Source organism: Microcaecilia unicolor, chromosome 5 (genome assembly GCF_901765095.1).
Source record: "Microcaecilia unicolor chromosome 5, aMicUni1.1, whole genome shotgun sequence".
Taxonomy (NCBI): Eukaryota; Metazoa; Chordata; class Amphibia; order Gymnophiona; family Siphonopidae; genus Microcaecilia; species Microcaecilia unicolor.
The window spans coordinates 336,470,313-336,614,491 of NC_044035.1; the positions used below are offsets into that span (position 1 = coordinate 336,470,313).

Sequence of the window (144,179 nt, forward strand, 5' to 3'; positions counted from 1 at the left end):
CTCCCCTGCCCTCTCCTCCAGCCATCCATCTCCAGCAAATTTCCTCTCTCCCCTTTCCGCTCCATCCATTCATGTCCAACAATTTTCTTCTTTCCCCTGCCCTCCGCTCCATGTCCAGCAACTCTCCATTCTCCCCTGCCCTCTCCTCCAGCCATCCAGCTCCAGCAAATTTCCACTCTCCCCTTTCTGCTCCATCCATTCATGTCCAGCAATTTTCTTCTTTCCCCTGCCCTCTGCTCCATGTCCAGCAACTCTCCATTCTCCCCTGCCCTCTCCTCCAGCCATCCAGCTCCAGCAAATTTCCACTCTCCCCTTTCCGCTCCATCCATTCATGTCCAGCAATTTTCTTCTTTCCCCTGCCCTCTGCTCCATGTCCAGCAACTCTCCATTCTCCCCTCCCCCTCTCCTCCAGCCATCCAGCTCCAGCAAATTTCCACTCTCCCCTTTCCGCTCCATCCATTCATGTCCAGCAATTTTCTTCTTTCCCCTGCCCTCTGCTCCATGTCCAGCAACTCTCCATTCTCCCCTGCCCTCTCCTCTCCTCTAGCCATCCATCTCCAGCAAATTTCCTCTCCCCTTTCCCCTCCTTCCATCCCTGTTGTCCAGCAATTCACCTCTCTCCCCTGCCCATCCTGTTTCTATCCATCCCCTTCCCCCTTCTATTCAGCGTGTCCCCCCTCCCCCTTCACAGCATCTCCAAGCCAACTTCCGTTCCAGTCTACTCCCGAAGTTGCAGCGACGAACGGGCATGCAGCGCTGCGGTAGTAAAAGCAACAAGGAGACTGGTTCGACTCTCCGTCCTTCACTTCCCTCCCTCTGCATCCCACCTTCCTCTGACGTCATTTCCTTTCGGGCGGGACGCAGAGGGAGGGAAGTGAAGGACGGAGAGTCGAACCAGTCTACTTGTTGCTTTTACTACCGCAGCGCTGCCTGCCCGTTCGTCGTTGCGACTTCGGGTAAAAGTCGCCGTTCCAGTCGTCGTCGCTTGGGCAGGCCTGAGCCAAGATTGGGTGGGCCTGGGCCCACCCAGGCCCACCCGTAGCTACGCCCCTGAGTGATAGGCAGAATAAAAATATAAAAAAGCAAATTTTATGAACTAATCTCCATAGTCTTTTCCCTTTAGTTTTAAAACTTGAACTTTGTACCACAGCATTACTATTACTACTACTTATCATTTCTATAGCGCTACAAGGCATATGCAGCGCTGTACACCATACATAAAAGACAGACCCTGCTCAAAGAGCTTACAATCTAAATAAGACAGGTAACAGACAGAACAACTAAGAGGTAAGGGAATTAAAGAGGAGGGGCTAAAAGGTACAGGGCAAGTGAGCAGTGGTTAGGAGTCAAAAGCAGTGTCAGAGGTGGGCTTTTAGCTTGGACTTGAAAACGGCCAAAGACGGGGCTAGACGTACAGGCTCGGGAAGTCTATTCCAGGCGTGAGGTGCAGCGAGATAAAAGGAACGGAGTCTGGAATTAGCAGTAGAGGAGAAGGGGACAGACGAGAGATTTGTCAACAGAACGGAGTGCCCGGGGGGGGGGGGGGGGGGGGGTGTAGGGAGAAACAAGAGTGGAGAGGTATTGGGGAGCAGCAGAGTGAATACATTTATAGGTCAGTAAGAGAAGTTTGAATTGAAAGCGGAAACGGATAGGGAGCCAGTGAACTGACTCGAGGAGAGGGATAATGTGAGCATTAACAGATAGCCTCTAGCAGGTACTGCAGGATCTGGTTTCATTCTAGTCCTGATTTTGACTGCTTGTATGGGGCAATTTTATAACAATTACAGGAGTACGTGAAAATTACTATATCAAAAACAAACCATTAATATTTCACAATATTAATTGGTCCAACAATTATTTTCAATAAAACTTATTGAAACTTGTTTAACGGAATGATTAAAAAAAAGCCTCTGAGTCCCAGTTTAAGCTGTGAAAACAACGCTTTCTTAAAAGTAACTTCATTAACAAAAAAAACCTTCCTATATGATTGATATTTACTTGAACACAAAAACTTATTGCTCATAAGCTCAGCACCTATGATGTTATCTTTATAAATTAGACTAGTAAAAAAGGCCCGTTTCTGCCTTTGATGAAACGGGCCCTAGCCGGCTCCGGACTCCCTTCCCCTCCCCTTACGGTTGTGTCCCTGGTGGTCTAGAGGTACCTGTTCGGTCGGGCCAGGAAAGAAAGACCCCCTCTTTCCTGCCCGTAGCAGTGCTGGTAGGTGCATCGTGTGGGATTCCGACTCTCGGTGTTTCAAAATGGCCGCCGAGAGTTGAAGTCTCGCGAGGCAGCTTGAACTCTCAGCGGCCATTTTGAATCACCGAGAGCCAGACTCCGACACAATGTTGCCGGGCAGCTAGCAGGAGCGCTGCGGGCCAGGAAACCGGGGGTTCCTTCGTTCCTGGCCGTGCAAACAGGTACCGCTAGACCACCAGGGATAGTGGCGTAAGGGGAGGGGAGGTGACAGGGGGGAGGGAAGGTGATGAGGGGAAGAGTTTGCTACCGGGTGCAGGGTGGTACGTTGAAAGGGGCGGTGCGATGGGGCGAAAGGGAGCGGGTTGATGGGCACGTCGTCGGCTGCAGGTATTTTTTGGAAGGGGAGGAGTAGGGAAACACGCTGCGCGTGCTTCCCTACTGCTCCCCGTGCGTTGTTTTGCCTCACCCTCGGCGTCATAACGTGTGACGCGAGGGCGGGGCATGCAGACATGGTGAGTGTTGTGGCTTCACCACCATGAAGGTACGAACCGGTGTGTGAGTGCCTGCAGTGACGTCAGTGTCTTCAGAACGTTGAGGGTGCGTTTTATTATAGTAGATGGCTGTTTGGCCTTCCCATCTAGGCGACCTGTTACAAAGGTATTCTCGTGCTGTCTCAATTTTTAACATCTTTAGCAATAAAATTAATTTATGATGACCCTTCCGCTATAGCGTTCTCCTATTTTGTTCAACCATCCTTTTGCAGGAATCAATAAAATTAGTGTGAGTAGACCTAATCTTCTTATAAACCTCATCTATCTTAATATGATTGTGCAAATAATTATCCACCGTATCTTGAACAGTACAACCAATGTCACCTTGGAAACGTTCTGTCTGAAAGTACAAATAAAGGATTTGTCTCACTAATGCATTTATTGCTGTTGTCCGAATGAGACTAGCTAATCTAATTTTGATTTATTTGATTGATAGAAGAGCTCCTTTTGCATTCTATTGTCATCAATACTAAGCTGTCCTGAAGCACACACAGTTGTAATGGCAGACTAATTGTAAAAAAAAATTATTAGCTCTAATGTGTCTGATTAAAGACTGCATCCAGTACTCAGAAGGCTCTCGGATACCAGCAACGGTTTTTGTGTTGTACAAGCACTGACATGTTCTATTGTATATCTTGTGTACATACTTAGGTCATGTGGTCTTAGGGCCCCTTTTACTAAGCTGCGTAGGCACCTACGCGCGCCAAATGCACACCAAATTGGAGTTACCACCCGGTTACCACGTGGCCCTTGCTGTAATTTCAATTTTGGCGCGCGTCCGCTACGCATGTCTGAAAATAATTTTTTATTTTTGGGCATGCGTAACTTCTCCTCTTATGTGTCTAATGCTCCATGGCGCTGTCAGAGTTACTGCCTCAGAACTGCAATGCATCTGGCTGCATTTAATTTGTCGATTGCTAAAGATTGCTTCTATGAATGAGCTTCACATGAAAAGACAAAGGGGTCCTTTTACAAAGGCGCGCTGAAAAATGGCTTGGACGCACGCCAAGTGGCATTTGATGCACATAGGTCATTACCGCCCGGATTCTTTACCGCTAGGTCTATGGCTGGCAGTAAGGTATCAGACTCAAAATGGACGCGTAGCAATTTTGATTTTGCCGCACGTCCATTTTCGGCAAAAAAGGAGGACTTTTTTACAGGCGCGCCTACACTACCACAAGCCATTTTTCAGCGCGCCTTTGTAAAAGGACCGCTTGGTCTTTTCATGTGAAACTCATTCATAGAAGCAATCTTTAGCAATCGGCAAATTAAATGCAGCCAGATGCATTGCAGATCTGAGGCAGTAACTCTGACAGCGCCATGGAGCATTAGACACATAAGAGGAGAAGTTATGCATGCAGAAGATCCTGGCAAGATCCCAAAAGAGAAAACATTTTATACTGCTTATCCTCGAAATAAACAGTGGATTTTCCCAAGTCCATTTGTAATAATGGCTTATGAACTTTTATAAGAAATTGTCTAAAACTTTTTTAAAACTTGCTGAGCTAACTGCTTTTACCTCGTTCCTGCTGCAACAAATTCCAAACCCAACAAGGGTTCCTTATTCCGCCAAGGCTGTGTCAGGGGTTGAGCATAACTTCACAACAGACTGCAAGAGCTTCCAGCATGGCATCCTCTATATTATGAATGTCATCTTTCAAAATCACACTACTATGAAACAAGTTCTCAAGGTCAAAAAGCATTAAAAAAAATTCTTTTCACATAGGGAGGAAAAAGCCTCAAACAGCTCCTAGCTAAATTGCTTCAACATTGGCTGAAAAAAGACCTACCACACTACTGGAATGTTTAACGCAAACACTTTATAAGAAAAATATAGAAATAACACTTAGCTGCATAGTTGTCTCTTCCTCCCAGCTCACACAAAAACAAAGACCATGACAACTATGCAGTTAAGTGATATTTTTATATTTTTCTTATAAAGTGATTGCATTAAAGATTCCAGTAGTATGGAAGGGGTTGTTTTTTTTTGACCCAATGATGAAGCAATTTAGCTCCATAAGCTTTTACGCTAGGAGCTCTTTGTGGCTTTTTTTTCTCCCTATGTGATAAGATTTCTTTGAGAACTCGTTTCGTAGTAGTTAGTTGTGACATTATTTAGTTCTCTTTTTAAAAAAAAAATTTATTTATAACCATTTAAATTTTTACAAGTGATAAAACAACTTGCTAGAAATACAGAGAAAGTAATATGTGGAATTATTTCAGTCAGGTAATTCTATTCTCTTCCTTAGACCACTAAATAGGGAGAGTGAAACAAAGACAAGGAGATCAATTAAACAGTAAACAGAAAAAAAATGTGGTATTAACCTGATTATCCCCAGATATTACTCGTCTAATTCATTATTCCACATTGATCATCTGGTTGGCTTCTTCAAGCCCAATACGGTGTATAGTCAAATCATTTCATTGAAAACATACTTATTGTCCAATATTAGTTAGAAATAATACATCTGATTACATTCTTTCTCTTTTAAAAACCAGAAGTTATTTAACAATACATATACAGTACTTAAGTCTCTAATTCAGATTCCGCTGATTAAAGTAATCCCAGTTTTCACAGGCTTCACTCCTTTTAAAATAATAACTGAGGAAATATTTCTGAGGAAAACTTTAGGAGTCATACCCGGAACTCTGGGAAAAACAATAATCTCGATATAAATCATCTATAATAATATTCATTTTATTATTCAAAATTTCTGGTCTATTATCATTTTCAAAATCATAACCACTTTCTTGCTCATGTAGAATCATTTGTTATATCAATTTTTTTACTCTCAAAGGGTTCAGTTGAATTGTCCATGTAACTCTCTAATAAAACTATCTCTGAAACAAAATTATTTACTGCCACCGTTAGGTCCCGAAGCACCTTCCAGATGGTATTCAAAGTAACCTCCACGGAAGCCAAAAACTCCAAGTTGATTTTTCATAGGTGTTTAGGAGTGGTTCCGCCGATTCGGGTTCTGCTGTAAACGTCCTCCGTTTCAGCATATACCTCTAACTCACTCCTCCACTCCTTTGGGCATGGTGGTTGAATAATTTGGGAGCAATGGAGTTGTTTTTTCCAGGTCCAAGAGCGTCGACACTCCTTCGCCGGCGCTAATCAAAGGACTCGCCAACCCTTTCATCTGTGGGCAGTTCATCGCGCAGCGGTCCCGCACTTGCTGCTCAGGGGATAAAACGCTGGCCATCGGTGGCTGACCGCCGGTTGTCCCCTTCCTCTCAGTTAAGGTAACTGCAATTGCAGAGATGAAAATTTGCGTAAAGAAGACGAAACTTCAGAGGGCAGCTGGGCCGTCGGGCATACGAACTTCAGGTCACCATCTTACCACTCTCCCAGTTTGGGACACTCTTTGTCTGGTTTCTCCTCAGAGGCCTGTCTGATATGGGTACCCTTCAGCATAGCCCTCTAAGTCATTGAAACACACAAGCCCCTCCACCCCTACAAGGTGGTGTCCTTTCGGAGGGGCATTATTTAGTTCTCTTCCCTGTTACTGAGTTTAGTTGTATCTTTCAAAATTTGCCAATCCAGAGAAGCCACATCTGTTAAAGACATACACTACTGAATACAGGAAATCCCAAAAAAATGTATAGTTCATAATCAACATTAGTAGAAAACATTCCACTCTACGTGTGAGTTTAACCCATCAGGTTCTACGGTGTTTAATTTTAAAAATCCGACATTGTTCGCACTGTCACAGCCTACGCTGGATATCACTTTGGCATATTTCAGGTAGAATCCGATCAATAATTATGCAGCACAGACTATCAAAAGAATGTTTATTTATTTGTATTTATTTGTTGCATTTGTATCCCACATTTTCCCACCTATCTGCAGGCTCAATGTGGCTTACATAATACCGTAGAGGCGTTCGCCATCTCCGGCAGAGAGAACATGTGCAAAGAGTTGTAATGTGTTATAGACACACTGGGATTCGTAGAGCGAGAGGAAGAGTTATGCAATGTCTGTTTCAGGCTTTGGTTTCGTTGAGATGCAGGGTTTAGGCATCTAAGTTGGGTCGACACCTTTTTGAACAGGTGTTTTTAGTGATTTCCTGATCATTGCTGATGCCAGTAGGGTTCCCACACCTGTTGGTCAACATTTTACAGGACCAGGACACTGTGCCAGTGACTTCACAGTGAGAAAAGCAAGGCGCAGTGCCCCCACGGGTGCACGTAGCCGCCCATAATATGGCGCCGTGCCCCGAAGGGCATGCGCACCGGGCCAGCGGGGTGCAAATGCGGCGTGACGGCCACATTCCCACCTCCTAAAGAGCACCCCGCTGAAAAGGGGGAAGAGCTACAAAGGGGTTTAAAAGCCCCTGGGCGAAGCCCGGATGGCCTCTTCAGGCATCCGGGCACCAGCATACACGCGCGGAGCACATCAGCCCACAGCACGGCGACGGATCGATACCGATCTCGCTGCCCAGTGGCAAACAAACAAGGGCCCGGTCGCCGGAGAGATGCAAACCCCCCACACACACACACACACACACACCGACGTAGGACCATCGGAGCAGCCAAAGCGCAGTGAGTCCAGGCATTCATGCCGTGATGCGTCGGGTGGGGTTTAAAATAACATAAAGGCTTCCATGCGGCCCATGTGGCCACAAGCGGAGTGCAGGGAAGCGCTTGTGCCTCTCTAGCACACCAGACACCTGCCGCCCCGGCGAGTTTCGGGCCAAGGGAGCATGGAGCGCCCCCCACCCCCCTATGTAGTCCACTGTTTGCAAGGAAGCCAATTGGGTCGATCTCGGTTTCCAGTTACCTGAAAGGTAACTTTAAAACCACACAAGAACGTAAGACCTTTGAAGTCAGAATGATTGAATATTTTAACACCCAACAGAAAGGACTTAACAAGGATCTGGGGTTCCTAGCCCATTATAAACCATAAAGCTGTATGTCTCTGTTGATCACCCCACCCCTCACCTATCCACACCCATCCTGTTAGAATATCAATGATATGCTTTGATGTCCCCATGCATACCTCCTACCCACCCCCATCCTCCCACCCTGTCAGACTGTCATAGTAATGCTTGAATGTTTTCACTTATATACACTGTCAGCTAGCACATTTACTTATTTCCGATCTGACGAAGAAGGGCAACCTTCAAAAGCTAATCAAGAAATGTATTAAGTTATGTCCAATAAAAAAGGTATCATCTTATTTTCTTTTCCATGTTTTATTTTGTTTGATTTCTATTGATAACCTAGTGATTTCCAGAAATTTAGGTGGCCGTGCGTTGCTTTCACGGCTTTTGGTAGTGTGTTCCACAGTTGTGTGCTGGTGTAAGAGAAGCTGGATGCATATGTTAATTTGTTGGGGTCAAAGGTACTTATTTGGGTCCCAGCTGTTAGGTAGATCCCAGCTGAACATTGTCCAGGACCCGCATAAGTTCCTGCGACCTGTGCAGTTTGACTTAGCACTGGATGTCCAGTTCCGGTGACTGGACATGGCCCCACACTGACTATCCAGGGCTAAGTTTTAAAAAATGCTGACCGCTGAGAACTGAATATTGGCCGGTATGCCCTGGATTCTATATATGGTGACTAAAGCTGTGCGTTAAAAATCAGCGCGCACTTATATGTGCAACTTAATTGTCTAACAAGCTAATCAGTGCCGATAATTGGCCACTAACAAGCAATTATCAGCACTAATTGGCAGTAATTAGAATTTACACATTTACACGTGCAGCTGTCTAAGTGTGTTCTGTAAAGTGGTGCACATAAATCCTAATGCATGGATCATAAAAGGGGGCTTGGTCATGGGAGGGGCACGAGTGGGTCATGGGCATCCCTGAAATTTACATTCGCTGTTACAGAACATTCCCAATCTTAACCTACATAAAATGTGGGCATGTACACCAGGTTTTGGATGGTGTAAATGGCTGGGCCTAAATTTAATCGTGGGGATGGCCGCTATCAGGCTTATTTTCGAAAGAGAAGGACGCCCATCTTTCGACACAAATCAGAAGATGGGCGTCCTTCTCAAAGGGTCCCCAACTGCTTTCCGTCGCGGGGATGACCAAAGTTCAAGGGGGCGTGTCAGAGGTGTAGCGACGGCGGGACTTGGGCGTGCCTAACACACGGGCGTCCTCGACCCATAATGGAAAAAAAGGGCGTCCCTGACGAGCATTTGGATGACTTTACCTAGTCCAGAGACCAACGCAAAAAAAGGTGCCCAAAGTGACCAGATGACCACCGGAGGGAATCGGGGATGACCTCCCTTTACTCCCCCAGTGGTCACTAACCCCCTCCCACCCTCAAAAAACAACTTTAAAAATATTTTGTGCCAGTCTCTATGCCAGCCTCAAATGTCATACTCAGGTCCATCACAGCAGTATGCAGGTCCCTGGAGCAGTTTTAGTGGGTGCAGGGGCGTAGCCAGACAACAGATTTTGGGTGGGCCTAGGCAAGAAGTAGGTGGGCACCAAGTGTCCCCCCCCCCCCAAACAAAAATATCTCAGCTGGCGGGAAAACGCTTCTTTCCACCTTGGCAGTCTGAAGCAAGCTTGAATGGAAACTGAGAATGCACAGGTGCCGGTATCGTGGAGAGTAGTGTTTTCATTACCATCAGGGGGAAGTCTTCAGCTGGCAGAGATTGGGATCCCCACCAGCTACGGCTAAACATGTGCTACTGTTGGGTGGGCCTGAGCCCTTAGTGGGTGGGCCCTGGCCCACCCAGGCCCACCTGTGGCTATGCCACACCTCTATGTGCATAACTTAAACTGGGTGGATGCATTCTTGGGGGTGGGGTGGGGAATGATTAGTATTTATACACATAGGGCTAGGTTATATATGTAGTGCCAAAAAAATATGGTGCTGAAAAAAATGCATAGTGCTATTCTATAAGTCTCACCAAAAGTTACGTGGCATAGCAGCCATCCCCACGATTTAGGTGCAGCCATTTACACCAATTAAAACCTGGTGTAAATGCCCTCCCCTGGCCACGCCCCTTTTGTGATCTATGCATTAGAATTTAAATGCACTACTTTACGAAATATGCTTTGAAAGTTGCTCATGTGAGTTCTAATTAGTGCCAATTAGTGCCAACAATTGCTTGTTAGTGGCCAATTATTGGAGCTGATTAGCATATTAAACAACTAAGTTGCATGCGCAAATCAGGTACACGTGTTGATGTGCACGTGCAACTTTAGCCGCCATATATAGAATCCGACGGATAGGGCTAGATTCTGTAAGTGGCGCCAAAAAAAAAAACGTGCTTGGTGCTATTCTATAAACCAAACTTGAAGTTAGGCCCGGTTTATAGATTACACATGGAGGGGCATAATCGAAAGGGGCGCCCAAGTTTCCCTGAGGATGTCCTCGCAGGACGTCCCGGCGAAGGGGTGGGGAAACCCATATTATCGAAACAAGATGGGCGTCCATCTTTTTTTTTCGATAATAAGGTCGGGGACACCCAAATCTTGACATTTAGGTCATCCCTAGAGATGGTCGTCCTTAGACTTGGTCATTTCTGATTTTTGGTGATAATGGAAACCAAGGATGCCCATCTCAAAAATGACCAAATGCAAGCCCTTTGGTCATGGGAGGAGCCAGCATTCGTAATGCACTGGTCCCCCTGACATGCTAGGACACCAACCGGGCACCCTAGGGGGCACTGCAGTAGACTTCAGAAAAAGCTCCCAGGTACATAGCTCCCTTACCTTGTGTGCTGAGCCCCCCAAAACCCACTACCCACCACTACCACTACCACTACCCACACCACTACCATAACCCTTATGGGTGAAGGGGGGCACCTAGATGTGGGTACAGTGGGTCTTGGAGGGCTCACATTTACCACCATAAGTGCAACAGGTAGGGGGGGATGGGCCTGGGTCTGCCTACCTGAAGTGCACTGCACCCACTCAGTGGCGTAGCTACAGGTGGGCCTGGCCCACCCACTTTGGACTCAGGCCCACCCAAAATTGTAACACTTGCTGTGGCTGGTGGGGATCCCCAAACCTTGCCATGCTGAAAATGTTCTCTGTTTGGGCAGCCAGCGCTCTTCCTAATGTCAGCCAGCAGCACTTGCCTTGAGCTGACACCGACTGGCGCTTCTGCACATGCTCAGTTTTCACACATGCAAAAGCACTGAGCATGCACGGCCTGCCAGCACCAGCATCAGTTTGAGGCAAGTGTTGCCGGCTGCCATTTGGAAGCGTGCTGGCTGCTTGAGGAGGAGGAGGAAATCTTCAGTTGGCAGGGTTTGGGGATCCCCACCAGCTCAAGTATTTAATATTTGGGGTTTTTGGGCAGGGAGGGGTGGAGAGAGGAGCAAACCGGAGGGGGACCGGGGGGGGGGGGGGTGAATTCCATGCCCACCCACCTTGGGCTCTGGCCCACCCAAAATTGGCCATCTAGCTACACCCCTGCCTTGAGCTACTACTGAAAAAGGTGTGAGCAAAATCTAAATAGTTTTTTTTCTAAAAAGAGAGATTATATACCTCCAAAATGTTGTCTCACCTGCAGAACTGCTTTTAAAATTACCCCCCCCCCCCCCCCACGTGCATGTTTCAGACAGGAATCTGCATTCGAATAGAACCCTTTCGCCATACTTCAATCTATAAATCAGCGTCCTAAGTCACTTAAACTGAAACTTCTCTCTAAAGAACAGCATCCATAACATGACATTTAGCTTGACTGATAAGAGATGTTACATTTAATCATACATAGAGATTGTTTGCAACTCTTAAGGCTTTCGTAGGGCTTTCCAATTTGCATGTGGGAAATGCCCTTGGTGAACCAGGTTCTTGTCCTTATCCAGCAGAATGAGTATGTTTTCCCGTGATATGACTTAATGAGCCCTAGAGATGTTCTGAGAAAAAGACAATAAAATAGATTGTTTACACAAGGCATGCATCCAGCCCATAATAATAATATAAACTAAGGCCAACGGAACATTGCAAAAAGCAGATGAAACCCTTTCAAAATAGTGCATAGCAGAGCCATTAAAATCAGGGGTTCATTAATCACCTACTCGCACCACTGGATATGTTTTATGAGCCTGCCAGCTGAATTTTCATATACAGCACACTTCTGTTCACCTCAGCTGCAATGCTAGAGAATGAACTGAATAATTACCGAAACCTCTTATCCCCGGTTCCTTAAGAAGTAAACAGTGGTTCCTTCTTTAGACATCTTTTGTTGAACCTGACCTGACCGGTAAAATAGATGATTTGATAACATTAGCAGACTATTCTTGCTACAGCGTTTTCAATCAGTTTTCTCTCTAAGGAAATATTACTTTTCGCATACCCTCTTACACACCACACTGAATATTTTGTGGGAAAACATTTCCATGTTAGGAGATTATTATAGCCTTCTTTATTTAGGACTTCAAGAAAGATGTTAAAAAAAAAACAGCTTTGGGTGGAACAGAATGACGCTGTTAGAGTGCCCCTATATTAGCTGAGCTCCGCTGACTGCTAGTTTTGAAGACAATCTAGTTTAAGGCATTGTCAATAATGTTTAAGATATTAAGAAGGAGGAGTAGCCTAGTGGTTAGTGCAGTGGACTTTGACCTGGGGAACTGAGTTCGATTCCCACTGCAGCTCCTTGTGACTCTGGGCAAGTCACTTAACCCTCTGTTGCCCCTGGTACAAAAATAAGTACCTGAATATATGTAAACCGCTTTGAATGTAGTTGCAAAAAACTCAGAAAGGTGGTATATCAAGTCCCCTTTCCCTATTTGAGATTCTAGATGGAATGTTTCTACTATTGGAGATTCTAGATGGAATGTTGCTACTATTTGAGATTCTAGATGGAATGTTGCTATTCCACTAGCAACATTCCATGTAGAAGCGCTGCCCTTGCAGATCAGCAATGCGGCCACGCAGGCTTCTGTTTCTGTGAGTCTGCATGCAGGACGTCAGACTCACAGAAACAGAAGCCTGCACGGCCGCATTGTTGATCTGCAGGGCAGGCTTCTACATGGAATGTTGCTAGTGGAGGAGTAGCCTAGTGGTTAGTGCAGCGGACTCTGATTCTGGGGAACTGGGTTCGATTCCTACTACAGCTCCTTGTAACTCTGGGCAAGTCACTTAACCCTCCATTGCCCCTGGTACAAAATAAGTATCTGAATATATGTAAACCGCTTTGCATGTAGTTGCAAAAATCCTCAGAAAGGCGGTATATCAAGTCCCATTTCCCTTTCCCTTATGAAGAAAGTAGGATGGTATAACTCAGACAGGAGTCTACACTAGAGAGTTGTACGGGGACAGAGATCTTACCCGTTCTCATTGGAATCTTGCCCATCCCCATCCATCCCCTCAAGAATTTAGTCTGTCCCCACTCAGTCCCGCAATAATTTAATGGTACATAAAAAATTCCAGTTAGCTCCCTCAGTCTCTTTCTAGGTTTGAGCCGCAGCACTGCAGGCGTGAAAGGAACGGAAGTTGGAACTTGGAACGCTCTGATGCGCACATGTAAGACTTGTCTGTGATTCACTGACACTGCGTGCTAAGAGGTTGCCACATGCACACGCCAGTAGGTCAGGTGACATCTGATGCTTGTGCCTGTGTCAGAGCTGAGGTCTGCGAATCAGCCCCAGAGCAGAGAGGATTAATAGTAACGTAGTAAGTGATAGCAGATAAAAACCTGAACGGTCCATCCAGTGTTCCCAATACTCACACTCATTATCAATTCATAATTAAATCAATAATGAACGTGATATTATCTACTTGGTTATGGTCTTTCTTTGGTGTTTCTGGGACATAGACCAAAGAAGACCACCCAGCCCTATCCTTATATTCCAACTGCTGGAGTTGCCGTCGAATCCCACTCCAGCCTATTCATCTTCTCATTTGCGGGACACAGACTGTAAAAGTCTGTCCAGCACTGTCCTGACGTTCCAGCCACTAAAGTTGTTGTCTAAGCCCTTTCCAGACCATCCTAAACCAGATTGCCATGTGTGAGACACAGACCATATAAGTCTGCCAGGTATCAGCCCTAGTTCATCACAGCCAGAGTCGCCATCTAAGCGTCACTCGACACATCCACACACATGCAGCCATTTAAGTTTAGGTTTTTTATAACTTCCATTTTCTAATTAGAGATCCTCTGTGTTCATTCCACGTCTTTTTGAATTCCGTCACCATGTGTGTCTCTACCACTTCCTTAATGGAGACTTCCCGCATCTATGCTGTTAAAGCAAGGAGGAGGAGGAGAAAGCACTCAAAGAACTTGGTACTTGGTAGCAGTGGCGTTCCTAGGGGGCTGACACCCGGGGCGGATGGCCGATGCGCCCCACCCCCCAGGTGCAGCGCCCCCCGGAACAGTGCGACGCCCCCCCCGGTGAAAGACCCCCCCCCCCGGGTGCACGCCGCTGGGGAGGGGGTTGCCGCGCACCTGCCGGCTCGTCGTTTTCATGCTCCCTCTGCCCCGGAACAGGAAGTAACCTGTTCCGGGGCAAAGGGAGCATGAAAACGAAGAGCCGACAGGCGCGCGGCACCCCCCCAGCGGCATGCACCCGGGGCGGACCACCCCACCGCCCCCCTTGGTACGCCACTGCTTGGTAGGTGAGAGGCTGGCACAAGTGCAGCATACACTTCCACAGGAACTCCGCAGGAATTGATTTCATCCCCACAAGGACCCCACAGGGACCCTGCAGGAACTGCTTCCGTCCCCATGGGATCCCCGCAGGAACTGCTTCCATCCCCATGGGATCCCCGCAGGATTGAGGCACATTGAGCCTGCAAATAGGTGGGAAAATGTGGGATATAAATGCAGCAAAATAAAATAAATAAACTGCTTCCATCCCCACATGATCCTCGCAGGAACTGCTTCTGTCTCCACAGGATCGTCCCAGAACTGCTTCCCTCCCTACACGAAGGTCTCTAGTCTACATCAGAGAATGAGAGGTTACAGATGATCCCTGGGTTGGGAGCGGCTCGTTCAGCTGCAACACAAGCCTGTACCTTCTCCGCTGCTGCTCCTAGGTTATAGAATAAGCTTCCTTGGACCCTGTAGTAGTTATCAATGCTGCTCACTTTCCAGAATCATAACTACATAAGTATTGCCATACTGGGAAAGACCGAGGGTCCATCAAGCCCAGCATCCTGTTTCCAACAGTGGCCAATCCAGGTCAAAAATGCCCGGCAAGATCCCAAAAATGTACAAAACGTTTTATACTGCTTATCCCAGAAATAGTGGATTTTCCCCAAGTCCATTTAATAACAGACTATGGACTTTTCCTTTAGGAAGCCATCCAAACCTTTTTTTTTTTTAAACTCCGCTAAGCTAACTGCCTTTACCACATTCTCTGGCAACGAATTCCAGAGTTTAATTACACGTTGAGTGACAAAACATTTTCTCCAATTCGTTTTAAATTTACTACATTGTAGCTTCATCGCATGCCCCCTAGTCCTAGTATTTTTTGGAAAGCATAAACAGACACTTCACATCTACCCGTTCAACTCCACTCATATTTTATAGACCTCTATCATATCTCCCTTCAGCTGCCTTTTCTCCAAGCTGAAGAGCCCTAGCCGCTTCAGCCTTTCCTCATAGGAAAGTCGTCCCATCCCCTTTATCATTTTCGTCACCCTTCTCTGCACCTTTTCTAATTCCACTATATCTTTTTTCAGGTGCGGCGACCAGAATTGAACACAATATTTGAGGTGCGGTTGCACCATGGCATTATAACATCCTCGATCAATTGAAGACTTATCTGTTTACTAGGCGCAGTCTTGTGATTATTAGTGGTTTATTGGGGGTTTGGGGAGGAGGGGTCCCTGGGTGGATTGGGTTTATTGTACACCTGTTATGAAGGCTTCACTGAAAGGAGGTTCCAGTCCCCTTAAGCTTATAAGGAACTGAGTAGGAACTTTACCATGTTCCGCAGTAAAATCAGAAACAGAGGCAGGGATGTTTGCTGTGAGACTCGAGCAAATTCTAAAGGCAGTCAATGACAAAAGAAGGATTAGATTCTTTTCATGGGGTTGGCAACCTTGGTCCTTGAGAGCCGCAATCCAGTGAAGGTTCCAGGATTTCTGCAATAAATATATATGAGATCTATTTATATGCACTGCATCCATTGTATGCAAATAAATCACATTGGAGAAATCCTGAAAACCTGACCGAGTTGCAGCCCTCGACTGCTCAGGTTGCCCACCCGTGATGTAGATCCTGCTAGCGGAACTCCGAATAAGTTGTTGGACTCACTCTGTCTCTACCAGCAGTGACAGGATTAACCTCCATGTGCTGTCAAAACTATGGAATGCTAGAGAATAAGAGAGAAATCAAGACACAGACCAGAGGTGGTGTGGGGAGCTGGACCTCAGCAACCACAAGAAAAGTCCCTGATTTCTTGGGACTAAAGCTAGCAGGAGGATTTCCAAAAAGAAATAGGAGTTGGACTGCCACAAAGCTTGAACAGAATGGAAAAAAGGAGATTTGCCTGCATTGCAAACAAAGGCTCTTCTGGGGACAGATCCGGTTACTGCAGAGTTGAACTGCTGCCTGCCTAAGAACAAGGAAAGACAGTGGAGGACATCCAAAGAGAAAAAAATCCCTAACACTAACCAATGTAGCCTACACATATTTCACTCAGTGACTGGAAGAAGGGGGTGAATTGAATCTGGAGACCAGAGTACTTCTGGGCCCAGTAACCCCCAGAAGAGATTCAAGTCAAGCAGGAGGAGTGGCCTAGTGGTTAGGGTGGTGGACTTTGGTCCTAGGGAACTGAGGAACTGAGTTTGATTCCCACTTCAGGCACAGGCAGCTCCTTGTGACTCTGGGCAAGTCACTTAACCCTCCATTGCCCCATGTAAGCTGCATTGAGCCTGCCATGAGTGGGAAAGTGCAGGGTACAAATGTAACAAAAATAAAATAGATACTACTGGAGATTCCACATGGAATGTTGCTATTCCACTAGCAACATTCCATGTAGAAGGCTGCGCAGGCTTCTGTTTCTGTGAGTCGCACGTACAGACTCGCAGAGGCCTGCGCGGCCACATTGGTGATCTGCAAGGGAGGATTTCTACATGGAATGTTGCCTAGTGGAGTGAAATAGCAACATTCCATGTAGAATCTCAAATAGTAGCAACAGTGGAGGAGTGGCCTAGTGGTTAGGGTGGTGGACTCTGGTCCTGAGGAACTGAGTTTGATTCCTGGCACAGGCAGCTCCTTGTGACTCTGTGCAAGTCACTTAACCCTCCATTGCCTGCCATGAGTGGGAAAGCACGGGGTACAAATGTAACAACAAAAAAAGGGTTGTTTCCAGCAAAGAGCACATACAGACAGTGTGGTTAGGAAGTTTCTCACCCCAAATTAAAGCTTTATTCCCCATTAGCATGCTCAAGAACCTACATAGGAGAAACCTAAACCTCAGGATCTCATACTGGCCACCAACTGGACTATTAACAGACCTTGCAGAGTGCTTTTTAAAATGTGTTTTGACCCGTTTACCCCGTTTTGGTTACTAGTTCTTTTGTTTTGGGTAACTTGGCCTTGGACTGAAACTGCAGTCTTATCATAGCACTTCCTGGCCAGGGTTTCTTTATTTTTGAAACTAGTTTGCATGATTAATGTTAATGTCTGCTTAATGTTAACCTCATAGTTTACTTTCTCATAAATACCATTAAATGCTTCCTTGTAAAGTACAGTTAACACATATATGCTAGTAAAGTTGGTTCTCATAAAACTCTGTTCTGTGGTGCATTCTGAGATAAAAGGGGGTTTATTACAAGGCTTAGGGAGCAACTGTCTCTTTGAATACATGTCATCAACACTTTATGGGGAACAAGTTGAACGGAGGAGTAGCCTAGTGGTTAGTGCAGTGGACTTTGATCTTGGGGAACTGGGTTCGATTCCCACTGCAGCTCCTTGTGACTCTGGGCAAGTCACTTAACCCTCCATTGCCCCTGGTACAAAATAAGTACCTGAATATATGTAAACCACTTTAAATATAGTTGCAAAAAACCTCAGAAAGACAGTATATCAAGTCCCATTTCCCTTTCCCTTCCCTATTTGAGATTTGTTGCTACTATTGAGATTCTGTTGCTACTATTTGAAATTCTACATGGAATGTTGTTATTCCACTAGCAACATTCCATGTAGAAGCCTGCCCTTGCAGATCATAAGTGCAGGAATTCAGACTCACAGAAACAGAAGCCTGCGCGGCCGCATTGCTGATCTGCAAGGGCAGGCTTTTACAAGGAATGTTGCTAGTGGAGGAGTAGCCTTCCCACTGCAGCTCCTTGTGACTCTAGGCAAGTCACTTAACCCTCCATTGCCCCTGGTACAAAATAAGTACCCGAATGTATGTAAACCACTTTGAATGTAGTTGCAAAAACCTCAGAAAGGCAGTATAACAAGTCCCATTTCCCTACCCCCAAAACTGATTCCAGGTCCTGAAGGGCTTAGCCCAAGGAATAGAGCCTGAAGGTGCTTAGGCCCGGTCTCTTCCAGTGCATAGGTTGCTGCAGTTGCACTATGTTGTATGGTTGTTTTGATGTTGTTGTTTTTATTTGTTTTCTTTTTGGTGGTGGTGGGCTTTGTTCTTTTTTTATTTTGTATGTCTAACATTTCTGTATGTTGATTGCAAACTGCCCTAGGACTTATGTTTGGATGGGCTAAATACTGAACTAAATAAATAAATAAATAAATAAAGTATGGGGTCTTGAAAAGAGTTCTTTCAGTTGAACACATTTCAGAATTTGATAGAATGACTAGATATGTACAATGCTGTTAATGTATATATTGCTGATTTTGAGCTTATATACCCCAAGGGTCTCTGCCTTTTGGGTGACTGGACTCTTAGGGCCACTGTGCCAAGAGATTGAAAGCTTTTCCTTGGAAGATTCTCAACTGCTCTTCACAGAAATACGGACCTCCAGCCTCCCTGTCGCTGGGGGGGGGAGGCTTGGTCGGTGCCCACTGGACCACCAGGGACCATTTGCTGGGGGGTTGGGGGGGCTGGAGACCCACCGGATCTCCAGCCCTCCCTGAACCTGGGGGGGGAGGATCATCAGGGGGGGGACCCGAGGTCCGCCGGACCTCCAGCCCCCGTTGCTTGGGGCAGGGGTAGTCAGGGCCTGGTGGTCCCATGGACCTCCAGCCCCTGTGTTTGACAGGTTTGGGCTTTTGACAGCCCAGACCTGTCAAACAAGTGCGGGAGGATTGTGCTGAGCGCACGCTCAGGCGCAATTCTCCCGCACTTCTACCCCACGATCAGAGACAATTGCGCTGCTTAAATTTGCATGCATTATCTCTGATCATAGGTCCAATAGCACCCCGCGCTGTTCCAGCGCTATTTTAGAGTGCTGCGGTACGCTTGGAACAGCGCGGGGCTTTTGGTCATCTGGGCATTAGTGCATGCCACGGTTTACTACTTGCTCGTTAATGGCTCGTTAAGTTTAGTGCATCTGGCCCTGAGACAACTGAGAGTAATCTCTGGTGCTGTAGCCAATAAAAGCAGCAGCCTCCACAGTAAAGCGGTATGTTGGGTCTTCTCATTTTGGTGCTTGAATAAATCTGCTTTCAACTATATCTCCCTGGTGGATTGGTCATTGTGTCATCCTCTACTGCTCTGGCTTCTTTGTGTACAGCCCTTGTGTATGCATTGTGTTTGTTTTTGCAATTCTTTTTCAGCTTGTGCTGGTAGTTGAGAGTTACGCGATCGCAGCTCCATGAGGGTACATGTGACTCTTATCGTGGGAGAGTACAGCAAATATTTGCACAGTCAATGTTTATGTCTAATTTTAATTTTTGCTGTATCACCCTTCATAATTAGAGCAGAGCAGTTTACACAATGTCAAAAATAGGCAGAGGCCTCACAGTACAAAAAAAGAACAAGAGAAATTTTATATTTAAATCTGTATATTAGTTTCAATATTTAAACAAGCATTCTACTTGTACAGAAATACAACGTTGTCCCGTCTTCCGCCGGGACCGACACTCACCTGCTCGCCGCTGGTACCAGTGGGCCGTGGGGCCCGGGGCTACCACGGATGGCCGGTCTATACCGCAGGTCCTCCAGTGGCCGGCTATTGCCGTCAGTCTGGTCACAGAGGATCGCCGGTTGTTCTCACCTTGTTCTCGCCGATGGCTGGCTTTCCACTTCCAGGAAGGAACCCCTGCAACATGGCGCCGGCGGGGGATAGCCGGCGTCTCTTCCGGTTGCGGGATCAAGCAGGGGAAGCGGTGACTAGCGTCACCTCGGATTGGTTACGTGAAGGTTCACCGCAGGGAGCACCAGCTGGGGCCCCGCGCTAATGAGAAGGCCTACTTAAGGAGCACCACTCCTCCTAGCCAGTGCTTCGGCTTCTCGTTTCCTGAGAACTCCGCATCGTTGGATGGAACTCTGTACTTTGCTATCTGCTATTGCCTGCTTTGACCACTGACTGCTACCGACTCATCTTGACCGCTGCCTGCCTGGACCATTGTCTGCTACTGACTCATCTTGACCGCTGCCTGCCTTGACCATTGCCTGCTACTGACTCTCCTTGACCGCTGTCTGCCTCGACCTCTGCTGCCGCTGTTCACCACGCCGGCGTGCCAGTTCCCCCGGGACCTCGGACCAGTTGACTCCCGGGGGACCCAGAGCCCACGCTGTCCGCTGGGCCTGTCCGCCCCCTGTTCCAGAAGCCCTGTAGGCTGCCCGCACCTGGAGGCTCAACTTCCAGGGAACGGCGCCCTTCCCAGGCGAAGAGTGGGGGTGGGTCGGCTGTCCTCTGGAGAAGGAGGGGTTCACTCCGCCGTCTCCGGCTGGATCCAAGGGCTCACACCAGCGAAGCTGCTCAACCTTTGGCGGAGCAAGACAAACGTTAAATATAAACCAAAAAAGGAAATATCATACATTATTATTCATAGCATGTCATTATATATATATATATATTCAACGTTTCCTTAGACCACTATTTGGGGACATAGTCAAAACTTGAGAAGAGTTATTTGTGGATTAACTTAACATATAATAAGGCTACACGTGGTGGCTTCGCATGATTCTTATATTATCTCAGTTGTTTAGTATCTAGAAAGGATTTCAACTGTTCTGGAAGAAAAAGGGAATATTTAGTTTCAGCAAAACGGACCAAGCATTTACAGGGATATGCAAGGAAAAATGTCCCTCCCAGTTTCAGAACTTCGTGTTTCATTTTCAAAAAATCTTTCCTCCTGTTTGGGTCTGTCGAGTAACATCGGGATAAATCCAGATTTTCTTCCCATAAAAAGGGGTCTTTGGCAATTTAAAGTAAAGTCTCAAGATCGCATTTAAGTCCTGTTCAAACACAAATGTAATTAGCAAAGTGGCTCTCATAGTTATTGTTTCAGTTGTTTGCAAGAAGAAATTTTTAAAAGTAAGAAAGTATTCATTTTCAGATGCCTGTTAAGCTGGGAGCATTTTTGGTTCAGTTCATCACTGCCAAACCAAATGAATGGGACTATGATTTTAGATAGATTGCCATTTGTTTCATTCATTTTTGGCAAAGGCACAGAAACAGCGAAGCAGTTCTAGGAGGGAGAGAGAGAATTGGGAGGACAAGCCAGAAGCATGAAGCATATCGGCCAATCAGTTTGCGACTTTTGACAAATAGCCAAACAAGCCTGTTTAACTTATCAGAATTAGGCAAACAAATAAAGCAAACACTGGGCCTTCAGGATTGAGAAAAATGTAGTCCTTTAATATCACAAATACCCAACACGGGCCGTGTTTCGGCGTACAACCGCCTGCATCAGGGGTCAATAAACTCCTATCAGTCAACTTGCAAACTATGGCGTAATTGGTTAGTGAAACAATCGGTGTAGAACTCCTGCTGCAGCAATGGCACACATAGCCAAGAGCTTCTACGACCTCCAGGCTACCAATTTAGAAGGGAAGACTGTTGATTTCAACATGTACCGAGGAAAAGTCGTTTTGATAGAAAATGTTGCTTCTCTCTGAGGCACGACGACCAGGGATTACACCCAGCTAAACGAGCTGCAGAGTAAATATCCTCGGCGATTTGTGGTGTTGGGTTTCCCTTGCAACCTGATGGCCGAACTGGTTGCAAGGGAAACCCAACACCACAAACCGCCGAGGATATTTACTCTGCAGCTCGTTTAGCTGGGTGTAATCCCTGGTCGTCGTGCCTCAGAGAGAAGCAACATTTTCTATCAAAACGACTTTTCCTCGGTACATGTTGAAATCAACAGTCTTCCCTTCTAAATTGGTAGCCTGGAGGTCGTAGAAGCTCTTGGCTATGTGTGCCATTGCTGCAGCAGGAGTTCTACACCGATTGTTTCACTAACCAATTACGCCATAGTTTGCAAGTTGACTGATAGGAGTTTATTGACCCCTGATGCAGGCGGTTGTACGCCGAAACATGGCCCGTGTCGGGTATTTGTGATATTAAAGGACTACATTTTTCTCAATCCTGAAGGCCCAGTGTTTGCTTTTTTTGTTTGCCTAATTGTATTTGAATGCTGTTTTCCCTCTCTTTTATAACTTATCAGAATCCCATGGATGATGATGTCAGCAGCTGGGCAGGAAATGGAATCGCAGGATTAGGACAGGGTACCATTCATTTCAGACTTTCAGAAAGAGAAGCCGTCCTCTACATTCTCGGAGTATCAGCAAAAAATGTCCTAAGTAAAAGATGTTTAAAAAAAAATCAACCAAGGAACACACTGTTCTTTGATAGAGATTTGTTTATGAAGCAGTGGCGTAGGAAAGGGGGGCGGTGGGGCGGTCCGCCCCGGGTGCATGCCGCTGGGGGGGTGTCGGCTCCGCTGGTTCCCTGCTCTCTCTGCCCCGGAACAGGTTACTTCCGGGCCAGAGAGAGCAGGGAACCAGCGGAGCCGACGCAGCTCACAGCGACGACATGCACTCGGGGCGGAGCGCCAGTGGTAAGAATGCGCGCCGAGGGGGGGGGGTGCGCTGTGCTGCACCTGGGGGGGTGCGCAGCGGCGACCCGCCCCGGGTGTCAGCCGCCCTCGCTACGCCACTGGTATGAAGCAGAGAAAAGTATGTTTTATAACTTTCTAGGGTGTTTGCCTTGAGGCTACAGGGCAACACTCACTGGGACTGGTGGCTGCCTAGCAATCACTAAGTAGTCAGAGTGGCATACATAGGACAGAGACGGTCCAGAGACAGCAAACAGTTATCTGTCTCACAAGCAGAAAGAAGGAATTTGTAAAAATCTTCCACTTTCTGGCTCCACTATTAGCATTTATTTCCAAAGCACCACTTCATCACACGGTGCTGTGAAAAACACATAAAGGAGAGATGGCACTTCTTCCATAGAATCACTTTCACAATCTGCATTTCACCAGTGACATCATTCCGAACTATTCAAAATGCCACACATACCAATAAAAAGTTTCTATTTTTGTAGCCCCGGTGCTTATCCACCGGGTCAGCATGGGATGCCCTTACCGCCACCTCAGTGGGTGGCGGTAAATACTCCTCCCCTGAAATGGCCATGCAGCGAGTGGGTCACTTATCGCACTGCCATTTCTTTTCCAGAACAACGGGCAGCCTTTTACCCGCCGCGGTAAAAGGGGGCCTCAGCGCACACAAAAACACGCGCTGATGCTAGTGCAGGCCCCCCCCCCCTTTTTACCGCAGCGTAGTAAAAGGACTCTTAAGTTTGACTGCACTTTATTGACTTGATCCCTACGGTTATCAAACAGGGTGCTTTGGTCTATTTTAAGCCTGTAGACAGGAATCATTATTTAAATGATTCTAGTTGTCATCCCCAACGTTTACAGGATGCTTTACCTGTGAGTCAGTTGTTGAGGATTCAGCGCATTTGTTCAACTTTGAACTTTTACTTTTTCATTCAGTGAACTAGCAATGGTAAATTATGAAGTACTGAGAATTTATTTCATTCCTTACAGTAAAATCGGTACTTTTAAGAGAAATTTCAAAGCGAAATACAACTGAATTAGAATCCAAAACACTAACCCCTTTATTCTATAAATTTGCACACACATTTTTGCACTTAGCACGCAAACGTACATGTGAATGTTATAAAATAATGGCAGTTATGTGCAAAAAATTAATAAATTAGATGCTAATAGACACTACTAATAATTGCTATAAATTATTATTATTATTATTATTATTATTACATTTGTATCCCGCGCTTTCCCCACTCAAAGCAGGTTCAATGCGGGTTACATAGTAATAGGAATACAGAATATTGTTAGAGAGGGTAAAGGTTAAGAGTACCAGAGTAATAGAAGAGATGAGTAGGTAGAGATAGGCAGTGGATAGGGGAGTAAGGTGGGAGATATAGTCTGGGTCAACGTCGTTATCATATGGGTATGTGTTAAGTAGATGGGTTCGTAAGATTAGTCTGGGTTATTCGGATAGGCTTGCTTGAATAAATGGGTTTTTAGTGCTTTCTGGAAGGGTAGGTAGTCACAGATTGAGTTCATTTGTGCCAAAACCCTTATTCACACCCTTGTTACTTCTCGCTTGGACTGTTGCAATTTACTTCTCACTGATCTTCCGCTCAATCATCTCTCTCCTCTCCAGAATTCTGCAGCTCGACTTATTTTCCGCCAGAATCGTTATGCCCACTCCTCAAGTCACTTCATTGGCTCCCTGTCCGCTTCCGTATACAGTTCAAACTCCTCTTACTGACCTTTAAATGCATCCACTCTGTGACTCCTCTTTACGTCTCCTCTCTCATCTCTCCCTACACTCCTCCCCGTGAACTCCGCTCTCTGAACAAATCTCTCTTGTCGTCCCCCTTCTCCTCCACCGCTAACTCCAGACTTCGTTCCTTTTATCTTGCGGCACCTTATGCCTGGAACCGTCTTCCCGAACCCATACGTCTAGCTCCATCTCTACCTGTTCTTAAATCTATGCTGAAAGCTCACCTTTTCACTACTGACTTTGGCTCCTAACGGCTACTCATTTGCCCTCCTCCTCCCCCCCTGTTCCTCTTTACCTTGTATTTCCCTTGCCCGTAATGTCTTGTCTGTCTGTTTTATCTAGATTGTAAGCTCTTTGAGCAGGGACTGTCTCTCTATGTCAGGTGTTCAGCGCTGCTTGCGTCTGGTAGCGCTATATAAATGCTAGTAGTAGTAGTAGTATTGGGCACTAATTTGCAATTGCGCGCATAACCACACTTAGTCATAACTCTATAACCTTAGTGTAGAAATCCTTTAGAGCAAAACTGCATGGGGTTATGGACATGGAAGGGGCATGGACCGGTCCAGGATGTGGCCAGCACATACATGCTGAGGTTATACAATACTGAGAGTCAGGGCCGGCCCAAGGCAAGATGCCGTCTGAGGCGGAGCTAACATGCGCCCCCCCCCCCCACCCAGGCTGAGATGCCGCCCCCCCCCCCCCCCCGGGTGTTTTACCTCATCACGGTGACATTCCAAACCCGGCAGCGATTCCCATACACTACCCTGCTGCCGCCAGCACCCGCCTCTTCCCTTTACTATGGCTGCCTGAGCCTCTGACGAAACAGGAAGTTACTTCAGAGAGGCGGCCGCAGTAAAGGAAAGAGATGGGTGCCGGCGGCAGCAGGGCAGCATTTGGGAATCACTGCCGCTGCCGGGTTTGGAACTTCACCGTGACAAGGTAAAAAGCCACATAGCCGCCCCCTGAGATGCCGCTCCTGATGAGTGCTGCCTGAGGTCTCAAGTGATGGTCGGGCCGCCCCTGCTGAGAGTTACTGTCAGAATTGTAACATTTAGTCGTGGACAGCCATTCACATGATGTAAGCAGATGCACCTAAATGTTGGCATGTAAACACCGACTTTCATTAGCATTTAATAACAGCAATTATGCACGTATTTGCTGATATAGAATTTGTACTTACCGCACAGCATCCCAGTATCTAACTGTAAGTGAGCAAAACTGAATTACCACCTAAGATGGCAATTCTATAACTAGGTATCTATGATTCTATAACTAAGCATCCATAAATAAGCACCCAGAGGGCACCTGCTAGGAGCCTATTCTATAAAGGAACGTAGGTGCATACTTTCTTTTGTAGAATACTAGCCTAACATCTTAGATACACACCTATAAATTAGACATGGGCACTTACACCAGCCATAGAGTGCCGAAGATACATGCATAACCTATAATATTCCATAAATTACACATGTGTGTGTGAGCCACAGTCATGCTCTGCCCAGGCTATGCCTATGTATATCCCCACCTGTAAAATACACACTATCCTGCTTATTTTCGAACTAGAAGGTCGGCCTTCTTCCGACACAAATTGGGAGATGGCCGGCAAAATCGGCATAATCAAAAGCTGATTTTAGCTGGCTTCAACTGCTTTCCATCGCGGGGCCGGCGAAAGTTCAAGGGGGCGTATTGGCAGTGTACCAAAGGCAGGATGGGGGCGTGGTTAAGAGATGGCCAGCTTCGACTGATAATGGAAAAAAGAAAGCCGGCCCTGACGAGCATTTGGCCGACTTCACTTGGTCCCTTTTTGTTTATGACCAAGCCTCAAAAAGGTGCCCCAATTGATCAGATGACCACCGGAGGGAATTGGGGATGACCTCCCCTTACTCCCCCAGTGGCCACCAACCCCCTCCCACCCAAAAACAAAATTACAAAACATTTTTTTGCCAGCCTCAAATGTCATACCCAGCTCCATCACAGCAGTATGCAGGTCCCTGGAGCAGTTTTAGTGGGTACTGCAGTGCACTTCAGACAGGCGGACCCAGGCCCATCCCCCCTACCTGTTACACTTGTGGTGGTAAATGTGAGCCCTTCAAAACCCACCCAAAACCCACCGTACCCACACGTAGGTGCCCCCTACATCCCTAAGGGCTATGGTAGTGGTGGTTTGAGGGGGGATTTGGGGGGCTCAGCAAACAAGGTAAGGGAGCTATGCACCTGGGAGCAATTTCTGAAGTCCACTGCAGTGCCCCCTAGGGTGCCCGGTTGGTGTCCTGGCATGTGAGGGGGACCAGTGCATTACAAATGCTGGCTCCTCCCACGACCAAATGCCTTGGATTTCGCCGAGTTTGAGATGGCCGGCCTCGGTTTTCATTATAGGCGAAAACCGAAGCCGGACATCTCTACGGCCGGCGATCTCAACATTTAGGTTGAGATTTAGCCGGCCACGACCGTATTATCGAAACGAAAGATGGCCGGCCATCTTTTTCTATAATACATCCGGCTCCGCCCCTTTCTGGGGCCGCCCCCAGAGATAGCCGGCCCGTTCGATTATGCCCCTCTACGGGCACTGTTTACTAAGCCGTGCTATAGGTGCACTAGTGTTTTTAGTGCATGCTAATGCTAGAGACACCATATGGGTGTCTCTAGCAATAGTGCACGCTAAAAATGTTAGTGCGCCTTAGTACACAGGGCCCAATGTAAGATAAGCACATATTTACAGAATAGTGTTTAGGTGGAATTTGGCATACATATTTCAGTGGTATAAAGCGGGGTATAAATGTTCTGTATAAATAAATAAATATACATTGTATATGCTAGTAATTTAAATATTTGCATGTGCATTATACATGTAAATAGCTCTTAGTCTATAGAATTACTCCTTGAGAGCTGAATTTCTGATCAAAACTATAGCAATGAAATTTTAAAAAAGGAAAAAAATCAAGCTAGTTTACTTGCACCTTTTTGAAACAATATATTTTGTGTCCAGGAATTTTATTGCATGCAATTTCTGGAAGAAGACCGAGCCACCCGCATGCACTAGTAGAGAGGACGGGCCCCCGGGGTGAACCTCCAAATAGGCTTCGAGCAAGGACATGGGACATGAGTCCAGGCCCGGGACCCCCTTCAACACTATCGTACTCCCCATCCCTCTCTGGTCAGTCTTAGACCGCAACAATTTGATGCGTAGCACTCCCCCCTGTATACACACATTCTCGTGCAGCAGCCCCAAAGACACCGGCACTGCCCTATGCCGCTCCACCAACTCCCCTACCCGAAACGCCCCGTAGAATGCCAGTGCAAAGGCCGCTCGAAAGAGCGTCACCTCAAAAGCAGACACGGTCACCCTCCCCGCTACCTGCAGCAATTGCACTAACAAGCTGTGTTTAATCAGTTGTCGCTCATCCGCTACCTGTGGCGATAACCTACTCCAACCTTTTAAGGCACCGCAAACCAAGAAACGGCTGCAGGGCGTACCCCATCCAAAAGCCTTACAGAAAAACACAAAACCCGCTAAATTCCACTGGACCGCACTGCGGGAGTAGCCCTGTGCCTTGGCCGTTGCGACGTACACAGCCAAAAGCTCACCGGATGCCCACCCCTCTGCCCAGCCCTCACTCCTGAGAAAGCCCGCCACTCTGTCATATCCGCATACATATGCAGACCATATAGTCGGCGCCACTTAGGCCTTCAGCATCTTCCAGACCTCCGGTCTCCTAGTTACCAAAGCTGCTCCGGCATCTGCTGCCCCTCGGCGTCCGCCTCTGGTGCCAGAACCCGGAAAGCCTAAAATTGAAAGCGAGACAGCGCGTCAGTCACGCAATTTACCCACCCTGGGACGTACCTGGCTCGCAAGTGCAAGTTCAACCGCAAACAACGCAGCATCAATTCCCTCATCAAGGAGTTCACCAGCAGACAACGTGCCGACTGCCTGTTCACCACCTCTACTACCCCTTGATTATCACACCACACCAAAATACTCTTATTCCTTAGCCGCCCCGGCCACAACTCGCAGGCCACCACAAACAGAAACAGCTCTAAGAAGGTGATGTTCTTCGTTATCCCCGTCGCCACCCAACTGTCTGGCCACAGGGCCGCGCACCAAGCCCCCGTGCAGTACACCACAAAATCAACCCCCCCCGGCCATATCTGTCCACAACTCCAGGTCCGCATTGGACACCTACTCACTCTGAATTGCTAATGTGCCATTGAATGCCGACAAGAATTCCAATCACATCCGGAGATCACTGCACACCCCCGCAGTCACCGCCCCTAGGTGCCGGGAAAATGCTCACCCCATCAGGATGACCTGACACGCAAAATTCCCAACAAGGATTGGACAGCACCCAATGTGGCCTTCTTGGCCTGCATTACGGCCATAATTTGCTCGGCCAGCTGCCCTACCTTCTCATGCTGCAACCGGGTTACCATCTGTTCGGTGTCGATCTCGATACCCAGAAAAGTCAGGACTACCGCCGGACCCTCAGTTTTATCCAAGGCCAGCGGAATGCCGAATTCCGCGGCAACTTCCATAAAAGCATCCAGCAACCGCCCGCAATCCGCCCCATCACTGGCCCCCATGAACAGGAAGTCATCGAGATAGTGCACCAGCATGTCTAACCCAGCCTTCTGCGCAGTCACCCAATGCACAAAGGAGCTGAAACGCTCAAAATAAGCACAGGAGACAGCACAACCCATCAGCAAACAACGATCAAAATAAAAGGACCCCTCAAACTGAAAGCCAAGCAACGGGAACACTGACGGGTGTACTGATAACAGACGGAAGGCTGCCTCGATGTCTACCTTTGCCAACCGCGCTCCCCTACTGCACTGCCACACTAAACCCACCACACAATCAAATGAGGTATAATGCACCGAGCAACATTCCTTTGGGATACCTGCATTCACGGAACTGCCCAGCGGGTAGGACAGATTGTGAATCAGGCAGTATTTTTTTTTTGTTACATTTGTACCCTGCGCTTTCCCACTCATGGCAGGCTCAATGCGGCTTACATGGGGCAATGGAGGGTTAAGTGACTTGCCCAGAGTCACAAGGAACTGCCTGTGCCTGAAGTGGGAATCGAACTCAGTTCCTCAGTTCCCCAGGACCAAAGTCCACCACCCTAACCACTAGGCCACTCCTGTACTCCCGGTACCCTCTTTGGGATTACCGCCAGCGGGGAGATCATGAATAGCGAAAAGGGCCGCCCAAAGAACAGACCAGCAATCCTGCCCAACCGTATCTCTTCCGCCAATGTTTTCCGCACCACCTCCTGTAGCCGCGCAGTCGACTCCGAATTTTGGACCCAATTAGTGGCCACCCTCTCCTGGTATGGAATCAGAAAACCCTCTCCAGTACCTCTGCCACCCCCTTTACCGGGTATTGACGGAGCCATGGCAGCATTGCACCAACACGCAACGGCGTGGGAGCTCTTGCCCACCAACTACTGTTTGCCCGTGGGTGTCCCCCCTGCCCCCTTCTTCAGACATTTGATGGCGGCGTGGCCCTGCCCGCAAACGGCGTAGCCATGACGGAACTTATAGTCTGGGAATGGACACGTCGCCCTGTTGAAATGCCAACATATCTCCGATGCTGGGCTGAATCCGTCCCCTGCTGCACTGCCCTTCCCCTTTCCCCCAGCTCGAAAGGACCGACCCGCAGATGGATGAGCAAACCCCCCTCTCCCTAGCCCCCCCCCCCCCCCGTCGCCATTGAACGAGGCACCATGTGAACCAACCATAGATTGATGTCTTGTGTCCCCCATGTCATATGCAGGTTCTCCTTCATCTTGTCCCGGAAGGCTTCGTCGTAGTTCAACCAAGCCCATCCCCCGAAGCGCTGAAAGGCGTCCAAAACTGAATCCGCGTACGCCAACAACGGGCCGTACTGATCCTGGTCACGCCGTACCCATATGCTGGCCATGCGCAAAAAGAATCGCATCTAGTTGACCACCATTTTGGGGACTTTGTGCTCCCATGGGCCCTCATCCTGTTGTTTGTCGCGTTTCGGCGTCTTCCGACGCCCCCTGCCCTCCAGCAAACAAAATATATTGATGCACTTCTGCTGCCTAATCCTACTCCGTAGCACATGCGGCACCTGCTCCCAAAGCTCCGACAGTGCCACTAAGGCCGGCGGTCCCCGCAATTCCTCCCCCGCACCCCTTGCCCTGTCCCCCCGCTGCGCGCTGCTCTCACCATGAGAAGAAGATGAGGAGAAGGTAAAAGAGGAAGAGGAAGAAACAGAAGATGAGGAAGATGCCCTCCCCCACTTCCCTTTCCCCTTGCACTCTTACCCTGCCCTCCGGCTGCGGACAATCGCGTACCGGCTCCTGACATACTAGTACCTTGGCAGAGCTGTCGCCAACTGTCGCAGGGCCCTGCCCCGACCTTCCTGCATGCTGTGTGTCCTCATCCATGCTCAGCAAGGCCCGCTCTCAACCCGCCATACTCCTACCGCTGCGTCCCCCCGCTGTAGACGTCGAGGGGCGTTCAGACTCCTGATCCTCCTGACCCGCAGCACCTGCTCCCGCACTGGCCATCTCGCTCCGCACCTGCAAAGACACCAAAGGAGAAGCAGCAGAACCAGCCCCTCCTGTGCCCCACCCTGTTTCATAGAGCACCCCCCTGCTGTCCCCTGGGTCTGCTCCTCCCAGGTCTGCCCTTGGTTGCATGCCCAACCACATGGCAGCCCTCGATCGATCGGGCCCAACCTTCGTTTAAGGGGGGGCCAGTTTTTCTGTAGATTGTGTTTGCCTTTCAAAAGTGGCGTGCATGCACTATTTTAAAATTCCACAGGTAATGAAATAGGGAATTTCTTTTACACTATTTTGTCCTGTCTATAAATTTGACTCTTAAGGGTAACGTTCACGATTACTCATCTACCCATTTCTTTTGTAGGGAAGCAAAAGGGAAAAAAAAAACGTTCTGTAATAGAAGTAGCCAGTATTTATTCGTACTGTCACTTTCAAAATTGTGGGAGTACTTTAGCAAAAGTAAAGAGTAAAGACATCCAAGTGCTTGTATACATGTAGGTTAATGTCTCGGTATAAATACCAATTCAAAAGTGCTCATGTTCTGGCATAGGGATTGCCGGCCTGAAACTTGATCCGCAGAGAAAGCGATTCCAGATCTGACCAGAAGGTGCCTCCTTGGTGCTGAAAAAAAAACAAACCCAGCTCTCCACGTGAGGAAGTTAACCTTTTAACAACATCGGAACTACAGTGAGGGAGACAGAGAAGCTTAAAGGTTTCTAGTTTCAGTACTAAGGAGTTGCCTGCTGCAGAGAGCAGAACTGCTATAAAGGGAGTCAGTGACCCTTCCTCTACTTTCTCCGAGGCGAGGAGATCTCTTCAGTGGCTAGTGGTAGTGCTCTGGGCGTTCGTCCCAAGAGATGTGAATACTACTGGCACAGGAGATGTGCAGGGTATCTTCTGCTCCCCTCTCAATCTGTTGCAGTTAAGGGAGCTTCCTGCAGTGAAAGGCACCCTAGTGGATTCCTGCTCGCTTCTTGGTTCCCTCGCCAGCAGAGGCTGCAATAAGATGGATAGCGCGTCCGAAGAAGAAGAGAAGTTTGCGCGCCTGGTTCTGGACATGGCAGTGAGCACCATGCTGGCAGTGTTGGTGTATGTGGCGGTGAAGGTGAGCTTGGACAGTGTTCGCCACTGGAGAGCCCGCGTCTCGCTCCTCATCGTGGGCTCTGGCCCTGTGGGGCTCACCGCGGCGCTAGTCGCTGTCCGCTCCAGGAAGGTGCTGAACCTGACTCTGCTGGACGAGCGCTCCCGGGCAGCCTTGCTGGGCAGACCCCAGCAGATCGCTTTGGACCCCCGTAGTGTCAGCTTCCTCTTGGCGCTGGGCGTTGATTTCGACAACATGGAAGGCTGCTGGCACAATGAACACTTTTTCACAAAGATAGGAGTTTTCCAGGAACACCTCCTGAGCATTTTGGAACAGTGCAAACGGAAGCTAGATATTAAGATTCTTCTAGGCACTAAAGTAAGTACTTAAACTTTTCATGTTAGCAAAAAAATATTTCCAAATATGGATACGATAGCACGTTTTTAAGACATATCACGTTCTAACAGAATTCTGGCAGATATTTCTGTTTTTTGGGATTCAAATATAGGGAGGCATGTTACATTTTGGAAGGCAGGTTTCATTAGTTCTCCATGAAACTTCTTATTGTAATCCAGAAGACCTATTTTTTTCAATTAAAAACTATCCTTTGGGTTTAAAGTACAATCAGAAACATACTGTCCTATCTTTGGAACCAAGTAGCCTTCATTTACAACAATCTTATGTGTGGGGAATAATGGTGGGGAAATCCCACCTATTTAACTTCTCTTCCAATGCTTCAGTAGGGGGCTAATCAGAAGCACAATGCGTGTGTGTACCCTGATTCTGGCACCCAAGTGTCATGAGTGTGTAATAGCTCAGATCCCTTCTCTTTCTTTACACCCCCCCCCCCCCCCCCCCACTCCCATCCTCTTCAGAGACTAAGAACACAACACAGCATCCGGGCTCAGGAGCCAAATCTAGGTGTCATGCAGGGCTGGTGATAGAAATTTAGGGGGCCTGGGCAGAAACCAGGTTGAGGCCCTGAAAGCTGTTCTTCAGCCTATGCCTCCTTCAGTTTGAGGCAGGCTTTGGGCCCCTTATGGTTTGGGGGCTCAGGGCAACTGCCCTGTTTGCCACTCCCTAACACTGGCTCTGGTCTCATGCATAGCAGCAGTGGCGTTCCTGGGGGGGGCGGTGGGTGCGGTCCGCCCCGGGGGCACGCCGCTGGGGGGGGGTGCCACGCGCCTGTCGGCTCCGCTCGTTCCGTGCTCCCTCTGCCCCGGAACAGGTTACTTCCTGTTCCGGGGCAGAGGGAGCATGGAATGAGCGAAGCCGACAGGTGCGCGGCACCCCCCCCCAGCGGCGTGCACCCGGGGGGGGGGGTGAGGGCGCTGCATCGGAGATCCGCCCCGGGTGTCAGCCACCCTAGGAACGCCACTGCATAGCAGCACATGTCACTGTCCATTCAGCTTCTGGTCTCTCTCTCTCTCTGTGTTCCTGAGGCAGCAGCTCAGTGGCGTAATAAGGGGGGGCGGTGGGGGCAGTCCGCCCCAGGTGCACGCCGCTGGGGGGGTGCCGCGCGCCTGTCGGCTTTTCGTTTTCATGCTCCCTCTGCCCCGGAACAGGTTACTTCCTGTTCCGGGGCAGAGGGAGCATGGAAACGAAGAGCCGACAGGCGCGCGACACCCCCCCCTCTCAGCGGCGTGCACCCGGGGGGGGTTCTTTCACCGGGGGGTCATGCTGTTCCGGGAGGGGGCGCTGCACCCGGGGGGCGGGGCGCATCGGCGATCCGCCCCAGGTGTCAGCACCCCTAAGAACGCCACTGCAGTAGCTAGAAGATTACAAAGGCTGACCAACGTCAGAAAAGGACCTTTGATAAGTTGGGTTTTGCTTAATAGTATAAAGACTAACAGAAGAGCACATTACAACAAAATCTCACTATTTTGAAAGGAAAGTTTTTGCCAATCACTAGATCTGTTAAGCATGCAATCTAAATAAATGTTATGAAGTTCTGAGGCCTTGTCTTCCTAAATATTTAAATATTTACTCACTGGTGATAGTTTACACTGAGGTTTCAGTTTTGTATTTGTTTTGAAAGTCACACTCAACTTCTTCAAGTGTTTTGTTGCATAGATACATACCTACACACGTAAACAGATATCTGTATATACTTTGAATGTTTGGTTACTGCAACAATAAATTCTATTGTCCATGAAGAATTAAGTGATTAAGTAAGATGTTAAGCAAAAGTAATTCAAAATTAGGATTACAAGCCAATCTTTTCAATCAGTCCTGCAATTATTATTATTATTATTATTAGCATTTGCATAGCGCTACCAGACGCATGCAGCGCTGAACACCTGACACAGAGAGACAGTCTCTGCTCAATAGAGCTTACAATCCTATATAATAATTCTCACCTCCAACAGGATGTGCCTGGGACCGTGCCTGCCGGAAGTGGTCTGCTAGGCAGGCACGCACTGACCTCAGTGACATCAGTGACAGACAATTTGGCAAAGCAAAACAATCTGAGTGCTGGCCATTAGGACACAGGGTGGATAGGAGAGTTTTAAAAGACTGAAGGAAACGAAAGTGTTAAACTGGAGGGGGGGGGGGGAGTTGTGAATGACTGAAAGACAAATTTGGGACAGGAAAACAATCTCAATGCTGGCCATTAGCACACAGGGTACATTGGAGAGTTTTAAAAGACTGAAGGAACCAAAAGTGTTCGGGGGGGGGGGGGGGGGGGGGGGCAAGTTCTGAATGAATGAAAGAAATGAAAATTTATGAGAGGAACACAATCTGAATGCCGGGCATTTGTACACAGGTTAGATAGGACACTTTTTTTTAAAAAATGAAGGACGTGAAAGTATTACATCTTGGGGGAGGGGTGAGGAGGAAAGCGGTGGGGTATCCAGATACTGGGCGTTAGGGCCACGGGGGTACATAGACTTTTGAAAGCCTTAAGGAACCCAAAGTGTGGGAAGGAGTAGGAAAAGGAGGGGAGGGAACGGGGTGAGGGGCATTAGGAACAGGGGAGGGGGCCCTGTCACACACTCTCATTCTCACACATACACTGTCACACAGACAGTCTCACTCTGTCACACACCCGCACATTCACTCTGGCTCTCTCTCTCTCAAACATACACACTACCAGGAAAACCTTGCTAGCGCCCGTTTCATTCCTTCCAGAAACGGGCCTTTTTTACTAGTCTAAAATAACACAGATAGACAAGACAATTAAGGGTGAGGGAAGTACTGGGTGAGAAGGAACAAGGGGAGGGGGGAGGCAAATAAGTAGTGGCTAGGAGCCAAAAGCAGCAGTGAAAAGGTGAGCTTTCAGCATAGATTTGAAAACAGGTAGAGATGGAGCTAGACATATAGGTCCAGGAAGTCTATTCCAGGCATAAGATGCCGCGAGAGAAAAGGAGCGAAGCCTGGAGTTAGCAATGGAGGAGAAGGGGGACGACAAGAGAGATTTGTCCAGCGAGCGGAGTTCACGGGGAAGAATGTAGGGAGAGATGAGAGTGGAGAGGTAATGGGGGGCTGCAGAATGGATGCATTTAAAGGTCAGTAAAAGAAGTTTGAACTGTATGCGGAATTATCCTTCTAGTCCTGATAACAGCATGTTAAGAATAACCACAAATATGTTGTGAGTACTCTATGTGAATGTTTACTATGGGCTCCTTTTAATAAGATGCAGCAAAATTATTTCTTAGCGTGTGGTTTGTGTGGTCACGTTGCAAAATTATGGTGTCCTGCGGGAAGCCCTTTGAAGTTACGGTAAGCATGCGCGAATGCTTTACTGCGATTTAGTGAAAAGATCCCCTATATGTTGCTAATCTGCATGTCAAGACAAAGGAAGGTCCAGAATAGCAGAAGATCCATCCTAGTAAATAAATAAAAAAAAGCAGCAAAGGTAAAATCTTGGTGGCATCGGGGAGTCAGCGGGAAACGACTGTGACCGTGACGTGCAGACCATTTGTAGAGGTTATTCAGCTTAGAGATTAACCATTTTTGCTAGAAACAGATCTATTTCTTCACGAACTTATCTTAACCTACACCTTCCCAATTGTAGCGGAATTAAGTACAAGACCTACTACGCATCCAGTTTCTCCTTTTTGGGCAGCCAGCTTTGGAACGCCATACCCAGACCAATCCGATTAATAAACGACTTCTTGCCCTTTAGAAAAAGGCTGAAAGCTCATCTCTTTAAGCAAGCCTACCCAAATGCCCCAACCTAATCTCGTCAACTTCATCCCCCAATTCTGTTCTGACTTAAATACCAACCTCCCATCCTTCTCTTTCCATCTCTCCTTAATTTTATCCCTCCTTACCCTTTCTCCCAAATTACACTATCCTATCCTGTCTACCCTCTTTTATTCTAGTCACATAGGCGGTCGGTGGCCCAACTGTTTGGGGAGGCTAAAGGGGGTGTGGTTAGGGGTGGGGGTGGGGCAGGGTTAGGGGTGGGGGTAGGGCCAGGGGCGGAGCTTACATCCATGATTGTCTGACAACACACAGAATAAGTAAAAATAAAATAGTCACAATACCTTTTATTAAATTTAGATATTAGATATGTATCATACGTCAAAGAATAAAGTGGTTGCTCAAAGCATATACTAAACACAATCGCTCAACTGCAAAACACTATGCACAACTTTGTGCAAAAACACTCAGAACCTTACTGTACCATAAATATTACACTGGGCAGAACCTAATACACCAATATACCACCCATATGGAAAATGCAGACAGTCAACAATATGAAACAAGGGACCACAGATCAGTAATAGAGATATGAAGGCAACAAAACCTGAACTGGAACCTCATGAAGTCAGACTCTGCATACAGCAATACTATAAATACAGAAACAAACCCAAAAGATCAGAATACACATTTCAAAAAACTAATATAACAAAACAGCAAGGAAGACCTAGAAAGAGTCCCCCATGCCTCTATCCTTCTCCCTATCACCAGAAATTCGCCCCGTGTCCCTATTCCCCCTCCCCGCCCCCCATGACCACAATTGTCCCTCTGTCTCTGTGACCCTAATCTCCTGCATGCCCTACTCTGGAGCCAGTATCGCTCCCTCTCAATTCCCACCATCCCTTCATAATCCAGTATTTCTCCCCCCACCCCACCCCCCATCTTTTTCATCCAGCATTGTTTCCCTTCCCCCCCAGTTGTCTCTCTACTCTCACTCTCTATATCTCTCTCCCCTCCCCTAATCCTCCCGAATTCAGCACCTCTTCTACTACTATTAAACATTTCTATAGCGCTACTAGATTTACGCAGCGATGTACCTGTCTCTACCTCTCCCCTACTCTCCCAGTTCAGCCTCTTTGCCTATTCCTTCCCCACTCATCAAAGCAGCACCTTCATATTTTCCTCCTCCTGCCTGTCCTCCTTCCCTACCCAGGACAATCAGAGCAGCACCTTAATCAGCTCTGGGCGGGATCTCTCCCAAAGGTTCAGTCAGTGAGCGCCCCTGCTCCTTCCCTTCTCCCCCTTTCAGTTTCTCCCCGTATTAGTCTCGCAGTCTCACTCCGTTTCTTCTGCCCTTTCCAGTCTCTTCCTCTTAGTTTCACTCTTTCCCTCCCCTCCGCTCTCCAAAGAAGCAGTTTGATACTTGCCTTGAGGTTCGGCTGCCTTGGGAAGAGAACTTACTCACTCGACCTTCTTTCTGTGATGACGCGTCCCTCCCACCCTCGCGGAAGCCGGAAGTTGCGTCAGCTGACGCGTGATGCATCAGAGCAGGAGGAAGGCTGAGTCCCCGAGGCAGGCCTGCTATAGGCTAGAACGAAGAAGACGTCCGTGGCGCTAGCGAGAACAACAGGACGGGAGCACAGCACAGGAAAGAAGAAGCTGCTGCATGATGCTCCAGTACCCCGCCCCCAGCTATCGCTGGTGAGGCTTGTCGCGTCTGCTTTAAGCCTCCCCAAGCCTCTTATATCGGGCGCCTATGCCTAGTCATATATTATCTAGCTCAACTTATCATACACTGCTAAGCCCAACTTTACATTGTTTTACTACTGTTTTATTAAAATTCTATTAACTTTGTATTTCAAATCACGTAAGCCGCATTGAGCCTGCATTGTGTGGGAAAGCGCGGGGTACAAATGTAATAATAATAATAATAATATAACAAGTACTGTGCAAACAGCTGGATTATATTTGGAGGTGTATATAGCACTCACCTCCTCTCTTAGGAAATGAAAAGAATTCTATGATTACTGCTATAATTACATTTCAGATTTTTCAGATTTGATATGGATTTTATTGTTTCGTGTTTGTTCTGAGATCATTTTTTAATGACATGTTCAAACCTACTCTATGACAATTAATGCATCTTTATATAATAATTAGCTTGATTAGTTGCAAGTTACTTTGGCATTCAGCTAATTAACTTATTTTTACTACTCACTATGAGGTCAGTGTTCTAAAGCAGTGTTTCCTAATACGTGGTAAACAAACCTCCCGAGGGGGTACGTGATAAGTAGCTACCCCCCCCCCCCCCCCCAAAAAAAAAAGCTCCTGACCACAAACAAATCTGGTTTGCTCCTTCTTGGCCCCTCCTCTCCCTATTTATGGGATCGAGACTTCCCCTTAGAGTACAGGTAAGCAGCCCCATCCCTCAAAAAAAAAAAGAAGATCCTGGCAAAAATTAGCTCCTTTCCCAGCATAAAACTTGAGTGAGTGCGTGCAGGTGCAGAAGCTGCAAAGGCACGTGCAGAGAGCATTCATAAGACAGGGTGTCTCTTTAGTTTCAGTGAAAGGCAAAGCCCTTTTTTTTTCTTTTCAGTGCTGGTCAAGTGCTGGCATTGGGCCCCGCCCCTGCTCCCACCATGGCTCCTACCAAAACACAAATGCAGTGCAAGACAAACCCTGAGTCACTCCCTCTTGGCTCCTCCTTCCCCTTTTGTGGGCTTCCCAGCTGGAGCAGGGGCAGAAGTATGCTGTGTCTGCACATACATCTGCAGCTTGAGTGAATGCATCTTTTTTTTTCTGGTGGTCTAGTTCTGCCTTGGGCCCCTGCCCCCACCATGGAGAAAACATCAGGAGTTCCCTGCCTGATATTAGAGCTCTGTGCCCCCCCCTCCTCTGGAAAGCTCTCTTCAGGGCTGTGCAGTTGGATCTGCCACTGCCCAAGAGCTGTGAGGTGCCCCCAGAGAGTTCTCTCTCTCTTCTCTCTCTCTCTCTCTCCACTTACTGGGCTCCCCCTCACCATAGCTGTGCTGCCTCCCTCCCAGTGGTATCCTGGGAAATGTTTAACAACAGACTCTCTGGGCATAGCCAGCCCTGCAATTTGGGGGGCAGGGGTGGACTGGAAGGGCAAAGCATTCCTAAATTATCTACATTTATCAGGACAACTGAACAAGCCAAATTACTACAGAATGCTACATATATGGTCATGCACAGAACACAAATGCCAAATACAGAATAAGTGACCACAAACTAGTAACAGAAATTAAACCAAAACCCCCAAGAAGCCAGACCTTGCATGTAGTACAGCATCAGAGATACAAGAAAGAAAGGTATTTGTTTCTATGCAAAATATAAAGATAGCACTTGCCAGGGATGGTGTTAGAGGGTTGCAACTCTCCTTGGCTTCCTGGCCAAAGACAGCCCCCAAGCCTGCCAGAAGCTGAATATGGCATAGCATAGTAATAGGCTTTGGGATCCCTTCCCAAATTTCTGCCCTGGGCACCAGCCATGTCTAACACCAGCTCTGCCAAGATGTGCATTCCAAATCTGATATATTCTATTCATAAAATAGAAAATAAAGCTGTTTTTTAACCTATTTTGTTCTCTGGTCATTTTATTTTTCAAGTCGCATTGGTCCCAGTCTCTGGTTCCTGCTTCCCTCTATCTTCTTTTAACTCACTCACCAGGGTCTTCTTGTCCAGCATCTCTCGTGTTCATTTCCTCACATCCCCCGAGCTACAGGGTCCCAGTGTACATACCTGAAGAAGGCAACCACCCTGGTTGTCCAGTGGATTCCCAGTCTTGCCTGCCCGCTGCCGGCGCTGACCCTCCCCCGCTGCCGGGTCGCTCTTCTGCTGAAGTCTTGGAGGCCACCCTTGTAAGTCTAGGTGGGCATTTTAAAGAGCGATGCAGTAGCGCCGCGGGAGAGTCAGCGCCAGCAGCGGGCAGGAAAGACTGGGGATCTTTCCTGCCTGCCCCGAAGAATCCACTGGACAACCTGGGTGGCTGGGGGGGGCAGGGGAGAGAAGAGAATCACTGGGCATGAGTGGCTCGAAGAGGGGCCGGGGAGCGAGGAGAATCGCTGGACATGGGTGGCTGGAGGGGGGACAGAGGAGAGAAGAGAATCGCTGGACATGGGTGGCTGGAGGCGAGGGCAGGGGAGAGAAGAGAATCGCTGGGTATGGATGGCTGGAGGGGGGGCAGGGGAAAAAAGAGAATCGCTGGGTATGGGTGGCTGGAGGGGGGGCAGGGGAGAGAAGAGAATTGCTGGGTATGGATGGCTGGAGGGGGGGCAGGGGAAAGAAGAGAATCGCTGGGTATGGGTGGCTGGAGGGGGGGCAGGGGAGAGAAGAGAATTGCTGGGTATGGATGGCTGGAGGGGGCAGGGGAAAGAAGAGAATCGCTGGGTATGGATGGAGGGAGGGCAGGGGAGAGGAGAGTGGCTGGACATGGATGAATGGAGGGAAGGGCAGGGGACAGGAGAGTGGCTGGACTTGGGTGAATGGAGGGAAGGGCAGGGGATAGGAGAGTTGCTGGACATAGGTGGATGGAGGGGAGGGCAGGAGAGTTGCTGGACATGGGTAGATGGAGGGGAGGGCAGGGGGAGAGGAGGGTTGCTGGACATGGGTGTATGGAGGGGAGGGCAGGGGGAGAGAAGGGTTGCTGGATATGGGTGGTTGGAGGGGAGAGCAGGGGGAGAGGAGGGTTGCTGGACATGGGTGGATGGAGGGGAGGGCAGGGGTAAGAAGAAATGCTGGACATGGATGGAGGGGAGGGAAGGGAGAGAGAAGAAATGCTGGACATTGATGGAGGGGAGGGAAGAGTGAGGAAGGAGATGAGATGAGGGAAAAGGAAGAGAGGAGAAAAACTGCACACGGATGAAGAAAATAGGCAGAAGCTGGATCCACTGGACAGTCAAGTCTGCGGAGGACCCAGCTTTTACTTACGGATGTAGGGCAAGAAATGAAGAAGAAAGGCGGAAAGTAAAGAAATAAATGGAAAAGAAGCCCTGGAAACAGAGTAAAGAGGACAGATAGCAGCAGACTCGGATACTGGGCCAGCATGATCAGAAAAACAAAGTCACCAGACAACAAAGGTAGAAAAAATAATTTTATTTCCATTATAGTGTTTGGAATATGTCCACTTTGAGAATCAGGTGCTCAACATTAAAAGTTTATATTTATTTACTTATTTATGGCATTTTATCCCACATTAAACATGAATTAGATTGGAACCTGGGATCATTTAATTTTTTTTCATGGAGTAATGCATTGCCCCCCCCTCCAGGCTCTCTCCCCGGCTATAGCCAGCTCTGCAATTTGGGAGGGGGTGTAGAGGTGGACGGGGGGGGGGGGTAGCAGAGGTGGACCGGGGAGAGAGCCTGTTGTTAAACATTTACCAGCACACCACTGGTCACAGCCCATTCAAAGAGAATGGGCTGTGTTGGCATTAGCGTACTGGCAGCCGCTACAACTGCTTAGTAAACACGGGGGAATATGAAGTCACATTGTTGTATGTCATGCACTAGAGAAAACAGAGCCTGGAATTTTTTATACAGCAATATTTCAAAGAAATAATTTGAATTCAGCATTGGATTGGCGAATGCCATGCTGGAAAACTGTAAGCCACATTGAGCCTGCAAATAGGTGGGAAAATGTGGGATACAAATGCAACAAACAAACAAACAAATAAATAAATAAAACATATTTGTTCAATCAGCTTGTCTGGTTGTAAGATGGAATCCTGGAGCTCAGAGACTCCTCAGACCAGTGCATCCTACTATTAATTTCCAGGGGAAATTTCTCTAAGGCATCCTGATTTATGAGGCGATGTTTGCAGGCTTATGACTGCTTCGAGCCAGGCTGACTGTGCTGCTGGTTTGGAGGACACGGAGAGCACCAGCCCCTGATTCTGCCTGTGGATTTGTAAACTGTATATGGCAAATACCTAGTGGATAAAACGTCCTTTTACTCCACTTAACCTACCTGACATCCTAAATCACCGTTTCCTTTCCCAGATTTGCAATACATAATTAGAGCACTGACAAGAGGAGACCAGGTCTCCTCATGCTTCACAGTCCTTCATAGAAAAGCCTAAAGGTGAATTTAAAACTGCATTCTGACTACAGGCGTCTTGTCAGCATAGGGCAGAATAAGGGTAGGTTGTGAATTCTAACTAGCTAATGTTTCATTAGAGCAATGCTCACATATAATGAGATTCCATTCCATGAAAATTGAACATGTGTTTATACCCAGTCTGGAATGGATGTTAATTAAGGTAATGGCTTCTTAAAATTATTTAAATTCTAATTATATATGTCAGGAAGTTATTTGCACAGTGGCAATGTAGTTGAAGGAGTAGGAGAATTAGCATCCCTGGCTTTGTTATATGGATGTTTTGAGACATCCCAGCTCCTAACCGCCCCAGTTAGAACCTGCTAACCCTGGAATTAATCTCTTCAGTACTCAGCAGTGGATGGTACTCGTTTCTAACTTTGGTACAGGCACTTTTTCCGTAGCCCTTTTGAAAGTTACAATGTTCTCAATTTCTGGAAATACAGAGTATAACAGACAAAGACTTCGTATATATATATATATACCACTAATCCGAGATGTTGCTTTAAACCTGCTCTCAACCGTAATAATAACCCATACTGGTCAAACATAAAAACATACAATTGAAACAGTGCGAGACAAAAAGCTAATGGAAAATGTGGTTTTCATGCTTTCCCTTCATTTTGAAACAGTATATTATTGGATGCAATAGAAATACTGAAAACAGCTGTTCCGTATAACATTCAGTTATAAAAAAAAACCTAAGCCTAGGTTTTGGCAGACCAGGATAAGCATGCTGTTATTAAGGAAGGAAACACAGAACAAGCACAACACAAAAGGAAAATGACTCCAATCAGCACTAAAGGAAATAAACCCTGGTTATGGTGGCTTTTTATGAATGTTGCCCATCTAGAAATGCAGAGATGCCAAGTAACCCAGTTCCAGGCTGGAAACCTTTGGCCAGTCCTGGTTTTGAAAGAACATTTTGTTTTGTTACATTTGTACCCCGTGCTTTCCCACTCATGGCAGGCTCAATGCGGCTTACATGGGTCAATGGAGGGTTAAGTGACTTGCCCAGAGTCACAAGGAGCTGCCTGTGCCTGAAGTGGGAATCAAACTCAGTTCCTCAGGACCAGAGTCCACCACCCTAACCACTAGGCCACTCCTCCACTGTTGCTACTATTTGAGATTCTACATGGAATGTTGCTATTCCACTAGCAACATTCCATGTAGAAGTCGGCCCTTGCAGATCACCAATGTGGTCGCGCAGGCTTCTACATGGAATGTTGCTAGTGGAATAGCAACATTCCATGTAGAATCTCCAATAGTATCTATTTTATTTTTGTTACATTTGTACCCTGCGCTTTCCCACTCATGGCAGGCTCAATGCGGCTTACATGGGTCAATGGAGGGTTAAGTGACTTGCCCAGAGTCACAAGGAGCTGCCTGTGCCTGAAGTGAGAATCGAACCAAGTTCCTCAGTTCCCCAGGACCAAAGTCCACCACCCTAACCACTAGGCCACTCCTCCACTGTTGCTACTATTTGAGATTCTACATGGAATGTTGCTATTCCACTAGCAACATTCCATGTAGAAGTCGGCCCTTGCAGATCATCAATTGTGGCCGCGCAGGCTTCTACATGGAATGTTGCTAGTGGAATAACAACATTCCATGTAGAATCTCCAATAGTAGCAACATTCCATGTAGAATCTCCAATAGTATCTATTTTATTTTTGTTACATTTGTACCCTGCGCTTTCCCACTCATGGCAGGCTCAATGCGGCTTACATGGGTCAATGGAGGGTTAAGTGACTTGCCCAGAGTCACAAGGAGCTGCCTGTGCCTGAAGTGGGAATCAAACTCAGTTCCTCAGGACCAAAGTCCACCACCCTAACCACTAGGCCACTCCTCCTACATTCCAAAGCAGTGTCAGATATGTAGTGCCGGATCCTGCCCATTAAAATCAGTGCTGCAAATCCCGTCATGCACCAGGATGGGCTGGTCAGAAATCCAGGACGGCCCCAAAATTTCCAGCCTAGAACTGGGTAACCCGGCATCTCTGGAAATGGAGTCCCAATGATAGAAAAATATAAATTTAATTTAATTGGGCATTTATAACCCCCTTCTATCTCTCATAGGGGTTACAGGTGGTTTACACCATACTCAATGAATCAGTCTTTATTACATAGTAATAATAATTCTAATACAAAGCATCCTTACTACCCCAATAGTAGAGTTAATTCATATTCTACTCTCTGTTACATAATAATCCTATGTAGATCTGCACCAAAGTACTTGAAAGAGAGTTTTGTTGTGTATCATCCTGTTAGACGTTTGAGGTCTGAGTCGACAATGAGTTTGTCATCTGATGCGGTGTCCCACACAAGATATTGTGAGACTAGATCTGCTGCTTTTTCTGTGGCTGGAATGCTTTAAAAGACCAATTGAGATTCTGCTCTGAAAGTTTGCAGTTTAAGTGGTTATTAAAGACTTCTCTGTTTGTGGAAGCATTTATGCAAAGATGTCTGTTAGAGTGGCGCAGTTCTGATGCAAGTCATGGATATGAGACATCAGTGGTAGCGTATGCTTTCCGTGCATTTTATTGATTTTATTGTTGGTGCTGTATGTATTTTCCTTTGTATAGCTTTTTTTTTGTACACCGCTTTGATTTAAGTGGTCTATAAATGTGTAAAATAAATAAATAAAAACTCTGCTGCCCGTCTCGTCTTCCGCCAGGGTCGCTTTACTCATACTACCCCTCTCCTCAAGACCCTTTACTGGCTCCCTATCCGTTTTCGCATCCTGTTCAAACTTCTTCTACTAACCTATAAATGCACTCACTCTGCTGCTCCCCAGTATCTCTCCACACTCGTCCTTCCCTACACCCCTTCCTGTGCACTCCGCTCCATGGATAAATCCTTCTTATCTGTTCCCTTCTCCACTACTGCCAACTCCAGACTTCGCGCCTTCTGTCTTGCTGCACCCTACGCCTGGAATAAACTTCCTGAGCCCCTACGTCTTGCCCCATCCTTGGCCACCTTTAAATCTAGACTGAAAGCCCACCTCTTTAACATTGCTTTTGACTCGTAACCACTTGTAACCACTCGCCTCCACCTACCCTCCTCTCTTCCTTCCTGTACACATTAATTGTTTTGATTTGCTAACTTTATTTTTTGTCTATTAGATTGTAAGCTCTTTGTACTCTAGAAATACAATGTAATTACCATGTCCTACACTGACTCCTCATAAATATGCTTCAAATCTAATTGCTCTAACCACTGGATAAGTAGCCAAGTTTTAACAGCTTTCCAAAATTTAAAATGGTTACATTCTTTTTTTTTTTTCCAGTGGGTCATACAGAGCAACATGACACAAACAAGCATGCCACTGGGCAGCCACCATATCTCACAATACTGAGCATCATGTTTGGGCCAAGCAATCATTACCAATACTTGTAACATCATACTTTTAGAACAGCCTTCTTGCTGGCCTCCCACTTAGTCACCTCTCCCCTCTCCAGTCGGTTCAAAACTCTGCTGCCCGTCTCATCTTCCTCCAGGGTCGCTTTACTCATACTACCCCTCTCCTCAAGACCCTTTACTGGCTCCCTATCCGTTTTCGCATCCTGTTCAAACTTCTTCTACTAACCTATAAATGCACTCACTCTGCTGCTCCCCAGTATCTCTCCACACTCGTCCTTCCCTACACCCCTTCCTGTGCACTCCGCTCCATGGATAAATCCTTCTTATCTGTTCCCTTCTCCACTACTGCCAACTCCAGACTTCGCGCCTTCTGTCTCGCTGCACCCTACGCCTGGAATAAACTTCCTGAGCCCCTACGTCTTGCCCCATCCTTGGCCACCTTTAAATCTAGACTGAAAGCCCACCTCTTTAACATTGCTTTTGACTCGTAACCACTTGTAACCACTCGCCTCCACCTACCCTCCTCTCTTCCTTCCCGTTCACATTAATTGATTTGATTTGCTTACTTTATTTATTTTTTGTCTATTAGATTGTAAGCTCTTTGAGCAGGGACTGTCTTTCTTCTATGTTTGTGCAGCGCTGCGTATGCCTTGTAGAAATGCTAAATAGTAGTAGTAGTAGTCTCTTGTAACCAGAGCTAATATTGTGATGTCATAATGCCTCAGGCCACCAATAAGAGCCAACCTCATCAGTGATGTCACAATGGCTTGATTGTCCTATACTTTGCTCACTTTTATTACTTAGCTCTTTGAGCAGGGACTGTCTTTCTTCTATGTTTGTGCAGCGCTGCGTATGCCTTGTAGCGCTATAGAAATGTTAAATAGTAGTAGTAGTAGCCTCTCCAGCCTGCATGGCCCTTGTTTCCTTCCCCATTGTTGTTAATAAGTTCTCTCTATTACAAAATCAATAAAAATATTAAGACTAAAATTTGCCCTCAGACCTTTATAGAATAGCGCTTAGCAAGACGCGCAGGCAAATCAAAAATGTTGCCAAGTAACACCAATAATTGATTGTTATCACCCAATTATTGGCACTAATTGCCCCAGTAACCAATTTCATGATAGCGTGCAATTTTGCACGCAGAAATTTGCACGGCATTTATAGAATTTGGGGGTTAACGCCTTCTATTCAGGAAGCGATAAATGCTCCCGTGTTAGGTTGTGTTAAACAGTTAGGGCTTCTTTTACTAAGCGGCGGCAAGTCCAATGCGGGCTTACCACTCGCTATATAGGAAGTACCACCGGGCTACCACAGCAGCCCGGCGGTACTTCCCACCCATAGTGCGCTGTCATTTCCAGCGCAGAATGTACCCGACGGTAATCGGGCAGTGTCACGCACTGCCTGGTTACCACTGGGTTAACGCGGGCGCCTCTACCACCACCTCAATGGCTGGCAGCAAGGGCTCCCCCCAAATGGCCGCGCGGCAAGTGCTTTACTTGCCGCGCGGCCATTTTCCTGTAGGTAGAGGAGACTTCCCTTCTACCAGCTGCGGGAAAAGGGGGCCTCGGTGCGTGTGTAAAACACGCGCCAATGCCAGCGCCAGCCCCCTTTTACCGCAGCTTGGTAAAAGGGGCCCTTAGTGTGTAGTAATCTGAATACACTAGCTGTTGGCATTTACACACCCACTCTCTGCCCATGACACAGCCCCTTAGTTTTCATGCTATTATCATGTACAAAAGGGAAAATTACCACAGGACACTTTAGCGCATCCTGCGCTATGCTTTTTTTTTTCAGGGCACTAAGCTTGCATTAGGACTTAGTGCATCTTAGTAAAAGCGCACCTAAGTTCACTAACAAAGATCCTGTTTTGTTCTCCCAAGTATGGAGCTTGAATCTTTGATGGTTTATAATATGCTAAGCTCTCGTGTCTAAAATCTTATTTATTTATTTATTTATTTCCTTCTTTTGCTGCCTGATTCTTTCCCTACATGTGTCAGTCAGAACACTGTGTTTTGTTTAATAGCCTTGGAGTTTCTGTGTTCTATGCAGTAATTCCGAGTCCCCAACTTTCCTCTGTTGGGGACAGTTCCAAAAATACTAGGATTAGGGGGCATGCGATGAAACTACAGTGTAGTAAATTTAAAACAAATCGGAGAAAAGTTTTCTTCGCCCAACGCATAATTAAACTTTGGAATTCGTTGCCGGAGAACGTGGTGAAGGCGGTTAGCTTAGCAGAGTTTAAAAAGGGGTTAGACGGTTTCCTAAAGGACAAGTCCATAAACCACTACTAAATGGACTTGGGAAAAATCCACAATTACAGGAATAACATGTATAGAATGTTTGTATGTTTGGTGCGATGACGTCGGCATGTAATAGAAACAGAAAAAAATGTAGGCAAAGACCATATGGCCTATGCAGTCTGACCACCCATGTCATCTATTCTCCCTATTACTTCCTTAGAGATCCTATGTACTTGTCCCAAGCTTTCTTGAATTCAAATACTGTTTTCGTCTCTACCTCTTCCACCGGGAGGCTGTTCCACGAATTCACCACCTATTTCATGAAGAAGTATTTCCTCAGGTGATTTCTGAGTCTATCTCCTTTCAACTTCATCCTTTGCCCCCTAGTTCCAGAACTTCGTTTCAATTGAGACTTCCCTCCTGTGCATTTATGCCATAAGCATTTAAATGTCTGTATTATATCTCCCCTCTCCCTCCTTTCTTCCAAAGTATACATATTGAGATCTTTAAGTCTATCCTCAAATGCTTTATGACAAAGACTACTGACCACCCTCTGGACGGACTCCAATATCATTTTTGAAGGTTCAGTCTCCAAAATTGTACACAGTAGTCTAAATGAGGTCTCACCAGAGTCTTACACAGGGGCATCATCTCCTCCTTTTTCCAACTGGCCATTCCTTTCCCTACGCACCCAAGCATCCTTCTAGCTTTCACAGTTGCCTTATCTACCTCTTTGGCCACCTTAAGATCATAACATTCGATCACACCCAAGTATCGTTCCTCTTTCGTGCACAAAAGTTCTTCACGCCCGAAACTATACCGTTCCCTCGCATTTTCGCAGCCCAAATGCAATGGCCCTGCATTTTTTAGCATTAGCTGCCAAATTCCAGACCATTCCTCTATAAGTGGAGGAACGATATCCACCAGTAAGACAATACAGAGTGGTAGAAAGAAATGGCAGAAAGAGTTCAACACAATGCAAAATTCCAATGTACAGTTCTACTTTGAAGCATGTTTTTTAGCATCCCGTACCTCATCAGGTTGCAGACAGAAGATTCTGGAATATGCCATAGAAGTGTTTTTATATGATCTGTTCCCAGGATTATATGTCAAGCTACAAGTCATCAGTAACCCAGATTTGAGATTGAGGGAAGAGTAACAACATTACTGGATCGTTGGGCAATACATATTCAACAATCATGATAATGAAACTGGTATGACCAGTAGAAACAATCAGTTCCTTAGTTAAACAGAGCCAATATATATCCTAATTAATGGTTTAGGAAAACAGCTGGGGGAGGTTTTTTCCTTGCTCCAAGGGGTGGCATTTTCACAGACAATGCCTTCGAAGGTTGCCCTTCTTCCTCAGATCGGAAATAAGCAAATGTGCTAGCTGACAGTGTCAGACACTGTCAGCTAGCACATTTGCTTATTTCCGATCTGAGGAAGAAGGGCAACCTTCGAAAGCTAATCAAGAAATGTATTAAGTTATGTCCAATAAAAAAGGTATCATCTTATTTTCTTTTCCATGTTTTATTTTGTTTGATTTCTATTGATAACCTTAAGAGTGGACTAACACGGCTACCACACTCCTCTACACAGACAATGCAACAGCAGTTTCCAGGTTTGGCAAGTATTTTAACAGATACATTTTCATTGTTGGATTTTAAATATGGTGCACAGTACCAGAGGTCTCAGGGTAGACATTCAGACAGGTGTAGAGATAGAGTTACCATATGGCTCCAGAAAAAGGAGGACGGATTGAGGCAGCCGGGTTTTACTTCCATTGCTTTAAGCAATGGAAGTAAAACCCGGCTGGCTCAATTACTTCCATTGAAAGCAATGGAAGTAAAACCCAGCTGGCTCAATTCGTCCTCCTTTTTCTGGAGCCCCGGCTGGCTCAATCCGTCCTCCTTTTTCTGGAGCCCCGGCTGGCTCAATCCGTCCTCCTTTTTCTGGAGCCATATGGTAACCCTAGTAGAGAGGCAAAGTTAACTGGGTAAGTCTAAGAGGCTGAATTTCTCTGGGTATTCAACAGCAGCTAATCAGCTTAAAAAGATGGCTGAATACTTGGTTAAATATAGCTGCACAAAATTTGTAAGGCATCAGTGTAGCTTCAATCTTACTTTGTTGGGGGGGGGGGGGAGTAAAGAAATCATACTGGCAATGAGAGAAGGGAGACCAATTCAGTATTAGGGTCCACTCCAAATTACATTGTTGCATGGGTGTATTTAAGGCAGACATTTATACAGATTGATTGATTTGTTGGGATTTATTAACCAACTTTATGAAGAAATTCACCCAAGATGGTTTGTAGCAGGTATAGTTTAACATAGAACTTACAATTTTGTTAACAACATAGCAATTGTAAAACAACCAAATATAAGCATGTACAATTTCAATGAGGTAAATCTGGAAATTGCAGATTGAAACCTAGTTATAGGATTAACGTGATACAGGATCCAACCATCAGATTCTAGTAGCTGCAAAGAGGCCAAACCTTACCAGACAGCTCTTCCAAATATAACAGAAAACGTTTTTAAAGAAATAGACCACAAATCAATCCTAGTGAAACACCAATGCTGTCATCCTTTTCCTCAGAGTGAACTCCATTTACCACTGCCCTTTGTCACCTTCCACTCAACCAGTTCATGACCCAGTCAGTCAATTTAGGTCAGGGGTTCTCAAAAGAACATAACATAGTCATACTGGGTCAGACCAGTGGTCCATCTAGCCCAATATCCTGCTTCCAACAGTGGCCAATCTAGGTCACAAGTACTTGGCAGAAACATAAATAGTAGCAAAATTCCATGTAGAATCTCAAATAGCAACAACATTTTATGTAAAACGTCAATAATAGCAACATTCCATGTATAATCCCAAAGAATAGCAAGATTCTGGAATCCTAAAGAGTAACAAGATTCCATTCAGAATCTCAAAGAGTAGCAACATTCCATGCTATCAATCCTGGGACAAGTAATAGTTCTCTGTATTATGAACATAAGAATAGTCATACTGGGTCTGACCAATAGTCCATCTAACCCAGTATGCTGCTTCCAACAGTGGCCAATCCAGGCCACAAGTATCTGGCAGAAACCCAAATAGTAATGAGAACCACAGCGCTGTATATTGTGTACTTTGGTCGTACTTCAGTTAAGTAGTTGTTGCTTTATTTTACTATTTCAGTGACCTTGAAGGTTGCATTTGATAAATGAAGTTTTTTCATGTTTTTAAATGTGAATTTGCTTTAGGCTATTGAGGCAAATGATTGATGAAATCCTTAGACATTGAATCTGAAATAACTGGGCACTATAAGAGATCCTTTTGCTTATCCTATATAATAATTCTCACCTCCAACATTCTAAAGTAGCTGCCTGTGTCTGTGGCTCCTGGAGTTGCTGAGCTAGGCTCCGTAACCAGGCTGACATCACTCACAGCTGATTCCCAGGCAGGGGGAGGAGTAGGGAAACACGCGGAGCAACTTGCTCCGCATGTTTCCCTACTCCTCTCCCTGCCTGGGAATCAGCTGTGAGTGCGCCGCTCAAACACCCCCTCCACGCATCACCCAAGCCCCCCCCCGGCACATCAAACACCCCCTCCTCCCCGAAGCACATCAACCCCCTCACCACTCACAGCTTCCACTGGTAACGCTGTCCGGCCGCTGCAGCTTCTCCTGTTGAGCAGCAGAGGCTGCTACAAAAAGAAAAAAAGCCATAAATGTTTTTAAACCTGAAACGCGGCACCGTAGACAGCCATCAGGCATTGGCTGTCGGCTCTGCAGCCGCTCCTCCTCTCGCCTCCACGTCACTGCCCCTGGAGTGAGACCTCGGAGGAGCGCAGCGACGTGAGAGGCGAGAGGAGGAGTGGCTGCAGAGCCGACAGCCAATGGCTGTCTACGGTGCCACGTTTCAGGTTTAAAAACATTTATGGCTTTTTTTCTTTTTGTAGCCGCCGTTGCTGCTCAACAGGAGAAGCAGCAGCGGCTGGACAGCGTTACCAGTGGCAGCTGCGGGTGGCGAGGGGGTTTGATGCGCCAGGGGGGAGGGTCACTGGGCATGGGTGGCTGCAGGGGGGGCAGGGGGAGAGGAGGGTCGCTGGACATGGATAGCTGGAGGGGGGGCAGGGGAGAGGGAGGTGGGGAGGGGGTCCTGAGACCAGAGGTGGGGGTGGGGAATGGGGACCCTGCGAGAGGGGGGTGGGGGCACACACTCACTCACTGTATCTCACATACACTCTCTGACACACACACACACACAGTCTCACACACACAGACACTCTGTCTCTCACATACTATCTCTCTCACACAAACACACACACACACACACACACACATACACACTCTCTCTCTCTCATTCTCTCTCTGACACACACACTGCATCTCTCACACACACTTTCTCTCAAACATACACACTCCGAGGAAAACCTTGCTAGCGCCCGTTTCATTTGTGTCAGAAACGGGCCTTTTTTACTAGTTCTATATAACATCTTATGCCTCTTAGTCTATAGTGAGGCTCTATCATTATAGAAAGTTATGTATATGAAAACTGAAAAGGATCGTAAGGAGCAGCAGTGGGTTTTAAACCGGCCACTTCTGGATGTCAAGACCAGCGCTCTACCCACTAGGCCACTTCACCACTGGACTCATGCTTTAAACATTTTCCGGTAAATGTTTATTTCATCATTTGGCCGTCATGTCGAAAATGCCCCTCTAACTGCTAAAAAAAAAATGTAATTTCTGTACACAAATTTTTATATGCAGTCATGCAATTGCAAAATAAGAAAAACAAGAGTAGGCTGAAATAAAGATAAAGCACGTCAGCCTGGCCAATTATTAAATTACTTGTTAGCCTGAAGGGAAAAGAGGATTTAAAATTAAACAATGGATTATGTATAGGAAAAAAAGACTTCTCTCAGTACTACCATAAGAGTGAAAACATTTGTTGGAGATCCAGTTAGATTTCACCTCATCATTATGTAAAATGAAATAGCTCAAGTTACAAGGTTTTCAAAGGCTAATTAATAAAAGAAATATTTTTCTTCCATATAGAGGGATTTGTCCCTTCTTAAATAGTGTTGTAGTAATTTTGTTGAATTACAACATTTTGGCTGCGTGCATTTAAAATACGCATAGTTTTGCTCAAGTGCCCTAACATATTGTTGTTGTTATTTACATAAGTACATAAGTAATGCCATACTGGGAAAAGACCAAGGGTCCATCGAGCCCAGCATCCTGTCCACGACAGCGGCCAATCCAGGCCAAGGGCACCTGGCGAGCTTCCCAAACGTACAAACATTCTATACAATCAAGCCATTGTGACATCACTAATGAGGTTGGCTCTTATTGGTGGAATGAGCCACTATGACATCACAATAGGTTAAATCACTGCTCTGTGTAATAAAAGTGAGCCAAGTAGAGGACATAAGTACATAAGTAATGCCACACTGGGAAAACACCAAGGGTCCATCGAGCCCAGCATCCTATCCACAACAGCGGCCAATCCAGGCCAAGGGCACCTGGCAAGCTTCCCAAACGTACAAACATTCTATACATGTTATTCCCGGAATTGTGGATTTTTCCCAAGTCCATTTAGTAGCGGTTTATGGACTTGTCCTTTAGGAAACCGTCCAACCCCTTTTTAAACTCTGCTGAGCTAACCGCCTTCACCACGTTCTCCGGAAACGAATTCCAGAGTTTAATTACGCGTTGGGTGAAGAAATATTTCTCCGATTTATTTTAAATTTACTACACTGTAGTTTCATCGCATGCCCCCTAGTCCTAGTATAGAAAACTAAGGGAGAGGGAGGGTAAAAAGCTCAATTATAATATCACAGAAACTTCCGCCCGAGCATCCAAGGCACAAAGACAGGGTCTGGCTCAAATAAAAGTTTGGCAGTTATTAAAAAAAAGACAAGCATGTGTCCTTTGCAAAAAAAAAAATTAATCCAGTCATTTGAAACCTGATACCAGGTTCATGGCTGCCCACGCTGTCAGGAATGTTGAGCTTAGTGACTTAAATGTCAGGTTTTACATCAGCATGCAGATTGCCAGATGACGTGCTGGTTGAACAGGAAGAAACACACCTGATGGTAGAAGACAAGGAAGACTCAAAAGAGAAAAAGGAAATAATAGCCACGTTTTAAATAAAGCTTTGGATGCACCTGATTAGGGAAAGTGGTATGAGACTTTTTGAAATATCTGAAAGAGAGATTTTGGATTCAAGGAGTTTGTTTAGCATCTAAAATCAATAAAAATATTTTTGCTTGCGTTTCCTGAGAGAGACGCTATTTAAAAGAAAAAGGCCAATGAAATTATTTCTATCTGCAGGATTTGTAGGTCAGCATTCTGCCAATAACTCTGTACCTGGCTAGGAGGCTAGGGCTTTTCAGCTTGGAGAAGAGACGGCTGAGGGGAGACATGATAGAGGTATATAAAATAATGAGTGGAGTGGAACAGGTGGATGTGAAGCGTCTGTTCACGCTTTCCAAAAATACTAGGACTAGGGGGCATGCGATGAAACTACAGTGTAGTAAATTTAAAACAAATTGGAGAAATATTTCTTCACCCAACGCGTAATTAAACTCTGGAATTTGTTGCCGGAGAACGTGGTGAAGGCGGTTAGCCTGGAAGACTTTAAAAAGGGGTTAGACGGTTTCCTAAAGGACAAGTCTATAAACCGCTACTAAATGGACTTGGGAAAAATCCACAATTCCGGGAATAACATGTATAGAATGTTTGTACGTTTGGGAAGCTTGCCAGGTGCCCTTGGCCTGGATTGGCCGCTGTTGTGGATAGGATGCTGGGCTCGATGGACCCTTGGTGTTTTCCCAGTGTGGCATTACTTATGTACTTATGTCCTCTACTTGGCTCACTTTTATTACACAGAGCAGTGATTTAACCTATTGTGATGTCATAGTGGCTCATTCCACCAATAAGAGCCAACCTCATTAGTGATGTCACAATGGCTTGATTGTATAGAATGTTTGTACGTTTGGGAAGCTCGCCAGGTGCCCTTGGCCTGGATTGGCCGCTGTCGTGGACAGGATGCTGGGCTCGATGGACCCTTGGTCTTTTCCCAGTGTGGCATTACTTATGTACTTATAAATAACGAAAATGCTTAGATTAACATTTAGGTTAGAAAGTGTTCTTGCTGTCTGAAAAAGCAGTGCACAATATATCGAACTACTTGGGCTTAAAATACAGAAATTCTCTTCTTAAGCTCTCTTTTTCTTTCTCTGTTGCAGAATTTAACAGTTTATAGGGAGCTGATAGGGGCACGATGCGATTGCTTCTGCCGTGGCTCCTGAAACTGAACTTAGATGTGCCAACCTCTTTTCACATTGGTTGCTTTTTCAAAATGCCTTCTGAACCAACCTAGAATAAAACTGGCGACCTTGAAGTGAAAGATTTTATGACAATTCCCTCGGACATTCTAGTCTCTGTTGTCATATTTAGGGCCAGAGGTACTAAACATTTTTTCCCCCATAGAAGTATTGGCAGTCATTTTATAAAGGAATTTTTGCACTTAAACCCCAAAATACTATATATGGCACTCAAAATTACACGTGCTTAATTTGCGCGCACAATTTGAGTAACGAGTCAATTACTCCTGGATTCTGTATAATGTGCCTCATGTTCCGCGCTGAAATCTAAGCGTATTCCATAACAATTTGCATAAGTTAATTGGCTTAACAATCAACATTGATAACAGCACCTAATAATCAATAATGAGTGCTAATTGGAAATAATTAGAATTTATGCACAGAACTCGCTAAGCATATTCTGTAATGAACTTGCCTAAATTCTAATGTATGCAGTTCAAAAGGGGCAAGGTTATGGGTGGGGAAATGGGCGTTTTTCTGGGTGTTCCAAAATTTAAATGTGTAGTTATAGAAAATGGCCCAGTGTGCGTAAATCTACGTGCTGGGATTTACTGCCACATTTTCTTTAGTGTAAACGGAGGCATGTGGTTTTAGACACTGGGATATCAAGTAAGCTTATTCTATATACCGCGCCTAAATCTAGGTGCTACTTATAGAATACCCTTAGGTGGAAATGTTTTCCGCACAGCAATGGCGTAGCTACGGGGGGCCACGGGGGCCTGGGTCCCCGTGGATTTGGCCCTGGACCCCCCTGCCGATGACCCTCTTGACCCACCCCTCCTGCCACCAACCCACCGTCGTCGTCGCCTACCATTGCTGGCGGGGGACCCCAACCCCCGCCAGCCAAGGTCCTCTTCTTCCGGCGCAAGGCTTCGTTCAGTTTCTGAGTCTGACGTCCTGCACGTTGTACGTGCAGGACATCAGACTCACAGAAATATCAGCCAATGAGGTCCTCTTCTTCCGGCACAAGGCTTCATTCTGTTTCTGTGAGTCTGACGTCGGACGTCAGACTCACAGAAACAGAACGAAGCCTTGCAGATCAGCCAGCAAGGTCCTCTTCTTCCGGCGCAAGGCTTCGTTCAGTTTCTGAGTCTGACGTCCTGCACGTTGTACGTGCAGGATGTCAGACTCACAGAAATATCAGCCGAGGTCATCTTCTTCCGGCAAAAGGCTTCATTCTGTTTCTGTGAGTCTGACGTCCGACGTCAGACTCACAGAAACAGAACGAAGCCTTGCAGATCAGCCAGCAAGGTCCTCTTCTTCTGGCGCAAGGCTTCATTCAGTTTCTGAGTCTGACGTCCTGCACGTTGTACGTGCAGGACGTCAGACTCACAGAAACAAAATGAAGCCTTGTAGATCAGCCAGTGAGGTCCTCTTCTTCCGGCACAAGGCTTTATTCTGTTTCTGTGAGTCTGATGTCCAACATTGTACGTGCAGGACGTCAAACTCACAGAAACAGAATGAAGCCTTGTAGATCAGCCAGTGAGGTCCTCTTCTTCCGGCACAAGGCTTCATTCTGTTTCTGTGAGTCTGATGTCCAACATTGTACGTGCAGGACGTCAAACTCACAGAAACAGAATGAAGCCTTGCAGATCAGCCATCGAGGTCCTCTTCTTCTGGCGCAAGGCTTCGTTCTGTTTCTGTGAGTTTCTGTGAGTCTGATGTCCTGCACATACAACGTGCAGGATGTCAGAAACTGAACGAAGCCTTGCGCTGGAAGAAGAGGACCTCGGCTGGCGGGGGTTGGGGTCCTCCACCAGCAAAGGTAGGTGACGATGGCAATAGAGGAGGGTTGGCGGCAGGAGGGGGGTCGAGAGGGTCGTCAGCAGGGGGGGGTCAAAGTTGGTGGTTGTGGTGGCGGTGGCGGGGGAGGTTGGCAATGGCAGGGGGTCGGTGGCGCTGGGGGGGGGGGCTAAAATGTGCCCCCTCACCTCGGGCTCTGGACCCCCCTCCTGCCGAAGTCTGGCTACGCCCCTGCCGCACACATTTCTAAGCGCCATATATAGAATCTGGCCCTTAGTGCCAATAATCGGGTACTAACAATCAATTATTGGAGTTAATTTGCAACAATTTGGATTTATATGCACATCTTGGTAAGTGCTGTTCTATAAAGATGGACACATAAATCTTTTAGCATACAACTGAAAGGAGGTGTGGCCATGGGAGGAGCATGGGCAGGTCAGGGGTGCTCATTAAAGATGCGTACAGTATTATAGAATTCAGGGGATCTATGCCTTGTTCTATAAAGATGGACACGTAAATCTTTCAGCATACAACTGAAAGGAGGTGTGGCCATGGGAGGAGCATGGGCAGGTCAGGGGTGCTCATTAAAGATTCGTACAGTATTATAGAATTCAGGGGATCTATGCCTTGTTCTATAAAGATGGACACGTAAATCTTTCAGCATACAACTGAAAGGAGGTGTGGCCATGGGAGGAGCATGGGCAGGTCAGGGGTGCTCATTAAAGATGCGTACAGTATTATAGAATTCAGGGGATCTGTGCCTAATTTACACACAAGGATTTATACCAAGTTTTAGTTGGTGCAAATCTTCGTGCCCAAAGTTGCTATTCTATCAACAGTGCCTATCTCACAGTGCCATTTACAGAATAACACTCCGCGTTCATTTTTTTGGCACCTAAATTTGGGTGCCATTTACAGAATCTAATCCAAAACCCTTTTTACACACACAAAAGAATTAACCCAGGGTATATGCATAAAAAAGTACTTACAGTGTCAAGAAGCTGAATACTTGTACATGACCCAAGTGCAGGCATGTTCTTTGGAGGAGTTTGGATTGAGCATCAACATTCATAATTGCATGCATATTTTATAAAATATGTACGTACATTACATGTCAACATTTAGGTCTTTTCCCAAGCAGTGTAAATGTCAGCAGCTTCTGATCCAATAGGATTCAACTGTGAGCTTTTGGAGGGAAGCATAAAATCTAAGAACAAGGGAGAAGCCATGTCTTTCCTCTCCTAGAGGGAGTCCAGCTAAGAAGGGTTTAGAGGAGCAGTGGGGAGTCTCACCCTGTGACCTACCAGACCTTTAGCTTTCTACTCAAAGGACTAAAGGGAGGAGAAGTAATAATACAGGGATTAGCAGTCTGTTAATCAGCTGTCCCCTGAAGTCTTAAGGAGCAGAGCTAAGTGTTTTCATACTGCAGTGTTGCTCTGATCTACAGTGGTCCTTCTGAGGCAGAAAGTCTGATGACAGGGAGACTGGATCCTAAACCTTAGACAGAAAAGAGCAAAAGTTGAAGCTGCTGACAACTGTAAATCCCAATCAGGAAAGGGATCGAAGGCTGAAAGCAGTGGAATTATTGAGTGCCAATATACTTCAAGTGACAGGGAATAATTCATTCACCCAGGAGTTTATCCTTATCCTATTCACAGGGCAAACTTACAGCACTCACCTATAACATCTAAAGGAGAGTTAATTATATACAACACTAGAATAATAGCACAGTAACCCTGTCGCCACCCAACTAAGAGAGATACTACTACCATTCTAATGTAACCATCCTGCTTATTTTCGAAGGAGAAGGGCGCCCATCTTCCGACACAAATTGGGAGTTGGGCGTCCTTCTCCTAAGGTTGCCCAAATCGTCAGAATTGAAAGCCGATTTTGGCCGTCCTCAACTGCTTTCCCTCACGGAGACGACCAAAGTTCAAGGGGGCATGTCGGCAGTGTACCGAAGGTGGGACAGGGGCGTAGTTAACAGATGGGTGTCCTCGGCCGATAACGGAAAAAAGAAGGGCGTCCCTGACCAGCATTTGGCCGACTTTACTTGGTCCATTTTTTTTTCATGACCAAGCATCAAAAAGGTGCCTGAACTGACCAGATGACCACTGGAGGGAATCGGGGATGAACTCCCCTGACTTCCCCAGTGGTCACTAACCACCTCCCACCCCGAAAAAAAAAACTTCAAAAACTTTTTTCTTTTTAGAGTATGTCCTTTGCTATGCCTCTGTCCAAAATGTGGATGTTTCTGTGAGAAGGACATCCATACCTTTGCTATGCCTCTGACACCCTTTTTATTTATTTGAATTTTGGATCACAAGTAGCAGCAGTGGGATTTGAACCCACCACTTCTGGATTGCAAGACCAGTGCTCTAACCACTAGGCCACTCCTCCACGCCCTTGAAATTTGGCCATCCCTGTGGGGGGGGGGGCAGTATGAAGGTCCTGGGGGTGTGTGTGTCAACGAAGGCATAACGAAGGCGTGGACGTCCTTCTTTCAAACATTTTGGACGTCTTCAACTGCCCCCCCCCCCCAGGGATGGCCAAATTTTAAGGGTGTGGAGAAGAGTGGCTTAGTGGTTAGAGCCCTGGTCTTGCAATCTAGAGGTGGCTGGTTCAAATCCCACTGCTGCTATTTGTGATCCAAATAAATAAATAAAGAGGGTGTCAGAGGCATAGCAAAGGCATGGATGTCCTTCTCACAGAAACACCCACATTTTGGACGTCCTCAACTGCTGTCGCTTCCCCTCCTTACGAAGGAAATCGTGTGCAAATGAGCTAACAGCGAGCAGCTCATTTGCATGCAATTTCCTTCATGCATGCCCATTCCTTTCCAGATCGGTAAGGGAAGGGCTTTTTCCATTCAGTTAGTGGGACCAGTGCACTACAAATGCTGGCTCCTCCCATGACCAAATGACTTGGATTTGGTCGTTTCTAAGATGGGTGTCCTCGCTTTCCATTATCGCCGAAAACTGGGGACGACCATCTCTAAGGTCGACCTAAATTTCATGATTTGGGCATCCCCGACCGTATTATCGAAATGAAAGATGGATGTCCATCTTGTTTCGATAATACGGGTTGCCCCGCCCCTTTACAGGGCCTCCCTTAGAGATGGGCGCCCCCGTTCGATTATCCCCCTCCATATCATCCAAGCTGAGAATAAAGGGATACAGAATATCAAATAGAAACTTTCATGTACCAACATAAGGGGCAAGGAGTGTATGTTATCATCTCTACTGTTGCTAAATGTACGAAAGATGGAGAAGTGTTATGAACAGTGTTGCAACCAATTTACCTAAGCATATGTTACAAAATTCTTTTTATTATTCTTATGCCGTGCATACTAGTTAACTACTAAAAACTCCATTAAAGAGATGTTTTATCTTAACCTCAGCATGGTCTCCAGTGATCCATGTTGCTTAATATTGTCCTTTGTGTAACACTTTTGTTAATTACTATAGTGAGCTTGCTAATCAGAGAGTCTGTGTGCGATGAGTTAAAATTGAAAAGGGAAAGGAATTAATTTTGCCAGAGACACTACAACATGAATATGTAACTGCCTCAGGAGTGACCCTAAGCCCCAACCAACTAGAGGTCCAATATAGAAAAATGGCAGCACTAAAATTAAGAATCATTTGAAAAGACAACTTTGCCAAATGCCTTGTCATCAGTCCTTACAATTTACAAACCCAATTTTAGGTGAAGCAATCATAAACTGAAAACTCTATATGTGAAAAATTCTTTGTGCAATGAATTTCACATTTAAACTTTCAAAACACAGCTCAGTTTTAGGATATAATAGTCTAAAAACTTATCTTAATTCAACCTGCCAAGGAGATCATCCATCCATCATGGTATCACATTTCGAGACGATCTGCATCAGGGATATAATCTCCTAAAAATTCCAAGTAAATATCATTATCAATTTTTGTCCTGCCTTCTCAGTCCTATGAATCGAGTCACTGGCGTGGAACTTCAAATAGCAACAATAACAATTTAGTCCCCTCCTCAGTTTACAGATGATTTTCTGAGGAAGATCCCAGCCTCTGATTGGCCAAAGATAATTGTAGTGGCAGATGGATCATGTGGCGAATCAAGTTCGGTCCTGGGAATCAGCTCAGACTACCTCGTTGAATCCTGCAATGCCTACGGAGCAAATGCTGCCTTGGAGAGGCCCGATCAGAGACAGGTACCTAACAGAAAATAATACCCCATGGGATAGTTTACCTAGTATTGCTATAACTGCTAACAAGATCTAGTCTAGGATAAATCTTAACCTTTTTGTTTTTTAAATGTATAAAATGTATTCCTGGCATTTAAAATTCTTGGTATTTAATAGAATAAAATACAGGGGGACATTGTTTTAGCTGTGTCTTGTTTTCTCACAGTTTTTCGTTTGCTCAAACGGTTGCCAAGTGGCAACAGATTAATCCAGTGCTAGTCTTACCTCATTGCATGCAGGGAATTATAGTCTTGCTTTTCTTTGGGATTGCAGTAGGGAAATTAAAAATTCCTGAGTGTGATGAGATAAAACCAAGAGTGGATAACCTGTCTTGAAGATCTGGAGCCACTTTGTAAGCCCTACATCCACATCTTCGGGCCTACTGTATCGTCAAAGTGATTTCGATCAAGGTTTATTCTGGAAATGGTTCTCAGCAGATTATGCGCACCTTGCACACACAAGGGGGCGCAAATATACACTACATGCTATTCCAGTGTTTTTCAACCACTGTGCCGTGGCACGTTGGTGGTCCGCGACTGGTCCGCAGGTGTGCCGCGGGAGTTGAGGGTCATTTATTAGTTTGGCCAGCTTAATTTGAGCTAGAATGGACTGTATTTTTTTTTTAAGTTTTCTTGTCTCTAGCGATCGGTACCAACGAGCAACGATTCATACAGCCTGCTCGCGCCAACCTCGGAGCCTTCTCTCTGATGTAACTTCCTGCTTCCACATAGGTGGGAAGCAGAAAGTTACATTTTTTTTCTTACATTTGTACCCCGCACTTTCCCACTCATAGCAGGCTCAATGCGGCTTACATATTATATACAAGTACTTATTTGTACCTGGGGCAATGGAGGGTTAAGTGACTCGCCCAGAGTCACAAGGAGCTGCCTGTGCCTGCAGTGGGAATCGAACCCAGTTCCCCAGCAGGGGCGTAGATACGGGTAGGCCTGGACGGGCCCAGGCCCACCCACTTTTGCTCTAGGCCCGCCCCAACCCAACAACATCGCTGCCGGGAGTGTTGCCTGCCTGAAATTCTTCTCCCCGCTGCTGCCTCGGTCCCTGCAGTATTCTTTTTTTTTCACCCGTGACCAGCAGCGCTACGATTCACAGAGGCCGCTCTGCTCCCCACTGCAGCGTCCATTCGGCCCTACGAAAACAGGAAGTGCGTCAGAGAGGGCCGGATGAACGCTGCAGGGGGGAGCGGAGCGGCCTCTGTGAATCGTAGCGCTGCTGGCGACGGGCGAAAAAAAAGAATGCTGCAGGGACCGAGGCAGCAGCGGGGAGAAGAATTTCAGGCAGAAGTTCTTCGAGAGTTGCTGCACAGGGGGGTAAGGAGTGAGGGAGAAAGTTGGACATGGGATGGGAGGGAGAGATGCATAAGAAGAGAGAGGGAGAGAGAGAGAGAGAAAATGTTGGACATAGAAGTAGGAGAGAGGGTGACATGTGGGAGTAGGACAGGGGCAGAAAAAAATGTTGTGCCCATCCAATTTGGGCTCAGGCCCACCCAAAATTGGCTGTCTGGCTACGCCACTGTTCCCCAGGACCAAAGTCCACCACTCTAACCACTAGGCCACTCCTCCACTCAAAGAGAAGGCTCCAAAGTTGACATGAGCAGGCTGTATGAATCAATGCTCGCTGCCGCCGACCGCTACAGTAAAGAAAACGTTTAAAAGGTACATTGGGGGGAGGGGGTCAAGAGACAAGGGGAAATGCCTGGTTGCTGGCTGGAGAGGGAACAGGAGGGAGAGATACTGGACTATTTGTGAGGGTGGGGGGAAGAGAAAGTAAATGCTGGACTGGACCATGTGTGGGGGTGCAGGTGGGGGGGGGGGGGGGGGAGAAGAAGGTAAAATGCTGGACCATGTGCCTTGACAATTTTAGCACCATGTAAATTTAACCAAAAGGCTTTGTGCCAGTTTGATGAGGTCTTTTCCTCCTATTTTTTTGAATATTATTGAATTGATAACTTAGGTTATTTTTTTTTTAATTTTCAAGTTTCATTATATTCACTATTTGGTTTCAAGGTTGTACTTTAGTGAATAAGATCCTTTGTTTTGAATTTGGCTTTTTACAAGGTAAGTTAGCCCAAAACACCCAACGTTTAAAGTACCTGTATCTGAGATGGTGTATATTCAAAATAGAAATACATTCAATATATAACAGAAATTCAAGGAAAGTAATTCTTATTTGAGTTACATAGAGGGGCGTTTTCGAAAGAAACGTCTAAGTCGGAATTTGGACGTTTTACAAAGACGTCCAATTTGGAGTCAGGGAGAAGGTCATTTTCGAAAAAAGATGGACGTCCATCTTTCGTTTCGAAAATACCAAGGCTGTCCTTGGATTTGGACGTCCTTAGATCTGGACGTCTTTGATTTTCGGCGATTTTCGAAACCAAAGATGTCCAAGTCTGAAACGTCCAAATGCGAGCCATTTGGACATGGGTGGAGCCAGCATTTGTAGTACACTGGTCCCCCTGACATGCCAGGACAGCAATGGGGCACCCTAGGGGGCACTGCAGTAGACTTCATAAAATGCTCCCAGGTACATAGCTCCCTTACCTTGTGTGCTGAGCCCCCAAACCTTAAGGCATGGTCATATCTTTTTTCAGCCTTTTTACCCACTGTGTTAAAAGGGCTTCAGTGTGTGGCAAAAATGTCCCCCGCCACTAGTGCAGGGCTTCTTTTACCGCAACTTGGTAAAAGGACCCCTCAATGAACAAATAGGAATGTCATGAAAAATAAAGTGAAAAGAGTATAATAATAAATATGAATATGAAACACAAAGAGCATACCTTATGAGCCTGCCATGAAAACGTAAGAAAATGTAAATATCAAAACGCCAAGCATGGAAGATGAAAGGGGAAATAGGTATTGTGAGATAATAAAGACAAAGCGCGTCTGTGATAGAAAAAGCAAACGACGCCATTGCTGAAAAACTCGACATATATCCACTGCTGAGCTGACATGTCCGACCATGAATATGCAGTGAGTGACATCACAAACTATACATATACATGAGGAAAAGAACGGTCAATAAGCAGGGGTCCATTTACAAAGGCGCGCTAAAAAATGGCCTGCAGTAGTGTAGATGAGGGGTTTTGGGCGCGCGCAGAATCATTTTTCAGCGCACCTGTAAAAAATGCCTTTTTAAAATTTTTGCCGAAAATGGACGTGCGGCAAAATCAAAATTGCCGCGCATCCATTTTGGGTCTGAGACCTTACCGCCAGCCATTGACCTAGCGGTAAAGACTCACGCAGTAACCGGGCGGTAAAGGCTTACACATGCCAAATGCCATTTGGCACACACCCAATATGTGCAGCCAAAAATAAAATGTATTCTTTGGACGCGGGTATCAGATGCGCGCCAAAAATAAAATTACTGCACTAACCACATGGTAGCTGTGCAGTAACTCCATTTTGGCTCACAGCTTACGCAGCTTAGTAAAAGGGCACTGCAGTGAGCTAAACGAGGATACTATAGAAAAAAACCATGGAACCCTAAAATCTCCCACAAAAGAAGACACATAAACAGAAGAAACTAGGAGATAATCCTGCTTATAATCGAAATAGAAAAACGCCTATATTGTGACCCAAATCGGGAGATAGACGTTTATCTCACAAAAACGAATAAAGCGGTATAATCGAAAGCCGAATTTGGACGTTTTCAACTGCACTCCGTCGCGGATGTGGACAAAGTTGACGGGGGCGTGTCGGAGGCGTGGCGAAGGCGGGACTGGGGCATGGTTATCACCCGAACAGAGATGGGCGCCTTTCGCCGATAATGGGAAAAAAGTATGCGTTTGTAGCTAGAATTTAGGGCACTTTTCCTGGACCCTGTTTTTTCACGAATAAGGCCCCAAAAAGTGCCCTAAATGACCAGATGACCACTGGAGGGAATCGGGGATGACCTCCCCTGACTCCCCCAGTGGTCACAAACCCCCTCCCACCACAAAATATGCCATTTCACAACTTTTTATTTTCACCCTCAAATGTCATACCCACCTCCCTGGCAGCAGTATGCAGGTCACTGGAGCAGTTATTAGGGGGTGCAGTGGACTTCAGGCAGGTGGACCCAGGCCCATCCCCCCCCCTACCTGTTACAATTGTGCTGCTTAATGCTTAGTCGTCCAACCCCCCCCAAACCCACTGTACCCACATGTAGGTGCCCCCCTTCACCCCTTAGGGCTATAGTAATGGTGTAGACTTGTGGGCAGTGGGTTTTGAGGGGGATTTGGGGGACTCAACACACAAAGGAAGGATGCTATGCACCTGGGAGCTCTTTTACCTTTTTTTTTTTTTTTGTAAAAGTGCCCCCTAGGGTGCCCGGTCGGTGTCCTGGCATGTGAGGGGGACCAGTGCACTACGAATCCTGGCCCCTCCCACGAATAAATGTCTTGGAGTTATTCGTTTTTGAGCTGGGCGCTTTCGGTTTCCATTATCGCTGAAAAACAAAAACGCCCAGCTCAAAAAAAGATAAACGTCCATGTTTTTTGAAAATACGGTTTGGTCCTTCCCTTCACGGACCCGTTCTCGGAGATAAACGCCCATGGAGATAGGCATTTCCGTTCAATTATGCCCCTTAATAAATATTAAATATTAAGAGTCGTCATCCACTCTTACATCTTGGGGAACTGTGGAGAGCAAAAATAAAAGGTGCAAAAGTTAAAAAGAGAGAAAAACTGTGTCTACTAATAAAAACAGCCTAAAGCACATCTCAACCTGTGCATTGTGTTGTCGGTTCCAACAAATCTGAGTCCGTAGGGGCAGGGGCGTAGGCAGATGGCCAATTGTGGGTGGGCCTGAGCCTAAGGTCGGTGGGCCTGGAATTCATCCCCCCTCAGTTTGCTCCTCTCTCCACTCCTCCCTGCCCACAAACCCCAAATATTAAATACTTGAGCTGGTGGGGATCCCCAAACCCTGCCAGCTGAAGATTTCCTCCTCCTCCTCAAGCAGCCAGCACTCTTCCAAATGGCATCCAGCAGCACTTGCTTCAATTTGATGCTGCTGCCAGCAGGCCATGCATGCTCAGGGCTTTTGCTTGTGCGAAAACTGAGCATGTGCAGAAGGGCCAGTCTCAGCCTCAGTTCAAGGCAAGTGCTGCTGGCCGACATTTGGAAGAGTGGGGACTGCCCTAGGACAGAAACATTTTCAGCCGGCAAGGTTTGGGGATCCCCACCAGCCACAGCAAGAGTGTCACAATTTTGGGTGGGCCTGAGTCCAAAATGGGTGGGCCCCGGCCCACCCAGGCCCACCTGTGGCTACGCCACTGCGTAGGGGTCTCCAAAATGCCTAAACTTTATAAAGACGAAAACCGTTGCCCATTGTGAAAGACATATATGTGTGGAAAAAATACTGAATATGTGTGTGTCGGGTGAAAACGTGAACTGCAATGTGGTATACGATTCAGAAATGTATTTGAAACCTAAAATGTCTATTTGGCTAGTAGGGAAAATCAATATTGAATGGAATGAAATAAAATGTAAAAATCCACTTGTGTGAAATAATAATTACTGTAAACATCCCTCAATCACTTCAAAAGTAATGGATGGTCTAGTAAATCATATGGAACAGAGAGATGAAGTTACATAATAACCCCATTGCCACCCTTTTCCAGCAGAAGGCTCAGGTCATTCAGTATTGCCAGCCAAACAGATTGTTTATTAAAACCTTTTCTAAAGCCTGATTGGGCTTGATCAAGCAAAGAATAAGTTTCCAGATAGGTACTCAGTTGCTTAGCAACTACAGCTTCTAGAAGATTTAAAGGAAGAGTGTGTTTAAAATTGGTTGATTGATTGTTACGGCATGTAATGTCATCTTTGGGTTCTTCAAAGTAGGAATTAGAACAGCTGCCTTCAAATAAATTGCATAACTACCTCCCTTTAAAGAAAAGTTAATGAAGGGGGGAAGGGGTCAGTCAAATAATCACTATGGAATATAGGGGACTGTGAGGGGGTATAGAGAACACTGTCCCTCACCCTTAAGAAGGATCCCTCAGTAGCCTGAGGCAACTTAACGTCACTAGTCTCATCCCAGGAGGAAGTGAGTCAGGAGGGCTGGAGTCAGAACTAGGTTTACCATATTTTGTCCCCCAAAAAAGGAGGACACATGCCCCACTCCCACCACACACCCCATCATGCCCTCTTTCACACCCCACCCCCTTCCACGCCCTCGCTCTGCCCCTGTCACATTTCACCTCCCCCCTGTCACACACCCCGTCACTGCCCCTCCCCTTACCTTACTTCTGCCCTGGTGGTCTAGTGACCTCTTCGGGGCAGGAAAGAGCCCTCTCTTTCCTGCCCGGAGCGCTGCCCTGCATGCATCCTTCCTGTTCCTGATCTCGGCGCCGATTCAAAATGGCCGCCGAGAATTGAAGTGTCGCGAGGTCACTTCAACTCTCGGCGGCCATTTTGAATTGGCGCCGAGATCAGGAACAGGAAGGATACATGCAGGGCAGCGCTCCGGGCAAGAAAGAGGGGGCTCTTTCCTGCCCCGAAGGCGGAAGAGGTCACTAGACCACCAGGGCAGTAGTAAGAAAGGGAAGGGGAGGCTAGCAATCTGCCCGTTTGTCCAGATTTCTGGACAAACGGGCAGGCTGGCGGGTGGGCTGTCCTATAGGACAGCCCGCCCACCAGCCTGCCCATTTGTACAGAAATCCGGACAAACGGGCATATTGGCAAAACCCGCCCGGTTGACCGGACATGTCCTCAAAAAGAGGACATGTCCGGGTAAATCCGGACATATGGTAACCCTAGTCAGAACTAGGAAGTATAAAAGGCAGGGCCAGACTGAGGTTAAGGAGGCCCAAGAAAGGAAGAACTGAGGCCCCAGTATATGTCGCTATGTTTAATGATCATGACCTGGCTGAGGTAAACCACCCTTTTTCCTGAGACTTGCAAGCCTTGCTCTGAGGTCTGGTTGGAGTCAGACCTGGAACTCGGAGAAGGACAGAGAAGAACTTACAGGTTGTGTTTGGGGCGTGGCAGCCCCACCAGCCACAGACTGTGTTTTGGCCCTGGCAGCCAGAGGCCTGTTTGAGACTGCATCTACTGAACTACAGAGGCATTTCACCTTGTGTTTCTGGTCCTATGATGTAATAGGCCTCCGTTTATGTGTTATTTCGCAAGCCCACCCTCAACCCTCGCTCGAGGTATCACAGGGCCCTTTAAATACCTCAGTGGCGTTAATGTACAGGAGGTGAGCCTTTTTCAAATGAAGGAAAACTCTGGAAATAGAGGGCATAGGATGAAGTTAAGAAGAAATAGGCTTAGGAGGGATCTAAGAAATTACTCGCTCACGGAAGGGGTGGTGGATGCATGGAATGGGAGATTAGCCCAAATTTGCAGACACAATTTTAAGTGCCATTTATAGAATTTCAGGGAATGTGTACATCTAGTAGCACTATAGAAATAGGTACTAGTGTTAACAAACCCAGCTGTAATGTGCTTTCAGAAAGAACTAACAGAGACATTTTGATTTATTCAAAGATCAAGAGGTCAGAGACAGCGTGTGCTGGGGTGGGGAGGTTGTGTACCACAGATTGACCTACTCACTGCTGAGGCTGTTTTCTTTTTAATATCCATGTGTCTCAGAAATAGAACAAGCAGATCTTCTTTCTCTTTTATCAGATCATTACAAAGAATGGTGTGCGTTATAGGAGATCTGCTGTACGCACCGAGACTTCCTGCTGTATTGCATTCTTTATTCCCTTGCCCCTATAGCCTGCAAATCAGCTTCCTGCTCACTCTAGGGATGTTATAGTAATTGATGGCATCCTGATTTTTCAAACATAAATACGTCTTGGTAAATTAGGCTGAATCTTTTTCATGGGATTTATTTTTTTTATCACTACCCAACGCACTCCTTCCTGAAACACTTATCCATTTGGTGGCATGTTAGTGAAGCAAATGCACTGCTGATTTACATAGTAACATAGTAGATGACAGCAGAAAAAGACCTGCACGGTCCATCCAGTCTGCCCAACAAGATAACTCATATGTGCCACAATTTGTGCATACCTTACCTTGATTTGTACCTGTCTTTTTCAGGGCACAGACTACTACTACTACTACTACTTAACATTTCTAGAGCGCTACTAGGGTTACGCAGCGCTGTACAATTTAACAAAGAGAGACAGTCCCTGCTCAAAGAGCTTACAATCTAATAGACAAGTGAACGGTCGGTCCGATAGGGGCAGTCAAATTGGGGCAGTCTGGATTCACTGAACGGTAAGGGTTAGGTGCCGAACGCAGCATTGAAGAGGTGGGCTTTAAGCAAAGACCATATAAGTCTGCTCAGCACTATCCCCGCCCCCCAACCACCAGCCTCGCCTCCCACCACCGGCTCTGGCACAGACCGTATAAGTCTGCCCAGCACTATCCCCGCCTCCCAACCACCAGTCCCGCCTCCCACCACCGGCTCTGGCACAGACCGTATAAATCTGCCCAGCACTATCCCCGCCTCCCACTACCGGCTCTTGCCACCCAATTTCGGCTAAGCTCCTGAGGATCCATTCCTTCTGAACAGGATTCCTTTATGTTTATCCCACGCATGTTTGAATTCTGTTACCGTTTTCATCTCCACCACCTCCCGCAGGAGGGCATTCCAAGCATCCACTACTCTCTCTGTGAAAAAATACTTCCTGACATTTTTCTTGAGTCTGCCCCCCTTCAATCTCATTTCATGTCCTCTCGTTCTACCGCCTTCGCATCTGCGGAAAAGGTTCGTTTGCGGATTAATACCTTTCAAATATTTGAACGTCTGTATCACATCACCCCTGTTTCTCCTTTCCTCCAGAGTATACATGTTCAGGTCAGCAAGTCTCTCCTCATACGTCTTGTAACGCAAATCCCATACCACTCTCGTAGCTTTTCTTTGCACCACTTCAATTCTTTTTACATCCTTAGCAAGATACGGCCTCCAAAACTGAACACAATACTCCAGGTGGGGCCTCACCAACGACTTATACAGGGGCATCAACACCCCCTTTCTTCTGCTGGTCACACCTCTCTCTATACAGCCTAACAACCTTCTAGCTACGGCCACCGCCTTGCCACACTGTTTCGTCACCTTCAAATCCTCAGATACTATCACCCCAAGATCCCTCTCCCCGTCCGTACCTATCAGACTCTCCCCGCCTAACACATACGTCTCCCATGGATTTCTATTCCCTAAGTGCATCACTTTGCATTTCTTCGCATTGAATTTTAATTGCCAAACCTCAGACCATTCTTCTAATAAATCCAATTCTATCGAAGATACGGCTTGAAGTGATATTGAAGAGGGTGGGGGTTGATACATCTGCGTGTGTGCCGAATGCCCGAGTTGAGAACCAGGCAAAGTTCTCCCTCATATGGTGAAGGAAAGAACCAACCCACAAACAAGAACGTACCACCTATACCACAAGAGGAAAATAGATCCTCTAATACTCTGGCAACAGTTCTATGATAACGGATGGTCCATAAAGACAGATACAAACCAATTTCTCGAAGAATGGGACAATAGATGTAGAAACACATTAGATAACATAGCACCAATTCAAACCAGAACCTCACACAGAAAGAACTCAATACCATGGCTCAACGAAGAACTGAAAAAGTTAAAAACACAAGTTAGAAGGTTAGAATGAGCATGGAATAAAAAGAAAGATGATTCCACATTCACCACATGGAAGCAACTACAAAGAAACGCGTGTTTCCCTACTCCTCCCCTTGCCTTGGAATCAGCTGTCAGTGACATCACTGACGTCAGTGCATTCTAAACTACCTAGCAGACCACCTCCGAGGGAGCCACGGTACCAGGCACATTAGAATGTTGGAGGTGAGAATTATTATATAGGAAGATTTTAACCATCGATTGCTATCCCACTGTGAAGATTCAGAAGGACACTGGTTTGTAGCAGTGATCATAGTGGTTGATCAGTCAGTCAGTTATTAATGAAAGTTTTATGCCCTCAATTGTGAGGAACCCTGGTATTTATATTGAGTAGCCCTGGCCAGTAATCATCCAATTATTGTGGGGGTGGGGATTTTAACATGCTTCCGGATGCCCTTTTAGATAGGAAATCAACTTTTAAGCCTTCTAAAGCATACCAGGTGTCGAAGGCTATGATGTCTGATTAAGGTCAGGTGGACCCCTGGGGACTGATTACTTTTACTAATTTGGAATATATTTTTTAAGCTCCTCACAACTCATTTTCCCAGGTTGATTATTTCTTGGTGTCTTCTTGGACTGCGTCATGAGTGCTGCTATCGGTTCTATACATGTTTCAGATCATGCATGTATCTGTTTGGAGATGACGTTATCTTCAGTTTATCAAGGTGGAAAGCAATGGAGGTGTAATCCCTGTATATTATATGATTACACTTTTATACCAAAAGTTACTAGCTGGATTTTGCTTTTGACTCGTAACCACTTGTAACCACTCGCCTCCACCTACCTTCCTCTCTTCCTTCCCGTTCACATTAATTGATTTGATTTGCTTACTTTATTTATTTTTTGTCTATTAGATTGTAAGCTCTTTGAGCAGGGACTGTCTTTCTTCTATGTTTGTGCAGCGCTGCGTATGCCTTGTAGCGCTATAGAAATGCTAAATAGTAGTAGTAGTAGTCTCTTGTAACCAGAGCTAATATTGTGATGTCATAATGCCTCAGGCCACCAATAAGAGCCAACCTCATCAGTGATGTCACAATGGCTTGATTGTCCTATACTTGGCTCACTTTTATTACATAGCTCTTTGAGCAGGGACTGTCTTTCTTCTATGTTTGTGCAGCGCTGCGTATGCTTTGTAGCGCTATAGAAATGCTAAATAGTAGTAGTAGTAGGATTTGTAAAACCTTTCAAAACAACCTCGAAGGGCTAGCCCTGTGGGCTTTTGTGGGATGCTTATAAGGCATATTTGAGGGATGAAGCTATCAGTTACATGGCATCTAAAAATTAAACAGTTGGAAAGTGACAGGGCTTTCGAGGGACAAAATAGGACCCTTTCACAAAGGTGCATTAAGCTATGCATTTACTGTGCCTTAACCTCAAAACGTAATGCAGTGTAAATGCAAAGGTAGCATGGCAGCTGTTGAAGGCATGCCTAGTATGTCTTTGCAGGTCACACGCTGAATATTCATTAGCGTGTGTTAACTCTGGTCGCACTTAGCACCTCTTGAGAAGGCGGTAAGTGAACCCGTGCTAACTGCACAAGTGACAGTGTGCAGTATGTACCCCATGCCAGGGCCGCCGAGAGGGGGGGGCAGGGGTGCAAAATTCCCCGGGCCTCCAAGGGGGGCCCTGCGCCGGGGTCAGGCTGCCGGCACTGCAGTCCCCGGTCTCACCTGCCTGCCTCCGGGCTCCCTTCATTCAAAGCGGCAGTCGCAGATCGCGTCTCTTCTGGCCTTCCTTCCCTGTGTCCCGTCTCTTCTGGCCTTCCTTCCCTGTGTCCCGCCCTCGCGGAAACTGGAAGTTACATCATACGAGGGCGGGAAACAGGGAGGGAAGGCCAGAAAGACGTGATCTGCGACTGCCGCTTTGAATGAAGGGGGCCCGAGCTGTGGAGGCAGGCAGGTGAGACCGCGGACTGCAGCGGCGGGGGGAGCGACGGGGGGATGGCCTTGCCCTGGGCCCGGCATAGTCTCTCGGCGGCCCTGCCCCATGCTACTTGCGCTATGTTAATCCTGCCTAGTTCCTGCCCCAACACAAAAAGCACTTAACTTGTGAATTAGCACATGCTAACTGCTAAGCCACCACAGGAACAGTTAGGCGCAAAAAGTCATTACCCGCTAAACATTAGAGTCGCCTATATATTTCTATGGATGTTGCTAGAGTTTAGCGCACGCTAATGATTAGTGTGTTCTAAAACCACTAGCGTGCATTTGTTAAAGGAGCCCTTAGTGCACTTGTGTGCTAGGCGTTAACACATGCTAATTTGCACTTTAACCCCCAAATTCTCTATATGATTCTCAAAATTCTGCATCCAAATTTGGGTGCATGCCCAATTTGCACATGCAGTTTAATTGAATAATGAGCCAATTAGCACCAATAATTGGTGCTAATTGGCAACGATTATAATTTACCCATGCATCTTCCGAGTCATAATTCTATAAAGATGCACAGGTAAATTTTTCCATTCAGATCTGAAAAGGGGCGTGGCAATGGGAGGGGCACATCAGATCATGGGCGTTCTTAGTATTTGTATGCAGTTTTATAGAATGTGGTAGATCCACACATAATTTAGGTGTGAGGATTTACACCAGGTTTCAGTTAGTGCAATTCCTCGTGCCCAAAACTGGGTGTGGATTCTGGTGCTAAACGCTTTTTTATAAATGGTACCCAACTCAGAGTGCAGTTTATAGAACAGTACTTAGTACTCATTTTTTCAGCACCCATTTAAAGAATCTAGTCCTAACTGCATAACACCCTTTAGTAAAAGGCCCCAATATGATTACCTGTGCAAGAGACATAATTACATAAGTACATAAGTATTGCCGTACTGGGACAGACCGAAGGTCCATCAAGCCCAGCATCTTGTTTCCAATAGTGGCCAATCCAGGTCACAAGTACCTGGCAAGATCCCAAAACAGTACAATACATTTTATGCTGCTTATCCTAGAAATAAGCAGTGGATTTTCCCCAAGTCTATTTTAATCATGGTCTATGGACTTTTCCTTTAGGAAGCCATCCAAACCTTTTTTAAGCCCTGCTAAGCTAACTGCTTTTACTACATTCTCTGGCAATGAATTCTAGAGTTTAATTACACGTTCAGTGACTTTCTGTCTCAGCTACATGAGCTAAAATTTCAAGATAATACATTAATGAGTTATTGAGCTGAGAGGTCTTTTTTGCTGGCCAATGTAAAATGCTATAGCAGTTGTAATACAGTAGTGAGAATTTTGGTTATATATAGGGATATAAAATGCAATATATATAGGGATAATTATATAAAGAAAAAGCAGGAAGTGATAGAGGAACAACTCCTGACTTCTTATTCCCAACTTTATTCATCAGAATCAGTTTCAAATTCTGTCATTCAAAATGTCTTGGATAGGTTGTGGCATCCTGGCATTGTGAAAGCACAACTAGAGTGCCCTTTCTCTGCAAATTTCTAAGGTTATCGAGGTGCTTAATTTGCAAAAAGGGCTACACAGTGGTTTCCTCCAGCTTTTTCAGTTCTATTAGGACCAAAGCTGTGGTGCTGATCCCAGCACATCTGAAATAGGGAGTGGCAGGGGGATCCTTTTCTAAGGCAGTCATTGTCCCCCTGACTCTATAGTGGTCCCCAAAAATTGCATGTGCAAATTTAGGCATGTGCCCAGTTTGTGCGTGCAATTTAATAATGAGTCAGTTTACTGCCAATAAATAAAAATAGCCAACTTTGGAATGCTTTGCCAAGATCCATCCGAACAATCAAAGACCATTTACCCTTCAGGAAAATGCTGAAGACCCATCTCTTCAAGACGCTTAACTTTAAACCCTTCCTCCTAATCTTGGTCCTGATGATCATTACCTCAGACTATGAGGCAGATGCAGCAACCAAACGTAAAAAAATCTAAATCGTTAAAGTCCCTAACGATTTTAAAATAACGAAAAATGCACCAAAAAAAAAAGTCACACATGCTGAGATCGGTAGTGAAACGTACAATGTATCAAAGAATCACAATACACATCATTAATCGGCCCCCAAATCATGCGCAGAGCAGCCAAGCGTTATGTTAGCTGCTCTGCGCATGCCACAAACAGTCAAAACACAGTCAAATCGCAAGCACATGGCTCCCAAATAAAAACAAAAATAAAAAAAAAGGGTCGGGAGGGGGCAAGGGCGCTCATCAGGAGCGTCCTGTACAGACGGCCTTGCCCCCCCCCCCCGCTGCTCCCCACTTTCCGCCGCTCCCCCCACCCGAAAAAGCAAAATTCTAGCAGCCCCTGCCCCCTCCCCACTTTCCGCCGCTCCCCCCACCCCGAAAAAGCAAACTTCTAGAAGCCCCTGCCCCCCTCCCTTCCTCACTACTCTCTCACCTCAGCTCCGCCTCCCGACATCCTCCGTCCGTGCCCCGCCCCCTTTTGGGGTCGTCGCCGCCATTCCCCTCCTCCATCGGGCCCCCCTTCCTCTTACCGGGCCCGTGCAGCGCCTCTCTCCTCTGTCCGAAGGCGCTGCACGGGCAAGAAGAAAGCTGAATCAGCTGATGCCTGCCTTCGCCTAGCTTCGATAGAGCGTCTTTCTCCTCCTGGGCCCGCCCCTGTCTGACGTCAGTAACCTACGTAGGTTACTGACGTCAGACAGGGGCGGGCGCAGCAGAAGAAAGACGCGCCATCGCGAAGGCAGGCATCAGCTGATTCAGCTTTCTTCTTGCCCGTGCAGCGCCTTCGGACAGAGGAGAGAGGCGCTGCACGGGCCCGGTAAGAGGAAGGGGGGCCCGATGGAGGAGGGGAATGGCGGCGACGACCCCAAAAGGGGGCGGGGCACGGATGGAGGATGTCGGGAGGCGGAGCTGAGGTGAGAGAGTAGTGAGGAAGGGAGGGGGGCAGGGGCTTCTAGAAGTTTGCTTTTTCGGGGTGGGGGGAGCGGCGGAAAGTGGGGAGCAGCGGGGGGGGGGGGGCAAGGCCGTCCGTACAGGACGCTCCTGATGAGCGCCCTTGCCCCCTCCCGATCCTTTTTTTATTTTTATTTTTTTATGTGTTTTCTGAGGTCCTTTGGACCAATCACAGCGCTTTTAGCTCTGCTAATGCGCTGGGATTGGCTCAAAGTTTGTTTATTTTTTCACTTAACACTTTTTCCTGCCACGGAGCTGTCCTAACGAGAGGTCCAGACCTCTCGTTAGTTTTCCTGCCTTTTTCCTGCGTAAAGGCAATCGGAAAAGGTTAGTGCATGTCGTTTCAATGGGGTTTTCACACTAATTGCTCATCTCCATTCCGTTTTCGTTAGCTGCTACTGTCGTCGGAAAATAGGCTTAAGTGCATGGAAAGGATAGGAAATTCTTCCCTGAGGGCTCATTTAACGATGAAAAACGTTTAGTGCATCTACCTCTATATTTCTCAATCTTCTAATCCCCTTATCTTTTCCTATCCGTCCTTTGCCCTTTATCTTTTCCTCTCCATCCTCCCTCTCCTCACCCCTCCCAATCCCTTTTCCTTTTGTTTATCCTACCTTTGTTTGCCCGGACATGTTCAACTCACTTATTCCTCAAAACCCCACTCTCACTACGTTATTGCCCCCGGTACAAAATAAGTACCTGAATATATGTAAACCGCTTTGAATGCAGTTGCAAAAAAAACCTCAGAAAGGCGGTATATCAAGGCCCCTTTCCCTATTTGAGATTCTACATGGATTGTTGAAACTATTTGTAGATTCTACATGGAATGTTGCTACTATTGGAGATTCTAGATGGAATGTTGCAACTATTGAGATTCTGTTGCTACTATTTGAGATTCTACATGGAATGTTGCTATTCCACTAGCAACATTCCATGTAGAAGCCTGCCCTTGCAGATCAGCAACGTGGCCGCGCAGGCTTCTGTTTCTGTGAAGCCTGCGCAGCTGCATTGCTGATCTGCAAGGGCAGGCTTCTACATGGCTTGTTGCTAGTGGAGGAGTAGCCTAGTGGTTAGTGCAGTGGACTTTGATCCTGGAGAACTGAGTTCAATTCCCACTGCAGCTCCTTGTGACTGTGGGCAAGTCACTTAACCCTCCATTGTCCTTGGTACAAAATAAGTACCTGAATATATGTAAACCGCTTTGAATGCAGTTGCAAAAAACCTCAGAAAGGTGGTACATCAAGTCCCATTTCCCTTTCCCTTTACTACAACTAATAATACTCGCCTTATAAACTTTGTGATTGTAATTGTATTTACTATGTAAGCAGCATTGAGCCTGCAATGTGCGGGAAAGCGCAGGGTACAAATGTAATAAATAACTGGCTTTTTAAGAAACAATTATTGGCACTAATTAAATTTAATTGGGACTTATCCACATAAAGTTAGGCATGGAGTCTGCGCCTACAATTTGCATGCGGTCCAAAACAGGGGATGCAGAAATGGCATTTATGGGCAAATTGGGGTCATGGTTTTGAATTATGTGCCTAATTGTAAAATAACGGTACTCTGCATGTCAATTTAGGCGTGAAAATTTGTACCATGTTTTCATTGGTGAAAACGGCCATGCCTAAATTTCCACGTGACCTCTCCACTTAAGCATTAATTCTATAAACCACTCCAAATTTTAGGTGCAGCTTATAGAATACTGCTTATGCGGATTTTGTCACTGCCAATTTTTTAGGGGCCATATATAGAATCTAGCCCTACACTACTAGGAAATCTGGAAACCGTGTTTTATAGATTCAGAATCTCACACTGATCTCCATAATAGTTTGATTGTAAGATATATGCTCAAAGACTAGCTCTGAGTCTAGCTATGTTAGTTTCTGCTGATCAGAATGGGTTTATGAAGGAGAGATTTGTAGCTATGTTTTTTTTTGTCATATTGTCTATTAACTTAACTCTCCATTGCCCCAGGTACAAATAAGTACCTGTATATAATATGTAAGCCGCATTGAGCCTGCCATGAGTGGGAAAGCGCGGGGTACAAATGTAATATAAATAAAATAAATAATTGCAAAGCATGAGACCATAGCAGCAGAGAGGTCCATAAATTTTCTCTCTTTTCAACTCATTGTCAGCTAGAGTCGGATTTTTCCCACATCATTCATTAATATTATTATTATTACATAAGTACATAAGTAATGCCACACTGGGAAAAGACCAAGGGTCCATCGAGCCCAGCATCCTGTCCACGACAGCGGCCAATCCAGGCCAAGGGCACCTGGCGAGCTTCCCAAACGTACAAACATTCTATACAATCAAGCCATTGTGACATCACTAATGAGGTTGGCTCTTATTGGTGGAATGAGCCACTATGACATCACAATAGGTTAAATCACTGCTCTGTGTAATAAAAGTGAGCCAAGTAGAGGACATAAGTACATAAGTAATGCCACACTGGGAAAAGACCAAGGGTCCATCGAGCCCAGCATCCTGTCCACGACAGCGGCCAATCCAGGCCAAGGGCACCTGGCAAGCTTCCCAAACGTACAAACATTCTATACATGTTATTCCTGGAATTGTGGATTTTTCCCAAGTCCATTTAGTAGTGGTTTATGGACTTGTCCTTTAGGAAACCGTCTAACCCCTTTTTAAACTCTGCTATGCTAACCGCCTTCACCACGTTCTCCGGCAACGAATTCCAGAGTTTAATTATGCGTTGGGTGAAGAAATATTTTCTACGATTTGTTTTAAATTTACTACCCTGTAGTTTCATCGCATGCCCCCTAGTCCTAGTATTTTTGGAAAGCGTGAACAGACGCTTCGCATCCACCTGTTCCACTCCACTCATTATTTTATATACCTCTATCATGTCTCCCCTCAGCCGTCTCTTCTCCAAGCTGAAAAGCCCTGGCCTCCTTAGTCTTTCTTCATATTATTATTTAATACATTTATACCCCACATTTTCCCACTAGTTGTAGGCTCAATGTGGCTTACACATAACCGTAGGGTAGGCTACAGTTCAGAAAGTATAAATGAACAATGTAATAGTAAGTTATTAAACGAATAGGTATCATATAAAACAACAGAGATAACAAAAGATATTACAGGGTAATACAAGATAATAAGGTCCATGGAAAACAGGAAAAATTAAGATTAGGTTGAGTCTGGAACATGGTTCCTTTTTGAACATGGTGGTCTTCAATAATTTTCTGAAATTTAAATAATTCTGAGTTGATTTTAAGGTTCTGGGTAGTGCATTCCATAGTTGTGTGCCTATGAAGGAGAAGTTGGATGCGTAGGTTGATTTGTATTTAAGGCCACTGCAATCTGGATAATGTAAATTTAGGTAGGATCGGGAGAAACTGGAACTGTTTCTGGGTGTTAGATCTACATTAATACTGTATGTTGTGTAGTATGGCGTAGACTGAGTCAGTGATCAGTTTTGCATTACATTACTCTTATACTCCCCAAATATCTATCGTGTTTATTGCAGACAGGGGCCAGACAACAGATTTTGGGTGGACCTAAACAAGAAGTGTTCTCCCCCCTCCCCCACTACGACCAGAAAAATATCTCAGCTGGCGGGAAAACGCTTCTTTCCACCTTGGCAGTCTGCAGCAGGCATGCACTGAAACCTGAGCATGATAGGTGCCGGTATCGTGGAGAGTAGCGTTTTCATTACCATGGGGGGGGGGGGGGGGTAGTCTTCTGCTGGCAGAGCTTGGGATCCCTACCGGCTACCGCTAAATATGTGCTACTGTTGGGTGGGCCCTGGCCCACCCAGGCCCACCTGTGGCTATGTCACTGATTGCAGATAACATTAAAGCAACCAGTTCACTTAAACTGGAAAGTTACAAACATAGCCCCCCTTTTACAAAACCTCGCTAGCGGCTGGTGGTGCAGTAATGCTGACACAGCTCGTTCACTTTGAATAGCTAGCGCAGCTTTGTAAAAGGGGGGGGTAACATAGTAACATAGTAGATGACGGCAGAAAAAGACCTGCACGGTCCATCCAGTCTGCCCAAGATAAACTCATGTGTATACCTTACCTTGATTTGTACCTGTCTTTCTCAGGGCACAGACCGTATAAGTCTGCCCAGCAGTTTTTCCTGCCTCCCAACCACCTGTCCCGCCTTCCATCACCGGCTCTGGCACAGACCGTATAAAAGTCTGCCCTCCCCTATCCTCGCCTCCCAACCACCAACCCCTCTTCCCCCCACCTGCCCTGCCACCCAATTGTAGCTAAGTTTCTGAGGATCCATTCCTTCTGCATAGGATTCCTTTATGCACATCCCACGCATGTTTGAATTCCGTTACTGTTTTCATCGCCACCACCTCCTGCGGGAGGGCATTCCAAGCATCCACCACCCTCTCCGTGAAAAAATACTTCCTGACATCTTTTCTGAGTCTGCCCCCCTTCAATCTCATTTCATGTCCTCTCGTTCTACCGCCTTCCCATCTCCGGAAAAGATTCGTTTGCGGTGTAATACCTTTCAAATATTTGAACGTCTGTATCATATCGCCCCTGTTCCTCCTTTCCTCCAGGGTATACATGTTCAGGTCAGCAAGTCTCTCTTCATACGTTTTGGAACGCAAATCCCATACCATCCTCGTAGCTTTTCTTTGCACCGCTTCCATTTTTTTGACATCCTTCGCAAGGTACGGCCTCCAAAACTGAACACAGTACTCCAGGTGGGGCCTCACCAACGTCTTATACAGGGGCATCAAAACCTCCCTTCTTCTGCTGGTCACACCTCTCCCTATACAGCCTAGCAATCTTCTAGCTACGGCCACCGCCTTGTCACACTGTTTCGTCGCCTTCAGGTCCTCGGATACTATCACCCCAAGATCCCTCTCTCCCGGGTGGTAACATATACAGGACAGTAACTTCTATAACATGGCTAACCATTCTTACTTAATTATACAAATAGTGGGTAAATCATTTCTTCCTAAACCTCACATAGTTCATTTCCAACCTGTGCAATGTATGCAGATATCTCTCATGAATATTCATTGTGGATCTCCTGAAAACCTGACTGGCTGGGGTGCCTCCAGGATCAGTTTTGGGAATCACTGAGCTAGATAATAATCCCTGTGTGTTACTTTTATAAGATCTATCTTCCAGAGCAAAGGTGAGCAACCACAGTCTTCAAGGACTTCAACCCAGTTGCATTTTCAAGATTTCCACAATGCATATGCATGAGATCGATTTGCATGTACTGCTTCCATTGTATGCAAAATTGATCTCATGCATATTCATTGTGCAAATCTTGAAAATCCAACTGGGTTGTAGCTCTTGAGGATCCTGGTTGTCCACCCTTGAATTAGAGTAACTTTCTGATGTATTTGTTCTGTTGCTTTCCTTTGTTTATGTTTTTTAAGCTTAACATAATGTTTAAACTATATAGTACAAAACAGTTTATATATTATGATAAAACAATATAATAAAACAATACCATTAAGAGAATGCTAACAATGAATAGGAAAGCCTAACCTAAACAGAAGATCACATTCAACCCCATACATATTTCTTTTTTTTTTTTCTAAAGTTTAATTTCTTTTATTGATTTTTGATACAGATACCATCAAGAGCTCACAACATAACAACAAGTAACATTTTACAAAGTAAGGCAATGTCGTAGCTCACATGTAAGAAGCAGCAATCTACATTCAGCATCAAATTAAGTGAAAACAAGAGAGAGGGAGGAAAGGGGAAAAGAAGAGGGAAAGGGGGGGGGGGGCTGGAGAATACAAATCAAAGTGTAAAGCATGCACATGTCAAAAAACACACCTCAAATTTAGTACTTATCATTGTACCGTATCAAAATAAGCAACAAGTGGTAGCCATTTTTCCCTATATGAAGCAAAACGAGAAGATTTCTTTGCAAGGTGTGATTCGAATTTGTAAATTTGGAGCACTAAGTTCCACCATTCCTGGTAGGTAGCCTGATGTAAAGACTTCCAATGAGAGAAGATGACCTTCAATGCTAAAGAAACCAGGGTGCTAACAAGAGCCCCTTCACTAGGAGTCAGTAGACTCTTGTAATACTGATCCCTGAGAATCACAAATTGATAAGTGAGTGAGCCAGGAAGGTGAAAAATGTCTACCAGCTGCGACCACATTTCCAGCCAATACTGACGAAGGCACACACATTCAAAGGTAAGATGCTTTACAGTACCCACTTCAGACTGGCAAGACCAGCATATACTAGAGTTAGAGGAATTGATAACATGCAACTTATAAGGCAAAGATTAAAATATATCATTCAAAGTTATTACAAAATTATTTATTTGCAGAACCTCAACAGTATAGCCGTTATACCACCTCCTCTGGGAAAGCCTGCATAAAAAACAGGCCGCAGTTAGAAAATTTAATAATGAGATTGAACTTATTTTAAAAAAGTGAATGCGCTGCTTAATTGTGTGATAATGAGAGGCTGTTAAATTTGTGTTATGTCAACATTTGATTTTCATCTAGTGTCTGTATGATACATTTGTTATAATTAATATCTTGAATATTCCAAAGCTTCTCTTAATTTGAGGCTGCCACCTGTTTGGGATTAAATGTCATGAACTGGAAGTAACATCATAGTAATACAGTGACAGAAGGCAGATAAAGACCAGCATGGTCCATGTAGTCTGCCCTGTAAGCTGACTAGAGTCCAGTGGCGTACCTAGCTTGCTTGCTACCTGGAGCGGGTCGCTGCTGCGCCACCCCTTCCCCCCCTCCCGAGGTGCCTCCTACCCCACCCCTTGAAGTGCATCACTCCTACCAACGCCCCACCCACCGAAGCACATCACCCCCTCCACCCTTCCTCTTAGCAAGAGGGTGCATGGAGCACTTAGGTGGCTGTCGGCTCTGCACGTCCCCTGCCCCAGAACAGGAAGTAATGTCAGAGGGAGCAGGGGACTGGCGGAGCCCACAGCCACTGGACTGCTCCAAGCACTCCCTTGCTGTCTGCATCTGGCAGGGACCGCCTACCCTTGGTACTCCACTGTTAAAGTTGTACCTGCTGCTCTGTACAGATCATGCAGGTTACCTCTTCTATTCCTTTGTTTAGGATTACACCTGCCACTACATGCAGGTTACACCTCTCTGTGTCATTTGTTTTCCTTTCATCCCATCCTTTTGCTAGATAGGGATCCTCTGTGTTTACCTCATGCCTTTTTAAATGTTATCACTGTCATGAATAAGCTCAGCTACAAACACGTGATATCAGGCTGGACTGCAAAAACAACGAAATGGATGTCACAAACATCAGCCCTCTACAAACCTCACCCAAAACACAACTGCAAGAGACTTATGCAGAGTCAAGAAAGGAGTAGGCTGAACACAATAGAAGTTCTGCCAATTCGAGCTTTTCTCTCAGACATCCAAATGTCACCAGGTTCAAACCTGCAAGTTACGTTTAGAATGTTGTTGGCTGGATTTAATGGAGGTTATTAAAATAAATGTTACCCAATAAAGTCAAGAGCTAATTCTGTTTATTTGAGAACAGAAGGGGCATGCACCAGTGGGGAAGAGCGTGCAGCTGGAATAATCTTTATTCATACTTGGTGTTCCAGGACAGTACGTTACAGAAACAGACCCTGTGTAACACGGTGTTATACAAGGAGTAGTAAATGAGAATTTAGATGTGTTTATGGAATGCACAAGAAAACTAAGTTGAGCAAGGCTTGGGAGGTGAACCGTAAACATTAGAAGCAGCTTTTCAGTTCCACTCAAAATGGTTGGGAAAAAAGGGCAAGGAAAAAAAAAAAAAAGCAAAGGTTATAGAATGACTTGACATTTTTCAAAGGTTACCAAAAATAGAGCATTGACTTGAGGTTTTATTACTAATAGGCTTCAGATTTTTTTACAAGGGAGCCATAAGTCACTTTCTGGAAAAATAAATGTCTAAGTTTATAGTTTTGTTCGAGTTGCACACAGTGTTAGGAATAATTTTTTTTTCTTTCTTCCTTCTTTTTATTTTTGATTGAAACAGGTCTTTCTGGTCCTTTCTGGATACCCCAAAGCTTCAAGTAACTTCGGTGTTCTTGCTTCTAAAAAGAGTTTCAATGTCACGTTATAACTTACAAAACCGTTCTTTTAAAACAAAAAATATTAAAGGTATTTTTTACTAAGGGACCTTTTTACTAAGGCGTGCAGTCGCCTATATGCGTACAGAGCATGCCAAATTAGAACTACCGCCTGGCTACTGCGTGTCCCGGGCAGCTTCCCTATGAGGAAAGGCTTGGGTTGTTCAGCTTGGAGAAAAGACGGCTGAGGGAAGATATGATAGATGTATATAAAATACCCAGTGGAGTGGAATGGGTAGACATGAATCTCTTGTTTACTCTTTCCAAAAATACTAGCTCTAGGGGGCACACAATGAAGCTACAAAGTAATACATTTAAAACAAATCAGAGAAAATATTTCTTCACTCAACATGTAATTGAACTCTAGAATTTGTTCCCAGAGAATGTGGTAAAAGTAGTTAGCTTAGTGGGGTTTAAAAAGGTTTCTATAGCATCCTAAAAGAAAAGTCCATAAACCATTATTAAAATGGACTTGGGAAAATCCACTGCTTATTTATGGGATAAGCAGCATAAAATGTATTGTACTGTTTTGGGATCTTGCCAGGTACTTGTGACCTGGATTGGCCACTGTTGGAAACAGGATACAGGGCTTGATGGACCTTCGGTCTGTCCCAGTATGACAACACTTACGGACTTGTGTAAAAACTAGCATGGGACGTGTAAAAAGAAAAAAGGAAAAAAAATCCCTATTTTAGGAATGCGCTGAAAATGGGCTTAGCATACGGGAAAGTTCAGGATTAAAATGTGCTAAGCCCATTTTTAGCGCATCTTAATCAAAGATGCTTAACTTGTAAGCGCCACCAATTTAGTAGTGAAGCTGTGATTTTTGTTGTCTTTATTTTGGAGGGGAACACGAACAATGGCGGATTAAGGAAAACGACTCCCTTGTTCCCTCACGTAAAGCCCTGCAGAAAATGAGCACTTTTTAAAAATCAGTGTGTGCCTCTGAACTGCTGTAAGACCACATGGGGAATTTTCTTTCCCCATAAACACGTATTCCGTTTCTAAAATTGGAAATACACATGTAGATTTTTGTCCTGCCCAAAGCACACCCAGACCACAACCCATTGAAATCTCTACGTGGTGTGGACCTCTACGTGTACGCAGCAACTTTCCGAAGTCACCATTTCACTGTGTATGCTATCTACACTTGCAAATGCTGATATTTATGTATACGTGGAGATACTTTTAAAATAAGCCCCCCCCCCCCTTATATGTTAGTAATCAGATTGCTCCTGTAGTTGATCATTTCTGTACAGAGTGGAAACAATCAGACTGATCTTGGCACAACAGGCCATTGTCAAAGAATGAGGGAATTCGTTGCCAGAGAATGTGGTAAAGGCGGTTAGCTTAGCGGAGTTTTAAAAAGGTTTGGACGGCTTCCTAAAGGAAAAGTCCATGGACCGTTATTAAATGGACTTGGGGAAAATCCACTATTTCTGGGATAAGCAGTATAAAATGTTTTGTACTTTTCTGTGGATCTTGCCAGGTATTTGTGACCTGGATTGGCCACTGTTGGAAACAGGATGCTGGGCTCGATGGACCTTTGGTCTTTCCCAGTATGGCAATACTTATGTACTTATAGGGGCCCTTTTACAGAGTGGAGGTAAGCCTAACACGGACATTAAAAAATGCGTGGGATAAACATAAAGGAATCCTGATCCTCAGAAGCTTAGCGGAGATTGGGTGGCAAAGCCGATTGGGGTGGGGGCTGGTGGTTGGGAGATGGCCGGCGATCTCCTGAAACCAGCCAAATCGGTATAATCGAAAGCCGATTTTGGCCGGCGCCAAGTGCTTTCCGTCACGGAGCCGACCAAACTTTAAGGGGGCGTTTCGGTAGGGTAGTGAAGGCAGGATGGGGGAGTGCTTTGAGATGGCCAGCTTCGCTCGATAATGGAAAAAAGAAAGCCGGCCTTGCCGAGCATTTCACCGGCTTCACTTGGTCCCTTTTTTTCATGACTAAGCTTCAAATAGGTGCCACAACTGACCACTGGAGGGAATCGGGGATCACCTCCCCTTACTCCCCCAGTGGTCACCAACCCCCTCCCACCCAAAAAAAAAGAACTTTTTTGCCAGCCTCAAATGTCATACCCAGCTCCCTGGCACAGTATGCAGGTCCCTGGAGCAGTTTTTAGTGGGTGCAGTGCACTTCAGGCAGGTGGACCCAGGCCCATCCCCCCCTACCTGTTACACTTGTGGTGGTAAATGGGAGCCCTCCAAACCCCCCAAAACCCATTGTACCCACATGTAGGTGCCCCCCTTCACCCATAAGGGCTATGGTAGTGGTGTAGAGTTCTGGGGAGTGGGTTTTGGGGGGGGTTTGAGGGGCGCAGCACCTGGGAGCTATTTTTTTTTTTAATTTTTAGAAGTGCCCCCTAGGGTGCCCGGTTGGTGTCCTGGCATGTCAGGGGGACCAGTGCACTACAAATGCTGGCTCCTCCCACGACCAAATGCCTTGGATTTGGCCGGGTTTGAGATCGCCAGTTTCGGTTTCCATTATCGGCGAAAACCGATGCCGGCCATCTCAAACCCAGCCATCTCTGACATTTGGCCAGCCCCAGCCATATTATCGAACCGAAAGATGGCTGGCCATCTTTTTCGATAATACAGTTTGGGACTGCTCTTTGCGGCGCCGGCCAAATAGATGGCCAGCCATCTATTTGGCCGGCGTCGTTCGATTTTGCCCCTCCACGTTACTATGTTTTTCCCACAGCTTGGTAAAAGGACCCCTTAAAGCCTTCAGCCTATTGGACAAACCTTTCAGAAACCAAGTCAGACCCTAGGAGCCTGAAAGGAAGGGAAAGGGGATGGGATTTGACATAAGGCCTTTCTGTGCTTACAATCAAAGTGATTTACGTATTATATACAGGTACTTGTTTTTGTACCTGGGGCAATGGAGGGTTAAGTGACTTGCCCAGAGTTACAAGGAGCTGAAGTTGGAATTGAAGCCAGTTCTTCCAAAAAACAACAAAAACTGTGGATTCCTTTCCACCTCTCAAAATATAATAATCCACCAAATATACCCAACTAATAATAGAATAAATACTGAAAAAATATTAATCATACTCATTCTCTTCAAACAAGTATGAGAGATATTGAGTATTGAAACAGACTGCTTCCCTGATGAATCTTGCGAAACCTGGAAAAATATTAATATCACAATACTATAAACAAATTTTTGAGAGCGACACTTGATGAGCACTATTGCTGAATTCACAATTAAGTCGGTCCCGAACACCCTGGAGGAGCTTTTCTTGTGAAACGCTATCCACCATCAGTGGGACCCTATAACTGAGCTCTCAATCTACTAAGAAGCTTTGTAACTTGCAGGTAAGTTTCAAAAAAAATTTCCTTTCGGATTGAAATTATTTAATCATGTATAATGAAAACTGAAGTAGTCCACTAAAGCCTGTGAGGACGCATAAGTCCCAGACTGGGTTCTGAGACTTTTCCTGCCATTATTTTTGAGATATTGAATGGCTTGAAAAAGTTTGTTTAAAGTATTATGATATGGATATTTTTTCAGCATTTATTCTACATTAATTGGGTCTATTTGGTGGATTATTACATTTTGAGAATTGAACCCAGTTCCCCAGGCCACTGCACTAACCATTAGTCTCCAGAATGACAACTTTTTAGAAGAAGAAAAGAGGCTTATCACAGTGTATTGTCATTATTAAAACCAAGATCCAGATGTGCCCTTGAAGTGAAGTAAGTCCTGGCAACCATACAATGAAGGATTTCCCAGCACCACCTCCCCCCCCCCCCCCCCTTGTGGTTTTCTTGGTATGATACTGGAGTGGTTGTCATTGTCTTCTACTGTGTACTCTGAAGCACCACTGTGTCTCTGCCGCTCAGCATTGGGCCCAAAGCAAAGTACGCTGAACAATGGCCTGCGGTAGTGTAGATGTGTGTTTTGTGCACGCGCAGATCCATGCCTGCAAAAAATGCCTTTTAAAAAAAATTTGCCGAAAATTGACGTGCGGCAAAATAAAAATTGGCGCGTATCCATTTTGGGTCTGAGACCTTACTGTCAGCCATTGACTTAGTGGTAAGGTCTCGCGCGTTAACTGGCCAGTAATGACCTACGCGGGTCAAATGCCACTTGGCGAGCGTAACAGACACGTGCCAGAAAATAAAAATTATTTTTTGGACTCGTGCCAAAAATGAAATTACCGCAAGAGCCACACAGTAGCCGGGCGGTAACTCCAAATTAGCGCGCATTGGGTACGCGTAGACGCTTACGCGGCTTAGTAAAAGGACCCCTAAGTGACTTGCCCAAGACCACAAGGAGCTGCTTGGTCCTCTAACCATTCGGCTACTCCTCTGGTCCTAAAGCCAAGATAGTAGAAAAGAAGCTAAAAGGCCTAAGAGAGAATCCCCTTCATTAAAAAAAAAATCATTTGGTTATTATAATACTCTTTTCTTCAGTAAGTTAGATGATGCTCTTTTCTTTGGTCTCAGCTCAGAAATTGTTTCCTTTTATTTTACGTAGGCTGCCAGCAATTTTCTTTCTTATCATATGGATGCAGAAACTAGATGTGTAAACATGTCATCCCATGCAGGAAATTAAAAAAACAGTGTGTTAGAGCAATCGGCCAGATTAATTGGGCAACAGATAAATCCAGCGAACTGATCAGTACAATCTGGGCTCTGCTTTTCTTTAAACATCACAGGTCCCAACTCCAGAGATCCAGGCCCATAACCTGTACTTCGATCTGTCTGCTTATGGAATGGATATCTCTTTCAGTGGGAAGGAGTCTCTGGATGAACAGCAGACAGCAATGAAGCCAGGATTCCACCTGAAAATCTACGGGACATTCCGGAATCGATACATGGCCTTGGCCTGCCCAGCCTCAGATTCCAAAGTTGTCCGATTTCTACGCCATACGCTTAATTCCTCCGTAAGTATAGTTTAAAGAGAGGAAAGCAGTGAATTTTTGCTGTAAAGGTATGGGGTGCAGCAATAAGCTTTCCAGTACTGTGATTATATGCAATCATATCATCAAAGTCATCGCACAAGCAGCTGCTCTGTTGTCATAATTATTGCTAGAGGGATGTTCCAATGGCAGTGTCAATATTGCATGCATAAACAGGCTGAGATACCAGCATTCAAAGATGTTGTTTTTCACGATTCTTTGATACTATATAAGCACCTTTTTAATATGTGGCACCCAGGTTTGCTATTCTCTAAACATGTTTCAAAATATTACAGGCAAAAAATTCAACAGGAATTAGAGAGAATTAAAAGTCTTTAATTACTCACCCACCAGCACAGCAACAGATATCAGTTTTAAAGTAATTAGACTTATATGAAGAAGAGAAAAAGGAGGAAGAAAAGTTTGTTCCTCATACAAAGGTCACAGAACAGAAAGAAAGAAAGAAAGAAAGAAAGAAAGAAAGAAAGAAAGAAAGAAAGAAAGAAAGAAAGATTCTTAGATATAGACAATTAGTTTCTACGAAGGGGGGAGAGCACCCCCTTCGGGAAAAACAACAGGCCATTGGACGGATCTGAAACTCTCTTTCCAAGCATGCCTTCTTTGTCTGCAGCAGGGTTGCCAGCTGGGAACATTTTTCCCAGCCCCAAACAAGCCGTAAACCCGCCCAAAAACCGCCCATAGCCAATCCCCGTCTCCTGCGTCACCAAACCCCGCCCCCGTGTCACCTAACCCCGCCCCCATGTCACCTAACCCCGCCCCTGCGTCACATAACCCGCCCCGTGTCACCAACCCCGCATCCCACGTCCCTAGCCCCGCCTATCACGTCACTAGCCCCGCTCCCTACGTCATCCCTGACGTCAACCCCGCCCCGGAAAAGCTTCTATTGGACCGAATTGGACCAATAGAAGCCCCGCAAAAAACCGCCGAACTCGCACAGCGGCGACGGGAAAACTGCCCAAAAAAACGCATCCCGCGGCTGGCGAAATTTTCCCGCCGCCGCTGGCGAAAACCCGCCAAATTGGGCGGTAAAACCGCCCACCTGGCAACTTTGGTCTGCAGCGTGGTTTTATAGGCTGAGCATCCACCTCTCCTCTACCCTGGACCAATCATAGGTACTGCATATGTGCTGGAGACTTGTAATAGGGTCTTTCATATGTGCTAGAGACTTGCAATTTGTGTCCTTGCCATATCTCTTCTCAGTAAATTACATTTGTAACAAGATATACCCAGTGCTTTTTTTGTGCCGGTACGCAACGGTACGGCGTACCGGCACCTTTTTTTTTTTTGCTTCCCCCGCCCCGTGAGTCCATTTCCGGCCGCTGCTGCTTCTCCTGTTGAGCAGCAGCGGCCGCTACACAAAGAAAAAGATTTTTTTAAAAATTCAAACCTGGCTGAAACGCGGCACCCCGGCACTGTAGACAGCCATTAGGTATTGGCTGTTGCCCCGCAGCCGCTCCTCCTCTTGCCTCTACGTCACTGCGCTCCTCCGGGGTGTTCCTCCAGGGGCAGTGACGTAGGGGCAAGAGGAGGAGCGGTTGCGGGGCAACAGCCAATGCCTAATGGCTGTCTACAGAGCCGGGGTGCCGCGTTTCAGCCAGGTTTCAATTTTTTTTTAATCTTCTTTTTCTTTGTGTAGCGGCCGCTGCTGCTCAACAACAGGAGAAGCAGCAGCGGCCGGAAATAGGGGCTGGTGCCGCGTGCGTCGCGTCTTCGCGCCGTTCGCGCCAAACTTGGCAGGGAGAGGGAATCCAACAGAGGGAAGGATTGGGGAGAGAGAGAAAGAGGGAAACCAACAGAGGGAAGGATTGGGGAGAGAGGGAAAACAACAGAGGGAAGGATTGGGGAGAGAGAGGGAAAACAACAGAGGGAAGAATTGGGGAGAGAGAGAAAGAGGGAAAACAACAGAGGGAAGAATTGGGGAGAGAGAGAAAGAGGGAAAACAACAGAGGGAAGGATTGGGGAGAGAGAGAAAGAAGGAAAACAACAGAGGGAAGGATTGGGGAAAGAGAGAAAGAGGGAAAACAACAGAGGGAAGGATTGGGGAAAGAGGGAAAACAACAGAGGGAAGGATTTGGGAGAGAGAGGGAAAACAACAGAGGAAGGATTGGGGAGAGAGAGAAAGAGGGAAACCAACAGAGGGAAGGATTGGGGGGAGGAGAGAGAAAGAGGGAAACCAACAGAGGGAAGGATTGGGGAGAGAGAGGGAAAAAACAGATGGAAGGATGGGGAGAGAGGGAAAAACAGATGGAAGGATTGGGAGAGAGGGGAAAACAGATGGAAGGATGGGGATAGAGAGAGAGGGAAAAAAGGGAAGGATTGGGGAGAGAGAGAAAGGGAAAACAGCAGAGGGAAGGATTGGGGAGAGAGGGGAAAACAGATGGAAGGATGGGGAGAGAGAGGGAAAAACAGATGGAAGGATTGGGGAGAGAGGGAAAAACAGATGGAAGGATTGGGGAAAGAGAGAGGGAAAACAGATGGAAGGATGGGGAGAGAGAGGGGGAAAACAGATGGAAGGATGGGGAGAGAGAGAGGGAAGATGCTGGATGGAAGAATGCAGAAAGAAATAGGGGAGACACTGGAAGGATGGGGAGAGAAAGCAGAGCTGCTGGATGGAAAAGGGGAATAGAGAAAGACTGGAGAATAAGAGGAAGGGGCATGGGGAGAATAAGGGTGAGGAAAAGATGAAAAGCCACAGGTAGATGAAGGAAATTAAAGAATGGATAGTAAGAATGAATTAAATCTGGACAGAGAGAGAGCCTGAAAAATATTGAAGAAAGCAAAGAAAAAGGAGACAAAAATGACAAATGGCACAGAAGAGTTAAGCGAAAAGAAAAGAAAGCAGAATCACAGACTGGGACCAATATGGAAAGAAAAACAGTCACCAGACAACAAAGGTAGAAAAAAATCATTTTATTTTAATTTTAGTGTTTGTAATTATGTCCAATTTGAGAATTTACATTGGCTGTCTTATTTTGCACTAGGTATACTGGAGCTGTAAGAGCTTACAGAGATTATTTATAATGAAAAAAATCACGTTATTTTTTTCTCCTATAGTACTATAATATTTTCAGTGATGTCTGTTTATATGCACCATGGCTGGTATAGGGGGTGTGGTTAATGTGGGTGTGGCTATCATAGGGGTGGATCCATATGTGGTGACCCCGCCCATAATGAGTACCGGCACCTTTTTTTCTACAAAAAAAGCACTGGATATACCAGTTAGCTGAGTTGCCTTAGCAACACGAGGCCCCATCAGAGCATGTGACCAGCCAGAAATTCCTTCATGTGGATGATAGGAAAAGAGAGATGGGGGATGGGAAATAGTGCAGTATACCTGAAGTAGACAATGGGAAAACGACTTTTGGAGCAAGCAAGTGTAAGGAGTAGCCTGGTGGTCAGTGCACTGGACTTTGAGCAAAAGGACCCAGGTGTAACTCCCAAATGTCTGAGTCTCCTGGAACATAGAAATATCTACTGTACCTTAACTTTTAAAGCTAATGCAAGCGTAATGGCTATTTTAGTGTGTACCTTTAGGTACAGTAGATTTTTATCTTTTCCTGGAGGGCTCACAATCCTATATAATAAAACGCACCTCCAACATTCTGAAGCCGAGAAAGTGAAGCCTTCAAGCCTTGAAGCATTCCTGCAACGTTCCAGAACTACGTGTTGTCAATTGAGGAGATGGAGCCTTACAGAGTGCACGAATGCTTCATGGCTTGAAAGCTTCACTTTCTCACACACTCACTTTCTGTCTCTCACATACACTCTCTCTCACACACAGACTCACACACACACACTCTGTCTGTCTCTCTCTCACTCATTCTCTCTCACTTACACACTCCATCTCTCACCCGCACACTTTCTCTCAAACATACACACTCCGAGGAAAGGGGGGCATGGAACACGCTAGGGAGGAGAGGGAGGGGGGCATGTAACTCGGAGGGAAGGGGGGCCAATAACTCAGAGGGGAGGAGAGGGAGGGAGGGAGGGAGGGGGCCCTGCACCTCGGACGGAAGGGGGGGTCTGGAACTCAGAGGGAAGGAGGGGGTCATGGAACTCGGAGCCCCACACACACACTCTCACTCTCTGTCTCTCACATACACTCTCTCTCACACACACTCTATCTCTCTCTCTCCACACACACTCACTCTCTCACACACACACACACATACACTCTGTCTCTCACACACTCTCTCTCAGACACAAACACACACACACTCTGTCTGTCTGTCTCTCTCTCACTCATTCTTTCTCTCACTCACACACACACTCCATCTCTCACACACACTTTCTCTCTCTCACACACACTCTTTCTCTCTCAAACATACACACTCCGAGGAAAACCTTGCTAGCGCCCGTTTCATTTGTGTCAGAAATGGGCCTGTTTTACTAGTAACATATAAAGGAATTAGGGTGGGATTTGTACCTGGGTCCTGTTGTTTTAAGTCCAGTGCACTGACCACTAGGCTGCCCCTCTGCTATGCAAGGACGTCTGGGTGGCCATTTTGTACAAATGATGCCAGACAGATGTTTTTATGCTTGGTGTTTTGTCATTCATACTTTGGATGTTTCATTTTGGAAAATGGCTGTTCCTGCTGGACATTTTCAGTGCAAGGATGTCCTTCTCATGTATTTTCGAACAGGAAACCTCAACATTTTTCCTGTTTGAAAATGTCTGTGAGATGGACTTTTTTTTTTTGGACGTTATGAGCAGGACGCCCCAATTCTGACTTGGTCATTCCCTCAAAAATTCTCCTCTATATCATAATATATGCTGTTATTTGAATATTTTTATTTGTAATTGTTTATTGCCTAGGTCCAGTTTATACTTGCTGTCCACCTCCTTGGGTGAATTTCTTCAGAAAACTAGCAAATAAATAAATAATGGTTAGTGCAGTGAGTCAAGAACCAGGGGAACTGGGTTCAATTCCCACTGCAGCTCCCTGTCACCCTGGACAAGTCGCTTAAGGGCCCTTTTACTAAGCCGCATAAGCGTCTATGTACACCCAACACGTGTCAAAATGGAGCTACCGCCCGACTACCGCGTGGCTCTCGCGGTAATTTCACTTTTGGCACGCGTCCGATTTGCGCGTCTGAAAAATACTTTTTCTTTACTGACGCGCATAATGGACACGCGCCAAGTGGCATTTGGCGCGCATGGGTCATTACCGCCTGGTTACCGCGTGAGTCTTTACGATTAGGTCAATGGCTGGTGGTAAGGTCTCGGAGCTAAAACGGACACGCAGCAATTTTCATTTTGCCGCATGTCCATTTTCGTCAAAAATGTTTTAAAGACATTTTTTTACAGGCGTGCTGAAAAATGGATCGGTGCGCACCCAAAACCCGCGCCTACACTACCGCAAGCCATTTTCCAGTGCACCTTTGTAAAAGGACCCCTTAACCCTCCATTGCCCCAGGTACAAAAAGTTAGACTTTGAGCCCCCTAGGGACAGAGAAAGTACTTGTTTATAATATGTAAACCTGACAGTACCACAGAAAGGCAGTATGTCAAATACCATTACCTTCTGCTCCTCCACCCTCCAAATAAATACGTAAATTCAAATGCAGGTACAGAAGAGAGCTCGAGTGTATGGGGAAGGAGGAACATGAAGCTAGCAGACAAACTCAACAAGGCGATAGAGGGCAGTGGGATGAGAGCTCTGAAATTCTGGAAAAGAACTTTTCATCAGAAAGTAATTTACGTCTCCTAACATTCTGTATTTTCCTACGCCGAACTTCTGGGGAGTGTTTTCACTCCATCAGTTCCTTGAGTCATCTCGGTCAAAGAGTCCTTGAGACACAGAGTTTTCGGCAAATAGACTGATTTGCCTGTCAGTTTTCAAAAAAAAAAAAAACAGTGCAGGATTCTTTGTCTGGTTCCTGCTAATTGCCTTTTTCTTTTCATTGCTAATAAGATTACTACGCTGTCATGAGTGCTTCAGTAAGGTACAGTATGTTTCAAATTATGGTGAATCATCCTCATAAATAGTTTTCCCTTAGCTACTAACCTGCTAGTTCAAGGAGCGGTGCATGTGGTTACTAGGCTACCATGGAGGAGATGCAGCCCACGTGATTTTGCTTAAGAGAATCTCAGAATAGAGAATTAGAAAAAGAAAAAGAAAAAAAAAAGATTGTTGTAACCAATTAATTACTGTAGGAAAGCAGGCATGCCAGTGTGCTGGGCAATTTCAATAAATTAACAGACTTCTAAAGGGCAGAAGATAAGAAAGCACAAGACGACCTGAAGAATACACACTCTAACTTTAATAAATAGAAATAGAACAGAAATAAAATAAAAGAAAGGAAAATAAAGTAATACCTTTCCATTGAACTAACTTAGGGACCTTTTTACTAAGCTGCGTAAGCGCCTATGCGTGCCCAACGCATGACAATTCCAAGTTACTGCCGGCTACTACGTGGCCCATGCGGTAATTTCATTTTTTATGCACGGCCACTACACGCGCTGGAAAATATTTTTATTTTCAGGTGCGCAGGCGGTAATCGGGTGGTAATCAGCATTCTACGCGCGTAGACCATTACTGCCCGGTTATCGCGTGAGACCTTACCGCTAGGTCAATGGCTGGCGGTAAGGTCTCAGACCCAAAATGGATGCGCGGCAATTTTCATTTTGCAAAAAAAAAAAATTTAAAAAGGCCTTTTTTACTGGCGCGCTGAAAAATGATTCTGCGCACGGCCAAAACACGTGTCTACATTACCGCAGGCCATTTTTTTCAGCGCGCCTTAGTAAAAGGGTCCCTGGATACATTTTTGACAAGTTTTCTAAGGCAGAACCTTCTTCAGGTCAGATATAAGCAAAAGATGACATATCAAAATATATATAAATCAAACGTGAAAAGCATTCAAATGACTATCTCGAGGGAAAGGTAGGGGAGGGGGTGGGGTGGTTGGAAGAAGTGAGAAACAGACAGAGGTGGATGGCTAATCAGAAGGTGACAAGCAGTATAATTTTATGGTTTACGAAGTGCTAGGAAACCGTATGGAATAGACTTTCCCCTCATTAAATAACACTAATCTTTTATACATCATGGAAGCAATGGCATACTAAGGGCGGGGCGGTGGGGGCGATCTGCCTCGAGTGCACACTGCAGGGGGGTGCAGGGTCCAGCCCTGTGGCTGTCGGCTCTGTCGGTTCCCTGCTTCCTGTGACGTTATTTCCTGTTCTGGGGCAGGGAACCGGCAGAGCCGACAGCCAAGCAACTGCTCCCTGCACCTGCAGGAGGTGATGCGCCATAGGGGGTTGAGGTGATGCGCCAGGAGTAGTGTCAATTTGGCACGCGCTACCCGCTCAATAGCCCTACTGCAGCATAGTACAAGGGCCCCAAAGTTATGTGCACAACTGACCTTATTCTATAAATTGCACATGCAAATTAGAGGGGCATAATCGAACGGCGCCGGCCATCTCTAAGGCCGGCGCCGTAAAGAGGTCTCACGAATAGTATTATCGAAACAAGATAGCCAGCCATCTTTCATTTCAATAATACGGTTGGGGCCGGCCAAATGTCAGAGATGGCCGGATTTGAGATGGCCGGCATCGGTTTTTGCCGATAATGGAAACCGATGCCAACCATCTCAAACCCAGCCAAATCCAAGGCATTTGGTCATGGGAGGAGCCAGCATTTGTAGTGCACTGGTCCCCCTCACATGCCAGGACACCCTAGGGGGCACTGCAGTGGACTTCAAAAATTGCTCCCAGGTGCTTACCTCCCTTACCTTGGGTGCTGAGCCCCCCAAAACCCACTCCCCAAAACTGTACACCATTACCATAGCCCTTATGGGTGAAGGGGGGCACCTACATGTGGATACAGTGGGTTTTTTTTTTTGGGGGGGGGGGAGGTTTGGAGGGCTCCCATTTACCACCACAAGTGTAACAGTTAGGGGGGATGGGCCTGGGTCCACCTGCCTGAAGTGCACTGCACCCACTAAAACTGCTCCAGGGACCTGCATACTGCTGTCATGGAGCTGAGTATGACATTTCAGGCTGGCATAGAGGCTGGAAAAAAATAATTTTTAAATTTTTTTTGGGTGGGAGGGGGTTGGTGACCACTGGGGGAGTAAGGGGAGGTGTTCCCCGATTCCCTCCGGTCGTCCTCTGGTCATTTGGGGCACTTTTTGGAGGCTTGGCCCTAAAAATAAATGGACCAAGTCAGTGGCGGACCAAGGGGGGGGGGGGGCGGTGGGGGCGGTCCGCCCTGGGTGCACGCCGCTGGGGGGGGGGTGTCGCGTGCCTGTCCGCTACGTTCGTTCTGTGCTCCCTCCTGAGAGTCTCCTGAGAGCCCCTCAGGAACCCCCTTAAGCATATAATTCATAAACAAATAGAAGGAAAAAGTTCCAGAGAACCCACAGATAAAGGGAACTCACAGGTTCTATGTTAGCACGATGACTTTATCACTAGATGCAGATATTAAAAAACTTATGACACAGAAAAGAAGTGTAGTGGGCCCAGATGGGAGCAAAGAAATCAGTGGAGCCTCAAACCAGAGGGAAGCAAGATATATTGAAGGACCCTAAACAGCCCACGTTTTAGCTAGTTACCTGCATCAGGGGTCATATGGTAGCTGCTTCCTTGTATGGTTCAATCAGATAGCAACCATGTTTAAATGTCACTCGAACATTTAGAAATGTGCTTTTATTTAATCCATACCTATGGGATGAGGCTCCGTTGATTTATTAGTTCCCATCTGGGTCCACTACCCTTCTTATTCTCTGCTGCTTGGCTTGTGTTGCTGCTTCTCTCTGGCTTATCTACTTTTCTCATTCCAGATAATGAAAAACATATTCCATCAGTCCTTCAATGCCTACAAGACTGACCTAGAGCCAAGGGTGAACGACCTGACCCTCCATCATCTGCAGTGCAGTAGGAAGCTGTTTGAGATCATGCTCTCTCACAGGAGGGTGACTGCAGCTTTTATCGAGGGAAGCAATGTGGTTGTGACAGTGGAAGGAGAGGCAGCTCGAATGCTCAATTTTGATACTGGTAGGTTGCAATCTACTGCATATCTGAAGAAATATATAATGAAAGTCAATTATGATGGCTTTGTTTAGCTCTTTTCAAATAGTCGTATCTTTTATTATGGCTTATAATATCTGGCTCAATCTGCTCTCACATAACCCAGCTTTATTTTTTTTTAAACAAATTACAATGTACAAAAATATGTGTGGAAAAAAAGACCAGTAAGGAAAATAAATAATCCCTAAAAATGCCTAAACTGGGGGGGGAGGAGGTAAGGGGAACTCTAGTTTGATTACTAGTTATTCAGTGTCGTCAAGTCGCAGGAGGAGTGTGAAAGATTACAGGAGGACCTCGTGAGACTGGGGGATTGGGCGTCAAAGTGGCAGATGAAGTTCAATGTTGACAAGTGCAAAGTGATGCATGTGAGTAAGAGGAACCCGAATTACAGCTATGTCATGCAAGGTTCCACATTAGGAGTCACGAACCTAGAAAGGGATCTGGGAGTCATCGTTGATAAGACGTTAAAAAATTCTGCTCAGTGTGCTGCGGTGGCTAAGAAAGCACACAGAATGTTGAGTATTATTAGGAAAGGGATGGAAAACAAACACGAGGATGTTATAATGCCGTTGTATCGCTCCATGGTGTGACCGCACCTCGAGTATTGTGTCCAATTCTGGTCGCCGCATTTCAAAAAAGATATAAAGGAATTAGAGAAGGTGCAGAGAAGGGCGACAAAAATGATAAAGGGAATGGAACGACTTCCCTATGAGGAAAGGCTGAGAAGGTTAGGGCTCTTCAGCTTGGAGAAAAGGTGACTGAGGGGTGATATGATAGAAGTCTACAAGATAATGAGCGGATTAGAGCGGACACATGTGAAGCGTTTGTTTATACTTTCAAACAACAACAAAACCAGGGGACACAAGATGAAGCTAGAATATGGTAGATTTAAAACAAATAGGAGAACGTTTTTCTTTACTCAGCGTGTAGTTAGACTCTGGAACTCGTTGCCGGAGAAGGTAGTGACAGCAGCTGGCCTTACGGAATTTAAAGGGGGTTTGGACAGATTCCTGAGGGAAACGTCCATTGAACATTATTAATTTTTTTTTTTTTTTGGGGGGGGTTGCCGGGTTCTTGAAGCCTGGATTGGCCGCTGTCAGAGACAGGATGCTGGGCTTGATGGACCCTTGGTCTTTTCCCAGTATGGCGGTGTTTATGTACTAGTTTGCCCTCTCTGGTTTATGTCTTCATAATATCTGTGTAACCCGGGTCTCAGCGACCAGCTCAGATCTATCTCTCTAACTAACCTGGGCCAGAAAAGAGAGAAGGTTACTACCACCACCAATTCTTCTTCACTCTCACAACTCACTCTCCACAGATCATTCCATCCCTCTGATTCGAGCTTGGGCATAGGCTAGGGCCAGATAAAGCTCTGGAAGGCCATAGGATGTTAAGCTGGGCTTTATCCTGAGTATCCTTAACAGTCCAGGAACAAGTTCTTTACTCTCAGTTTCTCTCTCTCTCATGAATACTCACCACACCAAGGAATTGGTTTGTGCACAACTTTACTAAACTCTGCAACATACTTTGATTTTAATTTTAACGATACTTTGATTTGATTTGTTTTGTATAACTCTTCACAATGTAATCCATAAACGAATTGGAACAAAATGTAATTTCCACTATTCATAATGTATTGTAAGCCACTTTGAGCCCGCAAAAAGGTGGGAAAATGTGGGATACAAATGCAATAAATAAATAAAAACAGGCAGTAAATCCAGACTCCATAAATTCCTATGTACAGCCAGCATTTGGTTTAAGAGGTTTTCAGTCCATCCAAGACTATTTGGTGCAGTCTTATCCACTAATTAAAGTTACTTATGGCAATCTCAAAACATGCACAAATAAACAACTCCTCCAGTCCATCACTCATCCTTTTAGGCTATATAAACCAAGGCTGTACTAGTAGCATTGATTGTCACCAGCAAACTCCTCCAGGATTTGACCTCCTTGTCTGTCCAGAGCTGCACCTCACTGGGCTGTACTCTCTGGCCTGTTCTCAAGCTGGGCTCCCCTTGCCCACCCACCAGAATTCCCCCTTGATCCAGACTTAGGTTATCTAGCCTTTCCAAGATACCCCCTCTCCTCCTAGGGTCCTGGCAGGGGTGAAGGCAACCAATGACCTCATTCTCCAACAAGCAAGAACTTTATCACCTTCAAACTCCACCTTTGCTGTCAATCACCTACTAGAAACATTTCCCACTGCAACTTATTCCATGAATACTTCTCTTGGGCAGGGCTTCCCTTCCACCCAGCAACATACCACTCTCTTCCCCCAGTGAAGCCAACACCACTCAGTAATCTCCATATAGTGGGGGATTACACTCTCCCCCCAGTAAATAAAAGATGACTCTCCTGGTTTCATCACAGGAAACCATCTTCCCATGTCCTCAAGGGCCAAAATGTACCACCCCCTTCTCTCTTAGGTGTCATCAAACACATTTAATAACATCAACATTTTGTTCAACCATAATCACCATTATGCCCAACACCTTCTCTTGTCACTGTTATACACTTATTTAGATGTTCTTTACCATAACACCATGGCATACATTGTACACTCCCATCTATCATTTGATCTATGTTCCTCCTTTCTGCTCCCATCAAACACATTCACCCTATATCCTTTAATTCAGGACACCCAGATAGACTTTAAGGGTGGCAACCGGCTTAAGTCTTGATTCTATTCCTTCAGCACTTATTTCTCCTTAGATTCACCTCCCAGGTCTCCATGCTTAAAGCCAGGATACCCAGAAGGAACAAGGGTAGTAACCTGCTTACATTACTGTATACCCTTCCATTTACTTTATTCTCTAGCTTGAGTGTAGTAAAGGTAGCAATCTACTCAGCCTTTGTTGTCTGGTCATTTTATTTTTCTTATTGTGTTGGTCCCATGCTTTCTGCTTTCCTCTTTCTTCTCTTAACTGTTTTATCAGAGTCTGCTTGTCCATTTGGCACTTCCTTTCTCTTCAAGTCCATCTTCTCTCTGCATTCCTATCTATCTGACCCAGCATCACCCTGTCTTCTCGCCATGTTGAGCATCTTCCATCTCTTTGTTCCTATTCGTACCATGTCCAACAAACTTCTTGTGTCCATATGCCCCCTGCCATGTGACAGCACACCCAGAATGCAGCACCTCTCTCCTTCCTTGCCCCCCACGCAGCACCTCTTTCCTTACCCCCCCCCCATGCAGCACCTCTCTCCCTCCTTGCCGCCCCATACAGTACCTGTCTCCCTCATTGCCCATCCTCCAAATGCAGCACCTCTCTCCTTCCTTGCCCCCATGCAGCACCTTTCTCCCATTGCCCCCCCCCCCAATGCAGTACCTATCTCCATTTCTCACCCCCCTCCCCCGAATGCAAAACCTCTCCTTCCTTGCCTCCCCCATTCAGGACCTCTCTCCCTCCTTACCCCTCTATGCAGCACCTCTGCCCCTCCCCCCGATGCAGTACCTGGTCCCTTGTTGCCCCACCTAAGATGCAATATCTGTTTCCCTCGTTGCCCTCACTCCCCCCCCCCCCCCCCCGAAGCAGCACCTTTCTGCTCTCTTTGTCCTCCCCTCGCACCTCCTTGCCTCTTCTGCCACGATTATTTTAAGCAGTGCTGGCACACATCAGCAAGAGCAGGCTGCTTCAGCCAATTCCAGGGGCCTTCCTTCAGCCTGTCTTGCCCCCGAGGGCTGAAGGAAGGTCCCTGGGATTGGCTGAAGCAGGCTGTACCTGCTGACGTGTGCCAGCACTGCTTAAAAAAAAATAATTGCGACAAAAGAAGAGACAAGCAAGGAGGTGCGGGGGGGGGGGGGAGGACAAAGACAGCGAGCACACGCAGAGAGGTGCTGCGTAGGGGGGCAGTGGGGATAGAAGATGCTCAAGTCACAGGAGAGGAGGAGGAGGACGTCGACATCAGGAGGGGACCCGAGTCACCCAAGCCCAAATTTTGGGAGCCAGTTGTTAAAGTAGCTACTTTAACAACCAGCTCCCAAACTTCTTTAAAAACTAACAAACGGCTCTCATGAGCCAGTGCAAGCCAGCTCCTGCACACCACTGGGCTTGATTCCCAAATGGCTTATTCCAGTTTGTTCCTATGACACATCTCTTTTGAAAATAAAGACCTAAGCATCAATCAGTGCCCAGGTAACACTCCGAGAGGTTGTCAGTTAACACAATGTCACGTATACACCTGTTGTTTTCTTGCAGGCTGTGGCGTTAACCTTGGCCTCCGAGGTTTGGAATCCTCAGAAGAATTTATTTACAGGATTGCTACTGCGGTGGATCAGAGTGATATTTTTGAAGCACTGTCTGCCAAAATACGGCACTCGAAACAAGTTGCAGAGGACTTTAGGCAGAATGGACTATATGCTGCAGTATTTGAACGAACTTGCACAGTGAAACAACTAGAAGACTGAGGGGCATTTGCATTTGAATGATATGTGCAGAGCATGAAATTAAAAATAACCAACAGCTATGGAAGCAACAAATGGAAGATGGTGTATAAAGAAACCTATTGTCCAGGGCTTTCTCTTAGGGGCACAAATTGGGAAAACCCTCTTGATAATTGAGCAACCAGAGCTTGTGAGAGTGCTATGTGCTATCCTAAAAGGAAAATGAAACATTTACTCGGGCCACTTTTACAAATGGCAAAGGTGGCAGCTACCCCGGGCCCAGCTTTAGGGGACCCATAGGTAAAGGTGATCCTAAAACTGGGTGAAGAAAGTTTGCAGGGAAGCGAGAGGGGTTAGAGAGATAGACAGATAGACTGGGTAAGGAAAGGGTGCAAGCAAGAGAGAGAGAGAGAGAGGATATAGAAAGAGTGATGGCACGAGAGACAGAGAGGGAAAGGGAGAGAGAGGTGATGGCAAAGTGCAGAGAAATGAGGGAAGGGCCCAGAGGAGTGAGAGAGACTAGGTGAGGAAAAGGTGCAGGTGAGTGACAGACAGAAAGACTGGAAAGGGTGCAGGGGAGAGACAAATTGGTAGAGACCCGGGTCATGGTGATATGTGAATCAAAAAGGCATTTGCCTTAGATGCAGCTATCAGAGGATCATCAGTGTGCTGTTGACAGCATGGGGGCTGACACTGTGTAGTGGAACATTACAGGCCTGATTTATTAAGCTTTCTTTTCTCTTAGGCTCAAAATAGAAAAACAGTAAATCAGGCCCTAAAGGAGCTGTGATAGACCTTGGGAGGAGGGGCTGGCATTGTAATAAGGATCTCAGCAGTTAGCTTTTAAAGGGTTGCTATTCAAAGACACATACATCGATCCGGTTATCAAGTGCTGCTAACTGGCTAAGTGCCGGTGATCGGGATAGTGCTGACATTGGAGCCGGCTCTGTGGGTGCTTGAGCACCCCCAATATTGAGAAAATTCCTTGTCAGTGTCCAGGGAGGGGTCATTTCCATTGGGCTTAGCACCCCCAATAATTTTGAAAAGTTGGCTCCTATGAGTGCTGATAAATATTTCCTCTGACTGCTGGAGTGGTCCATGGGTGGAGCCACAGGTTATCTGATAAGCAATCATATTGCGACCTCTAACTGGATAACTATTCAGATAAAGTTAGGACAGCAAAACGGCTGTTCTAACTTTATCTGGTTAGTTGTCTAGTTAGCAGTATGAATATGGCTAATAACCAGATAGCAATTTTGGATAGTACTGATGGGCAGACTGGATGGACCGTACAGGTCTTTATCTACCGTCATTTACTGTGTTACTGTGCTGGATATTCAGTGCTGGCTACTGGCACTAAATATCCAGTTTATAAGTCACCATGGTGGATGACGTTTTGACTAAGTGCTAATTGTTACAATTGAATATTGGGGGTGGGGGTAAGATTTTAGGCTGGGTCCCTAAATTCAAAGAAAATTTGTCAAGCCTCATCTAACCATTAGACGTCACTGTCAACAGATTCGAAAGGATGGATTTCATAGTTTAACCACAGGGTGCCACTGTCCAAAGGCAAAACGTATTGCTATAGTTCTCCTCCATTAGGTGGCAGCAAAGGGTTCTATCACCAGGGCCACCATACACAGTGACCATTAAGAAAGCTGTATGGTTTAGACAATAGGTTTCACAGTAAAATTTAAAACAAAGAAAATGAGGGTGTATCTGTTAGCTTGAAAAGACCAATTTCCAAACTGCTATGTTTCAGTCTATCAACGTTTCTATTGTACTTAAGCTGGCTGCATAAGGTTTTTTTTTTTTGTTTTCAGGACTTTATTTTTCTGGAAGCCTCAATCTGATTGAGCCTATTTTCAAACTCAGTGTGCCTTTTCCCACTCCACCTTTTGTCCTGTTTTGTTAAATTGTTGTAGAGTTATTTTGCCTTCAGACACAGACCTTGGCTTTTCCACCTCTTATAAAGCACAATTTCTTTCCAACAATCTGTTGGGTTGGAAAGAATTTTTTTTAAAAAGAAAGGTCTTAAGTTTTAAAGAAGAATATTCTGCAAGTCTGTACTGACAGTGCCATCTAGTGACTCAGGCCTGTTGTTACTCTAAATACAGTACACTTTGCACAACTGAAGAATATATAGTAATTAGTCACTGATTTGTTGGCCCTGGATTTGCTTTTACAAACTAATGATAGAGTTACGGTCTTTACAAGAACAACAAGTTGGTTGTTTTCTTCTATTGGCATCTACTGTCCACAAGTTTTTTTTGAATATTTCCATCTCTTCACTGCCATATTGTAAAGCTTTCTTCTCTGTTATTCACCGTTATTTTGCTATATATGAAGAGTATTTAATGTAAACAATAAAACTACAAAACCAACGAGTAATACAAGGCAAAGATGTAACAATCAACAATGTAAGGTGAGCAGGGAATGTAAAGATGCCGTAAAGTGGAGGAGTAGCCTAGTGGTTAGTGCAGTGGACTTTGATCCTAGGGAACTGAGTTCGATTCCCACTGCAGCTCCTTATGACTCTGGACTCCATTGCCCCTGGTACAAAATAAGTACCTGAATATATGTAAACCACTTTGAATGTAGTTGCAAAAACCTCAGACAGGCGGTATATCGAGTCCCATTTCCCTTTCTTTCCAATGTCATTCTTCTAAATTTAATGAAATACAACTATAACACACACATAAAATAAAAAAAAATAATATATGTAAGGGAATGTCCCGGTCACAGGGTGGTCCATTGCTGGATTTACATCTTCGCAGCCCAGAGCCACTGAACACTTATTTCTTCTTGGTCCTCCCCTCTCATTGCTCTCAACATGAACACTCTTCTACTAGGGAGCAGGTTCTCTCTAGGGAAAGGGAGGGGGAGGGATTTCCTTTCAAGGTCCTGGCCTAGAAGTCCCTCCAAAAGATAACTCAGCAACAGATGCAAGATACTCCAACTCTCTTTATCAAACTTAAGGGCAAAACAAATACTGTTTTGAAAAAATCTTTCTGTCTTTTGGTTGTATGACATTGAATAAACACTGAAAGGGTCAGTGCTCTTCTATCTGTGTCTGTGATTTATTTCAGTAGTTTTTAGTCTTCTGGAGTCCTTGAGGATTCTGGGACAAACCTATTATCTTCTGAGTCAAATGCACAGTCCCTCCTGTTTGGGATCCAGATTCTTCTTAAGATGATAATCTTGTACACTGGACCTTCTATGTAGTCCAGCTTCTGAGTATGGCTTCTCCGCCCCGGTCCCATTGGTTGAATTTGTTTACTCAGGACTTGATATACCTTTGGTAAAGGCACTGCAAAGTGGTTTACAAACTATTAATGAGTGATGAAAGGAATGCCATAATTATGTTTAGGACAGAGAAAATACACATCAGCTTAGACCAGTGGCGTAGCCATGGGTGGGCCTGGGCCCATCCAGTTTGGGCTCAGGCCTACCCAAAATTCTGGCAACTTTGTTATGGCTGGCAGGGATCCCCAAGCCCTGCTGGCTGGAAGAGGTCCTTCAGAGGCAAGAACAGGTCATTTCCCTACTTAATTCAACTGGTGGCACTATCCATGCATTGCAGCTGCACCACCCCCCATCCGCACATGCTCGGTTCAGTTTTGTGTATGCATGAAAACTGAGCATGTGCAGGAGGGAAGAGGCCAGTGCAGCAGCAGCAGCACGTGGATAGTGGCACTGACTGCAGCAACTAGGGGATTGACGTGTTCTGGCCGCTGGAGGAACTCTTCCAGCTGATGGGGCTTGGGGATCCCCACCAGCTCAGGTATTTTATTTGTTGGGGGTCGCTAGTGCAGAGTCAGGGGTGGGGGGTGAAAGTGCAGGGGGAGGGGAAATTGTGTGCCCACCCACTTTGGGCCCATGTCCACCCAAAATACCATGTCTGGCTACCCCTCTGGCTTAGACAAGAGCAGGAGAGACAAGCAGCAGACATACTGCAGAACATCCAACAACAACAGCTGTGCTCACTCTCCAAAAGCCAAAACAAAAGGTGGGTTTTTAAATCTGCCTTAAATTTGTTAAACAAAGATTCAGCATGGAGCTCAACAGGCAGAGGACTGAGGAAAAGCTCTGCCCTATTGCATTGACTTCACGCTGCACACAAACTGGAACACATAAGACACAAAAATAATACAGGAGGCCCAAGGGTAGCCCTTCCCAGCTATGTATGGGAGATGGGGAGGAAAGGGGGGAGGGACTCGGGGACACCCGAGTTTAACACCCCCAGAGGCTGTAAAAGAAAGAAAGGAAAAGAAATCCCTATCTGACCAGCGTCTAACAGAGAATTCCTAGGCACAGAAGAAGAAGTAGCATTGTTGTTCTTATTATTAACCTCTAAAAGAGAAAGAGAGCGACTAAAGGGCTCGCTTCCTACCTGCTGGGAGACTGAGAAAATACTGAGGCTAAGGTCACATGGCCAGGGCTCCTATTGGCTCTCTAGAGTCAGAGTTTTTTTCTCAGTCTCCACCTGCTGGTAGGTGAGCACAACCCATCAGTCCAATCCTGGTCCGGTCCGGAGGGACGCTAAGGAAACAAAGATTTAGCATAGAGCTCAACTGGCAGAGGACTAAGGAAAAGCTCTGCCCTATTGCATTGACTTCACACTGCACACAAACTGGAACACATAAGACACAAAAATAATACAGGAGGCCCAAGGGTAGCCCTTCCCAGCTACGTATGGGAGATGGGGAGGAAAGGGGGGAGGGACTCGGGGACACCCGAGTTTAACACCCCCAGAGGCTGTAAAAGAAAGAAAGGAAAAGAAATCCCTATCTGACCAGCGTCTAACAGAGAATTCCTAGGCACAGAAGAAGAAGTAGCATTGTTGTTCTTATTATTAACCTCTAAAAGAGAAAGAGAGCGACTAAAGGGCTTGTTTCCTACCTGCTGGGAGACTGAGAAAATACTGAGGCTAAGGTCACATGGCCAGGGCTTCTATTGGCTCTCTAGAGTCAGAGTTTTTTCTCAGTCTCCACCTGCTGGTAGGCGAGCACAACCCATCAGTCCAATCCTGGTCCGGTCCGGAGGGACGCTAAGGAAACAAAGATTTAGCATAGAGCTCAACTGGCAGAGGACTAAGGAAAAGCTCTGTCCTATTGCATTGACTTCACACTGCACACAAACTGGAACACATAAGACACAAAAATAATACAGGAGGCCCATGGGCTGAGCCCTGAACACACAGTGCTTCTAACACAGCACACTACACTCTCATTAGGGGTCTCTGATTTATATAAAGGTAGGCAGTGCCATTGCAGCCATCCCAGGGAGATGCTGAAAATCAGATGATGTGTACCTCCTCTGTATTCTGACTTGGTATGTCCTGAAGACAGACACATAGGGGGTCCTTTTACTAAGGTACGCTGAAAAATGGCTTGCAGTAGTGTAGGCGCGGGTTTTGGGTGCGCCAAACCATTTTTCAGCATGCCTGTAAATAAGGCCTTTTTTTTTTCATTTTTGCCGAAAATGGATGTGTGGCAAAATCAAAATTGCCGTGCGTCCATTTTGGGTCTGCGACCTTACCGCCAGCCATTGACCAAGCGGTAAAGTCTCACGTGGTAACTGGGCGGTAATGACCTATGCGCATCACATGCCACTTGGCGCATGTCCGATACACGAGTCCAAAAATAAAAATTATTTTTCAGCTGCGCGTATCGGATGTGTGCCAAAAATGAAATTACAAGAGCCACGTGGTAGTCGAGCGGTAACTCCATTTTGGCGCACATAGACGCTTATGTGACTTAGTAAAAGGATACCAATCTATTACACTATCGGGGATACTACTTATATTAGGGTACAAGTAATAACCACATTAAGCACAGAAGTACCCTGCATCAATTTGTAACACTTACTGGTTAATACAAAGTACCAGAACACAAACACACACCATATACAAATAAGGTACCCACGGAACTCACTCATGTGAACGTCATAAGATGCTTCCTTTGTGGCGCTATGCAGCTTGATGAGCGCTACCGGGAACGCTCATCTGAAGTTGAGAGCTAAATCCTATTATGAAGCTGCTAAAACACTAGGGTTTGTGCACTAGTGGAAGGAGAACTGTCCACACAGAACAGTGCTGGAGAATTAGCGCGGTGTTGACATTCAAGACTGGTGTTGATCAGTTGGATTATTTAACATGGTTATTTTTCCTTCAATGAAAATGGATTGTGCTCTATGTATTTAATTGCATGTACTGTCAAATATATTTATGGAATGCTAGAGCACATGTGATTAAAAGTGCGATTAGTGAGGGGTGGCGGTATGAAAGGCTTGTATGAGTGAGTTCCGTGGGTACCTTATCTGTATATGGTGTGTGTTTGTGTTCTGGTACTTTGTATTAAACAAGAAGTGTTACAAATTGATGCAGGGTACTTCTGTGTTTAATGTTAGTAAAAAGGACCCATAAACAGCTAGTGAGGGTCCCAGGGTACCTAAACATGGCTATCTTGTGTGGGCTCCTAGCCTGGCATCATAAAACCTTGCAGATCAATGGGTTTTTATCCACTGGTTGCTATTCCTCTGTTCATCATTCTTCAAACGTCTTACCCATGTTGCCACTTATTCTGCCTTTTCTCTATATCTGATTGCTGTCTGTCCATCTATCCTCCCTCTAGCCAAAACGCCCCTTCCCACACTGATTTCTATTTCCCCTATTCTCTCTCTAGTCACTACTTTGTCTTCCACTTCCCCTCACTAATTACTATCCTCCAATCCTCCCTCGAGCTAGCATTTATTTTCCTCCACTGCTCCACTACACTCCTTTCATTTTGGTCCCCACAATTTCACCAATAGTGGCAACAACTTCTTGCCCCTCCTTGATCAAAGCAAGCAGCATCCTACTCTCAGCAGTAATATGCAGAAGAAACATCAAAAGTACAATTTTTTATAAATTGCTTAGATTGCCATGGCTCCTTTGTTGTGCAAAAAAGTAATAGTAAGGATGTTTTAATTAAATGAAATGTTGCAACTCAATACATGAAATAAAACGGCAAGAGCCATCCTTAATTTCATATACAGTTTCTCTCCCTCGTGTATTTTTAAACTTTGAGGAAGATTAAGATCAGTCTCATTCCCACTTTCAGATAATTTAGAAATATGTTAAAAAGTACCAGATCCCTCTGGCACTCCATCATATACCCATTGCAAGAACTGTCCATTTACTTTCGGTTTTCTCTCTTTTAACCAGGTCCCAAAACACAACAGAACATTGCTTCCTATCTCATATCTGTTTAATTTCCTCAGGAGTCTCAAGAGGGACCTTGCCAAAAGTTTTCTAAAAATCTAAATACACCATATTACATTATATTACAAAGGGGACTTATAAACCACCAGCTCTCCAACTAAGATTCAAGGCGGGATACAAAAGAATAAAAAAACTATACAAGCATCACGAATTACAAACAATAAAAAAAAAAATTACTAAAAACTAGGGCTGTACATTGATTGCAATTTTGAATCGCATGATTAAAATTTTTAATCACACAATTCAAATGGGCATCTCCTCCCTGGACACCATCTCCTTCTTTCCCTTCCACTCCATAGGCACCATCTCCTCCCTCCCCTCCATGGGCACCATCTCATCCCCCCCTTACCCTCCATGGGCACCATCTCATCCCCCTCTTACCCTCCATGGGCACCATCTCATCCCCTCCCTTATCCTATTCTTCACTCCCCTCCATGGGAACTATCTCCACCCTACCCTCCATTCATGATCACCATTGTTTCCGTTCAAGTTTCTCCCCTCCCATCTCCCTCTTTTGATCCTTCCATCTCCAATTTCCAGCATCTCCAATTTCCACCCTCTCTTGCTGTTCCAACCGATGCAAAAATGTTTCCATGGTCTCTCTAGAAAAAATGATTTCTGAGGAGTACAAAGACTCATAAAAGGCCTAAAACTCAGAGACAATTTCAGCTCTACTAACATTCACCACCCCACTCATAAATTACCCAGGACACTCACCCCTTACATCACCTTTTGAGATATTGTGCCAGAAGATGTCCAGCTTTATTATTTTCTGAATAATAGAGACCTGTGCATATAGATTGCCTGCCCCAGCTTCTTACTCAATAAGGCATTGTAGGCATACTTTGCTTTTTGCAACTGAGCATATCAGACTGAAAAGCCTCTATGCAACACTGTTCCAATTTCCCCAATTCCCTCCTCCTATCCCTTACCTTCCTGATTTTGTCGAAATCAATAATTCCCCGAATAGTTGCCTATCCCCCATCTCTCTTTCCTCTTTCTCCTACTCCCCCACCATGATTCGCATCTTTCTCTGTCTTTTTTCTGCTTCTTCTTTCTCCCATGTCCCCCGTCCCACCCGTGGTCTGCATATTTTTCTGTCTTCTTTTTTCTGCTTCCTCTTTCTCCCATGCCTCACCCCCACTATGGTCTGCATCTTTCTTTCTGTCTTTGGCACTTCTTCTGACCTCTCCAGGCACGGAACTCCAGTGTCTCCCCTCTCCTTTATGGCTTCTTCTCCCTGCTCATAGCTGCACTGAAAACAGTGCTGCTTCTCACCTGGCCCAAAGCGTCCTCTCTGTAACAGGAAGTTCTGAGGGGTTTGGTGATGATTCTTTGGGGTTGTTGCTTTCTCCCCTGCTGCTGAGAAGCGTAATGGGGTGCTAATTTTGATGCAGAAGCACCTGCACTACAAAATCACCTTGAAGGCTTCTGATAGGGGCGTTGAGTGTCTGTTCAATGTAAGCTCCAGGGGGCAACCTTTGTGCTGGTTAACGTATATGCACTGAATATGAACTCACCTAACTTTTTTCAGGAGTTAGCCACACGGAATGCAGAGTTTGGGGTGGGTTATATGGTAATGGGTGGGGATTTTAATCAGGTACAGGATGTTGCTTTGGATAGCCATTCAACAGGTTTGAGTGGCAGACAAGATCCAGCGGTGTCATTTCTTCCATTATGACAAAACTGGCACTAGTGGATCTTTGGAGTATGCTTCACCCTACAGGAACTTAAGGCTCCTATCAAGAGAGGACGAGATCTGGAGGACCATCAAGGCCTTGTCGAGAGGGAAAGTGCCAGAGCCAGATGAATTGACAGTGGAGTTTTATTTGGCCTTCCAGGACTTGATGGTTCCTTACTTGAGGCAGTATTATCAGGCTCTGTTGTCAGGGGAAGGAACTGTAGAGGATTTGCAGAGTCGCGGATTGTGGTAATCCCTAAACTAGGGCGTGATCATTCTAAAGTGGAGAGTTACAGACCCATTTTGTTAATCAACATGGATTGCAAGACCTATGCAAACATTTTGCAGGTTAGGCTTTCTCGGTATATGTCTATGTTGGTGCATCGGGATCACAGTGGCTTTATCTTGGGAAGGTATCCTATGGACAATTCACATACTTTTTGGAATGTTCTTTCTTTAGCTCCAAGTCAGCCAGATCTTATCGAGCTGTGTTTTGGCTGCAGAAAAAGCCTTTGATCAGATTGAGTGGGCCTATATGTTCAGAATTCTGGAGTGGCTCAGGATTGGCGAGTGACTTATTTAGATGTGGGCTCGGCTGCTTATCAATGGGGTTGTATCGGTAGCTTTCCCTTTCTTTTGGGGTACTAAGCAGGGCTACCCACTGTCTCCACTGCTGTTTAATTTGGCTTTGGAGCCCCTAGCCATCGCGGTTCAAGCATATAGAGAAATTTTGGGTGTAAGCAGTGAGGTGGCTGATTGTAAGCTATCTGCGTTTGCAGATGACTTGTTTTATTTGAATGTGCAGTCTGTGCCTAGGTTGTTCACTCTGATTGGGGACTTATCGAGAATTTCTAGGTATAAGGTGAATTGGGGGAAGTTTGTGGTTATAGCCCTTTCGGTGCATGTGCATCAACAGCATCTGGGAGATCTCTCTTTGGAGTGGGCCCCCACAAAATTGAAATATTTAGGGGTATGGTTTGGATCAACACTGGACAGATCACTGGACTTGAAAAGGAAGGTGTTACTTGAACTGGTGGCTGTTCTCTCTGGTAAATGGTATCCATTGTACCTGTCCTGGTGGGGGAGATTGGAGGCGATTAAGATGGTGTTGACGCTAAAGATAAACTATGTTTTGAGTATGGTACCCATACTGTTTCTGGATGCATTCTATGGAGCTTTGGAGAGAAAGCTTGCTAATTTCCTTTGGAGGGCAAGCCTCCCGGGATTGCATTGTGGAAGTTGAAGATGCTTAAGGAGCGTGGGGGGCATACATTTTCCAGATTTTAAGTTGTATCATTACGCATTTTGGTGGTGGCATCTGCAGCCTGGTATTGGCCTGATGGGGGAGAACAGCTTCCTAGGTGGTTGCAAGTTGAGTGGCTGCTTACAGTTCCTCACCCGTTGTGTAGTTTGTTCAAAGTGCAGGTGAAGTGGGTGGTGCCCCAATCTCCTATTCTGCAGGCGGCACTCTCGATTTTGAGATTTGTTGCACAAGGGCTGTGGTTATTGTAGCTGTCAAGGTGGGGGACAATGTTGTTAGTTGGTCTGAATAGCAAGCAAGGGGGTTTTGGTATGTAGAGCAATTGTTTCAGGAGGGAAGTTTCTGGACTTTGGATGATTTGAGCGCAGAGTTTCACCTGGAGCCATTATTACCAATGGCTCCAGCTGAAGTTTTGTTTGAAGAGATCAAAATGTCTGGGATGGGTGACAGCAGGTGATCTGAGTTTCTTGCATTTTTGCATTGAGCTTGTCGGACAGTCAAGGCTTCTGCGGTCTATCAGAAGGTTAAATTCAAGAGTCCAGATGTGTGTGCAGGTATCAAAATGGTGTGGGGACATGATTTGGGAGGTGGTCATGGTGTTGAGGGATGGAGAACTTTTTGGATCCATGTCTGCAGGCCTACATTATCGTCTTCTTTGATTCAGTCTCTTTTTTATGTGGCACATAGGACTTTATACCCTTATACGATTTTGAGACTGACAAGAGGCGAGTCTAATTTGTGCTGGACTTGCAGAGCATTTTTGAGTTCTTTCAGTTCTCCGGTGTATGTACCATTCAGTCCAGGTGATTTATTGCTCTTTAGCTTGCCAAATTAGCTTATTACAAGATATCTTTTTCTTTGCAGAAAGTGAAGGGATCAATTTTACATCAAAATTTTCAACCCGTATATTCAGGGGTTTTTTCCTGGTCAGACTGTAAAAAGTGCAAACTCTGAGAGAAGAAAAAGAAATTATGGAGGTTAAATCATAGGCAACAGAATGGCAGGGGGGGGGGGGGGGGAGCCATGGCCCAATCAATATTTTGCCCAAAACAGCTTCTGCAACTAGAAAGCTTGAGGACTGGGGTGATTTGTTTGTTTGGCCCCTCTAACCAAAAAGGTATTTCCGCTGAATTTCAGTTAAAAACTTCTGCTCTATGAATTTTGGAAGTTTTCTCTTAAAGTTTTATATATGGTCTGCAAGCTTATATGTGCTATGTCTTTGCTAGATTGATTTAATACATTTTTTTCTCGCTTTAGAGAGTTACACTTCCTTCATCAAGTCAGTGGAATGCATACTTACATTTAGCTTGCACTGTTTAATTGGTACCTTGAAGTGAGTTGCATTCAGATACAATAGGCATTGCTATGTCCCTGTTCCTAGAAGACTTACAATCTGAGGCCCTAATTTACTATCCTGGGTAAAATAGCGCATTTATTCCATATTTTACCAGAGCAAACATACAATAGAGGCACAATCCAACAAAAACTCCCACAGTTGAATGAAAAAATTGGATAAAACACACAGTCCAACGCAGTATGCTAAAAGTCACTTTTAATCAAATGAGCCCAACGTGGCCTCACTTCGGCTTGTGCCTGCATCAGGAGCATAAAGAATAACCCTTAAGACATAGTCAATCTCAAGTAGTAAAATTATAGCCAACAGGTGTATTCTAATAATAATCCACTTATGAAGACTGGTCTCAAGCCAAAGTATAATGAAACTCCTTGTCACTGTTTGTTCCTGGCCAAAGTAACACAAAGATAGCAGACCCACCATCTTTTAAAGGACCAGACCTACAAGCTCATTCCCACACTCCTCAATTCTTTAAAATTAAAGTAGACATTCTGGCCCAAACTCCTGTCCCAAACCCTTTCAAAGAAATGTGATTCCCCTAGATAATCTACCCCACCACCCAATTAAAAAAAATAAATTTAAATCCTGCCTCCACCCCTTAAAAATACTCAAAGTCCTCCTCCCCTGTGCACCATCTGACCCTGGGCAAGTCACTTAACCCTCTGCTGCCCCAGGTACAACAGTAGTACAATGTACTATCTAGACTGTGAGCCCAATAGGGACATACCCAGTACCTGTAAAATGAAACTGTAAACCACTTGGTAAATAAATACTCGAATGAATGAATAATGCAAAGAAATAACAAAGTGATGCTAAAAATTTTTTTTTTATGCAAATGAAATCCATGGTTAATTGGTGTTAACAAACGGAAAGCAAGGTTAAGGACTGTGCTTGGCACATGCGCACAAAGGGTTTGCAGTAAGCATGGCTCTTGTGTGCATGCCCAAATGCTTCTATGTGTGCAAGCACACATTGGTGCTGTTCTGTGCTTTTAAATATGAGCCTTTCATAAATTGTTTGCATCTTTATTTTTTGAAATTCTGATATTTAAGCACAAAAACATGTAAGCCGCATTGAGCCTGCCATGAGTGGGAAAGCGCGGGGTACAAATGTAACAAAAAAAAAAAAAAACAGGCACCAGTTTGCTTTCACTTTTCCTCAGACTCGAACACATGCTTGGTCCTCATTAGCAGTGCTGAAATTTGTATAGGCTTCCTTTTGCTTGCAAAAGACAACAAAAAACACAGTGCAATATGAAAAACTAACAAGAAATCTCCTCCTGAAAACCTTTTACGTTGCCTCTGAACTGGCAGTAAATGTTGGGCGTTATCATCATATCCTTCTGTGTACTGCAATACTTTTGTTGTGCATTGCATACTTATTGACCTCATTAACATCCATTTAAATGCATTTCAATGTAATTTGCGTCAATGTTTAGTGCACATGTTAACACCTGTGCTCGAGCCCTTTGAGCATTCTGTGCACGATGTGCACACAAAATCAGACGCTAACTGCTTTTTAATGCAGGTGTTAGTTTTGTGCATCAGCCCTTTCATACAGAACATTCCAGCATATGCGAAGACAAAACTTAGACCCTGCACACAGAATGGTGACCTCCTGTTCTATCTTACTCCCAGCAAAAAGAAACGGGCATTGAATTTTCAAAGCCGGTACTGCAGAAAATTGAACTAACTATTCCAGGCATCTTCAGACAGGGTGACGAAAATGATAGCGGGGATGGGACGACTTCCCTATGAAGAAAGACTAAGGAGGCTAGGGCTTTTCAGCTTGGAGAAGAGACGGCTGAGGGGAGACATGATAGAGGTATATAAAATAATGAGTGGAGTGGAACAGGTGGATGTGAAGCGTCTGTTCACACTTTCCAAAAATACTAGGACTAGGGGGCATGCGATGAAACTACAGTGTAGTAAATTTGAAACAAATAGGAGAAAATGTTTCTTCACCCAACGTGTAATTAAACTCTGGAATTCATTGCCGGAAAATGTGGTGAAGGTGATTAGCTTAGCAGAGTTTAAAAAGGGGTTGGACAGTTTCCTAAAGGACAAGTCCATAAACCGCTACTAAACGGACTTGGAAACATTTATGAAATACAGTATTTAAAATAGCCAAAAGTCTTGTTAATCACGTTTGTTCGGGTTGTTTTCTGTGTATACTTCCCATGGTCTCGAGGGTTGGATAACGTTCAATGGTGGGCAGCAGGTTGCCCATCCCTGGCATAGAAGGACCTGAGACAGAGAGAGGTGGGGGTGGGGTGGAGGATTGGGAGAGAAAACAGAAGATGTAAAGGAAATGGACAGAAAGAACAAGAAGGAAGGTAACATAGTAGTTGACGGCAGAAAAAGACCTGCATGGTCCATCCAGTCTGCCCAACAAGACAACTCATGTGTGCTACTTTTGTGTATACCCTACTTTGATTTGTACCTGTGCTCTTCAGGGCACAGACCGTATAAGTCTGCCCAGCACTATCCCCGCCTCCCAACCACCAGCCCCGCCTCCCACCACCGGCTCTGGCACAGACTGTATAAGTCTGCCCAGCACTATCCTCACCTCCCAACCACCAGCCCTGCCTCCCAACCACCGGCTCTGGCACAGACCGTAAGGGACAAAATGCCTGCTGGTGAATTGGAAAGGAACAAAGAACACAGAGAAGTGAAATGGATAGAGAGACAAGGGACAGAGCTTCTTTCTCCAAAAACTTAGCATTCCCAGTTCCATTTTACCCTCTCTCAATAAGTGCTTGATTTCTGATATCACAATGGCCAGGATTACTTTGGTAACACATATTCAATTTCATTATGCCAGCAGCTTCTTGAATTCTGAATTGCTTAGGTGTGGGAATAAAGGGCATTGCTGGACACAGCTGCTGCTGCTGCTGCTGGAAACAGGGTGACAGGCCAAAGAGAACTCTTAGGGATCCTTTTACTAAAGTGTAAGTACATTATTATTTATTTATATTTTGAGAGAAAAAATATCCGCCAGAAGGCGGAGAACTCTAGACGCCCCACGGACAACAACAAGAAATGAAATAAAAGTGGGAGGGCGACCAAGGATTCCAGAGACTGAAAGGATATATAAATTATAAAGATGTTTATAAGTCTCAGCGGCCATTTTGAATCTCGCCGAGACCGTCAGGCTGCATACAGGAGGACGGAGAGCAGCGCGCTGGGCAGGAAAGAGGGGGCTCTTTCCTGCCCCGACGTCACTAGACCACCAGGGAAGATCGCGTGACGTGAGTAGGGAGAAGTGGTGACAGGGCCGGGGGGAAGGCGATCCCGAACTCGGGGGGGAGGGCGGGAGGGAGGGAAATCGCTACCTTCGGACTATAAGACGCACCCCCCATTTTCCTCCCAAATTTGGGGGGAAAAAAGTGCGTCTTATAGTCCGAAAAATACGGTATGTATAATAATAACAAATTAGATGCATTTAAGAATGAATATGAATTTAAATGCATTCTTAAATGCATCTAATTTGTTATTATTATACATACTTTTTTATATAATAACATTTAAAATTATAAAATTAATTTTAAATATTTAAACGTATATATATGTTGTCTACTTTTATATTGTTTTTATAATTTATGTATTCAAAATTTGATTATAGACTCCTGATGCAGGCCTAACGGCCGAAACACGACGTTGTGTCGAGTCTTTATGCCTCAATAAACATCTTTATTATTATATATCCTTTCAGTCTTTGGAATCCTTGGTCGCCCTCCCACTTTTATTTCATTTCTTATTTATATTTTGCACACACCTTCAGTAGTAGCTCGGAAACAGGCTACCACATGACCACGCTACTGGGGTTTGCAGTAATTATCCTGCTACCGAATATTAAATCGTGTATTACACAAGTTTTTCTGTCAAGGCACATGGCATGGGTAGAGAGTGGGCATGGAAGTATTAGCCAGCGCTCATGTTACACTTACTGTGCGCCTCTTAAATAGATCCCATGTTAACCCTCAGCATATACCATGCACTAATGGGAACATTAATGCACAAGCTGACCCATGTAAGGGAGCGCTAAGGACCCCATTGTGTTTCATGAGAAATCATTCCCAAAGCTTTAGAAAATTAAAATTCTCTTTCAGTTCCCACGAATAATAATTATAATAATACAACTTCACTGATCAATAATTCTAAGGGCCTGTCGTTCTTTTACCAACCCCCCCTCCCCCACCAAGGAAAATGAGGAGGGTACTAACTATTCCTATTTAATTTACTATTGAAACAAGTTTATAAAATAAGAAAAAATTAGCCAAAACGCCCCATAGATACTGTAGAACTCCATCAGACTGTTGACTTGTGGCTCCTTGAGTTTCTGGTCCAGGGAGGGCCCGGGGAATTCTGTTCAAGGTTGCCAGGTGGAAAATTTTTTTCCCACCCAAACCAGCCTAAATCCAGCCCAAAACCCGCCCAAACTCAAACCCCGCCCCTGACACCCCCACCCCCGCGTCATCGGCCCCGCCCCGCCGTCATTGGCCCCGCCCCCCGTCATCGGCTCCACTCAGAACGTCACTAACCCCGCCCAAAACGTCACTAACCCCGCCCTCCCGCGGCCGAAAAAACGCCAAAAAAACCGCCCAAAACACAAAAAAGAAGCCCAAAAAACCGCAACCCGCCGCGGGCAAAAATTACCCGCGGCGGGTTGCGGAAAACCGCCCAATTGGGCGGTAAAACCGCCCACCTGGCAACACTGATTCTGTTCTGTAAGGTAGCTAGTCAGGTCACCGGAGACGTTTCCCTGGAAACCAGGAAAAAAACTCTGGTTCCCAGGAGTCCTGTGCAGCTCAACTACTTCCTGTATTACGGTGGCCTATAGGGCTCAGTGATTGCACGTCTTGCCTCGGGCAGGCTGTGTTACTGAACACTTTCCCTCTCATCCCCATTCAGTGCCATGGCGGCGCTGAAATACGCCGGACTGGACGACACAGACAGTGAGGACGAACTGCCCCCAGGTTGGGAGGAGAGGAGCACAAAGGACGGATGGCTGTACTATGCCAAGTAAGGGGACAGTGTGCAGACAGACTTCCTCTTCTGTAGAGAAAATGTTTTTCTAATATAGGGTTAATCATTCTTACAATTTCTAAATAAATGTAAGAGGAACAGTTCAGCTCTGACCTTGTGCAACTGCAAGTAGAACTGAATGTTTTTGATATGCTTTGGCCGGCTACCTTATTGACAGTCTAGAACTGTAACATGTTAATGACGGACACACAAGCACTGTGAAACTGCACCTTAGGCATTGTAAGAGAAAGGTTTATAAGGGGGGCGGGGTTAGATTCAGACAACCTTCAGGCTGCAGTTGGATCTGTCTCCTTGCAAGAAATAAAAATGCTTAAACCTGACTTGGTCTGATGGTATTTGTGAGTATTGTTAATAAAATTCTTTCAACATCTTCCTTCCTTGCCCAGCTCTGCAGGACCACCTGGACTCCTCTTTAGAAACCTTGAAGTGCTAAAGAGCGGAAAAGTTGCCCCAGTTCTAGCAGGGGCTGCACTTGTCCAGGTCAATCTTGCAGAAGCTGCATTGACCAGTGGCATGCATGGCATTGTAGTCCTTGGGGGAAAATAAGCTGCACTTGTTAGTTCTCTGGTATCATATTTTCCTGTTCATTATGGGACTTGCAGCCCTGATTTCAACGGGAGGATCAGGCACTAGAAATCCCATACTGCTTTAGGATGTAAGCTCAAAATCATAACTGGCCTAAAAGTATCCAGCTTGGAATTGGGTAACTTGGCAGCTCTGCTGTAAGTTCTAAATGTGCCCCATGTGCTAAAAAAAATCTCTCTCTCTTTTTTTTTTTTTTTTGCTGAGGGGGGGACGTTTCAGCAGTAATCAGCACAGAATTAGTACATGAGCCCTTACCACCTACAAAATAGGTGGCAATAAGGGCCCACGTGCTAATCTTTTGTAATGGCCACGGCGCTTGGGTTGCCAACAGGATCCTGACAGGGCTAATCCAGTCCTGGGCTTACCCCATTGCATGCAGGGACTTGTAGTCTTGCTTTCCTTAGGGTATGCTATGGGGAAATTAGAACTATAAACCCAGGACTAGATATTGGGAGAATCTGCTAATGGCAACATTAATACGAAAAATCAGCTATTTTACTGCTGCACTACAAATAGCTCATGGGAAAGACCCATGTAAGGGAGCGCTAAGGCCACTTTTTAGTGCAGCTTTGTTAAAGGACCCCATTGTGTTTCATAAGAAATCATTCCCAAAGCTTTAGAAAATCAAAATTCTTTCAGTTCCCATGAATAATCTACTACAATAATTTGTACCTCCCACGTTCTGAAGCTGACTGCCAGGATGTTGAAGCCTGGTTCGTAATGTCTGAAGCCTTCTGGTGACGTCACCGTGTTGCCTAGGAAACAAGCTCGACGCGTCTCAAGCATGAGGCGCCAACGGACTCAACCTGCAAACAAACGTTACCCCGTCCCGAACAGCAGCAGCTGGGTCCCGGCCGCCGCCCGCAGACACCCTGATCCGAACAGCAGCAGCTGAGACGCGGGAGCCTGGAGTGCCACCGTATGAACGGTCTGCCACCAACGCGCCTGCACTGCCACACACCCGCGCTCCGAGTTTGCCCCACCCTCTCACACTTTCACCACACCCCCCCCAGCAATGCTGACCCCCCTCCAAGCCCCCCGCCACCCCCTCCCAGCTTGGCAGTCTCACACCCCCCCTCTAACATTCACACACACACAGAATCTGTATCACACACTCAAAAATGCTTCAATAGTGAAAGCCAGCCACAACACAGACTGAAGGATTACTCTGCATAGCTGCAAAACCCCCTCCAAGCCCCCTGCCACCCCCTCCCAATTCAGCAGCCCACGGTCTGCCCCCAACGCGCCTGCACTGCCACACACCCGCGCTCCCAGTTCGCCCCACCCTCTCGCACTTGCACCCCACCCAGTAATGCTGACCCCCCTCCAAACCCCCCACCACCTCCTCCCAGTACGGGCGTCCCGCACCCCTCTCCAAGCCCCTCGCCACCCCCTCCCAGTTCAGCAGCCCACGGTCTCTCCCAACGCGCCTGCACCGCCACACACCCACGCTCCCAGTTAGCCCCACCCTCTCACACTTGCACCATACCCCCCTCAACAACGCTGACCCCCCTCCAAACCTCCCGCCACCTCCTCCCAGTACGGGCGTCCCGCACCTCCCCTCCAAGCCCCCCGCCACCCCTCCCAGTTCGGCCATCCCGCACCCCCCCCTAACATTCACACAAACACACACACAATCTCTATCACACACACACAAACATGCTTGAATAATGACAGCCAGCCACAACACAGACTGAAGGATTACTCTGCATAGGAGCAAAACCCCCTCCAAGCCCCTGCCACCCCCTCCCAGTTCACCAGCCGCCACCCCTCCCAGTTTGGCTGTCCCGCACCCCCCCTCTTAACATTCACACAACCACACACACACAATCTCTATCACACACACACAAACATGGTTGAATGATGACACCCAGCCACAGACTGAAGGATTACTTTGCATAGGAGCAAAACCCCCTCCAAGCCCCTGCCACCCCCTCCAAGTTCACCAGCCCCGCCCCACCCTTTAACATTCTCAAACACACAATCTCTATCACACACACACAGACACTTGCCCCCACCCTCCGACTTTGCCGCATCCTCTCTCACTTTCAAACACACACACGATCTCTCTCTGTGACACACATGATCTCTCTGTGTGACACACACACACGCCTCCCCCCCTCTCTGTCAATCTCACACACACACACACTGATGCAGGACATGGATAGATGGACACTCACTGTCTCTCTCTGAATCACCGAATCCCCTCCCCAGCAACGCTGACCCCCCTCCAAGCCCCCTACCACCACCTCCCAATTCAGAAGTCCGGGCCCCCCCTCTAACATTGTCACAAACACACACAATCTCTATTGCACACACACAAAACTGCTTCAATAATGTCAGCCAGCCACAACACAGACTGAAGGATTACTACCCCCTCCAAGTCCCCCGCCACCCCACACACACACACACATACTTACATACAAGTCACTTACAGATTAACTATCACACTTGCAACCCCCCCCCCAGCAACGCTGACCCCCTTCCAAGCCCCCCGCCACCCCCTCCCAGTTCGGCCGTCCTGCCCCCCGACACCCCCTCCAAGTTTGGCCGTCCTGCACCCCCCCTCTAAGATTCACACAACCACACACACACAATCTCTATCACATACATACAAACATGCTTGAATAATGATACCCTGTATATCTGGATTTTCAGAAGGCGTTTGACAAAGTGCCGCACGAAAGACTCCTGAAGAAATTGCAGAGTCATGGAATCGGAGGTAGGGTATTATTATGGATTAAGAACTGGTTGAAAGATAGGAAGCAGAGAGTAGGATTGCGTGGCCAGTATTCTCAGTGGAGGAGGGTAGTTAGTGGGGTCCCGCAGGGGTCTGTGCTGGGTCCGTTGCTTTTTAATGTATTTATAAATGACCTAGAGATGGGAATAACTAGTGAGGTAATTAAATTCGCCGATGACACAAAATTATTCAGGGTCGTCAAGTCGCAGGAGGAATGTGAACGATTACAGGAGGACCTTGCGAGACTGGGAGAATGGGCGTGCAAGTGGCAGATGAAGTTCAATGTTGACAAGTGCAAAGTGATGCATGTGGGTAAGAGGAACCCGAATTATAGCTACGTCTTGCAAGGTTCCGCGTTAGGAGTTACGGATCAAGAAAGGGATCTGGGTGTCGTCGTCGATGATACGCTGAAACCTTCTGCTCAGTGTGCTGCTGCGGCTAGGAAAGCGAATAGAATGTTGGGTGTTATTAGGAAGGGTATGGAGTCCAGGTGTGCGGATGTTATAATGCCGTTGTATCGCTCCATGGTGCGACCGCACCTGGAGTATTGTGTTCAGTACTGGTCTCCGTATCTCAAAAAAGATATAGTAGAATTGGAAAAGGTACAGCGAAGGGCGACGAAAATGATAGTGGGGATGGGACGACTTTCCTACGAAGAGAGGCTGAGAAGGCTAGGGCTTTTCAGCTTGGAGAAGAGACGGCTGAGGGGAGATATGATAGAAGTGTATAAAATAATGAGTGGAATGGATCGGGTGGATGTGAAGCGACTGTTCACGCTATCCAAAAATACTAGGACTAGAGGGCATGAGTTGAAGCTACAGTGTGGTAAATTTAAAACGAATCGGAGAAAATTTTTCTTCACCCAACGTGTAATTAGACTCTGGAATTCGTTGCCGGAGAACGTGGTACGGGCGGTTAGCTTGACGGAGTTTAAAAAGGGGTTAGATAGATTCCTAAAGGACAAGTCCATAGACCGCTATTAAATGGACTTGGAAAAATTCCGCATTTTTAGGTATAACTTGTCTGGAATGTTTTTACGTTTGGGGAGCGTGCCAGGTGCCCTTGACCTGGATTGGCCACTGTCGGTGACAGGATGCTGGGCTAGATGGACCTTTGGTCTTTCCCAGTATGGCACTACTTATGTACAACACAGACTGAAGGATTACTCTGCACAGGAGCAAAACCCCCTCCAAGCCCCTGCCACCCCCTCCCAGTTCACCAGCCACACCCCACCCTTTAACATTCCCCCCCACACACACAATCTCAATCACATAGACACTTGCCCCCACTCTCTGACTTCGCCGCACCCTCTCTCACTTTCAAACACACACATGATCTCTCTCTGTGACACCCCCCCTCTCTGTCAATCTCACACACACACACTGATGCAGGACATGGATAGATGGACACTCACTGTCTCTCTCTGTATCACCGAATCCCCTCCCTCAGCAACGCTGACCCCACTCCAAGCCCCCTGCCACCCCCTCCCAGTTCAGGAGTTCGCCCCCCCCCCCCCACCCTAACGTTGTCACAAACACACACAATCTCTATTGGACACACACAAAACTGCTTCAATAATGACAGCCAGCCACAATACAGACTGAAGAATTACTACACCCTCCAAGTCCCCCGCCACCCCACACACTCCCAAACACACATACTTACATACAAATTTACTAAAATCTGCATAAAATCTTACATACAAATCACTCACAAATACAAAGCATGAAAACAACAGAAATACATAACACAAAAAAAACACATCTCATTGTCATGCATCAGATTAGTCATAAAACAGTCTGGGAAATTATTCATTTGCATCACAGCAAATATCTAAAAACACTTCCAGTAAAAACATTCATAGCAAAATGAGATTGCCTTACTAGTGGCCCGTTTCATTTCTAACAGAAACAGGTCTTTTTCTCTAGTAATTATAATAATACAACTTCACTGATCAGTAATTCTAAGGGTCTGCCAATCTTTTACCAACCCCCCCTCCCCCATCAAAGAAAATGAGGAGGGTACTAACTATTCCTCTTTACTTTACTATTGAAACAAGCTTATAAAATAGGAAAAAAATGAACCAAAACGCTCCTTAGAGACTGACTGTCGACTCGTGGCTCCTTGTCTTTCTGGTCCAGGGAGGGGAATTCTGTTTGTTCTGCAGCAGGGTAGCTCGTGGTCGTGACGTCACCGGAGACGTTTCCCTGGAAACCAGGAAAAAAAACTCTGGTTCCCAGGAGTCCTCATGTGCAGCTCAACGACTTCCTGTATTACGGTGGCCTATAGGGCTCAGTGATTGCACGTCCCAGTCCCACTCTTGCCTCGGGCGGGCTGTGTGTTAGTGAACACTTTCTCCCTCTCATCCCCATTCAGTGCTATGGCAGCGCTGAAATACGCCGGACTGGACGACACAGACAGTGAGGACGAACTGCCCCCAGGTTGGGAGGAGAGGAGCACAAAGGACGGATGGCTGTACTATGCCAAGTAAGGGGACTGTGTGCAGACAGGCTTCCTCTCTTCCTTCCTTGCCCAGCTCTGCAGGACCACCTGGACTCCTCTTAGAAACCTTGAAGTGCTCAAGAGAGGAAAAGTTGCCCCCTTGCTAGCAGGGGCTGCACTTGTCCAGGTCAATCTTGCAGAAGCTGCATTGACCAGTGGTATGCATGGTGGAATTGTCCTTGGGGGGGAAATAAGCTGCACTTGTCAGTTCCCTGGTATTATATTTTCCTGTTCATTATGGGACTTGCAGCCCTGATTTCAATGGGCAGGATCAGGCACTAGAAATCCCATACTGCTTTAGGATGTAAGCTCAAAATCAGAACTGGCCTAAAAGTATCCAGCTTGGAATTGGGTAACTTGGCAGCAATGCTGTAAGATCTAAATGTGCCCCATGTGCTAAAAAAAAAAAAATCTCTCTCTCTCTCTTTTTTTTTTTTTTTGCCGAGGGGGACGTTTCAGCAGTAATCAGCACAGAATTAGTACATACTACTACTTAACACTTCTAAAGCACTACTAGGGTTATGCAGCGCTGTACAGTTTAACAAAGAAGGACAGTCCCTGCTCAAAGGAGCTTACAGCCCTTACCACCTACAAAATAGGTGGCAATAAGGGCCCATGTGCTAATCTTTTATAATGGCCACGGCGCTTGTGTTACCAACAGGATCCTGACAGGACTGATCCAGTCCTGGGTTTACCCCATTGCATGCAGGGACTTGTAGTCTTGCTTTCCTTAGGGTATGCTATGGGGAAATCAGAACTATAAACCCTGGACTAGATATTGGGAGAATCTGCTAATGGCAGCATTAATACGAAAATTAGAAAATCAGCTATTTTACTGCTGCACTACAAATAGCTCATGGGAAAGACCCATGTAAGGGAGCGCTAAGGCCACTTTTTAGTTCAGCTTTGTAAAAGGACCCCATTGTGTTTCATGAGAAATCATTCCCAAAGCTTTAGAACGTTCTGAAGCTGACTCCGTGGCAGTGAAGCCTTGAAGCATTTGTGCTCTCTGTAAGGCTGTATCCATCTTCTGAAGGGTGTGCTGATGATGAAGGCAGATATCGAGTTTTAAATGCTTCCAGTACACCCTTCTTCTTTTCATTTATTAGGTTTTTAGTTTGATCATCGGTTTTATTTTGATTAATGTATGCTAATGGGGTGCTCAGTATCCTGTACTTTTTTTGAGTCTTTTTCCACTTTCATCCACAGGGTGACTAAGCAGCGCTCCGGTTGTACATGTATTGTACATTATCTGGGCGATTTTTGTTTGGTGGGGCGACTCACCCGGTTCAATGTGAGCAATTGTCTGCTTTTTGTGATGTGGCATGGGAGTTGGGTATCCCATTGACTGAAGAGAAATCTGTGGGCAGGGCCATGATCTCAGTTGTTTTTTGGGGGGTTGATCTGGATTCTGTGCGGCTTAGAGTTCCAATTGTCTGGTAATAAGGTGCAGGTGCTGAGAGCAGAGATCATTGCAGCTTTTGAGAAGTGGAAGTTGACGGTGGGTGAAATCCAACCTTTGGTGGACTGTTTTAACTTTGCTTCTCATGAGAATCCAATGGGCAGGGTTTTTTCGCGCCGTATGGTGCTTTTGACCAGGAGGGTGTACAAGAAGTATTATCATGTTCACATCCCTTAAGGAGTTATGACAGACTTTTTTGTCCAGTTTCAGTGGGGTGTGTGTTTGGCCTCCACCTCCTGTGTCTGCTATGGATTTCCAGTTGTACACTGGTGCAGTGGGAGGCTCTGCATACAGGGGGCTTGGTGTACTCATGGGTGACTGGATTGGTTGAGGGAGGAGAGATGGTGTGCAAATTTGGCATTGCTTGAGTGTTTCCTGTGTGGGTGGTGCTGGAGCTATGGGATGAGCGTTTGCAGAATCAGAAGGTAATTTTGTACTGTCATGGTTCAGGCAAGGCTGCATGTTGCCCACTTCTGGTTGAGCTATTGCGTTTGGTGGTTCTGTCTTGTCTGAAGTTGAATTTTACACTAGGAGTACGACATGTTCCTGGACACTATAATGAAATTACTGATGTTTCTCACTTCTAGGGGGTGCGTTTTTGAGCATTGGCTTCAGCTTTGTGGAAGCGATTCCTAGACTCTTTGAAGCGCTCTTGAAGGATTCATTGCCAACTAGTACTTAGAGAATTTATTATGCTGGTTGGCTCTGTTTTCAGCTTTTTTTGTTGTTGTTGCCGCAATTTGGAGGAGTGTTTTGGTAGTGGATGATCATTTTGTCTTATTTGCTAAATCAGCTGACCGGTCTTCTGGGTTGGTGACTCAGTCTTTAGCAGGGGTGACCTTTGCAAGTTTCGGGGTTGACCTGACCCCACGGCTTCCGCTTTTAATTCGGATGTTGATGTCTGGGTATGTCTGGGGGTGGGGGGGGGAGGGGGAGCTGCTTCCCAGGCGCGGTTGGTACATGAAACTTGAGACATTATTTGGTGCATTAGTACCCATTTGTTCATCCTTATTGGAAGTGAGTCTTTTCCATTTAGCATTTTCAGTTGCTTTTTTTGGAGCACTGAGAGTGAGTCAGTAGCTCCTTCTAAGTAGGCGAACGTGATGGCGCTTTTGTTTTCTGATGTGTTTTTGTCCCGTTCCCCCCCCCCCCCCCCGATATTTTCATTTGCGCATTTGGCACTCCAGACTGATCAGTTGGGAAAGGGTGTGTGGCTCCAGCTGCAGAGGTCGGCTCGTTTGGCCATATGTCCAGTGTCGTTGGCTTACTCATGCACAGTTGTGGCCTATATTGGCTTGTTCATTCTGATGGTTCACCTAGAAGTCATTTTCAATTTTCTGCAATGCTAAACAAAGTCTTGGGGTTTGCGGGTTTGTAGCTGTCCGTATTTGGGATGCACTCTTTCTGGATTGGTGCAGCGTTGTTTGCTGCTGGGAGGGGTGGGTCACCGGCTTTCATTTGCCACTTGAGGTGGTGGGCATCCAATAGGTATTTGAGCTATGTGAGGGATGTGCACTTTTAATACCTTGTTTTTCTTATTTGTTAGTTTCTGTGCTTCGTGCTTTGCCCGTGGACATCTGCATCTGGCTTTGCAGGCACTCCTTCATATTTTGGGCCGGGAAGCATGTGGCAGAATCTCGCTGGGGGGGGGGGGGGGGGGGGGGGGGTCAAAATTTGGCCTCTCTACATTGGGCATCAACATTCAGTGGCTGGAACTTCATGAGATGCATTGGGACCAGCTGCTTCCGACTTAGCTGGAGGCTCAACGTTTTTCTTATTCTGATTTGATTTTAATGCATTTGTGGGGTAACATATTTATAAATGACCTAGAGATGGGAGTAACTAGTGAGGTAATTAAATTTGCTGATGACACAAAGTTATTCAAAGTCGTTAAATCACGGGAGGATTGTGAAAAATTACAAGAGGACCTTACAAGACTGGGCATCTAAATGGCAGATGACGTTTAATGTGAGCAAGTGCAAAGTGATGCATGTGGGAAAGAGGGACCCAAATTATAGCTATGTCATGCAAGGTTCCACGTTAGGACCAAGAAAGGGATCTAGGTGTCGTTGTTGATGATACGTTGAAACCTTCTGCACAGTGTGCTGCTGCGGCTAAGAAAGCAAATAGAATGTTAGGTATTATTAGGAAAGGAATGGAAAACAATAATGAGGATGTTATAATGTCTTTGTATCGCTCCATGGTGCGACCACACCTCGAATATTGTGTTCAATTCTGGTCGTCGCATCTGAAAAAAGATATAGTGGAATTAGAAAATGTGCAGAGAAGGGCGACGAAAATGATAAAGGGGATGGGACGACTTCCCTATGAGGAAAGGCTAAAGCGGCTAGGGCTCTTCAGCTTGGAGAAGAGACGGCTGAGGGGAGACATGATAGAGGTCTATAAAATAATGAGTGGAGTTGAACGGGTAGATATGAAGCGTCTGTTCACGCTTACCAAAAATACTAGGACTAGGGGGCATGCGATGAAGCTACAATGTAGTAAATTTAAAACGAATTGGAGAAAGGTTTTCTTCACTCAACTTGTAATTAAACTCTGGAATTCGTTGCCAGAGAATGTGGTAAAGACTGTTAGCTTAGCGGAGTTTAAGAAAGGTTTGGACGGCTTCCTGAAGGAAAAGTCCATAGACCGTTATTAAATGAACTTGGGTAAAATCCACTATTTCTGGGATAAGCAGTATAAAATGTTTTGTACATTTTTGGGATCTTGCCGGGTATTTGTGACCTGGATTGGCCACTGTTGGAAACAGGATGCTGGGCTCGATGGACCTTTGGTCTTTCCCAGTATGGCAATACTTATGCACTTTTGTACTTATGATTTATGTACAGTGAATGGTATTGATTTGATTAGGCAAATTAAGCAGGACTCTATTGCACTTGCATGTTCTTTTCTTTGTACTCAGGTAGTCTGGTTGCAAATAATTCCCAGATTCATGTGGCTGGAAGCTAGGAGGGTTAAAGGTGTGGAGCGACTGAGGACGCGAGTGAATGCAGAGGTTTCTAAATTTGTGGGCTTTTTGGGAGGTATGGTGCTAATGCACAAATTGTTAACAGTGAACTGTCCCAGACGTTACCATCCGGATGGTATTCATTTATCAGATATTGGGTTAGATATATTTTTATATGCGGTTCAGGATTTGTTAGTCGATATATGGGGTTTCAGTTGCCTGCAGCTTTGGTGAGAAAGAGTGTACTTCCAGGCGACCATTTAGTATGGGGTGAAGGGGTTTAAAAGAATTATTGGGGTGCAGAATACTAGTGTGTGAGACGCCACAGGTAGCTATGAGGCCGGGTGACACCACAGGTCTCGCAGGAAGGGGGGAATTTTGTTGAGGATGAACATGAATTCAGTTCTGGTTTTGACAGGGGCAGCTAGTTCGTTATTGACTAGCTGACAGTGAAAAGGGGAAGTAGGAGGCCGGCCTGGAGGAAGGTTAAATTTAATTCTGGTTTGTTCAGGGCCGGTCTTAGGCAGGGTCGACAGGCGCGGTTGCACAGGGCCCCAAACCTCCAGGGGCCTCCCTCTCCCCGCCATTGCCGCGATGTGACTCGTTGCCTCCTCTCCCCCGAGTCACCGGGTGCCTAGTGGAGTCTTTGGGGCAAGAAAGATCCCCAATATTTCCTGCCTGTTGCTGGCGCTGACCCCCTCTGGTGCTGCATTGCTGTTTAAAAATGGCCGCCGAGGCTTCCAACGGCAGCCTCCTGAGACTTCCTCTGGAGTCTTGCGAGGCCGCTGCTGGAAGTCTCGGCAGCCATTTTAAGGAAGATGCGGCAGCTAGAGGGTATGTGGGCCCCACTGAGCTGGTCTGCACAGGGCCCCGCAGTTGCTTAGACCGGCCCTGGGTTTGTTACATTATTTGTTGAATTGTTAAATAAAACTGCGGCCAAAGAATTTGTTCCAAGATGTTACGTTCCTCACCTGACTCCAGGCCTGCACGGCCGATTTGCTGGCGAGGCGCGGTCCAGCGGAGATAGCCGGCCATCTGGGTTGTGGTATCTCCAGGATAGGTCGGCCATCTTGGGATGGGCATCTCGGGTTGTGGCAGCCATCTTGGAGTTAGTTAGCATCAGGAAGGAAGCCCATATTTGGGCGTAGGGCATCTCTGCTGATGGGGGCAGCCATCTTGGATCAGCTGCACATGTTTGAGATTAATTCCTATACTATTTAAAGCCCTGCCTCCAGTTCCTCGTTGCTTCGGCCTCAATTGTGTTTGAGTTCCAAGCCGGTGCTCCTTGTCTTCAGTTCCTGTGTTCCTGACCTTGGCTTGTTCCTGGACTATGCGTTGTGTTTCTGTCTGCCTTGACCTTGGACTGTTTCATGACTATTCTTTGCTCTGCTGATTACGGGCTCCTGGACTGTGTTTGTTTGCCCACCTGTCTGGTCAGTGGTCGTGCAACCCCGCTGGTTCCAGAAGTCCTGGTGGCCGCCTGCACCTGGGGTCTCAACTCCCGGGGAACGGCGGTCGCTTCCCAGGTGAAGCTAGGGGTTGTCTGGCAGCCTGACCGAGTGCGGTGTCACTCCATCTTCTCCGTGCTCAGTCGGGGCACAAGGGCTCACACATCCCCAGTCATAACACAAGAGAGTTGTGCAGACTGTTAATTTTGTAGTCACAGTTTGAATTAATACGATGTGTACAGTGGAAGTGGTGTGAGTGCCACATGTTATGAAAGATTGTATTTTATCTCCAAGCAAAATAGCCACTACACACATGGACCTCAGCTAATGAAAACTGAAACTAAAAGCCATAGTGCTTAACTCTACAGAGAGGTTAACTAACTCAAGGAACTTATCATCCCAAATTTAAAGACTTAAATTCCCGCTAAAATTTTGTATCAGAAGCATTTATTTGGAGCACTCTATTACCGTATAAACTACTATGCAAGATCATAACTGTATTACTTGCAAATGCAGTACAAAAAAAAACAAAACAGAGTATCCCCCCCTCTCCCCCCTCCCCGGGACTACCTTAAAATCCCTGGTGGGATTGATGTAGTCGGGGCAGCTATGGAAGCTAATGACCATTGAAAGAGAGATAAGTTTGAAGGCAGCTTGATTTTTGCCGCCATTTTTCAGTACTGCTTGGGATCAATGGAAATCTGAGAACCAAAGATGTACAATTTCTGTTGACCGCAAATATCAAAAAAGGTCCAAAAATTTCCACAGAAGTCCAACAACGAAAGAAACAAGTGGAAAAACAACTTCAAGGGATCAATCCAAGACAAGAGATAAGGTGCTCCAAAAAACTTTATTGAGGACCCAACACGGTCCGTGTTTCGGTTTTAGAAAAAACCTTCATCAGGGGTCAGTCAGTAGTCGCACAAAAGATATACTGATAGACAATGGAGCTCATAAGTTGTGGTCTCTTGAATGTACAGAAAAGTGTAGCCTGGTACCGGCGTATTCAGTGATGTGGTAATAGCATGAATGTCTAATGCTGGTAAGGAGCTTGAACAATAAATAGTTGCTTTGGAACGTTGTTTTACCTAACCTTCATTTTTCCTTTTCCTTGAACAGCCATGTTGAAGAGAAAACCCAGTGGGAGCATCCCAAAACTGGCAAAAGAAAACGGGTTGTAGGAGGTTGGTATTGTACATTTCTGTATTACCAAAAACTAATCTGAAAGAGGAAAGGATGGAAGTCTGGCCTAGGCCCATAGTTTTCAGTTTGTATTGTCCCCTAATTCGATTGATTGATTAACCAGTGGTGTAGCTACAGGTGGGCCTGGGTGGGCCTGCGCTAGCTTCCCTCTGCTGCTTCCTGCCCTCGCTGTCATCACTTTCTGTTTCCTCACTTGTGGGATATACAGAGGGAAGCCTTGGGCTGGCATAGACAGGTACATTGGGGAGGGGATCAGAGACGGGGGAGTTGCCAGTCTGCAGGCAAGAGATTAGGGAGAGAGGGAGAGATGTTGGATGCAAGAGGGGAGAGTGAGGTGAGCAAAAGGTTAAAAAACAACAACAACAAAAACTATTCTATGGGGGGGCATGGAAAAGCCCATCCAAAGTACTGCCTCTGGCTACGTCACTGGATTAACTATCATGTGACTTGGAAATAAATCTCAATGAAGGTTGTATGTCCGATTCATTAGAGATTGTAATGTAATTAGCAGTAAAATGTTTCCTGTGGTATTGCTTTTATTGCAGCAAATTGTTCTAAACATTAACAGTTTTTTTTTTAACTTCTTCAATAGCACAGAAACTTTACTGCATCTCTACAGGTGATGTAAAGTTTTCAGTTAAAAAAAAAATTCCATGAGATCCTCGTTGGGGTCCCAAAACCCCCAGGTTCTGTGACACCTTTGGCCCAGACACGCTGAAATAGAGAGACCCCTCAAACTATCTACTTTCCCTCCTCCCGAAGGGCCAACAATATGTACCTGGTCTGTGAAGCATCCTCCAGAGCTGCTCTTCTGTCTCCATCTTGGAAACTATCAGTTTGATGGATGTTGATGATGTCGTCTGAGGTTTGAGTGATGTCATTGACATCAGCCAGACACCACCATTTTCCAAGATGGTGACAAAAGAAGAGGAGGAGCCAAGAAGGATGCTTCCACAGACCAGGTAAGTATTTGTTGGTCCTTCGGGGGAAGAGGGCAGCAAGTGGTTGTGGGGGCTGTCCGGGTTGAGGGCCTCTCTATGTTGGAGGGTATCCTAAGGTGCTGGTGCTGAGGATCCTTGTTCTTGAGAGCCTTCAAAGTTAAAAAGGCGGTGTAGTTAATGTCTTCGTTTTCGTTTTAACACTGAAGTTAAAATGAAAATAAAGTTTTGTTTTGGCATTCATTTTAATGCATTACTTTTGGTTTATTGCTACTATTATTTTTTACTTCAATTTTAGCATAATTTTTTACTTCACTGTTTTTTTTGCATATAACTACTACTACTACTTAACATTTCTAGAGCGCTACTAGGGTTGCGCAGCGCTGTACAAATTAGTAACTAAGGACGGTCCCTGCTCAGAAGAGCTTACAATCTAAAGGACGAAATGTCAAGTTGGGGTAGTCTAGATTTCCTGAGTAGAAGTGTTGTGATTAGGTGCCGAAAGCGACATTGAAGAGGTGGGCTTTGAGCAATGATTTGAAGACGGGCAAGGAGGGGGCCTGGCGTATGGGCTCAGGGAGTCTGTTCCAAGCATAGGGTGAGGCGAGGCAGAAAGGGCGGAGCCTAGAGTTGGCGGTGGTGGAGAAGGGTACTGAAAGGAGGGATTTGTCTTGAGAGCCTATTACATTCAAAGTATAAAATGTTAGCACAGAGGTAAAAAAAAATAGATTGAAAACTAGAATTGATGTTAATAGACTTTTTACTTGAGGCACATGAAGATGTATATTAGAGTTTGTGGTTACCAAGCTTTTGGTCAATATTTACTATAGTACTGTTAACAAGCATAGATGAACCACACTGATATTCAGTAAACACACTGCGTTTTCTTCTTCTCTAGATCTGCCATATGGATGGGAGCAGGAAAGTGATGAAAATGGACACATCTATTTTGTTGAGTATGTCTCTTTATAGATTTATCACTTGGGGGAGGGGGGGTTAAAGTGGAAAGGGGCAAAACAACAAGAATTTATTCAGCATATGGCCCAAATGATTGAGTAGGGTTGCCAGTCTTTTAAATACCGTATCGATATTGGGTGTAGTGGTTATTACTTTTTCTGTGCAAGAGGACAAGCAGGATGGTCAGGTTCTCCCACATAGGTGATGTCAGTGATGGAGCTCAGCAGAAAGTGACTCCAGTTTAGGTACTTCAAGACTTGTTTGAGAATCGTACCGCGCCATTAGGGATGTGCCAGCAAGCATATTTTCTTTATATTGCAGGTTTTTTTTTCATTTTGTTTTTATTAGGGCTGCATATTTATTGCATGATAAATTTGTTAAATTTTAATTTGCAATAAATTTAATGAGATTAACTCATCAGACTTCCTACTCATTTTTTTTTTTTTTTGCATCTTTCTCATTTCCTTTATTCCCTCTCCCATGCTCTGACATCTATAAGTTGTCTTCCTTCCAGCATCTACCTGCACTCCTGCAGCCCCCTGTGGTCCACGTTTCTCTCTCTCTCTCTCTTTCTCTTCCTCAGGGCCGGTCCTAGGGTCTCTGGTGCTCCCCTGCAGACTATGAGTTGGCGCCCGCGCCCCCCCCCCCCCCAGCACCTCCTTTCTCTCTTCTCCCACCCTGCCTCTGTCCAGCGATTCTCCTTCGCCCCATCCCCCGCCGCCCTTGGTGCTTTAAATCTTTAATTTACCTCCATTCCAGCAGCCGCGTCATTTGAAAGCCCTGCCCCGTCTCTAGCCTTCCCTCCCTTCGTGAGTTCGTTCCCTCAGGGCCCCGCCCTCCAGGAAATGACATCAGAAGGCGGGACTGCAGAACGAACTCACGAAGGGAGGGAAGGCTAGAGACGGGGCAGGGCTTTCAAATGACTCGGCTGCTGGAACTGAGGTAAATTAAAGATTTAAAGCACCAAGGGCGGCACGGTATGGCGCCGCAGCGGCGCCTTTGAAGGCAGGCGCCCCCCTGCGGTGCTTACCCCGCTTACTGGGTTTGACCTGCCCTGCTCTTCCTCTTTCTTCTGGCATCTCTGCCTGCCTCTCCCCACACTCCTGCAGTTCCCCCTTGCACACCCTAACTTATCTCAACTGACTCTCCTTCTACCTTTCCCTCGTGGCCCTCTGAACTTGCATTTAATGCTGCAGTACTGAAAGCATGCTCCCTCGTACCTGCCCAAACCCTCTCTTTGTTGCATCCTGCCTCCTCAGACAGAACTTCAGACAGAGAGAGGCTTTGAGTAGGTGAGAACTTGTGAGAAAAGCAGCTTATAGATGCAAGGAAAAAACACAATTTGAAGTGTCTGTATACAAATGCTAGAAGCCTAACCAATAAAATGGGAGAGCTAGAATATATAGCATTAAATGAAGAGGTAGATTATAATAGGTATTTCAGAGACCTGGTGGAAGGAGGACAATCAGTGGGATATTTTAATAGGGTAAAATTATATCACAATGATAGAGTGAATCAAATTTGGGAAGGGGGAGTTGCCCTATATGCTAGAGGGAATTAAGTCAAACAAAATAAACAGAAATTCTATACTGGTAGGGCTATAATACCAACCAGCAGGACAGAATGAACAGAGAAATAATGAAATGTTTACAGAAATTAGAAAGGCTGGCAAACTGGACAGCAGTATACTAACAGGTGATTTCAATTACCCCAATATTGATTGGGTAAATATTACATCAGGGAGAACTAGGAAGGTAAAATTCCTAGACATAATAAATGACTGCCTTTTGGAACAACAGGTCCAGGAACCAACAAGGGGGGGAGCCATTTTAGATATAGCCCTTGGTGGAATGCAGGGCATAGTATGAGAGGTAGCGGTGTGGGGTCTGCTAGGATACCATGATCAAATTTGAGCTAATATGTGGAGTGAAGTCACAAAGGAAATCTACTGTAGCAGCATTTAATTTTTGAAAGGGTGACTGTGGTAATATGAATAGGATGGTTAAAAAGAAGCTTAAAGGATTGTCTGCAAAGGTTAGGACTTTAAATCAGGCAGGGATGTTGTTTAAAAATGCCATCTTGGAAGCCCAGACCAAATGTATTCCATATATTAACAAGGTTGGAAAGAAGAGCAAATGGCAGCCAGCATGATTAAAAGGTGAAGTGAAAGAGGCAATTAGAGCCAAAAGAACATCCTTCAAAGAATGGAAAAGAACCCGAATGAAGAAAATAAGAAGTGACATAAGCACTGGCAAGTTAGATGCTAAGCATTGATAGAGAAGGCTAAAAGAGACTATGGCAAGAAACTTGCCACAGAGGCAAAAACTCATCTAGTAACAACGTTTTCAGTTATACCAGAAGCAGAAAACCTGTGAGGGAATCTGTGGGACTGTTAGATCATGAAAGAGCATGATCGGGGAGGACAAGGCCATAGCAGAGACTGAATGAGTTCTTTGCTTTGGTCTTTACGGAAGAAGATATAAGAAATCTACCTGTACCAGAAATGTTTTTCGAGGGTAACGATGCAGAGGAACTGAAAGAAATCTCTATGAACCTGGAAGAGATACTGAGCTAAATCGACAAATTAAAGATTAATAAATCACCTGGACCGGATGGAATGCACCCTAGAGTACTGAAAGAAATCAAACATGAAATTGCTGATCTGCTGTTAGTGATCTGTAATTAAAATCATCTGTAGTACCTGAAGATTGGAGGGTAATCCGGGAAATTACAGACTGGTAATCCTGACTTCAGTGCTGGGCAAAATAGTTGAAATTATTATAAAGGATAAAATTATAGAACACATAGGCAAACATGGTTTAATGGGGCAGAGTCAGCATGGGTTCAGCCAAGGGAAGTCTTGCCTCACCAATTTGCTTCATTTCTTTGAAGGCGTGAATAAACACGTGGATAAAGGTGAACCGGTTTATGTAGTGTATCTAGAGTATCAGAAAGTTTTTGACAAAGTTCCTCATGAGAGACTTCTGAAAAAATGAAAAAGTCGTGGGATAGGAGGCCATGTGGATTAGGAATTGGTTATTGGACAGAAAACAGAGGGTAGGGTTAAATGGCCATTTTTCTCAATGGAGGAGGGTGAATAGTGGAGTGCCGCAGGTATCTGTACTGGAACCGGTGCTATTTAACATATTTATAAATGATCTGGAAATTGGAACGATGAGTGAGGTGATTAAATGTGCAGATGACACAAGACTATTCAAAGTTGTTAAAGCACATGCGGACTGTGAAAAATTGCAGGAAGACCTTAGGAAATTGAAATACAGAGCATCTAAATGGCAGATGAATTTTAATGTGGACAAATGCAAAGTGCTGCACATTGGGAAGAATAATCTGGATCATAGTTACCTGATGCTAGGGTCCACCTTGGAAGTCAGCACCCAAGAAAAGCCAAAAAAAGCAAACTGGATGCTAGGCATTATTAGGAAAGGGATAGTAAATGAGACTAAGAATAATATAATGCCTCTGTACCGCTCCATAGTGTGACCTCACCTTGAGTATATAGTTCAATTCTGGTCGTCGTATCTCAAAAAAGATATAGTGGAATCAGAAAAGGTTCAAGGAGGAACGACCAAAATCATAAAGGGGATGGAACTCCTCTGATACGAGAAAAGGCTAAAGAGGTTAGGGCTCTTCATTTCCTTCCCTCATTCTTGGGGATTTTAACATTCATGCTAATGATCCCTCTGATTCTTATGCTCCTTTAACATCCTCTTTCAATCTTCAACTGTGCTCCACTGCCCCCACTCACCAGAATAGCCACTGTCTTGATCTTATCCTCTTCTTAAACTGCTCTCTCTCCAATTTCTGTGCCTCAACTCTTTCCCTGTCTGACCATCATCTGATAAATTTCACACTTAAACACCCTCCTCCCCAGTCCCGTCCAATCTTAACCAATACATTTAGGAATCTTCAGGCTATTGACCCTTCTACTCTGTCCTCCAGTGTTTCAAATCTCTTCTCTACCACTATGTTATCCAAGTCTGTCAATGAGGCTGTCTCTTCCTATAATACTATTCTCTCCTCTGCTCTGGATACTCTCGCTCCTCCCATTCCCCGTTCTGAAAAACGTACCATACCCCAGCCTTGGCTGACCTCTAGAATCCGCTACCTACGTTCCTGTGCCTGCTTTGCTGAATGCCTTTGACTGAAATCCCGTGCCCATGCTGACTTCATACATTTCAAATTCTTGCTGACCTCCTTCCAGTCTGCTCTACAATCTATGCAGATGGTTAGTCGAGTGCTAGAGCTACTGGGGTTCGTGATCAATTATCCCAAGTCCCATCTCATCCTGGTTCAAAAATTGGAGTTCATTGGAGCTCTGTTGGACACACGGACGTGTCAAGCTTATCTTCCCCATGCAAGGGCAGACAATCTCCTGGCCCTCGTGTCCATGGCTCGAGCGTCTCAACAGATCACAGCTCAACAGATGTTGAGACTCTTAGGTCACATGGCCTCCACAGTTCATGTAACTCCCATGGCACGCCTACATATGAAATCAGCTTAATGGACCCTAGCTTCCCAGTGGTGCCAGGCCACAGGGGATCTAGAGGATGTGATCCATCTCTCCACTGACTTTTGCAGTTTCAGTGGTGGACCATTCGATCCAATTTGACCTTGGGACGTCGTTTCCAAATTTCTCAACCACAAAAAGTGTTGACGACGGATGCATCCCTCCTAGGGTGGGGAGCTCATGTAGATGGGCTTCATACTCAAGGAGCTTGGTCTTTTCCGGAAAAGGGTCTTCAGATCAACCTCCTGGAATTACAAGCGATCTGGAACTCTCTCAAGGCTTTCAGAGATCGGCTGTCCAACCAAGTCATTCTGATTCAGACAGACAATCAGGTTGCTATGTATTACACCAACAAGTAGGGGGGCACCGGATCTCGCCCTCTGTGTCAGGAAGCCGTCCGGATGTGGCTTTGGGTGCACCGTCACGGCATGTTTCTCCAAGCCATGTATCTGGCAGGCGTAAACAACAGTCTGGCCAACAGGTTGAGCAGGATCATGCAACCTCACGAGTGGTTGCTAAACATGGGCGTTGTCCACAAGATCTTCCGAGCATGGGGCACCCCCTCGGTTGATCTTTTTGCCACTCAGATCAATCACAAAGTCCCTCAATTCTGTTCCAGACTTCAGGCCCACGACAGACTAGCCTGTCTCCTGCATTGGGGGACAGGCCTTCTGTATGCGTATCCTCCCATACCTCTAGTAGTGAAGACTTTGCTGAAACTCAAGCAAGACCGCAGAACAATGATCCTGGTTGCTCCCTTCTGGCCTCGTCAGATCTGGTTCCCTCTTCTTCTGGAGGAGTTCTCCGAAGAACCGTGGAGATTTGGAGTGTTTTCCGACCCTCATCACCCAGAACGAGGGGTCACTTCTACATCCCAACCTCCAGTCTCTGGCTCTCACAGCCTGAATGTTGAGAGCTTAGAAATTGCCTCTTTAGGTCTTTCAGAGGGTGTCTCCCGAGTCTTGCTTGCTTCCAGGAAAGATTTCACGAAAAAGTGTTATTCTTTCAAATGGAGGAGGTTTGCTGTCTGGTGTGACAGCAAGGCCCTAGATCCTTTTTCTTGTCCTACACGGACCCTGCTTGAATACCTTCTACACTTATCAGAGTCTGGTCTCAAGACCAATTCCGTAAGAGTTCACCTTAGTGCAATTAGTGCTTATCAATGTGTAGAGGGTAAGCCTACCTCTGGACAGCCTTTAGTTGTTCGCTTCGTGAGAGGTTTGCTTTTGTCAAAGCCCCCGGTCAAACCTCCACCAGTGTCATGGGATCTCAACGTCGTTCTCACCCAGCTGATGAAAGCTCCTTTTGAGCCAATGAATTCCTGCCATTTGAGGTACTTGACCTGGAAGGTCATTTTCTTGGTGTCTGTTACTTCAGCTTGTAGAATCAGTGAGCTCCAGGCCCTGGTAATGCATGCACCTTATATCAAGTTTCATCATAACAGAGTAGTCCTCTGCACTCACCCTAAGTTCTTGCCGAAGGTGGTGTCGGAGTTCCATCTGAACCAGTCAATTGTCTTGTAAACATTTTTTTCCCCGTCCACATACCCGCCCTGGTGAAGACAAGTTGCACACCTTGGACTGTAAGAGAGCATTGACCTTTTATGTGGAGCGGACAAAGCCCTATAGACAGTCCACCCAGTTGTTTGTTTCTTTTGATCCCACCAGGAGGGGAGTCGGCATCGGAAAACGCACAATCTCTAATTGGCTAGCGGATTGCATATCCTTTACTTATGCCCAAGCTGGGCTGACTTTCGAGGGCCATGTCACGGCTCATAATGTCAGAGCCATGGCTGTGTCAGTGGCTCACTTGAAGTCAGCTTCTGTTGAAGAGATTGCAAGGCTGCAACGTGGTCATCGGTCCACACATTCACATCTCACTACTGCGTTCAGCAGGTTACCCGACGTGACAGTCGGTTTGGGCAGTTGGTGCTGCAGAATCTGTTCGGGGTTTAGAATCCAACTCCACCCTCCTAGGCCCATTTCTGTTCTGTTTCAGGCAGCACTCTCACTTAGTTGTGTTTCTTTTCAGGTAAATCTCTGTTATGTCCTCGCCGTTGCAAGGCCCAATTTGCTGATGACACAAAGTTATTCAAAGTCGTTAAATCACGACAGGATTGTGAAAAATTACAAGAGGACCTTACAAGACTGGGAGACTGGGCGGCTAAATGGCAGATGATGTTTAATGTGAGCAAGTGCAAGGTGATGCATGTGGGAAAAAAGAACCCGAATTATAGCTACGTCATGCAAGGTTCCACGTTAGGAGTTACGGACCAAGAAAGGGATCTGGGTGTCGTCGTCGATAACACACTGAAACCTTCTGCTCAGTGTGCTGCTGCGGCTAAGAAAGCGAATAGAATGTTGGGTATTATTAGGAAAGGTATGGAAAACAGGTGTGAGGATGTTATAATGCCGTTGTATCGCTCCATGGTGCGACCGCACCTTGAGTATTGTGTTCAATTCTGGTCGCCGCATCTCAAGAAGGATATAGTAGAATTGGAAAAGGTGCAGCGAAGGGCGACTAAAATGATAGCGGGGATGGGACGACTTCCTTATGAAGAAAGACTAAGGAGGCTAGGGCTATACAGCTTGGAGAAGAGACGGCTGAGGGGAGACATGATAGAGATATATAAAATAATGAGTGGAGTGGAACAGGTGGATGTGAAGCTTCTGTTCACGCTTTCCAAAAATACTAGGACTAGGGGGCATGCGATGAAACTACAGTGTAGTAAATTTAAAACAAATCGGAGAAAATTTTTCTTCACCCAACGTGTAATTAAACTCTGGAATTCGTTGCCGGAGAAAGTGGTGAAGGCGGTTAGCTTAGCAGAGTTTAAAAAGGGGTTAGACGGTTTCCTAAAGGACAAGTCCATAAACCGCTACTAAACGGACTTGGAAAAATCCAAAATTCCAGGAATAACATGTATAGAATGTTTGTACGTTTGGGAAGCTTGCCAGGTGCCCTTGGCCTGGATTGGCCGCTGTCGTGGACAGGATGCTGGGCTCGATGGACCCTTGGTCTTTTCCCAGTACGGCATTACTTATGTACTTATGTTCATTGTTTTCAGTGAGCCTGGCAGCTAGGGATACCTCAAGTGTGAGAACAAGCAGCCTGCTTGTCCTCGGAGAAAGCTAAGATTCTTACCTGTGTAAGAGGATAAGACCCTGGGAACTCCCCTTGAAGCCAATAGAGCCAGAACTACCATACCCAGAATCCAGTAGGGGAGGGGGTGGAACCCAAACCCCGGGTCGGATTCCCCTTCCAGGAGCCGGCATCAGCAGCAGCAGTGAGGGGAATGGAGAGGCAGTAGTTACCAGAAGGGGCGCATGAACCAGGGAAATCAGTTCCCCTGGCTTAAGAATCCCATATAATAAAACTCACCCTCAACGTTCTGAGGACACTGACGTCAGTGTCACTTCCTGCGGGCACTTCCTTCGGGTTCGAAGGGTTCATGGTGGTGAAGCCACCAAAATCACTGTGTCTGGGCCCCACCCTCGCGTCAAACGTGATGACGTCGAGGGCGGAGCAATGGCGTCAGATCGAGGGCGGAGCAATGGCGTCAGTGGATGAAGGTGGCGTGCGTTGACGAGGTCAGTGGCTTTACAACGCCGAAGGGGTGGGTAAGGGGGGAGGTTCGGGAGGAAAACCTTGCTAGCGCCAGTTTCATTTGCTCCAGATACGGGCATGTTTTACTAGTCAATACATAATTCCTGCCACCTGCGAGAAAGAGAGGGCTGCTTTTCTGGAGTCTTTGAAGAGAAGGGAGAGAGAGGAGAGGAAGGACATGGAATGGGAAGCGAGTGAGACAGATCTACCTGCTGTTACACCCGGTGGGGAGGAACATATGGAGGTGGAGGAGTTCAGATAAATGACTTTGGCATAAAGAAAAGGGCAGTTTGTGGGAGGCCACAGGGTTGTTTGTTGCTGTGCAGAGGGAGGAACACTGCTCTGGCAGGGAGCCTCAAGGACTGAGGTTCCTGACTGGGAAGAGGACAGCATTGAGCTGTTACTGCAGAGGACTGGAGGTAAAAGTGTTTATTTTGGAAGAAAGAGGAGAAGCCTATCCATTGCTTACGGGTGGGCAGAGGACTCTTAAAGTACTGGGACTGCTTTAACAGGTTTTGAGACTGTGGGTGGGGGTGTACCTAAACTTGCTCATGAACTGTGAATGTGGACTGCAATAAGAGGGATTTTTTCCCCCCTCAACTGGCATTGTGGAGGTGTTTACTTACTGTGGCTGAGAGTGGAGTGTTGAGCCCGGGAAGGTGACCCGGCCCTGCTGAGGAAGGAGGGAGTTTACACCTGTAGCAGGTATTCTCCGAGGACAGCAGGCTGATTGTTCTCACAAACCCGCCCTCCTCCCCTTTGGAGTTGTTCATTGTTCTCCTCTTGCTTTTGGACTACACTGAGGTCCTTACTCACGCGACGGGCGGGAAACCAGTCCACGCATGTGCGGTGCGTGCCGCTCGCGCACCAGAAGACTCTGGAAGATTTTTGAGATTTTTGCTAGCAAAACTTCCGATCCTGGGCCGACGTGGACGTCGATCCAAGTGTGAGAACAATCAGCCTGCTGTCCTCGGAGAATACCTGCTACAGGTAAGTATCTTCGCTTTTCATGAAAGCCAGGGAGTCAAAACAGGAAGCACACAGAGTTTGTGAGGCACATGCCCCTTGCTCCTTACCCCCCCTTCCCCAAAAAAACCCAAACCCTGCAGTAATGGAGTCCTGTCACCTCAAGCTCTTGCAGTGCTACTTTTTTAGGCTTACATAGCCCAGTGCCCTTATTAGGCCCACCATATCTGCATCCTTTAGGTTAAAATGGTGAAAAAATATTTGTATTTTTGTGAAGAATAGGAGTAGTGTTACTCTCCACACCCCCGACATGCCCGTTCAGTCCCTGACCGTAGCCCCTCCTGATATCAGCTGCCAAGGGAAATAATTTTTTAAAGGAAGATTTTCAGTTTATGGTATTTCATGCTATCACAACATAGTAACATAGTAAATGACGGCAGAAAAAGACCTGCATGGTCCATCCAGTCTGCCCTACAAGATAAACTCATATGTGCTACTTTTTGTGGATACCTTACCTTGATTTGTACCTGTCCTTTTCAGGGCACAGACCGTGTAAGTCTGCCCAGCACTATCCCCGCCTCCCAACCACCAGCCCCGCCTCCCACCACCGGTTCTGGCACAGACCGTATAAGTCTGCCCAGCACTATCCCCGCCTCCCAACCACCAGCCCCGCCTCCCACCACCGGCTCTGGCACAGACCGTATAAGTCTGCCCAGCACTATCCCCACCTTCCGCTACTGGCTCTGCCACCCAATCTCGGCTAAGCTCCTTAGGATCCATTCCTTCTGAACAGGATTCCTTTATGTTTATCCCACGCGTGTTTGAATTCTGTTACCCATCCTTCCAATAAAATATCATTTACCTCTGTGAGTGCAAGGCTGGAACAAAAGAACAGATACCAGCTGCCATCCCACAACTGACCCAGCCCAGTCTCTCATCTGGTGATACTTGGTCATCCTCAGTTGTGGAGAGCAGCTGATATTGTTCATACTTTTGTGTTTATTTCTCAAATCTACCCTCTTCCTCTGCTTGTTTTTGAATTCTTTTCCTAGTCTCACTCACTCCCATCCCTCTCTTCATCTCTTAGTGCTTCTTGCTTCCAACCATAATTCCCTCCTCAGCTTTTCTCTCCTATCAGCCCCCTTCTCAGAGTCTGGCATAGTATTTTTCCCCTGCCCTGTTCATCTCTCTATTTCAGCCAACTCCTCGCCTACTTTTCTTTGTATCACAGCCAATGTCCCTCCTGTCAGCCTCTCTTCCCCTCACAATCCATGTCTTACTGTTCTCCCTGTCCCTCAGCTCCACTGTTACCCTGTTTCATTTCTTTCCCCTCAGTTCTTTTTCTCCTGTCCCAAACTGGATTCCTTCGGTCCTAGTTCCCAGACACCCTCAGAGAAGTATTGTATATCCTAGCTAGCTGGAGGGAATTTGCTGCCTTGTCTTGAGAGAAGGGGACTGAGAGAAATAAATGTTTGTGGGGACCCTAGGGTATGAATCCATCTATGGACCACCTCTCAACCAGGACACCATCCCTTGCACGACCTA

The 144,179-nt window shown here is 46.0% G+C and overlaps 2 protein-coding genes across 5 annotated transcripts in view; both read left to right on the forward strand.

The window, feature by feature from the left end:
* Nucleotides 1-31,567: 31,567 nt before the first annotated feature.
* LOC115470887 lies at nucleotides 31,568-104,646 on the forward strand. 3 transcript variants are annotated; one of them, XM_030204497.1, is made up of 5 exons: nucleotides 31,568-32,340; nucleotides 60,968-61,144; nucleotides 88,451-88,678; nucleotides 97,496-97,709; nucleotides 101,939-104,646. In XM_030204497.1, the coding sequence occupies exons 1-5, from the start codon at nucleotides 31,888-31,890 to the stop codon at nucleotides 102,145-102,147; spliced, it is 1,281 nt and encodes a 426-aa protein (XP_030060357.1). In that variant the 5' UTR covers nucleotides 31,568-31,887; the 3' UTR covers nucleotides 102,148-104,646. The 3 variants fall into 3 exon arrangements, with proteins under 3 accessions (XP_030060357.1, XP_030060359.1, XP_030060358.1); XM_030204499.1 differs by lacking the exon at nucleotides 88,451-88,678; XM_030204498.1 differs by lacking the exon at nucleotides 60,968-61,144.
* A 19,696-nt stretch (nucleotides 104,647-124,342) lies between these two features.
* The window catches only part of WWOX (WW domain containing oxidoreductase), a 1,373,934-nt gene continuing 1,354,097 nt past the window's right edge, over nucleotides 124,343-144,179 (forward strand). For both annotated transcript variants that reach the window (XM_030204500.1, XM_030204501.1), the window contains exons 1-3: nucleotides 124,343-124,543; nucleotides 131,556-131,620; nucleotides 133,476-133,533. In XM_030204500.1, coding sequence (XP_030060360.1) covers nucleotides 124,437-124,543; nucleotides 131,556-131,620; nucleotides 133,476-133,533 — 230 coding nt within the window. In that variant the 5' untranslated portion in view covers nucleotides 124,343-124,436. The remainder of the gene's footprint in view (nucleotides 124,544-131,555; nucleotides 131,621-133,475; nucleotides 133,534-144,179) is intronic.

What these genes read in the sequence shown, in the direction of transcription:
- LOC115470887 (XM_030204497.1), top strand. Translation starts at nt 31,888, where the DNA reads ATGGATAGCGCGTCCGAAGAAGAAGAGAAGTTTGCGCGCCTGGTTCTG. An exon ending in AGAGGCCCGATCAGAGACAG is followed by an intron (nt 61,145 to 88,450) that starts GTACCTAACAGA and finishes TAAACATCACAG; the next exon opens with GTCCCAACTCCAGAGATCCA. An exon ending in GCCATACGCTTAATTCCTCC is followed by an intron (nt 88,679 to 97,495) that starts GTAAGTATAGTT and finishes TTCTCATTCCAG; the next exon opens with ATAATGAAAAACATATTCCA.